This window comes from Sceloporus occidentalis, unplaced genomic scaffold (assembly GCF_023333645.1).
Source record: "Sceloporus occidentalis isolate IW3139 unplaced genomic scaffold, rSceOcc1.0.p SCAF_1, whole genome shotgun sequence".
Lineage (NCBI taxonomy): Eukaryota > Metazoa > Chordata > Lepidosauria > Squamata > Phrynosomatidae > Sceloporus > Sceloporus occidentalis.
In genome coordinates, this window is record NW_028316981.1 from 17,666,689 (window position 1) to 17,793,368 (window position 126,680).

The window sequence follows — 126,680 nt, forward strand, 5'->3', positions numbered from 1 at the left end:
TTTAAAAAATACAAAAATTAAATGTAATAATAATAATAATAATAATAATTTGTTTTATTTATATACCACTATTCCAAAGATCATAGCGGTGAACAGCAAGTAAGCTAATTAGCAAGTAAGCTAATTTGCCCCCAACAGTCTGGGTACTCATTTTAGCGACCTCGGAAGGATGCAAGCCTGAGTCGAGCTTGGGCCCTTTTGCTGGTCTTGAACTCGCAACCTTGTGGTTTCGAGTGAATGGCTGCAGTACATTTCATTTATTAATTTTTTTAAAAAAACAACACATCTGACCAAATGTTCACTTTCATCACATGGAACAATGTACATGTACTTACTAAATGGCTGCACATATGATATTGAAATTTAAAAGTATAATTTTAATTTTGCTAGTTTATGTCACAACGTTTGCCATTACATTCAGTGTTATACAGGAATTACAATTTATGAGTAACATTAGTACAAAAAAAATGCCATTAGTTATGACACCAGGTGGCACCAACCCTAGTGATGCCACTGTCTGGGTGGCTCAGGGTGCTAAAAAGAAAAATAGAGCACAGGTCTATCACTGTGTACTATTGTGTTGGGGCCAGGATCCCTGTCAGAATTGTGGCTGAAGTGTTAACCATAGGAAACACCACCACAAATGCATTTATGGGCTGAAGGTCTTGCACAAGCCATGCAATTGTCTTTACTTTCCTGTCAAGTTCGCTTTTCTTGATGATGTATTGCAAACCAAATGGCAGGGAAACAGAATCTTTTGCTTTAGGGAAGATTAGGCAAAAGGCCTGAGGTCAGAAATGGGTTCCATGGACAAAAGATATTGAGGGACCTAAGGCAGTTCCATGTAGGGTTTCACTGTGATGACAACTGGCTGTGCTGATTTCAGCAATCCTACAGCATCTTGTCCTATTTCCCAAAGCCACATGGGTTCAGCATCTCTTGAGATTTGTGGTCAAACAATCCAGTTCTATGGGGCTTTGTGGGGCAGCAAGAGTTCCAAAGAGTCATGGGACATTTTCACTGGACAGTTTCAAATATAGCCCCTCAGAAGCAAAATCAATGGTAGCCCTGAGCTTACATAATAAGTCTCTTCTGAACAAATTCATAAGTCCATCTGTCGACAGGAACATAGGCTGTGAGAGGGCCTATTTTAACACCTAGTTCAGGGACTGCCATTCTGAAAGGTGTCCCTTCAACTCCCATTACCAGTTCTGTTGGTCACTAGGGTTCATGGCTGCTTGGGGAAGGGTGGGCAGAGTTGCCCCTGAATTTACCAAACAAGTATAAGTATGTATGTCCATCAACAAAGGAGGACAGATTGATCTGGGTCTAAGGTGAAAGGTGCTTCTCAGAAAATTACATGATCAAGGCACATTCTCATAGTTTCCCTCCTCATGTCAAACTTCATCATGAAAGAATTCAGCTTTCTGAGAGTAATTCTGGAAAGTTTGATATGCTTGTAACTTTGGAAGAGGTTGGATTTTTCCTGGCCCTTTTTGCTGCCTGCCACACATTCCCATGGGGTTTGGATTTTGGTTAGAAGGTCGGAGAGGGCAATCCCATTTTATGTGTCCTTCTTTGCTGCACCCAAAACAAGTAATGAGCCTATTATTTCTCTCTTTTTCAATGTCTCCTCTTCCTCTTCCTCTACCTCTTTCTATCTTTGATCTCCTTCCTTGCAGATATTCCACTCTTTATGGCAGCTGCAAGGATTTTCATTTTTTCCTTTTCTTCTTTCTCCTTTTCCCTTCGTCTCTTTTCTCTCCCATTAAATATACCTGTGGCGATGGCCACTACTTGGGGCATGCTCAATCCCTCAAAGTCGTTTTTTTCATTCAGGGCCTTCCTAATGTCTTTCCATGCTCTCTCCCTGTATAAACCACGTACTAGAGCTGTGTGATCTGTGTTATCTGGATTGATATTTCCCCATTTTCTTATAGCATCTATCAGTCTCTCATAATATTCTGAGGGATGTTCATGCTCCCCTTGAAAAATCTCAGTTATTTTACTCCAGTTAGTTGTCCTCTGCCCTGTCATGCGGATTCCCTCTAAAATGGCCTCTTCCATTTTTCTGATGTTGTGCTGCCCTTGAAGGGAATTGTAGTTCCAATTAGGGTCTACTTGTGATGAAAGGGTAGTTGGGTCAAAAGCCTCTATTGGATCTACCCCTGCAGGTACTGCTGGTGGGTCTTCTTTGGGGAGGGCGGCGGCATGTCTCAAGACCTGAGCCTTTTCATCTTTGGTTAGGAGGGTTTTCAATAGGATCTGAACATCCTGCCAACTTGGGGAGTATGTGGAAAATATTGTATCAAATGTTCTGTAGACAGAGTCCACATCCTCTTGGATTTTCGGGGTGGCAGCTTTCCAGTTTAAGAGATCAGTTGTGGAGAATGGACCGTGGACATAATGATCTGTCACACTGCCACCTGCCCCTGGAACTGGGTCCTGCTGTAGAGGCATCTGGGTTTTTGTTGTTGATTCTTTTTTCATAGTGCTTGAGGTTGGGTTGCAAGAAGCTACAGTCCATTTGTCAGTATGAAGGCAGGTCCTACCAGCTACAGGAGTACCTTCAATAAAATTGTCAAAAATAACTTCATCATCAATGAGCCACAATATCAAACATGTCTGCCACTGTGTCTGCTTGGGTAGCCAAGGGATTTTAGGGGGCTGGAGGGATTGGGTCAGTTTGTGGAGGTGTTGGCTGTAGTGGTGTTAGGCACCACCTGATAATCCAATTGGATTCCCCTTGATCTGGATTCTTATAAGGTGGAGGAGTAAAAGAGGATCCTTTTCAGTGTCCTGGGACAGGATGGCTTTGGGCCAAAAAAATTATTTTCCTCAAAGAGGAGCCAAATCCACAAAACATTGGACCAACCAAAATGTACAAAATGTATGTTGCAAGCTTTTAAAGCTCCGCTGGCTTCTTCCATCAGACAAAGATGTTTAAAATCAAACAGGAGGGGGGAACAATGTTAATCACAAGTGTACATTTTGAAGACAGTTCTGTTCTCAGTTCAGATTTATTATTATTATTATTATTATTATTATTATTATTATTATTATTATTGAAGAGCATTCATGTAGACTGGCCTCTCCTCCTTTTGGACATAAGATACCACATTTTATCTGTATCAGGGGAAACCTATAGAGAGGCCAATGGACTGAGATTTTACCATCTGAGGTTTCTACCTCCAACAAAGGTAAAACATTTTTCTTAAACATTTGGACTGCATTTAGCATGTTTTACCAAAACAGCACCTAAAAAATATTTGCTGATGCATAAATATGGAGGATTGCCTTAAAAATTCAGTGCTCTCTACCTAACAATTGCCTTAGAAATTCAGTGCTCTCTCTACTTTTGCAGCTTTACAAAGGGCTGGAGAAGGATCTCTTTTTGTCATGCTAATGGAAGTTTTTCCCCTGATGTACCCACATGGCCAGAAAGAGGAAGGACCAGTCTTCATGAATGCCCTTCCAAAAGCATCTGAACTGAGAAAAGAAACATCTTCAAAATGTAGGCTTGTGATTAATATCCTCATTTTTCATCCTGTAATATTTTTAACACCATTGCCTGGTGAAGAAGCCAGTGGAGCTTCAAAAGCTTGCAACATGTATTTTGTGCATTTTGGTTAGCTAATAAAAGTTATCAATAGCCCGTTACAAACGGGCCTTTAAGTACAGACTCAGTCCATACTAGGGTTAGGAAGGGGCGGTGCTTCCGCACCCCCTAACCCTAGTACGGACTGAGTCCATACAAAATGGCGGTGTCCCTTCCACATGGGGGCCGCCATGATGACGTCACGACCGCGTCGCCTCTATACAGGGCGGTGCGGACGTGACGTCGTTGCTCCGCGCCAGGGCGCTTAGTGCGCCCTTTGTGCAAAGCAGGAAAGAGCTCCGTTTCGGAGCTCCTTCTTGGTTTGCGTCACTGGACGCAGCCTTCAGACAGCTACGCCCAGCAACACAAGGGAGAAAGGGGCCAAGCGGCACCTTTCTCCCCCTCCCCATCGCCGTGGGGTGTCCTTGGGGCTTGAAGCCCCAAGGACACCCCTTTCCAGGCTGAGGGGAAGCAGCCTTTTGCCGCTTCCCCATGGCCCGGAAAGCGGCAGATCGGGGCCTCAGCGGCTGCCGCTCTGGTCGCTAAGGCCCCAATCCGGCGGGGAAAGGGGCGGGTACAGGCCGCCGCTTTTCAGCGGTCTGTAACCCGCCCATGTTTTGTGGATTTTAGATGTTATTGAACACTCAAGGGTCCTTGTCAAAGATTGTTTGGTGGCAAATCTCTCTTTCAGAGGCTCAGTCTCTGTTCTAGTGACCTTTATCAGAGATCAGATGCCTGGAGGCTTGAAATACATTCTGACCAGCTATTTATAGAGTTCATGAAGCTCCTAGCAATGATAAACCCCCTCTAAAGAAACTTGCTAAGAAAACCCTAGGGCAGGTTGGTCTTAGGGTTGCCATAAGTCAAAAATAACTTGGAGGCACAGTAGAACAACCAACCTGGTCAGTACGTGACTGTTTAACCCTGTTAGCATTAGTAAGCACATTCCAAGAAAATCCAGGCAGAGGTCAAAGCAACTCTAAGGAGATTATCACACGGAGGCTTACCGTCCTTAAAATGTGGCTTGATCATCCCTAACACACGAGAGTGTGATTGTCAGTCGCGCTTGTCTCCCATGATGAAATCATCATGGAGGACTACCATCATTAAAGTGTTTGTGAAACCACCATTTTTGGCATAATGGAGGTTCCTGGTTTGCAGATAAATGGTGGCTCCAAAAATGCTTTAATGATGGGATGCCTCCATGACGAATTCATCACGGGAGACAAGAGCAACTGGCGATGACACCCTCGAGTGTTAGGGACAATCTAGCCACATTTTAAGGATGGTAAGCCTCTGTGTAATAATTTCCTCCAACATGCTCAACAGATTTTCTCCTCAGTGTTACAGTTTGGGGCTGCTTCATTCTGTCTAGTTATTTGGGCCAGCTTTCTCTTTCTATTAATAATTTTTGTAAGTCACTTGGAACGTTTCAAGGGTAGAATGTTTTAATTAATCTTTTTGAACCCCCCCCCCCCCCAGTGTGTATAACATTATCTCCTTTAATCAGAAAACCTCCCACAATGAATCCAGCATTAAAACCAGGATTACATTGAATACATTTGTCACAAAACTGGTCTCCAAGGATTAATACACAGATCTCTCAGGGACCTGAAATCAGATGCTGTCTCTCATTAAAAAAATCCCCTTCTCTTTTAGTCCTCCCAAATTACCTGTTTTGAGGGTTTGCTCCGAAAAGTCTATGATCAGAACCTCCTCCAGTTTTTCTATTGCATAGAAGAAAGGAAGAGAAAACATTACTCAGGCCATCGGAGAGGCATTGCCTGGCACACCTCACACACACCCTAAAAAAATCCCCCAAAACAATCACAACACAGACCTTCCCATTTAACTAATATTGTTCTGCTTGCAATCATACATTATTATTTAAAAAATGATAGGTACTGACAAGATCCAAGGTTCAACCTCACAGACTCATAAACCAAAAATAAAAAAAGATACAAACTGAATATGCTAATTTACATAATTGTAATTTAATTTAAATAAGGTTATACAGCTTGCAGTAATAAGCCTGCATTTTGGGTCAAGAGAAGTTGAAGAAGGAAGACACTTGAGAGCAGAAATTGTACTGATGGACTTGTAAATGTTTATATTAATTGGAGTAGAGATGATGGAGGCAGTTAAGGCAGAGGGCCCACTCACTTATCCTTAAGTAGATATGGAGCTAGTTTATAGATTAGAAGTATAATGGATAAGTTATTTATTTTAAATTTCATGCTTGTGATTTTAGATTATACGCCTTAGGCAGTTTAATTTTTTTCAAGACGATTATGTAAAGCACTGTGTAAAATTTACAGCACTATATAAATTAGAAATAATATAATAGTGTGGTGTAGTGGTTTGAGTGTTGGACTAATGGTGTATCTTATGCTGTAGAAATAATACTGTTTGATGCCACTTTAAGTATAGCTTTGTCCGATGGAATCCTGGAATTTGTAATTTTACGAGGTCTTTAGCCTTCTCTGTCAATGAATGCTGCTGCCTCATGAATCTACAAATCCCAGGGTTCTGAAGGATGGAGCCATGGCAGGTAAAGTGGTTTCAAATTGCATTATTTTTACAGTGTAGATGCACCCCAAGGTTCAAATCCCCAGTCTGAGGTATGCCTGTAGCCTGGAATTGGAACACGGCTAAAGATCACCATCTATTCCTCTTCCTACATTATCTGGTGTTTCCTCTTTCATAAAGAATTTGCAGTAGAGGAGACGCACCTTTGATGATGATGATGGTTGTGATGATGATAATGATGATGATAACAACCAACAACATTTATTTATAAATGTCCTTTCCATCAAAGGACAGGACATCAAACATATAAAATCAAAAACGGACTATAAAACACAGCACTATAAAATGCTAAAATACTAAAATAATGTGCTAATACACTAAAACAAACTCCTTATTGGTCACTTGAATATCAGTAGGATATTCTCATGTGTGCAATAGTAAACTGTGTCTCCAAATTCCAACCATTTATATTTGCCATTTTGTTATCAAAAATATACATTTTTGCCATCAGAGTGCTTTATTTGTCCTGGTCTATGTAATGTATTGAGCTTTTTTAAAAAAGAACAACAAAGAAACAAAGCATCCCCAAATTGGTCTAAGTGCTCCTCTTCTGATAACACACAGGGCTTTATTTGGGAAAGTTTAATGTGCTGGTAACACATGGAATTTTGTTTAGGTTAATAAAATATCACAAAAGTAATTCATGCATGCTTTGAATATTGGATAAACGATGTGGTTCTAAGTACCTTTATAGATGCCTGCAGCCTTTTCTAAATCAATAAATTTATCAGAGAGAGTTCTGAGTCTCTCTTCCAACTCAGGATAAACATCCACCACATATCCTACTGAATTCATCTCACACCTGGAAGGAAAATAATCAAGTTTAAGGAAAACAGAGCTCAGAACATCATTCCCCTATAATCTTGCAGCATTACACATCAAGATCAAATATTAGTCCAGAGTCACCCACTTCTGGTAGGTTGCTCTTGCTCCAGTCTGTCATTGTAAAGGTTGATATCTTTCTAATAAACAGTTTACTACTGATTGATTTCCAAAATGTATTAGATCCCTTATACCTTATAGAAGGGCCTAAACACCCTACCAGCTGAAGTAGGTTTTATTTCAGAGGAAGGAACTGGCAAAACCAATTCTGAGTATTTCTTGCCCAAGAAAACCTCGGAAATTCATCACCATAAGTTGACAGCCAATTTGAATGGAGACCCATATACCTGATAGCTGAAAAGGTAACATAACATGTGATGGACTTGCCTATCTTGGTTCAATTTTCAAAGAAGGATTTAATAAAATCTGAAATGTGAAGCAGATTTTGGAAGAGAGAGCCAGCGTGGCATTGTGGTTTGATTGTTGGACTACATGACTCTGGAAACTAGGGTTTGATTCCCAGCTTGACCATGAAACCTACTGGGTGACCTTGGCACGTCACATACTCTCAGCCTCATGGGCAGGCAATGGCAAACATCTTCTGAATAAATCTTGCCAAGAAATCCCTGTGATAAGGTCACCATAAGTCGGAAACGACTTGGAGGCACACAACAACAACAAGACGACTTTGACACTCCCTCCCTAGGGAGGCCAGGATGGCTCTATCACTGCTCTCTTGCAGGCAAGTTAAAATATTTTCTACTGTCAGGAAACTGATTAGGATGAGCATTTAATGCTGTGCAGCATTGTTTTTATGGGTTGTAAATAGCTTTTTAAAAACAAATTTTTAATGTTTTTCTATTTGTGATTTTATTGAAGTTTTTATATGAATTTAATTCTGTATTGTTTTTAAATATCTTGTTAGCTGCCTTGAGTCTCAATGGAAGGAAAGTGGGATAATAATGAATACAATAAGAATAACAACAACAACAACAACAACAATAATTGCCATCTCGGTTCCCCATGTCTCACATTAATTTCTCGGCTGCCTTTGTGAGGTCAGGAGGATCACACAAGAAAAGAACCCAGATACACAGTGTGCCATTGTCCAGTGGCACATTCCTCAGGTTTTGCATGTTCTGTCCCTGGCAATCTCCAATAAATGGATCTCGTGCATCAGAAAGCAAAACGAAAAATGCTAGGGGTGTATGCCAGGTCCACACAATGCAACAATCTGAAAGGGGTGCAACACAGAGATTGGAGATTAAACCTAAACTCGCAATAGAGTTTATCACATGGGGGAAATGCCGTGCAAAAATGGGATTTAAAAGGTAGGAAAACCCCCACAAAAAGCGGTTGATTTTCACACATGTTGTTAAACTTGTGTTAACCTGAACAGAAAGTAAACAAAAGCTGCTCCTTTTTACTTTTGGGATAAAAAGGAGCAACTTTTGTTTACTTTCCCTCCACTTTCTGTTTGGGTTAACATTAGTTTAACAATGACATTGTATGAAAATCAACCTGCTTTTTTTCCAATTCAAACCCCCATTTTTGCATGGGATTTCCACCGTATGATACACTCCAATGGTGGGTCCCCAACAACAACCTTCTCTGTGCTTTTGTAAAATTTAAAAATGGAAAGACAGGACAACAAATGGAAAGACTGGAAACGACTGTGCCATGTTTTCAATGATACTAAAGATGGAGTACAGGTGAAAAAGAAAAAGCAGAGTTAAAAAGAGGAGGACAACATTGCATCCAGAAAGAGAAACATTTGAGTCATGAAAATTACTAAAATTCCCCAAAGCAGCAGGGGAAACTATGGCCCAATCTACACGATGAAAGTTATCCTGGTAATGATTAGGGAAAATCTAGGACAATCTAGGACACCTATATTGCTTAGTTAAGTTAGCTGAATAAATGTATTAGAAGCAATGATTTTGGGTTGATATAAAATGATGAGTTGATTTCTACAGAAGGCCAGACAACAGTCAGACCTCAGCCTTTGCTGAATCAGACAAAGGACAGACCTCAACTTTAGCTTCTGCAGACTTTGCTAAAATTAAGTTTCACCTACTTGCAGAAATCCCTTGAGGCAGGGTTCCTCTTTTTCTACTGTCTGGGACATTTACTGGATGATAAGCATATTTTTCGGAGATAGACATTACATTCTGGGGAGGGGGCTAATGGGAAGAGAGAACACTCTTTTTGTGTGTAATGAAGATATAAAAAGCTTGTTCCCATGTAACGCTTCGCACAGTTCTCTGGAACGATTCGGGATCTGTGTCTTGCATATGCAGTAAAACCCTTGTATCCTGAGACTATTTACAAGTGTTTCCTGGTTTTAAATTTTCCTGTTTCAGTAGAATGCAAGTAGAATGTAATCTGGCCATATGAAATTTGAACATATTCACCCTGGGGGGGGGGGGGGTAAAAGTCCTCAAACTCTGAAGGAAAAGGCGCAAATCTCTTGCCATGGTATTCGGAATGATGTGCATTATTGACTGTGTGTGTTCAAATACCTTCACATGGCAAAGGGATGGGCATTACTGCTAACAGATTTCTCCCAGTGGCATCTCGTCTCCTCCCCCTCCCCCCCCCCCCCCCCCCATTAGCTCTTTCTTCTCTCACCCACTGCCAAGGAGCAGAGAAGGCAAATTATATTAAAAAGTCTGCCCCTGTTCTTCCAGATGCCAAGCACAGGAGTGGGGAGAGAAGAGATGAACTAAGCTCCTGTTTTCAGGAAACTGCAGCATACGATAATCAAATGGATCCAAACACTAGATCACCGGAGAAAAGTACAATGCTAACCTCTTGGGAGGAAAAAGGGGGGGGGGCGAGGGGTCAAGATAGATGATAATGAAAGCACAAGTGCATAGGTCCACATCCTTTGACTGACAGCCAAAATATAATAATAATGGTGCTGTATGTGACCAACAGAAATCGCATAGGTGTGAATATGCCGGAATATGCAAGAAATAAGTGAAGACAAAATGAGTTGATTTGAAAGTGTGAAAATCTGCACCAATTTACATAAAACACACATGTGTAGACCAGCCCTAATAGTGCTCTAATAGTGCAGTAGAAGAGCCACATTCTTACCTGACCATGGAATTTTGGATGTCCTAAAAGAGAACAAGAGAACAATAGGTCACTCACAGACTGGATAAGCACTGTTTTCTTGTTTTAGTGGGAAATTCCTTTGTTAAAAGGGGGAAAAAAATCACCAAGGATATATTTAATCCTGGATACCAGTGGCATCACTAAGTGGTTCAGGGGTTGTGGACCACACTGGGTGACGCCAAGGATGGGAGTGACACCTGACTGGACCCTTCTTCCTCTTCTTGGCTGCTCTGGGATGCCTGGGACAGAGGAGGATAGTGCCCTTGCAGGCTGCTCCGTCTAGGACTTCCCCTCCAGGGAAAGTGTCCTCTTCCCTGCCCCAGGCCACCTACTCATAAGTAGAATGACAGGGGCAGCAAGGTAGGGGCCTCCCTTTTGGTCCCACCCCAAGAAGCCCCACCTCCCACACTGGATGTAATCTGCATGTCAAATCTCACCTCCAGGAACTCACTGGCTGGCTGCAGACACTTCTCTTCCATCTCTGTGATCAGCAGACTGACTTGGAAAAGTTCTTCACAGAGTTTGGTGAGAGATTTTTCTTGCCTTTTCTCCATCTCTTTTTCCAGGTCTTCCAATTGAACTAAGCAGAAATGCTGTTTCTCCTCAAGAAACCTCTGCATTTTCTCAAAGAAAGATTTGATGCCCATCTTCTCCCGTTCTAACTCTCTCTGATGCAAATTGAAGGAGAAACACAGTTGAATTAATGTGAGGTTACGTCAAGGAAGCAACCAACAACATAACTGCTCATAAACACAGAAAATGGGGCACTTCATCCAGAGGTTGAAGTCAATGATTACTCTCACAAGGATTTCTTCCCTGGACATATTTCAGCCCACCACTTTTCCAAATGTGTAACATTCTGCATCCAAGCACTTTGTTTTAAAAGTCCCAGGAAATTAATAGACATTGGAAAAAAGACAATTGGGGGATGCCGGGGTATATGTATGTAGGTTTAATGTATTCTGCCCAGGTATATAACTGCAGGGAGCAAAATGAGGGCGTTGCCCCTCAAATAAGAATTCTGTCCTCCAAATGACATTTTCCTTCAGTTCCCAAATTTCTAGTATTGCAGAGTGAGACAAAGAAACTCATTCATGCTTAGAACTCTTACGAGTTCCTGGATTCATATTCCCTTGGTAACTTTGATTGCAGTGTTGCCAACAAGCCTCGGAGATAATTCCCGAAAATGTTTGTCCAAAACCCGCTGAATCCCCCCAGATCACACGGAATATTCAGCCACAATTCCCGGAAAATTCCCATAATGTTAAAATGGCGGATGTTTTGCAAATAAACGTAAACATAATTGAATAAAAATAATTGTAACTTATTTCAACTCTCAAAATCACCATTGAACCAAACAAAGAATCTTTCAGTCCTTTTAAGATATTTATTTTGACATGAAGGGGGTTCAGGAAGCTTTGTGCCAAATAGAAACGTGTTCGGCTGCAACCGCACTGCAGAAATAAATCCAGTTTGACACCCTTTTAATTGCCATGGCTCAGTGCTAGAGAATCCTGGGAATTCTAGTTTTCAGAGACATTTAACCTTCTCTCTCAGCAAACTCTGGTGTGACAGCAAACTACAATTCCCAGGATTTCATAGCACTGGGCCATGGCAGTAAAAACGGTACGAAACTGGATTGTCTCTGGAGTCTGGAGTGAAGATGCAGCCTGAGTTGGATCCAAGACACACTGCAGAAATAATCCAGTTTGAGATTGCTTTAACTGCCCTGGCTCAGTGCTAGGGAACCCTGGGAATTGTAGTTTTGTGAGAAAGAGCTCTGGTGCCACAATGAACTACAATTCCCAGGATTCCCTAGCACTGAGCCAGGAGAGTTAAAGCGGTCACAAACTGGATTATTTCTGCAGTGTGTTTTGGACCTTAGTTATTAAAAATGCTCAAGGTCCAATCCATACTGCAGAAATAATCCAGTTTGAGACCGCTTTAACTGCCCTGGCTCAGTGCTAGGGAACCCTGGGAATTGTAGTTTTGTGAGAAAGAGCTCTGGTGCCACAATGAACTACAATTCCCATGCATCTGAGGAAATACGCTTAAGTCTAAGAAAGCTCATGCTGCCAACTTTTTTTCAGTGAGACTCAAAGGTGCTACAAGATCTCTCTATCATCATCACCATTATTATTATTAAATCCAAATGCAGCTGAAGAAGTGGACTTAAACTGGCAACACTGATATCCTGTGTAGACTCATTCTCTGGGGCTGTGATCTGGAAGCGTGGAGGTAATTCCCTTGTCAAACCAGGGAATCCTGGGAATTGTAGTTTGTTGTGACATGTTGAGACTCTGCTTTTACCAACAGCCAGGGCTCCATGCATGAAATTCTGGGCTTGGTGGTTTGTTGTGCCCAGAATCCCAGAATCGCAGGGAGCCTTGCAGTTAGAAGCAGTGCCAAACTGGATTATTTCTGCAGTATGGATGGCAATGGCCACAAAACAAAATTCTTGGAAGACAGGGCAGGGATGCCAACTTACCAGGTGCTCTGCCCATGCTCAGAGGCATATTTAATCACTAACACACACACACACTCAGGGACATCACATTCACATCACACAACCCAAATGGTCCTCACAGTACAACAACGACCCTGAGAGGTAGGCTTGGGGCACTCTGCCCAAGCTCAGGAATTCAGAAATTCAAATGTCACTCTCAGGCACACACAGAAGTCCACAACATCAAGCCATGATACCATGATCAAGTATTGCCTTTGTGTGCCTTAAAACTTATGTCTTACTTGGAAATCCAAGGCAATTGGGATTAAGCCAGCCAAGATCCCTCACTCCCTGCCTCTCTCCAGCACTGCAGCTACTTAGCTTTCCCCTGGAGCCTGAGAATGCCTGGCGGGGGGGGGGGGGGGAATCACTGTCCTCTCTCTGATTGGCTGAACTATTCCTCCAAACAGTTGGGGTTGGTTGGGCTTGCTCTGTCCTGGCCCTCAGAGGGAGTCAGAGAGAGAGAGAGAGAGAGAGAGAGAGAGAGAGAGTTTTTTCTCCAGCCCTCTTGGCTGAAAACTGTTACACTCCAAAGGGTTGGTTGCTCTGCAGCAGTCTGCCAAAGGCACGGAAAAGGCACTGAAAAAGAGCCAGGCGCGAAAATCACACGAAAAGCTCTGAAAAGTCCCCGTTTTCGTGGGAAAGTTGCGAAATTGGCAACACTGTTTGATTGCCTCTTTTCTTTAGATGTCTAAAATTTATTTCTAAATACATGGCTGAAGTTTTAAGTTCTGCATCCAAGTGATGTAGATTTTGGTAAATTAAGAAATCTTCCTTTCTCACCAGCAAACAGTCAGGAAAGGAGACCCTAGAGAGATAAATTCCACAGATTTATTTAAGCCGGCTCTCTACAAATAGAAATAACTTTCTAGAGATTTGTAGCACCAAAAAAGAAGTGTAGTGAGGTGGGGAAAGATGAGGAAAGGGTTGGTTGCAGCGAGATGAGGCAGGTGGAAGAGATGAAGGAGGGAAGCCCCGGGGAGGAGCCGGGGCGGGGAACAAGGCCCCGAGAGGGGGTATAAGAGGAGACGGAAAGTTCAACACAGGGTGGAAGGGAAAACGCAGAAGAGTGGGTCATGGAGAGGCGGTTGGGATAGGGAGAGGAAAGATCACCAGAAGCCCATGGAGAGAGGACCAACCTGTTTCCTTGCAGGGGCGACATTGACTGTTGAGAGTGGGCCCACACGCCGAAGTGCAGCTATGGGACCCCAAGGAAGAGGGGACTTTAGATACCCATGTGAGGGTGAGTGGAGAGAGAGAGAAGGAGGCTTCCTGGAAAGAGTGGTGAGACCCAAAAGAGGAACGTTGGGAACAGCCCCAGCCCCCACGGACTGGGAGAAGGCGGAGTGTGAGCCCCTGGAGAAATACGGCACGTGCCGGACAGAGAAGGGACCCCGGACACTGAAGAGGCCTGACGTGGAAGAAGAGTCTTGGTGGGGAAGTTGGGCACAAGGGTTGTTTGGACTTGTGTTGTTTTGGTTGAAGTTTGAGTAAAGTTTAATTGCATTCACACCCAGTGTGGGTAAGTTTGTACCACACGTGGAACAAGTTGGGAGGACTCTCCGGTAGGATACAGGCCAGAGCCCAAGCCCCACCCACAAGAAGGTAACCTAAGGTTTTATAGGTTCTTAGATGAAGGAATCCTTTTTACATCATACATTGGTTAACAGAAAAGCTTATACATAAGAATTCTAATATCTATTAGTGGACAGATGCATACATTAAAGGTCCATCTGAAACCCTTTGCTCACATTCCTTATAAGTTTAATTTCTAAACTCTCTGTGTCATGATGTTTCTTAAGTGCATTCCACACATTATTGATGTTCTGTTCAATGCCAGTTCTGGCACTTGGAATGTTTTGGTGACCTCTGTCAGGGATTTGAAGGGTTAAAACACAGCACACAGGGAAATGCTTGATGTGTGTGTGTTTGGCCATGAGCATTCAGCAGAGTGGCAAGGTTGATCAGCACAGCTGAAGCTCATTGGCTCAAGGACACTTCAATGCCCAAGTGCACATAGTCATGGATGATGAAACCATGTGTCTAGATTGCACAGGAGACACATGACATGGCTACACACCTGAACTCACTGGGTTTGGGAGACCACATGGTTTGCAGACTATATAAACCCAGGGGTTGCAAGGGGTAGCTTGTGGGTTTGTAGAAGGAGTTGGATTGGTATGGTTTGGAGTTTTAGACATCTTGATTTGTATTATAGCACTGTGAATAAAGAGCACTTCAGGAGACTTAGTTTCTCTGGTGGTTTATCAGTAGAAGGTATAGCATCGGTTTGCTGTGTGTCCCCGGAGGTTCCTGCATTGCTGCAGTTTCTGGAAGACATCCAGTTGCTGTCATCCCAACTTGGACTTTGGAGCCACGCTTCTGCTTCTGGAAATTTGCCAGCTCTGCTCCAAGGGTCTGATTTAACCCCAGGACTCGTTTGAGTTGCTGACAGTGGTTGCTGGACCCCAGCAGTTGCGCTGACAACCTCAGTTACCTTATCAACTTTTCAGCCTAGCTTTTCTCTAAATCTCTCTCCTATTTTTACTGTTAGTAAATTAATTGATTAATATTGAATATTCTAAATATAGCTAGCACATTAGCACTTTCTTTTAAAAGTCCCAGGAAATTATAAGGTGTTGGTTATGACCTTTAAAGCCCTACATAGCTTGAGTCCAACCTACTTCGCCTCCTTCTGTATAATCCACCCCACACCCTCAGGTCCTCTGGGAATAATTTGTTGCAACCGGTGAAGACCAGAACAACCAGAACAACTCTGCAAACACTCCTAATCTATGGAATGGCCTGTCAGACAAGATCCGTCATATTACAAGCTTGGACTGCTTTAAGAAAGCTGTCAATACGGATCTCTTCTGACAGGCCTTTGGAATAGTTTTCAACCACTCATTGAATTGACTATTGTGCAGTCTATTCCATCGATTATCTCACACCCCATCCTTCCAGTTTTAGTTGACAATTAATTTTATGTGAATCTTTTAATGTATTTGTGATTTAATAGTTCTTTTAAGGGGGAGGGTAGAATTTGGGATTATTGTGTATTGTTATTTTATTGTGTATTGGACAGTTTTACTGTAAGCCGCCTTGGTCCTAGTGGGAGCAGGCAGGATATAAATAAATTATTATTATTATTATTATTATTATTATTATTATTATTATTATTTTGCTACAATGCTAGAAATTTGGAGACTGGAGGAAAATTTCACTGGTAGAGCAGAATCCATTGGCTGGTTAGAATTCTTGTTTGGGGCTGCCGGCTTCAGACAGTAACATTTGATGATGAATCATTTCCTTTCTTGTCTGCTTCATACCAGGAGTAATTCAGGATGGAAGTGTTTCTTTAGTAACTAGGGGTAGAGTGGGGACTTCCTATTTCTGTATTGTTGTGTTGTGGATGATAGGTTCAGCCAGGAATTCCCTCGTGAAACCCCTCTAGCTTGACAGAATGAAGTAGGCAAGAGGACCCAGGATATCGCTGAGAATTCAGAGTTTATTTAAGCTGGCAGACCCCAGTGGAATTCCTATTCCAAAAATCAAACTGGGGCCCCAAAACAGAAGAAAATGGTTACCTTTCTAGGGGTTGAAAGAGACCCTCTAATACATCTCATTGGTCACGGGAGATTTAAACATACAGAACTTTCTCACAATCAGAGCAAAGATACATGAATATATTAAAATATACTTAAGGCACATTTGGTTGCATTCTTTTCTCTTATCACCTATGTGTTAATTTGTCCCCCTTTCTCTGCCAGGGATTCTGCTCTCTTATCTCTTGATGTATTATGGCTCTTTAGAAGAATACCAGGCGCCAAATGAAGCCTTGGTAGAGCAAAGGGTCGTTTTGTTCTTTAAACATTCATGCATCCTTGATGGGGCCCTAATCTAAATTCCTTTTCCTGTATACAGTCAGAGCAAACGCTTTTGTTAATAGCTTCTAAAAGGCTTTTCAAATTCTATATTTCACTATAGATTTCTAAGCTACTCACTGATTATTGAAATTTCTCCATCTCAGTTGTTTTCCTCTCTATGCTCCTCAGTCAATGTAATTAAAGCTTTACTTCATGAAGAGATCACCTCCTCTTCCTCCCCTTTCTCAATTAAAAGGAAATCTTAGGTCCAAAACACACTGCAGAAATAATCCTGTTTGAGAACGCTTTAACTGCCCAGATTTAATGCTAAGGAATTCTGGCAACTGTAGTTTTGTGAGACCTTTTCTGTCAAAGTGCTTTGGTTCCGCAATAAGATACAATTCCCAGGATTCCCTACCACTGAGCCAGGGCAGTTAAAGCAGTCTCAAACTGGGTTATTTCTGCAGTGTGTTTTGGAGCTTACGATCATTTGTTGTTCTTCCTTCCTTGGAGAAGCAAGCATCCTCTAGCTGTATCCACACTGCAGAAATAATCCAAAAATACAGTCGGCCCTTCTTATACACGGATTTTTTATACACAGATTCAAGCATACACGGTTTGAAAATATTCCAGAAAAGTATAAATTTACCTTGATTTTCCATTTTTTATAAGGGACACCATTTTGCTATGTCATTATATTTAATGGGACTTGAGCATACACGGATTTTGTTATACACGGGGGATCGTGGAACCAAACCCCAGCCTATAACAAGGGTCCACTGTAATCCAATCCAATCCAGTCCAAATAATCTAGGAATAATCCAGTAAAACAAATTGTAGTTTGTTGTGGCATCAGAGCTCTCTTACAGAGAAGTTTCTTCAGAGGGGGATTGCCATTTCCCTCATCTGAAGCTGAGAGAGTGTGACTTTCCCAAGGCCATCCAGTGGGTTTCATGGCTGAGCAGGGATTTGAACCCTAGTCTCCAGAGTTCTAGTCCAATGCTCAAATCACTACACCACACTGGCTCTCACCAAACTAATCAAAGAGGACTCCATCAAGATGATGATATTGAGGCTTTCCATCAAGATGATGAAATTGAGGCTTTTCGCATGTCATGAGAAAGCACAATTTATTAGATAAGATCATAATGGTAGGAAAGGTGGAGTGAAGGATGAGAGAAATGGATTTGAATCAAACACATAAGATTTAATAAGAATTAGAAACACATGAATACAGTAGAAATTGTGTTAGACTATATAATCGTATGCTTTCATTAGAATATATATATATATATATATACACGGTATATATATATTATGGAACCACATATATGCATGTATACTATTATAATCAATATATCTATTCTAATAGGATTGAGTAAAGGTCAGCTGAGGCTTTTTAACTGAAAGGGAATTTTATAAAAATATATAAGTTAATAAAAGAAAGAGTTTTTAGATAATCTTTTTATAACACTGTTATTTATTAAATATTAAATATATTGTTTTATAAGAATAAAGGGGGGTTATATCTTTGATAATAAATAAGATACACTAATAAAATATGCTGGACTTAGTTATTTTAAATAGTATTTTTGTCTCTGTTAAGATTATCAAAATGGCTAAGTGTTCTGTATAAATAAATAAATAAATAAATAAGACTGCACCTGGAAGTCAAAGACAACTTTGCAAAGAAGGAGGCAAAACAGTTTTTGGAGCCAACTGATAAGAGAGCTCCATCCTCATTAAATGTCAAGAACACTATTTTTTTGGTTGGGTTACTAAAAGTCAAGAGCTATCTCCTTTTGAGCATGCGTAATGGGGATATTAGAACACACCTATGAATCTATAATGACTAATTTAAATGGTCATGAGATGTATGTTGAGATATGTTATGGGTGGAGTTTTTACATACTTAAAAAGGTGCTCTTAAAATTGATCACATGTCTAGATCTGGCCAATAAAAAATGAGATAGAAATATTGTAACAGAAAATGTGTAAAACCTCAGATGGTGTGCTTCTTGCCTGAGACACCCCTTCTTGCAAGACTGTAATTAATAAATTGGAAATTGCTGCTTCACTTGTTTTGTCCTGATTAATTTGATTTGGTACTTTGGTACTTAGAAAAAATCTGTATCTCACAAAGGAGAAAAGGAGGTTCGAAAGACCGCACCTTTTAGCGCTGTATTTCTCCTTTCCATGGTGCAAAAAGGAGCCGCAAAAAGCGGCTCCTTTTTGTGCCCTGGAAAGGGCGCCACGGCCTCTGGTGCACAGCTTTTCTGAGCTCCTTTGGTGCTGCATCAAGTAGACACAGCTCCAGAGGAGCGCCTTGATGCCATGTGGAGTGGTGTGTAGCATCATGCTAGCCTGGGAGCAGTCAGGGCATGTGTCATGTGGATGCCATGCCTTGATTCTGCCCCCAGGCCAGCCTTTCCCGCTGGTCTGGCGAGCCCCAAAGACCACATGCCAGATGAGTAGACTCATTCAGGCCTGAGTCTGCAAGACTTAAGCAGAGCGGTTGAAGACAGGTAGGAATGGAGATGTCTCATTCACAGCATGGCAGTAAAGAACAACAACATACATTCATAGGGTTTTCTTAGGCAATGTACACTCAGAGGTAGTTTTGCCAGGTCCTTTCTCTGAAATATAGCCTACAACAGCACCTGATATTCATTGCCATCTCCCATCCAAACACTAACCAGGGATGACCCTGCTTAGCTTCCAGGACCAGGTGGGATTAGGGTATTTAGCTTTCTTAAATTTCTTCATAGTACTCTCCATGAACACTATGACAGTTTATGGTATAGGGGGACTCCTCTCCTGCTATTGGAAGATCTCATGATATCTGAACAACCTTCCATATATTACATAGAATCATAGCCTCATACAGTTGGAAGTGACCACAAGGGCCATCCAGTCCAAACCCCTGCCATGCAGGAACACAGAATCAAAGCATCCCTGACAGATGGCCATCCAGTTTTTGTTTAAAAACCTCCAAAGGATAAGATTCCTCCACTCTCCAAGGGAGTGGGTTCCACTATCGGATGGATGTCAACAACTGTTCAGCTAGTTATATTGCCTATCATTTCTTGCCTTTTAATGTTGCTTTTGTTGCAGAAGTACTCTCATTCCTGTGGACAGTACTCATGTTTAATAATTGGACAGGCCTTATTTTTGTTTGCTAGCTGATTTTAAGCATCTTGGTTGGAGAGGAAACGCAAGTTAGTACTTTTAGTAGAAAAAAAATAATCATACTGAGACCAGCAAAGTGTTTGCACTGTCAGCATAGCACCATGGTAAAACAAACCTATTTCCATATCTGTATATTTAGAGCCACTGGTTTGGGGGGGAGGGATGACATCCACTTCAAGGCTGAAATCTTGAAAGTTTTGTCTAAACTCTGTGTGTTTTCTGCTCTGGAAGGAAGACAAACCTGGACTGGATTTATTTGAGGAGGAAGGGAAATCCAGTCAAGCAGCTTTTGAAAACATGGGGGGGGGGCAGGAGAAGATGCTTACTGTGCCATCCTTTCGTATAAATGATGCCCTTTCTTAGGTTGAGTGCAGAGAAACCCTGCTGAAGGCAAAAGAGTTAAAGCTGGGGACATGGAAGTATTTAAGTTATGTAGACCTAGAGAACTGGAGTCTTGAAAATGATATTAATAGGGAAGGAATATGCCTTTCCTAATTACAATTTTAAAATAAAATAACTGTTTATTCAAAAGTGAATTCAGCTAGAAAGCTAAGTATGGACCCTGGAAAATTATATTAATAGGGAAGGAATGCAACTTCTTTTGTTCCAAAAGCCTTGCAAAGGAAGTAGGGAACAAGATTTAATTTTGTGCACCTTCGTGAAAAATCACGTTTTCAAAATGGACTCAAAATCACTTTTACTATTACTATTCTTAAAAGTGAGTAGACACAATAGCGAACTAGCATGGTGTAGTGGTTTGAGTGTTGAACTACGACTCTGGAGATCAGGGTCCGATTCTCCACTCGAGCCTAAACAAACCCTGGATGACCTTGGGAAAGTCACACTCTCTCAATCTCTGAGGAGGGCAATGGCAAGACCCCTCTGAAGAAACATGCCAAGAAAACCCTAGGGGTAAGTCAAAAATTACTTGGAGGCACACAACAACAGACGTGATATATGGCTAACAAGGCAGAGACCTGCTAAGGCTTATCTCAGTCACATAAAAGTTGTTGCTTGATGTTGCAGCTTCCAGTTACTTTGCCTGTTCAGAAAGGATTTTCGGCTTCTGGATATGCAGCGCTGAGATACTTTTTATGCAACCCCTAGAATATGTAACTCAATCCTCTTTGTTATACGGTACATATGACTTGAAAGGTTCAGAGATAGAATAATTGCATGTCTGATCCAGATTGAAGCTATCCATACAATGTCAAATCCAGAAAAAATATTTTTCAGCATTGATGGAGGAAACAGAGGTTACTCATCAACATGCAGCCTCACCATGCACCCACCTGATATTTCTGCCTCTTCAGTTCTTCAGAGTTTTTCTGGCCCTTAAGTTCTTCTCTCTTTTTCTTAAGAGTATCCAAATGGATCTTGGTTTTTTCCTGAAAGAAGTGAATAAGGTTATGTTCAATCAAGCCAGTCATTCTCAGGTCAGCCAGTGATTTGCATTAAAAAATAATATCTGGTCCCATAACGAAGGTCTATAGCTTACTGACAGATATTTCCATATTTTAGACGGTGGAAAATCAGGCAGGACTTCTCTGTTCCAAGTAGTTCTGTTTTAGGAACATATATGTAACATTTTAATTAAACTTGCAATTACTGTGGCACTTACTGAAAATAGAGATACAGGATATTGAAAAGCTCAAAATGTTCAGAGGCCTAACTTCATTTTCTAGCTAAAGTGAATTTTGAATAAAGAGAAACAGTTTATTTTAAAGGTTTAACTGTAACAGCAGCTAAATATTTCTTTGTGCCTCTGGGTTTGCTCAAAATTTATTATTATTATTATTATTATTATTATTATTATTATTATTTTAAAAATAACTTCCAAGCCACCTCGTCCCACCTCAAGAGTGAAATGCATGTTGTTGTTGTTGTTGTTGTTGTTGTTGTTGTGTGCCTTCAAGTCATTTTTAATCTATGGTGACCCTAAGGGGTTTCTTGGCAAGATTTATCAGAGGGGGCTTGCCTTTGCCTTTGTCTGAGGCTGAGAGAGTGTAACTTGCCCAAGATCACCCAGTTGGTTTCCACTGATAAGTTTCCCTGGTTGTTGTCCAATGCTCAAACCACTATGACATTTCCAGCTTGGTTATGAAACCCAGTGGTTGACCCAGGGCAAGTCACATACTCGCAACGTCAGGAAAAGGCAATGCCAAACCCCCTCTGAACAATGTGAAGTCGAAGGCATTCATAGCTGGCATCCATAGTTTTTTGTGGGTTTTTTGAACTATGTGGCTGTGTTCTGGAAGAGTTTATTCCTGACGTTTCGCCAGCATCTGTGGCTAGCATCTGCAGATTGCTGACATGGAAGTGAGTGAGGTGTATATATACTGTGTGAGCCTAGGTTGGGAGGAGTGATTTACATATTAATCTGTGTGTTGTTCTGTTGTTGAATGGCAAGGCCTCAGGGTGGGAGGATATGCAAAGAGGATTTTTGTGGCACACTGGATTAAATCTGCAGTGTGTTTTGGTCCTTGGAGGGTGAAAGGTGACCAACTTTCCCCACAGGCAGCCAGCATTTCCCCACCAAAATAAGCAACTGTTGCAAGGAAGTTTATTTAGGAGGATTTCATTCATTTACAGAAGAATGAGTTTGAACTTAATAATGAATAAATGCATAAAACCAACAAAGAAAAATAAAATTAATTTTCTTAATGATACGGCATAACGACTAAGCATAAATAAGTGTTATCATATATACAGTATTCTTCCTTATAATGCCCCCACTTTTCCACTCATTGAACTATTCCTTGTAATGTTATGGGAGAAGTCTCCCCAGGTTTGCTGTCTAGCCATGGAAGAACATGGCACTCAGGTAAAGGTATAAACTGTGGTTTATTTGCTGAAAAGCACATGCTCAAAACCAAGCAAGCAGTGAATGGTTCCCCACCCCCATAAATTTTAACCTTATGAAATGTGGGATCCGAACAAGATGAAGGGGGGGGGGGGTGATACTGCAAGAAATTAAGATAAAATGCTTAAGTACAGTTAAAGAAAAAAAAAAGCAAAGTTTGCTCAAATTAGCTCAGACGGTTTAATCTTCTTTGAACAGACAGCTAAACCGCATGGCTATCAGTTTCAGATAGAGGAAGTCTGCTTTTCTTTATCTTAATAAACTAACTCAAGAAAATGAGGAAGTAGATAGGACAAGCTGTAAACAAGACACAGGCAGCCATTGTCAAGAGTGCTTTGATTGTGAGTTCCTGCATGGCGGGGGGTTGGTCTGGATGGCCCTTGGGGATATCATCCAACTCTAGGATTCTATGTGACAGGTGATGGGTAGGGTCAGCTTGAGCAGGTTGGAGATGAATGATAGGTGAACCTAGGTTTTTCGTGGTGTGGCAATAGCTTTGCACATTCTCAGTAGGAAGAAACTACATAACCAAGCAGGAGCTATTTTAGGCACAGTTGGCATTTAACTAAGCAGCCCATCATTGTAAGTGAACATACATAATTATATATGTAAGGATGCCAGAAAAGTATATGTGTGAGAACCCAGTGTTGGTTTTCTTTCTCAACTTGTGGAATTTATCACCTTGTTGAGCCCTGCTGTACAGACAAAATAAACCTTGGTGTTCTCTACCTCACTGTGGGCTTTGGCTCTTTTGCGCCAAGCAAGCAGACTCACCACATTGTGCAGTAACACCCTCTTTCTTCTACAGTTGGCCTTCCATATCCATGTATTTTTAGTCACAGATTCAATCATCCATGGCTCAAAAATGTTTTTTAAATAAAAATTCCAAAAGGCAAATCTTGATTTTGTCAGTTTACATAAATTTTACTCTGCCACTGTTCTTAATGGTACCTGAGCATCCACAGATTTTGGTATCCACAGGAACCAAACCCCAGCAGATACCAAGTGTAGAGAAATCAGTCAAGACCAGCCATTTGGTATGAATGGTTTAATTGACTCTGACCAACCGAACCAACACTTGGCCAATTTAATTGACGTTTGAATCAGACAAGTCTTGTACTTTTAAAGGCAGAAAAGCAGGTAGGGGGAAATACAGGATCGTTAATTGTTTCATGATTGGTTAATCATCAACCTTTGGATCCAGGTGCAGGTAATAGCTAACTTTAGTAATTAACTAAAAGAAGGGACAGATTATTTATCTGTCTGGCAGGTAGAGATTCCTGCACTTAACCCGATAGGCAAACGGCTCCTATCATGTTTGCATGGGTGTGCGGAATGCCTTTGGTTAATTAGGAAGAATTTCCCCCACAACCAAGGGCCCACTGTACTTGTAAATCGTGCCTCTGGGCTTCTTCCCTCTTTGCTGAACCATCCAGGTTTCAATTTAAGATTTCCCCTCAGCAACCAGCAACAACCGCCTGCCCTTTCTAGACTCTACATGACCCTCTATACGTTCAGCGCAACAGAAACCACATCCTCTTGAAACAGTGCTAGAGGGGCCACTTTCCCAGAAAAGTCGCTTCCTTACTCCATGAAGACTAGATCAACAGTTTATGCTACAGAAAAGTAAGCTCTTATCTACCTTTACATCCACAAGCATACAACGATTGTCCTAAGTAAGTACAAACAGCACTCCATATCCAAGGATTTTTTTATCCATGGATTGGATCATCCATGACTTGAAAATATTCAAAAATATATAAATTCCAAAAAAGAAACCTTGATTTTGCTCCTTTATATATTTTACTATGCCATTGTAAATAATTGGACCTGAGCATCCACGGATGTTGGTATCCATAATGGGTCCTGGAACCAAACATCAGCATATACCAAGAGACCATTGTATAGTAAATGACTGGAATGAATATGTTTCACTAGAATGTAGGTTTGGCCAATTAATATAATACTGATATGATATTTTTCATTCTAGCTGTTAGTTGAGCCATGCATTTGAATAAAAGCAATATGATACCAGCAGTTTATGCCTAACATGTAATTTTCCTTTTTTAAAAGCAGTTGCACAATTATTTTTATGATTTTTTTTATCAAGTTATCCATGGTCCTTTCCTCATCAATTTCTGCAGGCTCAGTTCCCATCTGTGTATATATGTGAGGTTGGGATGGGTTTTCGTTGTCTCGCTGTGCACTTGTTTACACTGAATCCATTTACTCAAGAAACCTATTTCCCAAAAGAACTCAAAAGCACTCATGAAAGAAACCTAAGTTATTTCTCTCAGTCTATAGTATCTCCCCATAATAATCTTTGCCCCAAAAGAATGGTTCGGTTCCAAACGTTAGATTTTCCTTATAGTTGCTCCAATATCTTAACCCCTTTCACTTGCCACTTTTTATAACTCTATGGTATCTTTTTTTCCCTACAGGTGTAGCGATTAGAATTGTACACAATATTTCAGAGGTGGTTGTATCACCGATTTCTATAATATTGGTAGTTTTATTTTCAATTCCCTATCTGGTTCTGCCCAACATGGAACAACAATAACAACAATTTGGTTCCTCTTCTGACAGCAGCTGCACATCTGGCCAACATTTTCATTGCACTATCTAGCATGATCCAAAAATAGCCTTTCTAAGGGAGCATCTACACTGTTGAAATACTGCAGCTTGGCACTGCTTTAACTCCCATGGCTCCATCCTGTGGAATCCTTATATAGTTTGTAGTTTGGTGAGGCATCAGCAGAGAAGGCTAAAGACCTTGCAAAACTGCAAATCCCAAGATTCCATAGGATGGATCTACAGCACTTAAAGTGGTGTCAAACTGCATTATTCCTGCAGTGTAGAGGCACCTCTAGTCAGTCACTGGAACCTCAGAGCCCATCAATATATAGGCGAGCTTGGGATTTTATTTTATTTTTTGTCCCACTTTGCTTGCATTGAACCCCAATTTGCCACTTACTCCAGACTCTAGAAAACAGTCTGAAAAGAAATCCAGGTTATTTGTCTTACCTTGCCAGTCACCTGGGTGGGATGGCCTACCTTGTACTGTAGGAAAGCCTCTTCCAGGGGAAAAACAGTGTGCCCTTGGTGCTCCTTGGCCCTGTTGCACACCACACAGATGGGGGTTTCGTCCTCTCTGCAGAACAGTTTCAGGGGCTCCTGATGAATCTTGCATGCTCCCCTCTTCTCTTCTCTTGCGCCTTCTCTCTCTTTCTCCTCCTGGAGTTTCTTGACAAGTTCTGCAACATTTGCCAGTTGCCTGTTTGGCCTGAAGTTGCTTTGCTGAATTGTTTCTCTGCACTGAGGGCAGGAACCCTCCTCCTGAGATGCCCCCCAGCACTGGGTGAGGCAGGCCTGGCAGAAATTGTGCCCACAGTCTGTGATCACTGGGTCTGTGAAGAAGTCCAGACAGAGAGGACAAGTGGTTTCCTCACAGAGACCCTTGACTGGATTTTCTCCAGCCATAGCTGCCTTTCTCTGAAGTGGAAGAACAAGTCTGTTATCTTTTTGTTCAGCCCGTTTCTTTTCCTGGAATCTCTTCAGATAGGGGAGGAGGTTCCTCACTGCAATTTAAGTCAAGACTAAGGCCCCATTTATACTGGTCTAAAAGACCTGGAAGGAACTGGGCTGATCCGGATGCCCCTCCCCTGAATCACTCCGTTAGCAAGTGCCCACTACAAATTTGAAATCGAATGCATTTTGACCTGCAAATTAGAAATCGAATGCATTCTGTGTCTGCTGGCGAGGTGGCTGCTGCCAATCAAGCTATCGTCATGGTGACGTTTGCAGGGCATCGGGGAAAGTGTCCTCCCTTTTTAAAGAGCCAGGCACAGGGGTTTCAGCGGCTGAAGCAGGGAGAGAGATGCCTCTCTCTCTCTCTCTCTTTTTATAAACCTGTGGGCTTTGGGGTCAGATCTGCCCCTGTCCCAGGCAAAGGATGGGATTGCCATGCATTTTTTTTATGCTTTTAAAAGCAACATTAGCTTTCCCTTTGCTTCCCTTGCTGTATCTGCTCAAGAAGACAAACCATGCGCATATTTGCTCCAAAAAAATTGTTAAAAATGTAACATTGATTGTTTGCAACATTTGTAGCTTCCCCCTCTGCAGAAGGCAAGGAGATCCAAGGATATAAAGTGCAAGTCCAGCTCCATCTGCCTCTGGAATACAAACATAATGTATTCAATGCGCATATTTGCTCAAAAAAATTGTTTGAATTTGAAAAGGGGGGGGGGTGTTGCCTGACATGAGCTCCGTTCGTGACCTGAATTTTTTCCTCCTGCAAGGGAAGGAATGCCCAGCGACAGAGGGCTTTGGGCAGGGGATGCAGGGAAAAGAGGGCTTTGGGCAGGGGATGCAGGGAAAAGAGGCTCCTTCTGTAAAGAATGCCTTCCCTTGCTCTCTTCTTCCCAGGACTCTTTCCTCCTCCCCCTCCCCTCCGATGAGGGGAGGAAATGCCTTGCCCTTTGCCCACCCTCTGACCTAAATCCCTCCCTCAATTTGCCTCGATCGTGATCGAGGCCAAGTTCTCATTCCCAGGACCCGGGGTTTTCCAAAAGAAACGGTATTTGCGCCGATTTCAAAAACACCGCGCTAGGGGCCATTTAACACGGAACGGGTGTGCAAGCCCCGGATTCGCTTGTGTGAGACTCGGGGTGAGCAGGAACTTCACGTGATTGAATCGGTTTCAGAACCGATTTTTTTTGTAATGTGAATGGGCCCTAAAAGCTGGAATGAGCTGGAGAGGAGCCCCTGATATACTGATGCCAGTAAATACTTTAAAAAAATGATTGGAAAAGAGTAAACTTCAGTTTCTGCACAATAATGTTGGGTGATTGGAATAACAAGATTTTTATTTTTATTTTTATTTAAATATTTTTAAGTCTGTTCCAACCACAAACTATTTGGAAGTTGAAGATGTGATCCAGAAATCTCTTCCTAAAGCCCCTTGCATTAATCAATTAATAGAAAGTGGTCAATTTTGTGGCTAGACAAAAGATGGCCTCTGTTACCCACAAGTGGGCTCTTTTGGTAGCCACCACCATGCTCTTGATGTGCTCAGAGGCTCCCCCATTTTTAGGAAAGGAAGAAGTTGGCAGCATGAACATCTGTAGACTTAGGTCTACTTCCTCAGATCTCTTTGGTCCAAATGCATCTGAGATAGTAGACTTAAGTCTACAAAAGCTAATGCTACCAACTTCTTTTTTTAGTCTCAAAGGTGCTACAAGATCTCTCTACATATTGATTCTGCAGACTAACATGGCTATATCTTTGATTCCCCCCATTGTTATGTTTGCCTTGCAAATTCCACAGTTGAGCCCTGACAGCATAGAAATGAATTCCCAGCCTGGAAGCTATAATAGAATTCTGGGGCCCATTCACACTGCCTTTTAACCTGGGCTCCAATCTGATTTAAATGAGGGTCATTCATACTTGTGCTGAGGTTTCATGACTCGAATCGGGGTGGTCATTCACACTTGCTCCAGGGTATTCTAACCCAATTGGGGGGGCAGTGTAAATCCCCCTTAACCCAGGGTTTTTTGCCATAGATTTTCTTGCGGTTCTTTTCAAAAGAACCAGTTTTTGCCAATGGGAACTTGAAAATCGTTCCCATCCGATTCCTTCTTTCCTCCTCCTCTCCCTCAGCCACCCCCGTTCTTGCCTCCCTCCAGCCACCTCCGTGTGCCACCCCTGATCTTGCCTCAATTTGCCCCCTCTGTTCTTCTCCTTCCTCTTCCTTCCTCCTCTGTGACCTCGATCCTGCCCCCGTTGGCCCCCTCCGTTCTTCTGCTTCCTCCTCTTCCTCTCCCACATCCACCTCCACGCTTCATCTCCTTCCTCCTCCCCCCCTTCTGCCAGGATCGTGGCATTTTACCCCGTTGCCAAATGTGAACGGAACACCGGAGTAAAATGCCACGATCGTGGCAAATCAATGCCATGGATAGAATCGATCCCGGCAATAAATACCAGGGAGAGATTCGATTGTGACATTCCAGGGAAATAACCTGGTTCCCACACTAGGTTATTTCTCCAGTGTGAATGGGGCAGAGGAAGATGGGCGAACACTCACCCTGCAAGGTTCTTCTGCTGCTTGGCTTCCTCCCAAGGAGAAGGTCAGGTAGAGGAGGACAGGCAAACACTCACCCTGCAAGGCTCCTCCTCCGCCTGGCTTTCTCCTGAGTACAGTGGAGGAGTAAGAGGGGCCAGTGCTCACCCCACATGGCTCCTCTGCTGCTCAGCCTTCTCTGGAGAAGTCAAGATGGAGGAGGAGAAAGACAGGCAAGGCTTCTCCACCGCTCGACTTTCTCCTGAGGAGAGGACCAGGCAGAGGAAGAGGATGGAATTAATATTAATAATATTTATTATTATTATTATCATCTTCATCATCATCTGTGGTCAAAGAAGTTTAGCCTATTTTAATTTTGGCTCCTTCCTACTGCCAGGTTGTGCATGTCTGTCCTAAAGGCTACTGTTTCCCCTTGTTCTTCTTGCTCACCGATACTTTGACAAAAGACCCCTCTGATGCCCCCTTTCCCCCTCACCACCCCCTGTATCTTTCCATTGCCCCCTGGGAGAGTGTACCACCCAATTTGGGAATCACTAGCCTAGTCAATCGCAACTCATTCTAAGTTTCACTTTCCTTGTGTCCTACAATCTCGGGCTACCTATTAATCTTCTTCCTTGGTGATTGGTCCTTCCTTTCATTCTTTATACATACATACTTTATTATATTCACTTTCTCGTTGAGTTTGCTGTACAGCCACACAAACTTTTTTTCAGCTCCAGTTCTTCAGAGAATGGCTTTCTCTCAGTCCCACCACCATTACAAACACATTTGGTGAGGATATAGTCAGTGGCATCACTAGGGGTTGCGATGGTGCAGCCCCAACCGGGTAACACCTTAGAAGGGGGCATGACACAGTCGATCCCTCCCTGCGTGCACTGACACTGCACATGCTCCCCCCACGTGCCATCCTTACACACCGTCCTCAACGTTTCCCCGCTCTGTCCATGTTTTCCCCCTGCATGCATACACTGTCCCCACACGCACTCCCCCGTGCCATCCCATCCTTTTCCCCATCAGGAAAAGGCCAAGGCAGCAAAGGGGAGGGAGCACATGCCAGCCCCAGAATCCCTGCCCCACTGGAAGCCCCACCCCCTGGACCGAGTGACACTTGGTGCAGGGACACTACTGGGCATAGTAGCATCTTCTCCATGATTGCTACTAAGCTGTGGAAATCCTTTCCACAGGAGGTCCAGTTGGCCCCCTCCCTGCTATCTTTCTGCCTGCAGGTGAAAATATTTCTATTCAAACAGGCCTTTGAGATTTGAATTATGTAACAATTTAATGGTGGCGCAGTGGCAGCCACTCACTCACAAACGATAAGGTTGCGAGTTCAATACCAGCAAAAAGGGCTCAAGCTCGACTCAGGCTTGCATCCTTCTGAGGTCGCTAAAATGAGTACCCAGCTTGTTGGGGGCAATTAGCTTACACTTTGTAAACCGCTTAAGTGCACTGATATGCAGTATAGAAATGTACTTGCTATTGCTATTAATCTGTGTGAAGTGGTATGTGGTGTTTTTAAATCACTTATTGATGATTATGTATGTGTTTAAATAGTCTACTTGAACCATGTTTTCAATAACACTACTGAAGTTCTGTAAAAGAAAATATTTTAACTTAATCTTGTTTTGCACTGTATTTTTACTGATGTAATTCCACCTTGATCCACAGGGAGAGGTGGGAAATATACATAAACTATTTATATTATATAATGTAAATAAACTATTTATATTATTTATTATTTTATTATTAAAGTACCATAAATTGCCTTGGATCCCATCCTAGGAGAAAAGTGGGATATAAACTGAATAAATAAATGTACATAAGAACAAGAACTGTGAACAGGAAATAATTTCCAGATCTTTATATTATGATTACATAACTTTAAATCAGAGAAATAATGTTCAAGATCAAGCATCAACAAAAATATCTTTAAAGATGAAAAGTTAATCTACATTGTGAAGGTGAAGGCTTTTGTGGCCGGCATCCACAGTTTTTTGTGTTTGGTTTTTTTGGGCTGGTGGCCATGTTCTGTAAGAGTTTATTCCTGACGTTTTGCCAGCATCTGTGGCTGGCATCATGCTACAAGGGGCAAGGCCATGCCTTTGATTTACTCAAAGAGCCTCTACTGTATATGAAACAAAATAATCAGGAAGCCACAGGAATAATTGTAGCAACTTCAAGCCAGATTTGGTTGAAATGTTGTTAAATAACCATGCTCTTTATACAAAAACATTATCATCCATGTTACATTTTTGTGTAAACAAATCATAACCATTGTCCCAAAAGAGCAGCAAGATTAGGCTAATTTTCCCCTGTGCTGGTACACATTTTTAAAACAACAACAACAACAACAATAACATGCCATTAAAAGCATCATGAGAGGCAAAAATAAAAAAGCAGAAGTGGGGAATACTTTAACCTGTATAGTTTATCTTGTTAATAAACTAATATGCTTAAAGGACAGGGATTTTTTTTAAAGAGTTGGTAACCAAAGGATCCCCCGTAACTAGGCTTGCCATATCCCGCCTGGGGGCGGGACTTTACCGGTTTGGGGCGGGTCCGCACGGTCCCGCCCCGGTTTGCCCCTGCCCCCGGGCAGGATGTGGCAAGCTGAGGGAGGCTTTCCCGCGCCGCTTGGGCCTCCGCTCCCCGCCGCGATCGCGGCGAAGCCGGAGGCCCAGGCGGCGACTGAAAGCCTCCTTAAGGCGGAGGCTTTCCCTCCGCTCCCCGCCGCGATCGCGGCGAGGCTGGGGGCCCAAGCGGGGAGGGAATCCTTCACTCAGGGAGGCTTTCCCTCCCCGCCTGGGCCCTGGGCCTCGCTGCGATCGCGGCGGGGGTGGAGCCCAAGCGGCGAGGGAAAATGTAGGACAAAATTTTCAAATGTAGGACACATGTTTGCGTGTCCTACATTTGAAATTTTTGTCCTACATTTTTCCCGGTTTCGAGGTCCGGAGGTATGGCAACCCTACCCGTAACCCTGTCTGCTCTTCTTTGCATTTTTGTAGATGGAAATTTTTAGGCTCTGTGATCAGGAAATTGAAGTTTTACCTGAAAAACACTATTTGGATTGGTCTTCAGGAAACTGCAAAGAAAGCCTTGGAGAGCCATTCGGTAGAACTGTGGGAGGGGTTTTTGTTCTTCTCAAGGATCAGCACTTCAGAGTTCCATAGTCAGATGCATAAAAAAAGGGTCGGATTCCCTCACCAGAGAATGATATTGAATGAAAAGCAAAAATGAATTCTTTGGTATAGGCTTCAAAAAATTCCACACATCCCTTTTCATAATCCAAGGCCACATATATTTTACAGGGTGTCATTCTTAAAGAGACAGAGATTTTTAAAAGAGGGATAGTAAAAACTGAGATTTCTGAATTGCCTGAGCTTCCTACTGCCCAGATCCCTTCCTCTGGGCTTAAGGCAATATTTCCCTTCCTTCTGACAGTCTCTCTTGAGATCCCAACAGCCCATTTACCATTGTGCATCTCTGCTTCCCAACAATGTCTTCCAGAAGTGAATCTCTGATGGCCCAATACAAATAACTCCTGGTCAAATCTCTCTGGATTGTCAGGCACCTGCTGAGCGCTCTTTAATATTCTCACATTCTTCAGGTTCTGAGATAGAAGAAACCTGGGATGTGCTGTCTCTCGGTCCAGAGTCACATTCACTACAAGGAAGAAAGAAGGAAAAACAAAAAATATATGGTAAAGCTATTTTAAAAAGCCATGCGTGGTCAGACCAAGGCTCTCTCTAGTCCAGCATTCTGTTCCAATGGCGGGAAGTCTATGGAAAATCCAGAAGCAGGCTAGGGAAGCAATTGCACCCTCCCACTTATGTTTCCCAGCAAATGATTTGCAACAGAATGCTTCCTTCAGCACTGGATAGAATGTATATCCATCATGACTAGCAGCTATTGATAGCTTTATCCTTCAAGATTTTTTAAAATGTATTTCTAAACACTCTGTAATGTCCAGTTTCTCCACAATAAGGGAGGTGATTTTCCAATATCTGTGAAGGCTCCAGATGTGACCTTTATCTATACCGAATAGCCTACCAACTGTGGCCTTCCTCCTAAGTGAGTTGCCCAACTGTATCTTTTCCTCCTAAGCAGGTTGATGTTGCCCCCCCCCCTTCTGTACCTTTTTCAGTGTCTCTGAAATTGCAATACTTCCTTTTTGTAGGCAAATAAAGACTTTTTTTCATTTGATAAGTCACTGTCTCACCTAAACAATGTGCTGGATCCTGCTGATTATTGTGTTGTTTTTTGATGGAGGGGGAGGGGGAGGTTGTCTAAGGATGTTTTACACACACATTCAGGCCCCACATTAAAAAAAATGGTTACCTTTTAAATTCTTCACAACCCTTGCAAAAGATCTTTTACATAATGTGCCAAAAGTACAGACCCAATGGTTTGTTTGTTTTTAGCTTAAGATACTAAACTTGTAACAATTGTGGGTGGACAAGCTTCAAAAGCAACACACATTCCTTTGAGCTAATATACAAAGCCAACAAGATCAAGAAAGAGGTGGGAAGCTGAGGCCACTGTTAATTGCAACAGATTTCATTTTTTTCTAAAAGGTAAACTAAAGTTCAAGAGGTTTTCTCTTCTGAGCATGCTTAATGAAGGCTCATGAATATTATAACACACCCCTATGAATATATAATGACTAATTTCCATGACCATGCATTGTATATTGTATATGAAGTAGGTGTTGGAAAATACACATGTAAGGGGAGTTTCTAAAAGTTTATACATCATCCAATGGAAATTGAGATAAAATATTGTAATAGAAAATGGCTTATAAATACTGTGTAAAACTTGGGGCGGGTGTGCCTGCTTGCTTGCTTGCCACCCCTCTTGCAGATTTGTAATTAATAAATTGGAAATTGCTGCTTCACTTGTTTTGTCCTGATTAATTTGATTTGGTACTTAGAAAACTATATTTCATAGTCAACGGTTGCACTCTCTAGCTCACATTCTACTAGCTCATTTGGAAAGATACCATGGGGAACCTTGTCAAAAGCCTTCAAGGTATGCTACATACACTGTATTTCCTTCATCTGCCAAGCTTGTGACAAATTAGTAGTTGCACAATAAACAGATATTTTAAGAGTTGGGGGGGCTTAAAACACACACACACACACACACACAAACCTGGGTTGTGTTTTGTTTTATTTTGCATTAACATTTTATTTTCAAAAACTGAATCCTGATTATTATACTAATACTGTGAAACATTACTTTATGTATTAGGAAGCTTGATCAACCATGTTTTAATGCTTTCTGACAATAAAATCCCAAAGTTATCAGGCTTGGATATGATTTACATCTTTGAATAAAACTTGGGGAATTATATACTCAAGTTGGTAGTCTATATATAGGAGTACAGGACTACACCAATATAGGACTAAATCAAAAAATTAAGCAGCAAAATGCAGTTCAAAAGTGCTCTTTCAAAACAAGTTCTTATTTCAGAGACTTACCTCTCTTTGGAGCTTGATTGGGAGACTCTGTTATGAGGAGAGGAAGGTGATAATTCAATAATCAGATCATCTTTCAGAGAACTAGAACACCTCCCCCACTATCACATGAAGACAAATATTGAATTGCCAGATAGTTACCTGTCTTTGGGGCTTGACTGAGAGAAACTGTTACAAGGAGAGAAAAGTGACAAATTGATTATTCAATCAGTTTTCCCAGATAGTGGCCTTCATTTGGAACTTCCCCACTAGCGTCACTGGAGTGTAGGAGGTGCGGACCTCACTGAGTGACACCCAGAAGGGGGGTGACACCCGGTTGGGCCCCCTTCCCCTTTGGGGCAGGAGGAGCACACATGCGCTTTTCCAGGCTGCTCCATCCAGGGCTTCCTCTCCAGGGAGAATGCCCAGAATGGAGGAGCAGCAGTGTGTTGCCGCCACTGCCCCCCTCCCAACCGCCAGCTGTCTTCTGAGTCCAATGTGGACTCAGAAGGCATGAAGGGAGAAAAAGGCTGCCCCTGACTCCTCAGAGGGACATGGGGAAGGGAAGGAGGATGCCTTCCCAGTCCTCCATGGGCTCGGAAGGCTTGGGCGGGAGTCTGCCCTTTTGGTCCCATCTCCATAAACCTGCCCTCCACACAGGCTGACCCCCCAGGCTGGGAACACCACTGCCACAGATTACCAGATTATCAACCTCTGTGTTATTAATAGCTGTTGGGAAACCCATTCAGACCTCTGCAAACTCTCTACTGACTTAGGCTTCAGACATGGTAGCAAGTGGTCTCCTTGCTAAAGGCAGAAGGAAAAAGAGAAAAGGAGCTAGATCATTTGCTTCGCTTCACTCAAGAGCTCCTAAAAGTAATATGTCAACTGTATTTCTCAAGTGGGTGTTCCCGAGCACGTGATGCTTATAATCAGGGGTCGGCAACCTCCGGCCCGCGGGCCGGACGCAGCCCGCGGAGGCCTTTGGACCAGCCCCTGGCTGCAGCTGCTGCCGCCGCCACCACCGCCGCAAATTGCGGCTTTTCGCCGCTCTGGGCGCCGCCATTTTTTAGCCCAAAATGGCGGCGAGGTCGCGCGAGACTTTGCCACCATTTTGGGCTAAAAGATGGCGGTGCCCAGAGGCGAAGACTCACGCGACCACAGAAAAGGTTGTGTAAGACTTTGGCCTCCAGGAGGCCCGCTGTGGCCGCCGGAGCCCTCGAACAGCCCTCCTGGAGGATCCTAGCGATGGCATTGGGCCTCTCAGAGGCCCGCTGCCACGGCTTGAGCCCTCCTGGAGGGCGGCAGCGATGGCAACGGGCCTCCCAGAGGCCCCCTGCCGCCACCGGGCCTCCCGGAGGCCCCCTGCCGCCACCAGGGCCCTCCTGGAGGACCCCAGTGATGGCAACGGGCCTCCCCGAGGCCCGTTGCCGTCGCTAGCACCCTCCAGGAGGGCCCCGGCGGCGGCAAGGCGCCTCTGGGAGGCCTGTTGTCATTGCTGCCGCCCTCCAGGAGGGCCCTGGCGACGGCAGGGGGCCGCTGGGAGGCCCGTTGCCATCGCTGCCACCCTCCAGGAGGGCCCTGGCGGGACAGGGGGCCTCTGGGAGGCCGGCTGCCTTTGCTGGGGCCCTCCAAGGGGGCCCTGGCAGGGGCAGGGGGCTTCTGAGAAGCCTGTTGCCGTCACTGGTGCCTTCCAAGGGGGCTCCAGCGGCAGCAGGGGTCCTCTGGGAGGCCGGTTGCCTTCGCTGGGGCCCTCCAAGGGGGCCCCGGCAACGGCAAAAGGGCCTCCCAGAGGCCCGCTGCTGCCACCGGAGCCCTCTTGGAGGGCCCCAGCGACGGAGGGCCCCATTGACGGCAAAGAGGAGGAGGCCTCCAGTGCTGGTGGCCCCCACCAGCTTTTTTGCCGGCCTCTGACGGGGCCTGGGGCCCCGTCAGGGGCCGCCAAAGATGGGGAGGCCTGGCCCCGGAGGGTGGAAGCTCCACCCCCCGGCTTCGGCCCCCCAGTCGCCTGAGGGACAGCAACCCGGCCCCCGGCTCAAAAAGGTTGCCTACCCCTGTTTATAATCCTTTGGATTGATAAAGTGCTCCTTTATGAGCAATCCCACAAGAACACCCCCTCAAGACAAGCAGGAGTACCCCTTTATGCAATGAGGCCATGATCGCTTCCAGGACTTTTAGAAAATTACCTGTATTGACAGTTTTCTTCCAAATGGTTATGCTCAAAGTCTGCTCCAGATTTTCTATTGTACAGAGAGGTGGGGGGGGGGGGGGAGGAAGGAGGGAATACTACAGTCATTTAATGGACAAAGCGAAACAAAAAACCCTCAAACCTTCACATATACAAAACCCCTCGCATAAATTCAGACTATTCTGTTTGCAATCATGTTTTATTGTTTAAGTATGGAGTCTGTGACAAGATATTGAAAAGACCCAGGGCCCAACTGCACAGTTCCATAAAGCAAGAAATAAAAATAAAAATGGATATAAGCTGAATATGATTATTTAGATCATTTCCAGTAAGCATTCAGCACTGAAACTTGAGTCACTGCCAAGGGAAGCAAAAGTAAAGGGATCCTTGGAAGCAGAAAAGAGAAGCACCTTTCACTTGTACTTGGTGCACTTGCAAAGAATTTTACTAACTGAGAAAGGGATGACAGTGTTTCAGGGTGGCCCTGGTGGCACAGTGGTTAAATGCTTGTACTGCAGCCACTTACTCAACCATAAGGTTGTGAGTTCAATACCAACAAAAAGGGCTCAACTCAGGCTTTCATCCTTCTGAGGTCGCTAAAATGAGTACCCAGCTTGTTGGGGGTAATTAGCTTACACTTTGTAAAACGCTTAGGGAGTGCTTAAGTGCACTGATAAGTGGTATAGAAATGTACTTGCCATTGCTATTGCAAATTCTCAAGTGAAATTCAGTCTGAGAGAACAAATAGCAGAGAAACCAAGGCCTCACCTGCACTGCAGGAATATTGCAGTTTGACACAATGCTATGGAATTCTGTGAATTTTGTAAGGTATTTAGCCTTAATCAGAGCAGTCTTGTGCCACACCAAAATACAATTCCCAGAGTTCTATAGGATGCAGCTTTCTTTCACTTTCTAAAAAAAAAAGCCACTCAAGGGGCAATGATTTCTCATAATTTCTCTTCAAATATTTTGTGGAACCCTGATGTCACTATCCATCTAAAAATTGCCACTAGCCTGAAGACAGAGCACTGTTGAAGATCTGTATCTATTCACTTCCCTACATTATCCAATTTTCTGCTTCCTCACCCAGAGTAGTAGACTTGCAAGTTGTGCATGCAGGATAGTGTCATGTTTGCAACAGTAATCCATGTCTCTGAATTCTGGCTAGCTGACATTTAAGGTTTTGTTTCCATAACAAAAGAGCACGATAAACCATCCTGAGAAATCTTACTGGATTTTACCACTGTGGTGCTTTCTTGTTCCAGTCAATTTACTATAGTTTTAAAACAGATGAACCATTAAAAAAAACCTCTGACCTCTAGATAAACCTAAATGCATCAACTTCTGACAACACACATGAGATGGTGGTCTGAGCCTGATGTTGGAGAGAAGCAGACACAGTTTTTGTGGGGTGCTTGACACATGGAGAATCAAAACTTTATTGCCTCTCTTTTACTGGCTTTATTCCTGTGCAACACCCAAGCATGGGATGCACTCTCTATTTTCAACTACATCACAATTTTTATAGCTGCATCTGCTCTGCAGAAATAACTACCATGGCTCATTGCTATGGGGTTCTGAGATTTGTAGTTCTGTGAGACACTTAGTCTTCTCTGTTACAGAGCTCTGTTGTCACAACAAAATACAAATCCCAGGGTTCCACAGGATGGAGCCATCACAGTTAAAGTGGTGTCAAACTGCATTATTTCTGCAGTGTGGATCCAGTCTGTGCAACCCCCAACAAGCAAAATATAGATGCTGTCATTCTATGGACTTTATTACACCGCCTCCAGTGCCTGACTTACCTCTTCTGAATTTGAGCCAAATTTGGAAGTTAGGCTGATTTTATTGCATGGCCATTTCCCTCAAACCAGCTTCCCGTTGCCTCCAGTATTGAATTTGGGCCCCATAAGTTGCATCTGCAGCCATTTTTTCCAAATCGGAAGCCAAATTCAGAAGAGGCAAGTCTTTCAGAAGAGGTGAGCCAAATTCGGAAGTGGTAAATCGGGCACTGCAGGCAGTGCGATAAACTCCTAAAACTGAACATTTCCCTTCCCCTGCATACTTTTTCACCATCTTTGCCTGATGAAGCAGCCTTTGAAAGCTAGCATGTTATACCCCCCCCAAAAAAAATCCTCGAAACTATTCATTTAAGTTTTGCAGATTATTTGATAAATTATGCTGCTACTAGTACCTTTATACAACTCTGTGACCTTTTGTAAAGCAGAGGTTTTCTGAGAGGTTATTGTGAGTCTCTCTTCCAAGTTTCCACAAACATCCGCCACATGCCCTACTAAGCTCTTCTCACATCTGGAAGGAAACATGGTCAAGTTTAAGGAAAATTAACAGAATCTCATTATCTGCAAACTTGTGGCACTAAATGGCAATATTGTGATCACACGATAAGAATAGCAGAGGAACAGGGTAGTGAAAGACATCATGTGATAATCTTTCCGTGACTGCGCCATAAGTATGGGGTAAGGATGGGAGCATTATCACACCCTGTATGATAATCTCCAAGGTCTCTGAAAATGCACTGCATCCTCTTCCTGCAATTTTCCTATAGTCTTGACATTAATGCAGACTAGAAAAAACAGGTTTTTCAGGGTATTACAATAAATGCCCAGAAAACTGGACAGGCATGTGGTTTTGAGGTAAAATACTTTTATTTAACTAGTTTAATGTGAATTGCTTTGAGCCAGATTAGATTGGTATGCCTGAGATTAGAGTCAAGTATGATTCAGTCTAAATGGACCTCCATCAATTCATTGTCCCACTTCCAGGGGTGTTACTGGATCAACCCAGTAAAAGAGCCAATCCACTGAAGGAGCTATTGAATCTCACACACAGCAGCCATTGACAGGGGATGCTTCCGCAAAGGGAATGAAGGGATCTTCTATCACTGAAGATGACCAGTCAGCTCAGTAAGATCAGGGTTAACTCTTTGCTTGCTTTTAGATACTTCATTAAAACATGCAGTGTCACTGAATTCTAGTAAGGGCACAGCTATGAGAGGGGTTACTTAAAATTGAGTCTGAAGAAGCCATTTTCTATGGTATAATACATCCTGTATCTATCTGACTCTTTCTCAGACAGCTTTGTTAAAAAAAAGCTAACACAGCAACCTTGAATTTTTGGAACTAAATAGCTGCCAGAAGCTTCAAAGGCAAGGCCTAAACAATACAAAATTTGCTAAGCTTGCTAGCTTCAAACTAGAAAGATAGGAGATGTCTGAGTTTTGGAATTGAATATAGGGTCAGCTTGACCAAGAGACTGCTTTGAGCCAGAAAGATAGAAAGGGAAACGTTTGATGGGCGACAATTGTAGAAATTGATGTGTTGGACCAAGTATAAAGCAAGGAAGTTGTGAATATAGGATTGAGACATCAGGAGGAAGATGTCATGTTGACCCAACAGTTGGCCAAAGTGTGGATCTGGGGTACCATTCCAAATATGTTTGAGCATGTTAAGCAGAAGTGTAATCTGTAATCAATACAAGAGGAGTTGAAACTGTAGCTTGTAACCAATCATAAATCCAGATTATGTATACATTATTATAACCACAAATTAACTGTATTAAAATATCAGCTTTGCAAGAACAATGGGTCTCTCTCTCTCTCTCTTTGAGGCACCCATATTCATACATAACTGGCTCTGGAAAATTAACTGCTTCCTCATCAAGAAAACTCGTTTCTTTTGCCTGTCTGTTGGGATCCTGAGATTGCCTTCCCAAAAAGAGCTGGGATAACACAGCCACACTGTATTGCAGTGGTTAAAAAACTCAAACAAGGTATTTCTTACTGATGAGTGAATTTGCAAACTCAGCAAATCTGAATTATCCAGAGATTTGCTAATGGATTCTGTCAGTCTGGATTTAGATCCATATAAGGCAGCTTTTGATAATGCTGCTTTCTAAGACAGAAAGAAGTTGATTTCTAATGTCAGCTACAAATGTCATCAAACTGGAAGTATAAAAGGTTCTTATTTTCTCCCCCCAAAAAATGTGTCAGGTGTTAAGGATGGCAGATAGTTATGGGATAGTGCCAGGGCAACACAAGACAATAAAGTGAAAGGGGCACAGCACAGAGAGCTGGACTTAAGATCTTAAAACTCAGCTGGCATTTCTGGGGGTCTCACTATCCAGAGCTGGCAGCAACTTTCTCTATGCTTTTGCACAATTAAAAAATGGCAAGACTGGGAAAGACTTTTATGTTTTCAATGAGACTTGCTACTGTGTGTGGGACATCCCAGTCCTAGGCAGGATATTTGGTCCATTGGGAGCTACAACTTACCCATAGAGACGGGATGTCCCCATACATCTTATAAGTATCTTTCCAAGATTGTTTCATTTGTACATGACCACTGAGGAAGACACATATGTCGAAACGCATTTGGTCAATATCTAGTATTTTGTAATGGGCATACTGCATTATCCCTTTTTAATTTGTTAGTCATTGTGCACTCTCTAACCGGTTGTATACCCTTTTATCTCATTTTGTGAGGCACAAATGAACTGATATTTTTTGTACTGTATATGTTCCCATGGGATTTGTAGTTTTCTGGCCCAGTACTGATTGTTCATTTTACGTGTATGTCTGTAGGGCGTGGCCCACAGGCTTGAACTACTTTTTATAGATCGCTAGCTTTGTATTTTAACATTTTTTAAAATACATTCATTGCATTTTAGTGCAACACACTGTTTAAATAAAATTGCCGATTGTCCATTTCCCCTAAACTTTTTGCTGATTCACCTTCAATGAGACTAAAGACAGAGTGCAGGTGAAAAAGAAAGATCAGAGTTAAAAACAGAAGGACATCAATTATAGAAAGAGAAACATATAAGCTATGAAAATTACTAAAGCAAACTTTCCAAGCATACTCCAATAGGACTGAATCTCTCCCACTGAAACAGCAACGGAGACTGAAATTGCAGTACAGAAGGAACCACATCCATACCTGACCAAAGAATTTCTGATGTCCTAAAAGAGAACAAGAGAGAAATGAGTCACTCACTGAATAAACAATGTACTGAATAAACATTGGACTTTATCACATGTAGACAACTGGAAGTATAAACAGGGAAATCACACGACGTTGCAATGAAAATCACATGATGCTGCAATTAAACAGCCATTATCTCAGGAATATCCTATGAATATCACACAACTGCAGTAAAGCTTTTCATACGACATCACATTGAAAAGCAATTGAAGTGCCACTAACCCGTGAATAATCAGGCAATAAACAGCAACTAATCATTCACGGGAAAATTGCCAAAATGCTTTCTTGCCGTCTGGTTATTCCCAGGATAATCGCTCTTTTATTGTGCTGCGTCTGAAAATCTTAATTGCGATTTAATAGTAATTGCTTGATTTTCATGGGATGAACCCTGTTTAAACTTCCAATTTTCCTCTGTGTAATAAAGTCCAATGTTTTGTTCTCATTTTAGTGAGAAATCACTTTGTCAAAGGGAAAAATTTCTCCAAGGATTTATTTAATCCTGGAGACCTGGACAGAATCTCTGTGTTAAATCTCACCTGCAGGAATTCACAGGCTGACTGCAGACACTTCTCTTCCATCTCTGTGATCAGCAGACCAAGTTGGGAAATCTCTTCAGAGAGTTTGGTGAGGGTTTTTTCTTGCCGTTTTTCCATCTCTTTCTCCAGATCTTCCAGCTGAGCTAAGCAAAGATGCTGCTTCTCCTCAAGAAACCTCTGCATTCTCTCAAAGAGAGATTTGATCTTCATCTTCTCCAGTTCTAACTGTGTCTGAGGAAAAATACATCCAAATTAAAGGAGGGGCAGAGGTAAATGTGAGGTTCAATCTAGGAAACAATAACAAATTTATTTTGTTCTCCTGGTCCTTCTAAAACAGTGAATGACAACTCTAAGAGGTTAGGGGGCTGCCTTAGACCCCCGTGAGACCTTTGAGAGCCTCACTGCCCACTCTCATAATTTTTATTTGCCACAAAATGCCTTCTGGTGGATGGGGGCATTTTTGGATGTTCTTATGCCACCCCTTGGGCATTTTATGCTCAGGAAATTCCTTTTTTAGCAACAGGAAGTTAGCAGAAGTCACTTTCTGTGTTTTTAAAAAGGCCTCTCATTGGTCTAAATTGGCCAGGGAACCAAAATCTGTTGAAAATGCCCTTCGCACCAATTAGACGGCATTGAATATTTTTTCCAATTTTTTTGACACTTGGCGAAACTTGCACACATTTTGCCTACCCCATATAATAATAATAATAATAATAATAATAAACAAGCAACATAATGCTCATACAGTTTCAGTTATTACAAGCTAGATGTTGAGATTATTATACTATTTCCTACATTTTTGCTTTTTAAATGCTATTTTTAGTTTGGAGCCAATGTTCTCTGTATTGACAGTGGGACCTCCTGATCTGCAGTCTCTAGATCATCACATCCTATGCTTAAAATGGTGGTGACATGAATGCACACACAATGAATTGTCCGTGTTCACGTTATCACTGTCATTTAATAATACGGGACACAATCATCAGTGGGTTTTTTCATCCACAAGGGATCCCAGAACCAAATCCCCAGGGATCTGGAGGGTCCACTGTACTCATTTTGATTACTAGATTGTTCTTATTTTTGTCTTTCAGCTGATTTGAGCTTTTTCTTTGGAAGGGAAAAGTAGGTTATAAATTTTAGGAGGAAACAAATAATCGTACTGTGTGCAGCAAAATATTTGTGCTCTCAATTTTTAACTTGCAGCACAGGACCATGGTAAAATATTTATATTCTCTCACACTGTGATCTTTGGAGTCATTAGTATGGTTTATGTTTTTGGGAAGGGAAGGAATATTTATGCCTGACATCCATTTCACTCTTTGAATTGTTAGAAGTTTTGTCCAAATTACCTTTGTTTCCCTTTTTTCTTTGGAAGGAAAACAACTCTGGAATGGATTTATCTCCAGAGAGAGGTAGAGAAAACTATTCTCCAAGCTTAGGAGGGGAGGGCTAGTTTTGCAAAGAAAAATAAATACTGATGGCCTTTATAAGGATAAGGGCAAATAAAAGAGCCTGTTGAAGTCAAACAAGTTAAAGTTGGGGGAAGGGGAGCATTTAAATTGCACATAGCTAGAGTCTGGAAAATATTATTCATGAGGAAGAAATATGCCTTCTCTAGTTCCTTAAAAGAGATAATGGGAGAAATATATTATCTTATGGACTTCCATAGAGGAACTGGAAAAGAATGCTACATGTGCTCAGAGGCTTTTACTATATTCTTAAAAGAAAATAGAAATAACGTACATAATGTACATAATTTGTAGACAACATCTGAAAGCAGTCTCACTGACATAGGACTAGTCAATTGATGCTTCAGTTACCACTTTATTTAACGTTCAGAAAGGTCTGGGCATGCAGAGTTAGGATGCTTTTTGTGTGCTATCTGGAGTATGTAAACCAACCTTCATCTTTAGAAAGCACCACCTGAAAGCTTCAGACATGGAACAATCAACTTGAAAATCTAGAAAAAAAAAAGTTCTCATTGATGGAGTGCATTTAATACAGAGCCTCACCATGTCAGACATAACAATTGTCTACCTGATAATCCTGCCTTCTCAGTTCCTGAAAATATTTCTGGTCCTTAAGCTCTTCTCTCTTTTCCCTTAGAGATTCCAGATGAATCTTGGTTTTTTCCTGGAAAAGGGGAGGGAAAGGGGTTAGGCTTTCTTGGGAGATCAGTCCATATGAATACAGTCAGTGATTTCCTTTGAAAACCATACCTAAATCTCATAGTAAGGTGGTATCAGGTGACTAACAAACACTCCTATGTTTTAGCTTGGGGGGAAAAATTCGGATTGACCTTTTCATCCTTTCTCTGTCTTGACTGCTCCAAGGCTTTTAAACACAGAATATTTCCATACCTGACTGAATCGCTGATAAAACATCCCTGAAACGTCCCTCAAACATGAAGTGCGCATGTCTGAATGCCTAGTGCGCTTCCTCAATCATCATGCAATTGTTGCTCCCTCTAGCATCCCTGAATCGTCTCAAGGGGAGCGGATTTCCTATGAATGGAAACTTTGCGCTTATAGAAAATCCGCTCCCCTTGAGATGATTCAGGGACACTAGAGGGAACGGCAATTGCATGACGATGGAGGAAGCACATCAGCCGTTCAGACATGTACACTTCCTCCACGTTTGAGGGACGTTTCAGGGATGTTTGATCAGTGATTCAGCCAGGTATGGAAATCTTCAGAGGCTGGATGAACATCTGTCAGGAGTGCTTTGATTATGCATTCCTGCATGGTAGTGACCCTTGGATCTCCTCCAACTCTATGATTATAATAGGTTGTCCACACGGGACAAAAGGCCCATGTTCTCCCCAGCCTCATGTCATCTATGTCTAAGCAACCCCACTGAATACATCTGGTGATGTATTCCATCACTACACAGGGCACATACTGCATTGGTTTTAAACATGTGAACGCACACATACATTACATTTGTTTCTATGTGTACACATAAACATATATGTTTATTTTTAAAAAAGGTCAAAGCTCTGCTGTAATATCAAGGAATAGTTAATAATAATAGTTCATGATGTCCTTATGCCCAAAGCAGGTTCTGTGTAGATTCACTCCAAAGCATAAGAGCGTGCAAAGCTGTCATTTTGGTGTTGACTGTTATGTCCCTTAAAGTCAGCTCTGATTTATGATGAATTTATCATAGGGTTGTATTAGATGAGTTTTTCTACTGCCTTCCTCTTATCCTGCGAAAGCTAGACTGGTCCACTGAATTTGCATGATTAGGTAAGGATTCAAACTCTGGTCTCCTGGAGTCCTAATCCAACCCTCAAACCACTACAACAAACTGGCTCTAAGGTTCAATAACATCCAAAATCCACAAAACAATTGATTTTTAACACCTTTACCTGTTGTTGTTGTTGTTGGGTGCAGTGACTAGAACTGTACACAGCATTTGAGGCATGACAACACTATAGATTTGTGTTGATGTTGTTGCATGCCTTCAAGTTGTTTCTGACTTAGGGTGACCCTGGGGTTTTCTTGGGAAGATTTGTTCAGAGGGGATTTATAAGTGCCATCTTCTGTGGCTGAGAGAGTGTGATCTGCCCAAGGTCACCCAGTGAGTTTTACATGGCTGAGCTGGGATTCAGGCATTATAACATTGAAAGCTTTGTTTTAGGTCTAAAATACATTGCAGAAATCATCCAGTTTGAGACCGCTTTAACTGCTGTGGCTCATTGCCAGGGAATCCTGGGAAGGACAGGTTGCTTACCTGTAACAGTATTTCTTCGAGTGGTCATCTGCGAATACATACAAATGGGTTTTCACTGCGCCTGCGCAGTGCTGCTCGGAACCTTCTGGAATCACTGGGCAGAGTTAACTCTGCAACATATTGAAACTTTTTGGCGGTAACTCCGCCCACCCGTTATAAGGCCCCTGCCTTCCCGCTCTTTTCCCCAGTTCCGCAATTTTTCCGCCAAGCAGGCGAAGGAAGAGAGCCAATAAGAGCAGGACACTGAGGGGACGGACGGGTGGGATTTGTATGTATTCGCAGATGACCACTCGAAGAAATACTGTTACAGGTAAGCAACCTGTCCTTCTTCTTCGTGGTCTCTGCGAATCATACAAATGGGTTTAGACTGACAAGCTAAGGTATGCGGCGGAGGGAGTGTCCTGAGACCAAAGCTATGGTAAACCAAAGGTACATTTATTATAACAATAAACACCTTGAACCATAAAAGGAGTCAGTCTTTTTGTTTTTGCACAAACCAAACATAGCAACAACATTGCTAAACCTGAGAAGAAGACACACGGTCGTGCAAGACCAGTTTCAATGAATTTGTGCAAACAACATTCAACAGAATGTAAAACAGTGACATTGTATACATAAATGCTGAAGGATAAGCATCAGTAGTGCAATCAGTGTAACCCTGAAACCAACACAGCCCTCCCGAAAGCTGCGTCCCGGATGGCCCTGGTGTCCAACCTATAGTGCTTAATAAAAGTCAGTGGTTGGGACCAGACAGCAGCCTTACAGACATCCTCCAAAGGAATCCCCGAGAGGAATGCGGAGGACGCTGACATTGCCCTTGTGGAGTGAGACCGAACCCTGCCAGGGAGAGGCTTGCCTATCAGTTCATAGCAGAGGCGGATGGTACCAGCCACCCATTTGGACAACCTCTGCGCGGACACAGGCAATCCCCTCTTCGGTACCGAGTAGCACTGGAAGAGTCTCTCGGACCGACTGAAGGCAGCAGTTCTGTCCAGGTAGAAGGCTAGTGCCCTCCTGACATCAAGAGAGTGCAGGCGTCGCTCCTCATCCGACGTAGGATTGGATGCGAGAGTGGGCAACACAATGTCCTGGCACATGTGAAAAGCAGACACTACCTTAGGCAGGAAGGTAATGTCCGTCCGGAGGACCACCTTGTCCTTGTGGAACCTCAGGAATGGCTGGTCCCTACGTAAAGCACAGAGTTCGCCCGCACGGCGGGCAGAGGTGATGGCCACAAGAAAAGCGGTTTTCCAAGTCACTAGTCTCAAGTCCGCTGTGGCCATCGGTTCAAAGGGCTTGGATTGGAGGGCGGACAATACCGACTCCAAACTCCAAGCCGGCGTAGGTACCGACACAGGAGGGTAAAGGTTTGCACAACCCTTCAGGAACCCCTTCACCAAGGGGTCCTTGAAGAAAGAAACCCTCCCCCCGAACTGGTATTTGGCACAGATGGCAGACAGGTAGCATTTGATGGATGTGAGAGACAGCCCTCCATCCAAAAGTGCCATCAGGAACTCCAACACCACTGGAGTGGACACCTGTGCAGGAGACAAGCCCTTCTGGTTAAGGAAGAGGCAAAATCTCCTCCATTTCAGGGCATAGGAGCGCTGGGTGGAAGGTTTCCTCGCAGCCAGGATCACTGCCCTCACCGATTCCGGCAAGGTAGTCAGCGCCGAATCCTCCAGGCCACCAGCGGCAGGCTCTCGATGTCGGGGTGGAGAATCCGGCCGTCCTGGATCGAAAGCAGGTCCGGGCGAGGGTCGAGACGGAGGAAGCATCTCTTGGAGAGGTGGAGAAGGGAGGCGAACCACGGCTGTCTCGGCCACCACGGGGTGATGAGGATCGCGTGCGAGCGGTCCGTAGCCATCTTGGACACCACCCTGATGATGAGAGGGAACGGAGGGAAAGCGTAGAGGAGCTCTCCCGTCCAAAGGAACGCGAATGCGTCTCCGAGGGATCCGTCCATTCGTTTCCTGGAGCAGAACTGGGGACAGTGGCTGTTCCAGCTGGTCGCGAAGAGGTCGATCCGGGGGGTTCCCCACCGATCGAAGAGGTCGCTGACCGTCTCGGGATGGAGCCTCCACTCGTGGCATACCGAAGAAGATCTGCTGAGGCGGTCTGCCAGCTCGTTGTCCTCTCCGGGAAGGTGAATCGCTTGGAGGAGAACGCGTCTCTGGATGCACCAATCCCAGATGCGGAGTGTGAGATCGAGTAAGGTCCTGGATCTGGTACCACCTTGCTTGTTGATGTAGTACATCACGGTGGTGTTGTCCGTCCTGAGGAGGACCACCCTTCCCGAGACCGCAAACTCGAACGCTCTCAAAGCCTTTTCCACAGCAAGCATTTCCAAGGCGTTGATGTGGAGGCGCTTGTCCTGTGTGGACCACCTGTCCTTGACGACCAGGTCGAGCAGGTGGGCGCCCCACCCCTCCAGGGATGCATCGGTTGTCAGGGTCAACTGAGCCTGGGGCTGATGGAAGGACATCCCGGTGCAGACGTTGGAACTGTCCAGCCACCATCTGAGGGAGGCCACCACCGGTCTCGGTACCGTGAGCCACTTCGAAGGCGGATCCTCCAACGGGGAGAAGACGGAGAGGAACCAGGCTTGGAGGGGTCGAAGACGAAGTCTTGCCCAGGGGGTGACGAATGTCGTCGACGCCATGTGGCCCAGAGCGACTTGGACATCTCTGGCTCTCACCCTTCTGTGGGAGATGCACGGCCTGAGGGATGTTGTCAGGGCCTGAAACCGATCCGGAGGGAGGAGAGCTAGGCAGTTTTCGGAGTCGAGGACGGCACCGATGAACTTGACCTGCCTGGTCGGCGTAAAGTGGGACTTTTCCTCGTTGACGACCAGTCCGAGGGAGTCCAGGAGGTGCAAGGCGAATGAGACTGCCTCCCGCAGCTCGTCTTGGGATTCGGCTGCAAACAGCCAGTCGTCCAGGTAGGGAAAGACCATGAAGCCCTTCTGATGAAGGTATGCCACCACCGGTGCCATGCACTTCGTGAAGACCCGTGGAGCCGTGGCCAGGCCGAAAGGGAGCACGTTGTAGTGGTATGAATCGGGGCCGACAGCGAAGGCGAGGAATCTCCGGTGGGACTGTCGGATACCGATGTGGAAGTAGGCATCCTTCAAGTCGACGGTCGCGAACCACAGACCCTGGTGGAGCAGAGGTAGAATGGAGGCCAAGGTTACCATTCGAAAGCGACGGTAGTCAAGGAACAAGTTCAATTGTCTCAAGTCCAGGATGGGCCTGATGCCCCCATCCGCTTTCGGTACCGTGAAGTACCTGGAAAAAAAGGCCCGAGAACACTGGTCGGGAGGCAAGGAGGAGATTGCCCCCTTTGCAAGCAAGGTGCGCACTTCGTCGAGAAGGGTGTCCGAGGGGGGAGTGGACATGAAGGCTCCAGTTGGAGGGAGCTCTTGGAACTCGAGGGCATAACCCCTACGGACAATGTCGAGAACCCACGAGTCCGATGTTATAGAGGCCCAGGTGTTAACATAGGGCCTCAAGATGTCCAAGAAGAAGAGGGGTGAAGGGGAGACGAAGCGCGCTGCGTCCCTTCAAGCTCTCTTCTTCCCCTGGTCGGTGTCCTGCCGGCGGGACTTGCGGTACCGAGGCGGGAAGTTACGACGGCCAGAGGAGGAGGAAGACTGCGAGGGGAAGCGCTGCCTCTGAGAGCCCTGCTGTTGGGGCTGTCGGTCCCGGGAGAAGGTCCCCTGTGACTGACCTTGTGGCTGCCACGGGCGTTGGCGCTTCCGGAAGGGAGAAGCCGGTGCGGAGGACATGCCGTGCTTCTTTGCCGCCGCTTTCATCCTAAACTTGCGGTTTAGGCGGTCGTCGGTCTCGGCGTGGAAAAGGCCGGTCCCGTCGATCGGCATGTCCTCGATGGCAGCCCTGACGGTCGGGTTGAGGTCGGAGGCCCTGAGCCAAGCATGGCGCCGAAGAGCCATGGAAGCTGACATGGCCCTCCCGGAGCAGTCCACCAGGTTCCTGGAAGTGGTGATTAGCCAGCTTCCAATGGAGTGCGCCTCGTCCCTGATCTCCACCAGCTGCCTCTGGACGTCGTCTGGGACATCTGGAACGAGGGGGGAGATCCGCTCCATGAGGGTCTGGATGTAGGCCCCCATGCACGCGGTGTAGTTGGCGGCCTTGACCCCAAGCGCCGAAGCCGAGTACACCTTCTTGGCCAGTCCGTCCACCTTTTTGGCCTCGCGGTCGACAGGGGAAGTGGCCTGCTTCGGGACGAAGCTGTGTTGGGCTCCCTCGACGATGGCAGAGTTGGGCCGGGGGTGCTCGGCCAACCAAGGACAACTCGCCGGGGCGACCCTATAAAGTGACTCCACCTTGCGGGAGGGAGCCGAAAGGGCGGCCGGAGAGTCCCAGGACCTCTTCACGATGGTCTGAAGGGAGGGAAGGAGAGGCAGGCACGGCGGAGTGGGGACTCGACCATGCACCCGACGCTCAACCGGGTCCTCGGCGTCGTCGACTGCGGATGCGAGCTCGATGTCGAGGGCCCTCGCCATCCTGATCACGTGCTCCGTGAAGGACCTGACATCGTCCGACGGCGAAGATGGCTCCGGGTTGTGCATCCTCTGGGGGGAGGCCGAGCCTGAGAGGACATCCTCGTCCGAGGGTGCCTCCGAGGGTAGCAGCGGCTCGTCTTCAGAGTCCAGGTCGGAAGAGAGGGGATCCGTCACCTTGACCTGGGATCTCGGGCGGGTTGGAGCGAAGTCAACCGAAGAACGGGAGCGCCGACGGGGCGGAGACAGCGACCTCTCACGTCTACGGGGTGGAGTCGACGACCTCTCGTAGACAGACACGGTCGGAACCGACGTGGAAGGGTGAGACCGGTCTGCAGGAGGGGGGTTCAATTTGGTGAACTCCCTCAAGGCTCTGTCCTCCGGGACCGACATGTAGTAGCGGCGCGACTGCATGTCGTAGAAGAGGTCCGGAACGTCTTGTCCGCGGAGCAAGTCGTCCTCATCTTCAGCTGCCGAGCGAGAGGGCGACCGGTGCTCCGGGGAGCGAGGAGGTGCGGTATCATCCGTACCGTGGATGAAATCCATTGTCGGAGGAGGCAGAGGCGTGACCGGTACCGGGGTCCCTCGGTCCAGCGTCGGTTCTTGGTCACGGGGAGCTGATGGAGCGGAGGCGCGAGCCTGTTTGGAGGGGGAGCGCTTCTTCTCCTTCGGTCCTGGTAGGTCGGTGACGGTCCGATCCTTGGAGGACTTTGCCTTTTTAGGGGCAGGGTCACGTCCAGCCTCCTCGTGGCGCCTCTTCTTCCCATGCTTGGGAGGCTCCTCGGATGGGAAGAATGGGTTGTCCGGGAGGTCCAGGATGACAGCAGCCGCTGTCGACGACGAAGGCCTCGGAGACCTCGTCCCTTGCACCGGCTCGGTCCCGTCCTTCGGTGCCGCATGGCGCGATGTCTTGGACGCCTTAGAGGAGGAAGGCGAGGCCAGATGGACCTTAGGCTCGGTAGCCTCCTTCGAACGGGAGCCCCCCGATACCTTCTTCGGCTTGGAGGCCCGTTCGGTACCCTCAGCACCCGATGACTTCTGGGGGCGTTTGGAGGGCTTGTCGGTGGCGCTGGGCGGTTTAGAGCCACGGGCCACATCGGAGGTGGTGGAAGGGGTCCCGGCCGGGACGCACACCACACTGGGGACGGCTACTCTCCCCGATCCCACGCTGGAGACACTTGCCCGGGACGATGAAGCGGGGGGCGCCAGAGGCGGGACAGAAGAGGACCGCGAACCTCCCTCCTGCACTTTTCCCAGAGCGATCGCCGACGTGAGCCGGGACTCACGGTTCTTACGGGCCTGAGTGGAGAGGGATCCGCAGAGCGTGCAAGCCTTGGGATCATGGCTGGGTCCAAGGCACAGCAAGCAGGAGGAGTGCGGGTCTTGAACGGGCACCTTGCCCTTGCAGATGTCGCACTTTTTGAAAGGCGCAGGCATCTTCAAAAACGTCAAGCCAAAGGGAGATCCGAAGCGAGGTCAGCAGTCCGAAGGTCCGAAGTTACCAGGGGCGGGAGACAAAGAATGGTCAAGATACAGTCCGAGGTCAAAAACGAAAGTGATTCCAGCAAGCAAAGCAAGCGAAAGTTCCCTGAAGCAGCTAGCGCGGCGGAAAAAAGGAACTGGGGAAAAGAGCGGGAAGGCAGGGGCCTTATAACGGGTGGGCGGAGTTACCGCCAAAAAGTTTCAATATGTTGCAGAGTTAACTCTGCCCAGTGATTCCAGAAGGTTCCGAGCAGCACTGCGCAGGCGCAGTGAAAACCCATTTGTATGATTCGCAGAGACCACGAAGAAGAACTGTAGTTTATTGTGGTACCAGAGCTCTCTAACAGAGAAGGCTCAAGGTCTCTCAAAACTACAGTTCCCAGAATCCCCTAGCATTGAACCAGGGCAGTTAAAGCAATCTCAAACTGGATTAATTCTGCTGTATGTTTTAGACCTTCAATTCCTTTTCTAATTCTGCCCAACATGGAATAACTATTATTGTTGATGCTGTTTGATCTTCGTACAACAGCCACAGAATTGGCCAATATTTTCAATTGCACTATCTACCACAATCCCAAAATGCCTTTCTTAGGTCCAAAACACACTGCAGAAATAACCCGGTTTGAGACTGCTTTAACTGCCCGGGCTTTGTGCTAAGGAATTCTGGGAACTTTAGTTTTGTGAGACATTGAGCCTTTGCTGTCAGACAGCTCTCTGGTGATGCCACAGCAAACTACAATTCCCAGGATTCCCAAACACTGAGCCAGGGTGGTTAAAGCGTTCTCAAAGTGGATTATTTCTGGAGTGTGTTTTGGACCTTAGTCAGTCACCAATGTTGTTGTGAAACTGAGATTTATTTATTATTGTTTTGTCCCAATCTGCATCATTTTACACTTGCTTACCTTCAGTCCCATTTGCCACTATGGGTTCCAGTCTATTTCTGAAAACATTCAGGTTTTTTGTGGGTTTTTCAGGCTATGCAGACATGTTCTAGAAGAGTTTGTTCCTGACGTTTTGGAGGCATCTGTGGCTGGCATTTTCAGGGAATTCTCTGAAGATACCAGCCACAGATGCCGCAAAACATCAAGAATAAACTCTTCTAGAAAACGGCCACATAGCCTAAAAACTATGGGTGCCAGCCGTGAAAGCCCTTGACTTCACATTCTGGAAAGAAATCCAGGTTATTTCCTTACCTTGCCAGTCACCTGGGTGAGATGGCCTACCTTATACTCTTGGAAAGCCTCTTCCAGGGGAAGCACCATGTGCCCTCGGTGCTCCTTGGCCCTGTCGCACACCACACAGATGGGGGCTTCGTCCTCTCTGCAGAAGAGTTTCAGGGGTTCCTGGTGAATCTTGCAGGCATCCCTCTTCCCTTCTCTTTCGCTTTCTCTCTTTTTTCCCTCCTGGAGTTTCTTGACAAGTTCTGCAATGTTTGCCAGTTGCCTGTTTGGCCTGAAGGCCCTTTGCTGGATTGTTTCTCTGCACTGAGGGCAGGAACCCTCCTCCTGAGATGCCCCCCAGCACTGGGTGAGGCAGGCCTGGCAGAAATTGTGCCCACAGTCTATGGCCACTGGGTCTGTGAAGAAGTCCAGGCAGAGAGGACAAGTGGTTTCCTCACAGATACCCTTGACTGGACTTTCTCCGGCCATGGCTGCCTTTCTCTGGGGGAGGAGAAAGCCTGCCAAGTGCTTCTCTTTAGTTTGGAAGAAACGCCTCTGAAACTGATGAGGAGGAGCCTCTCTGCTGGAAAGTCAAGAGTAAAATCTGGAAGAATTGCATACCTACTCATGCTGGGGAACTAAGTGCTTTTTCTTAATACTTTTCACTGGGTTTCCCCCCCTAACATACTAAAGTTAGCATAAAGTCACCCATCTTTCACAAACAGTAACAATACAGCAAACCAAACCAGACATTCCAAGACAAAACAAATATTGATATCACATGCCATTTCATTCACTTAACTTCCGTTCTTACAATACTTGGTTTTGGGAGGGAAAACAAACTGAATCTTTTTTTAGAAAAGTTACACCTATGTCTTTCTTATGCTACTGTACTAACTAACTTTCTTATTCTTCTGCCTCCCTCTTCTTCTTTTATTTTACTCTTGAAAGAACATAATTGAGAAATTGCCTCATTTCTTCTTTGGAACGAGTGGGGTTTTTTTGTCTTTGTTTTAAATTGATTGGAAAAGAATAAGGTTCAATCCCTGTCTAATATGGAGATCTTACAGAACAAAACGTTACAGAAAAATTGGAAAGCGCATATAGTGTGTCCGCGCCATGTGCAGGCTCACCATACATGGACTCAAGGTAATGTGGACTGCAAGCCCTGGCTTTCTTAATGCTGCGCACACGTGCCACACACACACAGCAGTGCGCAGGAGCCTGCCACCATTAAAATCAATTAGACTTGGGGGTGGGTGGGTTCCTGAATGGTTCCCCTGTGTAAAACAAAGGTCCACTGTACTGACAGTGGATGAGATAAAGGAAACAAAGTCCCACGTGCCATTGATGGTCCACAAACTTTATTATCTTAAAAAGCCCAATGCGTTTCAGCCTTGTCACAAATTGGCCTTCTTCAGGGGCTAATGTAAAATGAATAAAAATACATTTATTATAGTTGTGGTGTAAGCTGAATCCTGAGACCCCATGAGTAATTCAATGACTTATCTAAAAGTTTGAACCAAAATTCGCATGGTCCTTTTAGTTGGGGGTCAGACTAGATGCTCTCAAGGTGTGATTTTCTATGATGAAGACATGTTCACATTTAAAAGCCCAAAGTCAATAATCATTTGCAAACTAGGGTTCAACTATACATTCAAAGTACATGTGTGAACATCAATGTATGCACTTCCAGAGGGCATGTGGTAAAAGATATATGTAAAGAAAATAATAAAACCAAACATATTTTGACTAGACATCTTCCTCGGTGGAAAAATGAGCTGTTGTAACAACCCAATAATGTGTCTATTTGCAAGGGGTCAAACCAGTTTAAGTAAGTAGTCAGGCAATCAATTCTATGTCCTGGATGCTCCACTAAATTGCAATGCTGGAGGGGAGCCAACGATTCCCTGACGTTGAGGAAGCGTGCCAGGCTTTCGCACATGCATGCTTGCTCCACGTTTTAGAGGTGATTTACTAGCACATACCCCACGGTAAACACTGGTGTGATAATCTTTGGAGTCTCCTCGTCTATTAGTGCTGGGGGACTTCAACATCCATGCTGAGACTGCCCTTTCAGGAGTGGCTCAGGATTTCATGGCCTCCACGACAACCATGGGCCTGTCCCAAGTGGTATCTGGTCCTACTCATGCTGCTGGGCACACTCTGGACCTTGTTTCATGTGCAGGTTGGGGTGATAGTGATCTTGGTTTGGAGGAACTCTCCACAGTTCCATTGCCGCGGACAAATCATTACCTGGTCAGGTTGAGACTCATTGGGACTTGGATCCTCTGCAGGGATGAGGGACAGATTAGGATGGTCTGCACCAAGAGGCTGATCTCATCAGTGAGACAAGATGCACAAGTGGGAAGAGATGCATGAGCAACCTACTCTTTCCATCCTTTTCCAAAATCAAATTCGTTTTCTACTCTCTTCCAATGTGCAGAATGCAAGGGTTCTTTTTCCAGCATGAAGACAATGAGGTCTCGTTATACAAATGATACTGGTTACAAGACCGTCAAGCCCAGGGAGCCTGTGTATCTTACCTATTCTCCAAACCCCTGGCCATGTCCCCAACTGGCCTCTGAAATGTGAAAGGTGTTTCAGTAAATATACTTTAATGGCCAAGAAGACCTAACTAAGGCTGATGCCACTCTGCAGAATTAATGAATAAATGTTAAAGTCTTTAATACAAAGTAAAGGAAAGAGGAGATAAGGAAAAACACAGCTTACTCAGACCCGAGGCAGGAAAGACTTGAGGAATGGTGGGGGTTGCTCCCTTTGGTAGTAACTCTTTCAAGTCTGTTTTCCTGCCTATTTGGAGTGGCGAGATGGAATCAACACATGATAGGATGTTTCCACCTCCATCGCTGGAAAATAATGCAGATTGACACCACTTTAACTGTCATGGCTCCATCCTATGGAATCCTGGGATTTGTAGTTCATTGCACCAACAAAGCTCTCTGACAGAGAAGACTAAATAACTCACAACTACAAATCCCAGAATTCCGCAGCACTGAGCCATGGCAGTTAAAGCAATGCCAAACTGAATCAGTTCAGCTGTATAGATGCAGCCTGAAATTGGGAAGATCCAGGTTTAAATCCCCTTCTGAGCAACAAAAACACAGGACTAATATTTCTTACCCAGACCTACCTCAGATATTGTTATGGGAGAAAAACCGACAATTAGGAAGAGTAATTTTTAATTCCTCAGGCTGTTTGGAGGAAAGATGGAGTAAAAATTGAGGACTGTGTAAATTTTTTTGAGGGGTGAGTGTGGGTTGCATTATTATTATTATAAATCTCCAGTGTATGGAATAGGATTAAATACATATTTAAACAAAAGCAAGATGACAAAAACCAGAGCGAGAATTTGCAAACAGAAATTAATATTTTTCAATTATGAAACTTCTTAAAACCAGAAAAAACATTATTCCAAAAGAGAAAGTAAAGGAGATGTCAGCTCAAAGGTGAAAAGAAAACTTGTTTTAAACAGGAATTTCCCTTCATGGATCAAACGGCTCCAAGTGGATAGCTTGACCACTTTTGATCCTATATTTTTCTTCAGCTCCCACTTCCTTAGTGAATGTTTTCTCCTATTCTTCTAAAGAAGCTTCTACACTTACAAGCTCCTTACAGATATCACTTCCTATTTCTAACTTTTACATTTATATCATCTTAAATGTTTGAGATAAGAGGGACTAATTCAAGTTACAGTAACTGACAGAGCACCTAATATTGCCTTCCTTATTTGAATTTTTCAGGATCATGGAAATGTTAAAAGTCTGAAATGAGGAACCAGATGTTCTCCCTATGAAGCTTTCAGGGAGAACATCAGCCAGAACATGGCCTTAATCAGCTTCAGAGAATGCCCTCCAGATATTGTTAGATTGCAGATACCAGCTGTCTAAACCCACACAGCCACTGGTGAGGAATGTTTAGTTTGCAATCCAAAAACATCTGGAGGGCCACATAATTTTTGCCCTTCTTCTAGAGGGCCATCTCCTTTCCATGTATTGGGACTGGGAGTTGGAAGGTCTTCTCACGACTTACAGAGTGACAGCACATCATCTGTGCAGAAAAAAGGTCGGATTGCCTCCCCAGCAAATGTTGCTGAATAGAAAGTGAATATAAATTCATTCCTCTCCACATCAAAAAAATCCACCCAGCCCTCTTCATAGTCCAGGACCACTTGGATCTTTTTGGGCTTTTCTCTCAAGCTCAAAGGGGTGGGCTTTGGAAAAGTAAAAGCAGAAATTTGAGAAATACAGGACATATCACTGATTAATTCCCCTATAGCCCAAATCCCCTCAATAGGGTTAAAATCAATAGGCCCCTTCCTCTTGACAGAGTCTCTTGCCACTCCAATAGCCCAAGGTGGATTGTCAAATAGATGCGCTCCAAAACACCTTTTCTCCATCTCCATCTTCACCTCAACTTCCCAGTAATGTCTTCCTGAAATGAATTTTCGACAGCCTAGCACACACTGATCCCAGTCAAATCTCTGTGGGTTGTCGTCATTTACTTTCCACCATTTTGCAGTACATGTCACAGTTTTCAGATCCTTTGACACTGACAACAACGAACATGCTGTGCGCCGGTCTAAGTTCACATTCACTGAAAGGGAAGGAGAGAGAGAGAGAAAGAAAAGTGTGTGTAGTGGATGGTCTCAGAAAGGTTCAGTTTGATCTGCTGAAGAATTGCACCTTTTTCCAGACTGCCCTTGAATCTGGTTAGGAGGTCCAGAAATAGAAGTGCCATATGAGGCAAAGATCTAAATCACATGATAACTGTCTTGGCTATGAAGGAAGTGCATGGGTTTCATCATCAATACTATAGTGCCCTGATCAGGAGGACACACGACCTCAAAATAGTGGATGGAGGCACCTTATCCTGCTTGGAGAACAGATCAACTAACCTAAACTGTGAATGAAAGAAAACAGTCTTCCTCACTTTACCCACTTGTACTCTTCAACTTCAAAGATTCCCCATAATACAAAAAGGAAATTGTGTGAGGTGGGGATGAAGTCTTCAGGTAGCCAAGTACCCCAAAATTAACCAGGGGAGGAGTTGACAGTGAGTATAATATTTTCCTTCAGAGTCTATCCTCCAACAAAGGTTTCCCAGGTCTCCAAGGCCTGGTACACCACACAAAAAGGGAGGTCTGCCGGCGCCTTGTTTTGCTGCGCAAGGAAGCTGCAACGGACAAACCGCGCAGCTTCCTCGCACGGCAAAAAGAAGCTGCAAAAAAACAGGTTCTTTTTGCAGCGCCATAATGGCGCACTCGCAAAAAGACTATCATTACGGTGGAGTGACGTGCGGACGCTAAGCGTCTGTCGTGTCAAAATGGCGGCACCCATCTGTACAGGGCACCACCATTTTGACGCCCTCATCACGTGTGAAGGGCGAGGGGTGTCTGGAAGCGTCGTCCCTTATATGTGACGAGGGCGCCCTATCGCGCCCGTCTTTTCTTTTTGATAATTACCTTTTTTACCTTCACTCATGGATTTCTTCAATATATCTGTTGTAAAAGACAAGAAAGAAAGAAAAGAAAACAGGTGACAAACTTCCAGGCAGTACAATGACATAGAAAACAAACAACTGCTGCATATGCATACAGCAAACACATCATTTTTTTAAAATTAAGATGATGCCGTATGGATTTATTTTTACAGTGTGTTTCCCAAAGATTCTTGCCTCCATGAAGTAGCATCAGAACAGCTGCAAATTTTCAGAAAGACAGAAGGAAGAACAAGGGTGTTCTGGTGCTCAAAAATTAGTTTAAAGCTTTTTAAATAATGAACTATGATGCCAATAGAAACAGAGCCCCATTTTTTAAATCAAAGTTCCAATCCCTTCCCCAAAGGACAGTGATGAAAAAGCCACTGGCAAAAGGTACTCTGGGATTAAAAGGCAGAACTGCTATTTCCATAGCTCCTCTATCTCCCTCTTCTCCCAAAACAAGGGTATTTTCCACATAAAACTAAACTTAATGGAAGTCCATTTTTGGCAAAAGATTCTCTACTTTTTTGAAGTACAGGCAATTGATTTGGATCCATCTTTGATTCTACTAGCTTTAGAAGTGAGTCCACATCACCTTGTAAAGCACCAGGGCTCAGAGTTTCTATGATTTGAATGCACAACCCTAATATTATCTACTTAACCTGTAGTGGTTATTTTTGCTGCTCTACTCATTGCTGTTAGTTCCTGGGGTTGTTTTTCTGGGGTAAAACATTGAAGTACTATAATACATAAATACATCTATTCACAGCATAATGGAATAATACACATATAAGAAAAAACATTTTCTTTCACTAATAGAAAAACTCTATCCTTGTTTCCACCAAGGTAGATTCAGGAGTCACAGGAAACTGTGCATAGGATTTCAGCCTAAACTGCACATCAGGTTCAGTATTTATTATTAGGATTATGTGACATGAATAGTGCAGAGGGGTCACAGGATTAGCATATGGTCTCTCTTGGATTAACACCAGAAGATTCTTCTTCCATTACATAAAATTACCTGTGTCCCAAACTCGCTCCAAATTGGCTTTGTCCAAAGCATCCACCAGAGACTCTGTTAAAGATAGGGAAAAGCGATTCCTCAAGACCATCAACCACATAACAACAAGTTGTGTACAAAAATAAATTTCAAACCTTCACTGAAGAAATCTTGCAAAGCATACCCCATGACAGGTTTGCCTCACGGTGACCCTGTCAGAAACCCACCCCTAAAGTCTTCTCTCCTGTCTAGGTAGCCAGAGAAGGGAATTGTGAGGCCCAGGGCAGCCGATAAGAAGAAAATAGGGAGGAGTAAAACATTTTAAGGAAGCAGAAAAATATGACAAGTAAGGAAGGCAAGAAAACATACAAAAAGTGAAGGAGAGCCTGAGAAGAATCCTGTAGCAAATCAAGAAGGCAGAGAAAGAAGGGTAGAAACAATCTGTCTCTTGCTTTCTCAAGCAAAGGAGTTAATTTTTCCCTTTGGATTCCACTCTGTCCTTGGCTGTCAAAATGACCTTCCATTCCTTACAACTGGCCTGGAACTGTACCATCCCTTGGGGATTTATAACTATCCATTCCCCATCTCAAACTTCTCCCAATTAATTACCTTTGTGGCTCTCCAGAGCCTTTCTTACATCAGAGTTTTTCTGTGAGTGAATTCGGAGTTTCTCTTCCCACTTAGGGGAAAGGTCCACATAGTCATATATTGGTCTTTTCTCAAAGCTGGAAGGAAACACGGTCAGTTTTAGTGAACAGTCATTAAATGTCATTTTCCAGTAAACTTGCATAATTAAACAGGAAGGGCTCATTCTGAATATTGTTTTATGGGGAGGTGTCCCTACCCCACACAGCTGGGAACTTTTGATCAAACAGCTTCTGCTCTAATCAATTCATTCTTAACAAAGAGCAAAGAAAGGAAGGGTGGAGGCTGTAGATTAGCCCTGCTTATATTGGAAGGACAGTGTGTTGATGAAAACTTCCCATGGAAGGATTCCTGGATTTCTAGATCAAGCATTAGGCTATGGATGAATCCTCCTGTCATATGGTATCCCATTTCTCTGTGAGATTGGGGGAAGCAGATGGAAAACACGTGGCTGTCACCAGTTCAGATACACAGGAAGTTCCACTGCTCACTATTAGAATAGATACTTTACATACAACCTATGGCACCTTCAAGTAAAAGGAATTGATCAGCAGAGGCAGGAAAGGGCCTCTGAACATTCCTTTAGATTTCAGAGACACAGACATGTTAGTCTGGAAAAACAGTACGTAAAGGGATCTTGTAGCAGGTGCAGCAATTGAGTCAAACTTAAAACAAGAAGACAAAGATGTAAAACCCACTCAAGTGCTGAAGGGAACAGTCTCCATGTTTTTCCAATGGCATTTGAGTGAGAAAAAAAGCTCTTCCACCAAAGAACAGGAGAAAGAAAGACAGAAAAAGCCACATACCTGGTTAAGGTGTTTTTGATGTCCTGAAAGAAAAAGAGAGTTGAGTCTCAAAAGAGTGAACAAACACTGTTTGTTCCCCACTGTTCTAGTGTGTGTGTGTGTGTGTATTTGCCTCTTACTTTTCTGGGGAACACAACTAGTCATTTATAGGATCATCCCTTTTAGTAGAAGCAGGGGTGTCACTAAGGGGCTGCAGATATGATATTGTAATTTAAAGGTATAATTTTAATTGTGCTAGTTGTTTATGTCACAACTATTTCCATTCCATTCAGTGAAACATGGGAATTATAGAATCATAGAGTTGGAACAGACCACAAGGGCCATCCAGTCCAACCACCTGCCAATCTCAATCAAAGCATCCTCAACAGATGGCAATCCAGCCTCTGCTTAAAGACTCCAAGGAAGGAGACTCCACTACACTCCGAGGGAGTTTGTTCCACTGTCGAACAGCCCTCACTGTCAGGAAGTTCCTCCTAATGTTGAGGTGGAATCTCTTTTCCTGCAGCTTGCATCCATTGCTCCAGATCCTAGTCTCTAGAGCAGCAGAAAACAAGCTTGTTCCCTCCTCAATATAACATCCCTTCAAATATTTAAACAGAGCTATCATATCACCTCTTAACCTTCTTTTCTCCAAGCTAAACATCCCCAGCTCCCTATGATTTATGAGTAACATTAGTACAAAAAACATTATTAAAGATTTGGTATGGTGTGGTATGGGAAGAGGTTAATGGGGATGGGTGATACCATGAGTTGCTGCACCAGGTGATGCCAACACTAGTGATGCCACTGAGTAGAAAGAGACTTGGATGGAGTCTCTGTGTTAAGTCTCACCTGAAGAAACTCGCTTGGTGGCTCCAGGCACTTCTCCTCCATCTCTGTAATTAGCTGACTGAGTCCAGAAGTCTCTGCAGAGATTTCAGCAAGCGTTTGTTTCTCCTCATCCTTCATTATTGTCTCCAGATTTTTCAGCTTACTCAGCCAAAAATGCTTTTTCTTCTCCAGTAATGTCTGCAAGCTCTCAAAGGCAGATGTGATCTTCTCCTTCTCTGTTTCTAACTGGCTCTATGTGTGTGGCACAGGAACCATAGAAATTAAACAGAGACAGAAGACAAGGTTCAGTCAAAGCACCTACAGTCCTGATACTACAACAGTGAAGAATATGATTGTTTATAAGAAGCATATAAGACATACAGATATACATCAGCTAAGAAGTAGATGAGTCCCTGGGCATTACTTCTTCAACAGAAAACATGGGTAAGATAAGCCATCCATAAGTAAACAAAAAAACTGTGAATCCTCTAGAGACCCCTTGAAGATTTGTTCCAAAATGTATCCGGGGATATATTTTTTAAAATTTATTTCACCAACATCCACTTCTCTTATTTCCATTTCGGTGGCCACGCATGCAGATCTATACTTTCTTTTTAACATGGTAGAAGTAGCTGGTGAGGCAGCCTTATCACCTTTGCTGGGTTTTTTTGGGGGAGGGGGTTGCTGATCACAAAAGAGATAGGTTATCATGCCTAATATAGGCAGGAACACATAGCTAGCTACATTATGATTGCTCCTTCACCATTCTCTCAATGCAAATGATGCTAAAAAAAGCAGGAATACACAATCAAAGCACCCCCACAGATGGCCATCCAGCCTCTGTTTAAAGACCTCCAAAGAAGGAGGTTAGACATTTCCTTTCTCTAGCTGGAAGATGAAGGAGGGCCAAGAGACAGATAAACAGCTACTCACTGGTGGGACCAACATATGGGACCTTTATATTCCAAGATGAGCAGATAGAGAGGTTTTGAAAATCTGCCTATCAGAGATGCCAGCTAGCACCATCTTCTGCTTAATGCTGAAAAAGTTATAATATAATAGTCTATTATTGGTGGAGAAAGTAATTATACAGCAGTTAATCGCATCTGCAAGCTCTTTCCCAGTACAAAACATTTACCTGTCTGATACTCTTTATTGTGGGAAACTCCTGTATGTGTTGTAAGTTTTCTCAAATAAAGATCTGCCTCCTTGTAAGTAAACCTGGATCTGACTTACTGCATTTTTGGGATCTCCAAACTTCAAAGACAGGGGCCAGAGAATACAGAAAGGCATGGTTCTCTGCATTGTAAACTATCATGTGTTAAACAAAAAGAGTTTGAGTTTTGAAAATTGTAACTAGCAGAAAGCACCACAGACCCAGAACAATTACTAAGGAAGATCAAAGGGGAAAGTGCAAAGACAGGCTTACTGCTTAACATTAAAAATAACAACCATGGAGGATCTACACAAACTCAACCTAGACAATGAGGAAATAGAAATAAATAAAAAAGTTCCTAAAATCAATTATTTTTGTGGTGCTGGAGAATAGTGCTGAGGATACCATGGACAGTCAAAAAGACATACAAATGGGACCTTGAACAGATTAAGTCTGAAATATCCATGATAAAGTTGAGGATGTTGTACTTTGGGCACATCAGGAGAAAGCATGGCTCATTGGAAAAGACATTAATGTTGGGAAAGATGGAAGAAAGTGGAAAGAGAGGAAGGCTACGTGCTAGATGGATAGATTCTCTTAAGGAGCCTTAAGGAGCTCGCAGGTATGAATTTACAGGACCTGAGCAGAGAGGGAATCTTGGAGATGTCTCATCCTCAGGGTTGCCATGCGTTGGGTTCTACTCAAAGGCAGTTAACAACAAACAAACTACAATAGTAAATTAACAGGCCATGCAACAGTTTGGAATTGAAACTGCTACTAATTGATTTTGAAAAGTAACTTTCCAAGCTCTGTGCACAACTCTGTTTGTTTCTCTGAATTTCTTTTTCCGGGAAATGCCAGAATTTCCCCCCATGATATCCACAATGCATAAACTTCTTATTATTTTTTTCTAATTATGTGTAAGACAGCCAGTATGGTGTACTGGTTTTGAGTATTGGACTACAGCTCTGAAGACCAGGATTCAAATCCCAGCTTTATCATGCAAACCCACTAGGTGACCTTGGACAAGCCACACTCTCTCAGCCTCAGAGGATGGGAATGGCAAACACACTCTGAAGACACCTGCCAAGAAAATCCCATGACAGGTTCACCTTAGGGTCACCATAAGTAGGAACTGAGATGAAGGAGCACAACAACAAGAAGAACACTGTCTTGAGTCTCAGCCTTCACGAAAAGCCTGGACATAATAATAATAGCTTTAATTTTACCCCGCCTCTCTGTCAGAAGATAATTGAAGCGGCTTATAATTAAAAGAATCCATACAATACATAATATCCAAATTATTCCCTCCCTCCCTCAAAACAACAATTAAACACATTAACCATTAAAATAATCCATTAAAATAATCAGAGATGGACATAAATGAAGATAGTGATTATGATAATGACAGACAACATTTTCAATCTTGCATTACCAATAAGGATAGACATAGGGAGGTCTTAACTGATAACACATAATCCCATCTCACCAGCCATTCATTAAAAATGCTTACCAGAATGCTTTTCATTCTTGCCTCTTTTGCTTCTTGTAGAAAGTAAAACTCCTCCTTTTTTTCCTTCAAAGACTTCACATGTTCCCTGAGCTTCTCCTGCAAAGACAGAAAATTCTTTCACACTCACACTCTCTGAAACCAGTTGGAGGTTTCCATACAAAAAGCAATCTCATCAGAGAGTGAATGGCTGCAAAATATAATAGCAGATCATTTCATAGAATCATAGTTGGAAGAGACCACAAAGGCCATCCAGTCCAACCCCATTCTGCCATGCAGGAACTCTCAATCAAAGCATCCCTGACAGATAGCCATCCAGCCTCTGTTTGAAGACCTCCAAAGAAGGAGACTCCACTACCCTACGAGGGGGTGTGTTCCACTGTCCGATAGCCCTTACTGTCAGGAAGTTCCTCCTAATGTTGAGGTGGAACTGAGGAAGCCAGGAAACTCAACTGAGATCTTCCCCTTCATTTTTTCTGCTTTCCTTTTTTATAGCCCTGATATTTTGGGAACACAAGTTAACGATGTGACTTATATCTTATAACTTTATGTCATACATTCAAATGTCTGGCACCAAGTTCAATGCTTTAAAAAGCTATATTGTTGCTGTGTACCTTCAAGTCATTTCTGATTTATGGTGCCCATATCAGGGGTTTTTTTGGGAAGATCTGTTCACAGGTTTGCCATTGCCTTCTCCTGTAACTTGCCCAAGGTCACCCAGTGATTTTCATGGCTGAATTGGGACTCAAACTCTGGTCTCCAGAGTCACAGTCCAACACACAAACCACTACACCACATTGGCTCCATAAACTGTTACAGTATATTAATTTCAAATATTCACTGTGCCTTCCATGCATGATGGGACTAGACTCCCTATATCAACCCTGTAGGGTAGAACAGTATTAGTCTTCCTCTATTGCAGAATGGGAAGACTGAGAAAAGAATTCAGGTCTTTCTTGTTGTCAACTGCCCTCAAGCTGATCTCGACCCATGGCAACCCTACTGATGAGATATTTCCAAGACCCCCTGACTTCCACTGCTCTGCTCAACTCCTGCAAAGTCATACTTGTAATCTCTTTAACAGAGTCCATCCATCTTGCATGTGGCCTTCCTCTCTTTCTATTTCCCTCTACCTTTCCTAACATTACTGTTTTTTCCAGTGATTCATGATTTCTCATGATGTGCCCAAAGTAGGACAACCTGAGTTTTGTCATTTTGGCTTCTAGGGAGATTTCTGGCTTGATCTACTCTGGCTTGATCTACCATTGGTTGGTCTTTTTGGCTGTCCGTGGAATCCTTAGCACTCTTCTCCAGCACCACATTTCAAATAAGTTGAGTTTCCTCCTATCCTCCTTATTAACTGTCCAGCTCTCAGATCCATACATGACAGTAGGAATAGCTTGTACGATTCTAACTTTTGTGCTCAGTTGTGTATCTTTGCATGTTATGATCTTCTCTAGTTCTTTCACAGCTGTCCTATAGTCAGCTTGTAGGTGAGATTCAAACCTAGGACTTCCTCTCAGCCCTGTCTTTTACTCTCTATGCTACATGTTATAATATTGTATGACCAGGATATAAAAAGATGTTTAAATACCCAAAAGGCACCAGATCTCCCCTGATCCTGGCAGCTAAGCAGGGTCAGCCCTGGTTAGTATTTGGATGGGAGACTGCAAACAAATACTACTTTAGGCTATATTTCAAAGGAAGAAACTGCCAAACCACCGCTGAGCACTCCTTGCAAAAGAAAATCCTATGAAATTCATGAGGTTACCATAAGTTGACAGGTGACTTTGTGAGTTCCTGCATGGCAGGAGATTGGACTGGACGGCCCTTGTGGTCTCTTCCAACTCTATGATTCTATAAGCAGTGTTGACCATGACTTATTGTTAATTCAAAAGCAAATACTACGGTTAAATATGAGAACATAAAACTTCAACACAGCTATGAAGGAGATTTTGTACTGACAGGAGATCCTACAAACCTTGAAGGAAAATATGGGCTTTCCCCCTCCAATATTATGCTTCCCAGATATAATACACTGTGATTGCAGATATACCCTGTCTTTGATTAAACGAACACAAACACAAACACACACATATACACACCCTCAAACCACAACTATAAAATGTAAAGGCATTGCAGTTAGGGTCCAGTCATTTGTGCCTATTGCTTTGTAGTGGTTTCAGTAGTGGACTACAACCCTGGAGACCAGGGTTCGATTCCCAGCTCGGCCATATAGTCCACTGGGTGAACTTGGGCAAGTCACATGCTCTCACCCTCAGGGGAAGACAATGGCACACCTCCTCTGAACAAATCTTGCCAAGAAAACCCCAGGATAAGTTTACTGTACATCAGAAATGATTTGAAGGCACACAACAACCACAAAGTGAAGACCACCCTCACAGGACTGAACCTGCACAGAACCCCCGCAGAAAGAAACCAATGCATTTACACTCATCCCTCCATATTTGCGGCTTTGACATTTGCAGATTTGATTAATATGTTCTCTCTAGGAAGGTCTAGGTCCTACAGTGCAACTCTATGCTCAACTTTAACTAAAAGTTGCACTGAAGGACCTAGATACCTAGAAAGAATACTCTACTAGGCATTTGTAGCTCCTCCAGTGCAGTTCTATGGTCATTGTCTGTTGGACATTGACCACAGAGTTGCTCCGGAGGACCTAGAGATTTTTAGAGAGGTGTCCTCTCCGGTAAAAACATGATGTTTTTGTTATTTGTGGTTTTTCCATATTCACTGAGGTCTTCTGCCCCTACCCTAGTAAATATGGAGGGACAAGTGTATTTCCTTTTTCCATCCATCCTGGTGATTTCCTACCTTGTACCCCTCAGAAACCTCATTGATAGGGACCACATTATGGCCTTGGTGTTCCATGGACCTGTTGCACTTCATGCAGACGAGGACTTCATCCTCCTTGCAGAAAAGCTGTAAGGGCTCCTGGTGCTTCTCACATTCTCCCCTCTTTCTTTTTGCTATTTGCTTCTCCTGAAGCTCCTTGATATACTCCACCATCCGAGCCAGGTGCCGGTTGACCATGAGGTTTTTCTGCACAATCATTGCTCTGCACTGAGGGCAGGAAAACGGTCCCCCAGATGCTGTCCTGTGCTGCCCGAGGCAGGCTTGGCAGAAGTTATGCCCACACTTGGTAGTCATCGGACATTTGAAATAATCCAGGCAGATGGGACAAGTAGCTTCGTTGCACAGAGCCTGGATTGGAACCTCTGCTGCCATGGCTGCCTGTTTCTGGAGCAGGAGAAGAACACTTGAGTAACATGTGGTTTGAGTGTTGGACTGTGTCTCTGGAGACCAGGGTTCAATTTTCAGCTCAGCCATGAATCCCACTGATGACCTGGGGCATTGTAGCTATCATGTCTTTAACAAAAAAGGTTTGAGTTTCCCTGTTTTAGCAATTTATATGATAGAGGTGTATTATAGAAAGTTATAGCTAATGTGAGATAGAGAATTTATCACTGTAAAATGGAGCAAGCTGAATTAACAGAATGGGGGCTAATGGAACAGAATAAGATCTAAAAGGAGTTTAGTAAGTCTGTTTTATGCCTTGTTTTGTCTCGATATGTCTTTTTTATGTTTTTTGTTTTGTTGTTATTTGTCTGCTTTTGAATTATGTTTTGTACTGATGTGTTTTAACATATATATATATATATATATTAACAAAAAAAGAGCTTGAGTGTTCAAAATTATACTTAAACAGGGCTATCATATCACCTCTTAACTGCATCCTTCCTAGGCTAAACATCCCCAGCTCCCTAAGTCTCTCCTCATAGGGCATGGTTTCCAGGCCTTTCACCATTTTGGTTGCCCTCCTTTGGACATGCTCTTTGAATTGTGGCACCCAGAACTGGGCACAGTATTCCAGGTGAGGCCTGACCGAAGCAGAATAGAGCAGCACAACTACTTCTCTTGATCTAGACACTATACTTCTGTTGATCAGTCCAAATTGTAGTGGACCTTTTTAGCTATTGCATCACACTGTTGACTCAAGTTCAGTTTATGGTCTACTAGGACTCCTAGATACCTTTCAGACAAAGTCTTGTTAACCCTGGTGTCCCCCATCCACCTCTGCATTCCTTTTTTTCCTGCCTAAGTGCAATACCTTACATAAGGTAATTTGCAATATCTTTCATTTAGCTTTGGCCCAGCTTTTTAATCTATTCAGGTCATTTTGAATTTTGATCCTGTCCTCTGGGATATTAGCTACTCCTCCTAATTTGGAGTTATCTGCAATTTGATAAGTATCTGTGCTTTCACCAAAATGCTGAAAAGTCTGGAAATTATGCTCCTTCTTTTTTAATATATATATATATATATATATATATATATGTAATCCTCAAAACTGTCTCCAAAATGTCTTCTAGGCCAGAAAAATCCTTACAACTTGGTGAGAACATTTTCATGCCTCCCTGCAACAAAGAAGGCAAAATAGCTCACAAAACTACAAATCCCAAGTTCCCATTGTATGGACACATTGCATGGCAATTAGTGGTGTTAAACTGGATTAATTCTGCAGTGTGCGGACACAATCAGAGACAAGGTTGAAGCTGGAAAGCCAAAACAAAGAGAAACGACTGGGAAAGCATGCAGTACTGGAGCGTCTTACCTCTCCTCCTTTCAAGGCCTCCTTCCCAGGGCCCCTGTCTTCCCTCCACTGCCATTCCCAAAGAGAGAGAACCCTGCTTCTCTGCTCAGTGGCTGAACTACTCAAAGCTTGCCACTACTATGCAAATTGGGAGGCTTTCCTCCCCTGGGATTGGTCGGGAGGATCCCCCAAGCCCCGCCCCACCGGCTAGAACGTTCCAAACTCCCCTAAGAAGGTGCAAAATGGAGGCCATTTTGGAACCTCAGCTTCATGTGAAGCTGCATCTACACTGCAGGCTTAACGCAGTTTGATACCTCTTTAGCTGCCCTGGCTCCATGGGAATGGGATTTGGGGGATCTGTAGTTTTCTAGTGAAACATCTGAGCTGCCTGCCTGTGCTCACTAGAGAGCTTTGGTGCCACACAAGAAACTACAAAGCCCAGGGATCCATTGCATGGAGCCAGTGTAGGGGTCAAGAGAACACAAGAAACTACAAATCCCCAGGGATCCATTGCATATGGCCAGGCGAGATAAAGCAATGTCGAATGCCATTTGCATTGCAGTGTGGCAGCAGATGTGTTGTTTTTTGTGAGGCATTTTAAGCTTTCTTTTTGTCAGAGAGCTTTGGTGCCCCAAGAAACGACAAATCCCAGGATTCCATATTATGGAGCCCTGAAAGTTAAAGGGGTGTCAAAACAGCACTCTTTCTGCAGTGTGGCATCAGCTATGTAGCTTTGTGAAATGTTTGGGCCTTCTTTGTCGGAGAGCTCTGGCGCCACAAGAAACTACAAATCCCATGATTCCATAGCATGGAGCCATGAGAGTCAAAGCCGTGTTCTGCAGTGTGACTGCAACCACTCTCTAGAATGCCAAATTCATCCACTACTACATTTCCCAGAATTCCATGGGACAGAGCCACAGACTGTTAAAGCGGTCTCAAACTGCTATAACTGTGTAGTGTGCCTATATCAGCAGCAGCCTTTATTGCGGTTTCTAAACCATAAAGTAAAACCAAAAGCATTGGAATACATTGTGTGTATGTGAGTTGTGTCCCTTCAAGCCATTCCTGACTTGTGGTAACTAAGGGGAACTTATGGTGCGGTTTTCTTGGCAAGATTTGTGCAGAGGAGGTTTGCCATTGCCTTCCACTGAGGCTGAGAGAGTGTGACTTCTTGCCCAAGGTCACCCAGTGGGTTTTGTGGTCAAGCTGGCATTCGAACCCTGCCCTCTTAGTTAGTCCAATGCTCAAACCACTAAAAACAAAAGTACATGGCTTTAGCTAGTACAAAAATATTGCTACTTTTTTATATCTCAGAGTCATCTAATAAATATTTTTAAAAACCAATTCCAAGCTCTTCTTAGGTTTTTTTAAAGGGCTTATTGGACACACCTTTCGTCTCTATAAATCATCTCTATAAAAGGAACATCCAAAGAGAGCATGTTGGATAAATTCCACTTTTCCCTCTCCATTCCTAAATCCGCTGTCGCTGCAAGACTCTGGATACAGAGGAGGCAAATTTCTAGATTGCCATCCTGGGATTTGTAGTTTGGTGGGGGTATTCAGCCTGGTCTGTTAGAGAGATCGGGTGCCTCCCCAAATTACAAATCCCAGTATTCTGTAGTTTAGAGGCATGGCAGTTAAAGTGGTATGAAAGTGCTTTATTTGTGCATTGTGGATAATACACTAAGGACTGAATCCTCACTCAGCCATGGAAACCCACTGCGTGACCTTGGGCAAGTCACACTCTCTCAGCTTCAGAGGAAGATGAGAGGAAACAAATCCTGCCCTGTGATAGGGTCAGTTTGGGGTCAGACATGACCTGAAGGCACACAACATTAACACATTTTTGCATTTCTAAGCTGAGCTAGGGATTAAGCTCTTTTTCTCTTATAGTTGGTAAAAAGATCTATTTTTAATCATCACACAATTGTGAACCAGTTTATCTATGCTAAAACATTTTGCCTTCACATTCAAATGTATGGCAACCCTATAGTGTGAGAGGCAGCATGGAGTAGTAGTTTGGGTGCCAGACTAGGGCTGTGGGAGACCTGGGTTCAGATTCCCATTCAGCCATGAAAACTTACTTTCAGCCTTAAATGAAGGCAACAGCAAACTCCCTCTGAACAAATCTTGCCAAGAAAAACCCAGTGATATTTGTAATTTGTATTGGCATCCTCACATACCAATGGCATATATATGTCTGTCCCTGGCTTCCACTCCACCAAATGCATTTGGGGAAGTAGGCTGAAGTCTACGAAAGCTCATGCTGCCAACCTCTTTCTTTCAGTTAGTCTCAAAGGTGCTACAAGATCTCTCAACATGCCAGTGATATAACCTTAGGTTTGCCATTAGTTGGTAACTACTTGAAGGCACTCAATACTATGGGTTGTTTTCTGGGTGTGTTTGCAAGATTTACTCAGAGGAGGTTCACCATGGCCTTTGAGGCTGAAGGACTGTGACTTGTCCAGGATCAACCAGTGGATTTCCAAGGTTGAACAGGGATTCGAATCCTGGTCTCCCAGAGTCCTACTCCAATGCTCAAACCACCGCACCAAGCTGTAGTCCATTCATCATAAATATCCCAAATATAGGGTCTTTAAAGTGCTAGAAGATTCTTGTTTGTTTTTGTTGTGTGCTCTGTGCCCAGTCCCCAAATACTATATACCCAAGTATCATGGTGTTGTGGTTTGAGTGTTGGACTATAGACACTGGAAACCAGGGTTCAATTCCCAGCTTGGCCATGAAACTCACTGTGGAGTTTATCACACAAAGGGGATCGGGAGTTTATTCTGTGAATATCCCAGAAAAATTGCATACTTACGCATAACGATTTCACACAACGTCACACAAAACCCACCATTAAAGCGGTCACAAAGAAGCATTCATGCACATCTTTTTACTTTCAGGATTTCAGCGACAATGCATTTCTGATATCACTTTATTTGAGCAAGTGCATGTGATAATCATTTGCGCAATTACTCACCATTTCTGCTTCATTTGTGGGATGCTTTAAATGCACTTTATTCTCTCTTTAATGTCAAAATTAGCCCCAGTGTGATATACCGGTGTGTGTCCTTGGCCACACTCTCTCAGCCTCAGGGGATGGCAATGCCAAACCTCCTCTGAGCAAACTTTGCCAAGAAAACCCCATGATAGGTTTGCCTTAGGGTCACCATAAGTCAGAAATTTTAGAGGTACACAACAACAGCAACAACCACCACAACAGTTACCTTTGCTTCAGGGCTTGCATCATGAGGCATTTTAAGAAAGTGAGAAACTGATTCTCACCATTGAATACAAAATCCTATCAGCACTAAATGCATTAAGATAAACATTTAAACTGAGATGATATTGAATGGTCTTATTGTTTTATTATGTAATCTCAAAATCCAAGCAGATAGTCGACCATATTTTAGCTCTTAGTGATTCCATCTCAATGAAGCACCTTTTCCCTGTGATTTTTTTTTCTTCTCCTTCATTCCTTGGAAGTTCCCAGAAAGTCCAAGAAGGTCTGGGCAATGTGGACAATAGTTAAGAATGATGGGAGTTGCAGTCGAACATCACAATCCTTACTCCTGCTCTGAAGTTGTTGTTATATAGAAGAGGGATAAATGGGCCACTGTTCAGTATGTTTCAAGTGGTGTACTGTAATTTTGTTGTCTGGATGACCCTTTCTAGGCAAAGAAAAATATTTCCTCCTGTAACATAGTTTTTGTGTTGGAGCTGCTAGGAAGCCTATTTTCTAGGGCCCATTCACATTACAAAAAAAATCGGTTTTGAAACCGATTCATTCACGTGAAGTTCCTACTCACCCCGAATCTCACACAAGCGAATCCGGGGCTTGCACACCCGTTCCGTGTTAAATGGCCCCTAGCGCGGGTTTTTTGCAACCGGGTTATAAACCATTACTTTTTCAAAAAAACCGGTTCCTGGAAATATGAACTTCGCCCCGGTCGTGATCGGGGCAGTTGCAGGGGGAGGGCCGGGTTGCTGTGGGCGGGCAGTAGAGCCCGCCCCTCATGACCCCCTCACTCTCGAGCGCTATGTTGCGCAGCCGCAGACCTTCCCGCCCACGTACAAATCAATGGCTGGAGAAGGGACAGGTCGGGCGGTGGGCATTTCTGTCCGAAACGAACATCCCCTCTTATGCCTCGTCGCTATCCATACGCTCCCCCCGGATAATTTTTTTTTTAACTACTGTTGCGTTGACAAATTAAGCGCACAGACGCGCCTCTCCGATTCGTGCCTTAGGGGTTTGCAGGTGAAACTACACCCTTCTCCCTCTCTCCCCGGCCGGTAACTGTGCACCCACGGTCGCCCCTCGCTTTCCTTCACATGTTCGTGTCGCTGTAGCCGGCTCCCGCCAGCAACAATTTTTTTTTTGTTTAAGCAGCCGCTTTGACAGATTATGCGCGCCGATGTGCGTATTTGGGGCCGCTGAGAGAAGGCTGACTGGCCGTCCGTCCCCTACCCTTTCTCCCCTCTAAACTGGTTACTGTGCACCCTTTGCCCCACCTCTCCTTCCCTTGTGATTAGCATTCCATTCCCGTCTCCTTGGAATTTTTTTTAAATTGGAATGCTGTTTTGATAGATTATGCGCACAGTTTCATAGTAATAGGGCGCTTCAATGGGGGTGTTTTGACAGTTGTAGCACACCTTTCCCCCCCCCCCCTCTCTTTTGTGGACACCACCCCGGGACATTTAATGGGCCCCGGAAACCCGCCCCCCCGTTTCCCCACAAGTGAAATGTGCAGTTCTACATGTTGGCCGCCACTCCTGCGAGCGCCATACCAAAATGCCATGCCAGGTCAGGTTGTGGGTGGATGCCCAGAAACTTGACCAATAACCTTTCGCCCCTTATCCCTCGCCCTCAGTGGCACCTCCCCCAAGCAGACGGCGGATGTGACCTAACCCCAATTTAGGGTCACCTGGTGGGCACCTATTGGCTGCCCAGCCAATGGCGAGGCTTGTAACCTGCCAGGTGGGCGATGCCAACCCCGGACCTCCCTCATTTTCAAATTTGCCCACTCCCCCTTTTTGGGGGCTTGGCGCCATTGCTGTTTCTAACCTCGAGCTGGTAGGATCATCAAGACCCTTTCCAATGGCGGGATCGCAAGCACATGGCGAGATGGCTGCCAGGAAATCATCTGGTAGGGGGATAGCATGGAAACATGCAGAAACTGTGGACCTAATAGCGCTGTGGGGGGAGGAAAAGGTGCAGCAGCAACTAAGGGAGAATCACAGAAACATAGATGTGTTTGAAAACATCGCCGCAGAAATGCGGAGGAGGGGCCATGACAGAAATGCGGAGGAATGCCGAACGAAATCTAAGGCATTGAAAAGAAAATTTAAGGAGGAATATCAAAAATCGAGGATGCGCGGAAGCGGCGCAGTAGAAATGCCATTCTTCCACGAGCTTCGCAGAATATTGGCGGGGGATGCCAGCGTGGAGGCAAAGCGGGTCTCGGACGAGACTGAAGTCACGTACCACGACAGCGAGAACCTCGAGCTGGTGGAGGAAGGGCCCTCTAGACCCATCACGGAGCAGGACCCCTTTGCGGATTCGCAGGCTCCCTTGGCGGACTCGCAGGATCTGTTTTCCCAAGGTAACATGCCAATACTAATGTCCTCTATAAAAAAGTTTTGAAAGAATGTGCGCATGTGTTCCATATTATATGCACTAGAGTTTTGCCAATTGAGCAGTCGGTTTCCGCTGTGTGCCAGGCCCCCTTATGTGGCCCTCCGCCGCAATGGAAAGCCGCTCATGAATCCCTGAACACCGTTTCTGTGTATGTGTCCGTGTGCCTGTGGCATCCGAGCAAGGCTGGTTTACTGTGCATTTTTATCTCCGCTTTACAGAGACCGTTATTACTCCGGATCCAGATCAGGAGATCAATCTGGTGCTGCAGGAGATTGATCCGCAGACCCTGGTGCGAGAACTGCAGCAGCAGGAACCAGCGGCCAGCAGCTCGGGGTCTAACGGAAACCAAACCCAAACCCGGGCAGGAAGCAATGGTAGGTTCTCCATTGATGACAACATGCACTTTCGGCTTCTGCTTTGCATATGGTGTGTGTATAGGCTGTGTTCAAAATACATTAGATGTATGGGCTCCCCTCCATTAATTGCATCCTACCAGAACCTTTATTAACACAGTAATCTTGGCATAAAATCACAAGCACTGGTCAACCTGAGCTTCCCCTTATCACCCACGGAGGTAGCACATGGCAAACCCCAAAAGTCTGGGGTTCCCCCAGCAGCCATTTCCCTTCCCCCCCTCCCCTCAAACTGGAATATCAGGTTTGTTTTCAACCCTGGCTGTGCCTACTACAAAAGACTGGAGAATGCCATTCAAAATCTTCCACCCTTACTTTTGTTATGGAAATCGAGTTTGGACTGCTGAATAGAGGGTAGCCTCAACTGTAATTGTTTTAATTGTAAAGGCTGATATTCCCCTTGCTCTCCTCTAGCCGCTAGAAGGTCAGGAAAAGGGACACCCTTTGAGAGTGGGACCTGTGGAACTGGTTTCTTAATTGTTTTCCGCTTGTAGAAGGGCATAAACAATGGGTAGGCGCTTCAGCACCATTAACCCACTGCAAACCTTGGGCTAATGGCCAGGCATCCGCCTTGGGATGGCCAATGCTGTTGTCCTCCAACAATAACAACAATAGTAATTTTTGCCCTAATGGGATATCATCATACACAGGTCTATAGCTGGCCCCCAATGGTAATGTCTTCTTCCTTTGCCTTCCTGCCTCACCACTTACAGTTCCCTATTAAAATTCCTTTTCTCTTTCAGCTTGTGCCATCATGAACCCCCTAGCAGTGATGACTCCTGCGGAGAGATTGGCCCTCATAAAACGCAAGAAGGTGAGGGACTCTGCCACTGCGGCCCTTGAAAAGATTGCCACCCAGTCCGCTGCCCAGATGAGTTCGCTTCTGGGTTTTTTGCGGGAGGAGAGTCAAAAAGAGGAGGCCAGGGAAGATAAATCACTAGGCGTCATGACACAGCTAATTGCTGAGGACAGAGAGAGCATGCAGCAACTAACAGGTGCTCTGCTGGCTAGCAACCAGATAATGGAGAAAATGTACAAGCTGATGGAGTCGCAGGGTACCCAAGGCAATGCTACTGGTATGCCGAGGAAGAAGCGCTTTAAGCGTTCCCCGGGCTCCATGCAACCATCAAATAGTTCCCCTCCTGGCCCTTCTGTCAGCCAGCAGGAGTCTCAGGGAGGGTCTACAGCATCATCTGGGGGTGCGGTTCCTGGACCAAGTACCAGGCCCATCCGCAGGATTAAGAAGCCGGTAACACTGTCCCCATGATTAAAGTTTTGGACCACATGTTACATAACATCTGCCTTACTTCCAATGTTTACATTGGTTTAACTGTTTATGACAATTTTTACATGACTAGTTGTAATGGTTCCACATTTGACGTGTATCATGTTGTTAACTGAAATGGTTGTAATGGTTTTACATTGCAAATGTTTCCTGACAAGGAGTTAAATTGTTGTAATGATTTTACATTACATATTGGCCTCTTAGTCCTTAGTTTTGAGGTGGCCTAATAAAACCAATGTTCTATAAACATGTGTGTAATATGTATGTCTCCAGCAGACAAGTAGCATTGCAAAATGACCACAAGGAAACATTCTTTCAAAAAATACAAACTGTGTATTTACAATGTACACACAATATATTAACTATTTACACATCCTCAAAGTCCTCCGGCCAGCGCTGGCGCAGGACACGCTCCAGCCTCTCCACTCTCTGTTCCAGGCCCTCGAGCCTGGACAGCCTCTTCTCCATCAGGGCCAGCCTCTGGTCTTGGGCCCCTACTCGTAACAGAATATTGGAGTACCCTACAGACAACAAACAAGAACAAATAAATGTGTCAACACTCTCTTCACCCCAAAGTGCCAGTCACATATTCACTAGCACCAAAACTACTCTATCTAGTATTCCTCTTAACATGATGTCTTTAGCAGACATGTAACAGCAGTCTTTCCACACTTAGGTGCCACAGTGTTGCCCTGCTTGTGGCAACCGCCTTGTGGCATGCACTCCTCCACACAAAAAAGCATACATGTACACTGATGTGTCAGCTTGCTAGAAATAGACAGGACACATACATGCACAATTGTCTACAGTCTTGCTTCCCGCTAATAGTACTGCAGGACTTAAATCCCAAGATTTAACTAGAGCAAACATGTTTGCAACTCACAAAGTGCGGGTGGTGCCGCTGCAGCGACCCCAGCAGCATGGGACGGTCCAGGCTGCGACTGCGATTCCTCAGCTGTTGGGTATGACAGAATAGTTAAGTACACATTACTTGGTTTGTTGTGTGACAGTTTAACCGGCCGCAGGGGGTGTGGGGGGGTGGGGGCGTCCTAACATACCTCGTAGCAACTGCTTTGCCATTACCTCCAACAGAACAGAAATGGGGCCTGACAGCAAAATATGCTTCTATAACACCTCCCTTGGAAGGGTCAGAGTGGATGACCACATAGTGTCCCACGGTCTAGTTTTCCTCTTCCTTGGCAACTAATTCCAAAAACAAACTCCTGCGTGACATTCCCTGATCCAACGTACCCTCGATCTGCCCCGCCTCCTCCTCCTCCTCCTCCTCCGCTGGTGACTCGCGGACAGCAGGTGCCTCATCCTCTCCCTCCTCTCCCAACACGGAGGGCTCCTCCTCTTCCTCCTCCTCCTGTTCCTCCTCTTCGGAAGACGGCGAGGAAGAAGGCTCACGGCGCCGGGACCCCCTCCTCCTCCTTGGCCTTCCCCGATCAGAGGCGAGGGCTGAAAAAAAATAAACGGAGGTCTCAAGGAAGGATCATGCGCACAATTAGTCATTCCGTCCCCCTACTTGTGCAACCCCACCGCGCAACCCCACCGGTAGCCAAACCTTTGACACTTACCTGGCGGGGGCCTCCGTTCCCGAGCTGCAGGCCGCCCTGCCCTCCGCCACATGTCCGCCAGCCTCTGGTAGAAAGGCGGGCGGACATGTCGCGGGGGGCTGCCCTGGGCGATGTCCCGGGCCTTGAAGAAAGCAGCCTTAAGATTTTTGAACCTGGTCCGGCATTGCACCGGAAGCCGTCTCCAACCGTGCCTTTCGAGGTGCCGGGAGGCTCTCTCGTACAGATGGAGGTTGGGGCGGCTGCTGGATCGCATCAGCCGCCTCAACCCCGCATCTGTACGGCTGAGAGAATCGAGCAGGAGGTCGGTTTCTTGTGCCGTCCAATGCTCGATCCTTGCGAGCCTCCTCGGCGCCATCTTCCCCCAACGGACAGACTCTGCGCACACATGGGCCCAAAGTTTCAAAAAGTAGCCCTACACCTGTTAGCCAATGGCTGGAGGGCTCCACAGGTAAATTGTTACAATGTAGTCAACTCAAGCTTGGCGCCGTTAGAGGAGGAGTGCAGCCGGTGACATCACTCCCCCTCCCCTACGGTGGCCCAGAGCGGCCTAAAACTATGCGCATAGCGTGCATGCGCATAAATTATCAATTTTTTTTTGGGCAGTTACATGTTGTGTAAACGCTTGCATGAAGAAAGGGTTGGATCTTGTTTCCTATTCAGGAAACCAGACTTCTCCCTCCTCCCTCCTAAAGAATTCTGCAGGACACAATCTGTACTATGGCCTGTATTGGGGTGCTCCATGCGAGGCCAGTGCATTGCAAGTTGGGGGATGCTGGTAGTTGCTGGGACAGGGAACAAATGGTGTGGCTTATTAAACCAGCGAAATGCACAACTGTGCATGTGGTCAGGGCCTCCACTGTTCCAACACAGCAAAGCTGCAGACAATGTAATGGGAGGAGATTTATGCACCATCAAGCTATAACCTAAAGTTGCACAACTGAATGGGAGTGCAAAGCTTGTTCCACTGAACGTGGCATGTGATGGCTCTCACAGTTCCCCTCTCCCACCAACACTAGAAGGAGATGCAGGGTGAATGTCATGACATCCCTAAACACGCGCACCCAATCTCGCAGTACGCTCATGGCATGTTGTGTTTCCAAGGAAGAAAAGGAAAACATAAAGAATAGCAAAGGCAAACCTTTATTTTTGCAACAGTGAAGAGAAAAAAACACAAAACCGCGGTGGTAGACAAGTGTTTAAGGGACCCGATGCTTTAAATCCCAGAAATACTGCACCAGTGCCTCCCTTGTCTGCACACCATCTGCTTTTTCCTGGTCGGCGTTTGCAGTGCGTAAACTGGCAGCATTAAGCACAAATCGCCTTGGCCGAGATGGTGCCCCCTCCAAAATGCGCCCTCCAGTCTCCACGAGGTTGTGGAGAACACAGCATGCCACTATGACAGAGTTAACGTTCTCCTCTGCCAGCTCCAATGGTGCGGTGAGACACCGCCATCTTGCCTTCAAGCGGTCAAAGGCACGTTCCACCGTGTTCCTGGCTCTATTGAGGTGGCGATTATACAGGGCCTGGCGCGGCTGGAGAGTGCCTTTGAATGGGGTCATGACCCAGTTTTTCACCCCATATGCTGCATCTGCAATAAGCAGTGGGCCCACCTGCTTGCCACAGATGGTGACAGTAGGATTCCCTGGCACAAACAGGCCTGCACGCATGGTTTGGTAGATGGAAGAGTGGCGGAAAACGAAGCCGTCATGCGAGGTCCCGCTCCATCCAATGCACACATTGATGAATAGTCCAGTGTGGTCCACTGTTCCCTGCAACAGCATGCTGTACGTGTCCTTGCGGTTGATATACTCCCCACCCTGACGCACTGGCGAAATGATGTGACAGTGGCACCCATCAACAGCCCCGATTACTTGTGGGAATCCCATAGCCTCGAAGCCTGCCATGATCTGGAATAGAAACAGCACACCTGTAAATAGCACAGCAAGGCTAAAGGTCGGCAGTCATGGAACAAACCTGCATGTATGTAAATAGATATAGCGTGTCACCCCACCTAGAACCATTGCTGAATGATAATAACTTTAGAGGTTAGTGTTGTTGTAGTTACTATTATATGCAAAGCAGGAATATATACAAGTAGATCTGCAAGAAGGGGGGAAGGAAGACTTACACCGCCTTCAACAAATCCCAGGAAAGAATGGGAAGTAATCATAGCAATATTATGAGAAAAATGGCATACATTTATGGTATCCCCACCCTAAAGCCAAGGTTTGCTCACAGTGTGTTAATAATGCATCTAGAGTTTTCCCTACCCTAAAGGGTGTAATCAGTGGCAGCAATAGCAATATTAAGTACCTTCCTGTGGTCCCCGAGGTACACTGTCTTGTGAAGGAGGACTTTCTCTATAGCCAGGACTACAGAAATAAAAATGGTGCACACTGTCGATTTCCCCACGCCGAACCGGGTGGCCGCTGTGCCATAGGACCCCTGGTTAGCCAGGATCCAAAGTGCGATTGCCACCCTCTTCTCCACCGGTATGGCGGAGCGCAGACGGGTGTCCTCCCTGCAGATCTCCGGACGCAGCTGTTCGACAATAAGCAGGAAAAGCCTCCTAGGCATCCTCAGATGCTCTATCCATTTTTCATCAGACCAAACGGTGCATAACAGCTTCGGCCAGAAGTCCGTCTCGTGTGGGTAGACCCACCACCTCCTGGGCAATGGCCGGAGACATTGGGAAATTCTCCCACCCACAGTCGCTACAGTTTGCTGGGCAAGGCGACCAACCACGAGGCTACTCTTCCTGCGAGCGTGCTTCCTCCTACTCGCCCTCCTCCTGTTCGCAGCGAGCATACAGTAGAATTGTTGGAGGTGCCTATGCCTGCGCCGCAACAACGCAACAACAGACCTGATTATAGCTTGTTGGGCCAGGATGAGATACAACAAGGGATGCATCTTCCGCTCTTACTGTTGGAACTGCAAATGCCGGACAAAATGGCGACAGCAGATGTGTGGTCGCAAGGCAATTGCCAACAGCGGAAGTAAACATGTAAACCAACACAAAAACAAAAAAGACACGTGACTGTTGGGAACCTCGCGAGAAAGAAACGGCGTGCATGCGCATAAGCTTTCAAAATTGAAAATAATGTTATTTTTTCGTGTTAAAAGGGGAGGGTGAGGTACGTATGCAAAATTTCCGGGAAAGGCGGAACTGTGAATGTTCATAAACGGGAAGAAATAAGAACTGAGGGGGAAAAGAGCACACACATGCGCATATGTTTTCAAAAATTACAGTAATTTTTTTTTAAGTTGAAGTTGAAGATTCAATCAGAATGAAATCTTTCCGGGGAAGGGACGGTTAATGTTCGGAAACATGAATCGAAGCGAAAAAAACAATAGGGGAAAGAAACGGGGTGAATACATAACGCACGCATGCGCACAATCTTTCAACCCAAAGCAAAAGAAAAAAAAAATCCCCGGTCTGTTCCGGGTGCGTCAGCACCTACGTCGCCACCTACGTCACTTGATTGACAGATCTTAACATGCGGAAAAACCGAACAGGTTCGCAAATGACCGGGTAAGGCGCCCCATATTTTTTCGGATTGCGGGAATATGAACTTTCACCCGGGTCAAACTGCCGCGGGTGGCTTCGAAGGTGGAAAAGCAATGGGCACTCGCGACCGGGTAGACCCGAAGAGGGGCCTTCCGGATCGACCCGGATCTGACCAGGCTTTATGGGTCAGTCTGAAAGGGGCCCTAGATCACCTTTTCCAAATCAGTATCTATACTTTAAAAAATCAAGCCAAAAGGGGTAGAAAATGGTTAATCATTGATCATTAGGAATTTGGAAGGATCTGTTAATGGGATGCAATTAGGAACCCATGCTCAAAACTTGTTGTTCTTAATTGCCTTCAAGCTGGCTTTGACTTATGCACTAAATTCTATAGGATGTTGCCATGGTAGTTAAAGTGGAGTCGTAGCACTATAATTGTGCAGTGTGAAAGGGCCCTTGGTCAGGAGGCTTAGCAAAAAGCTGGAAAGGAGCTAAACCAGGCAAAGCCAGAGGTTAAAAAACATGCAGCCTGAATTAGGTCCAAGACACACTGCAGAAATAATCCAGTTCAAGACCACTTTAGGTGCCCTGGCTCAGTGCTATGGAATCCTGGGAATTGTCTCTGGAGTCTGGAGTGAAGATGCAGCCTGAATTGGGTCCAAGACACACTGCAGAAATAATCCAGTTTGAGACTGCTTTAACTGCCCTGGCTCAGTGCTAGGGAACCCTGGGAAGTGTAGTTTTTTGAGACATTGAGCATTCTTTATCAAAAAAGGCTCTGGTGCCACAACAAACTACAATTCCCAAGATTCCCTAGCATTGAGCCAGGAGTTAAAGCGGTCACAAACTGGATTATTTCTGCAGTGTGTTTTGGACCTTCGTTATTAAAAATGCTCAAGGTCCAATCCATACTGCAGAAATAATCCAGTTTGAGACCGCTTTAACTGCCCTGGCTCAGTGCTAGGGAACCCTGGGAATTGTAGTTTTGTGAGAAAGAGCTCTGGTGCCACAATGAACTACAATTCCCATGCATCTGAGGAAATATGCTTAAGTCTAAGAAAGCTCATGCTGCCAACTTTTTTTCAGTGAGACTCAAAGGTGCTACAAGATCTATCTCTCTATCATCATCACCATTATTATTATCATTATTAAATCCAAATGCAGCTGAAGAAGTGGACTTAAACTGGCAACACTGATATCCTGTGTAGACTCATTCTCTGGGGCTGTGATCTGGAAGCGTGGAGGTAATTCCCTTGTCAAACCAGGGAATCCTGGGAATTGTAGTTTGTTGTGACATGTTGAGACTCTGCTTTTACCAACAGCCAGGGCTCCATGCATGAAATTCTGGGCTTGGTGGTTTGTTGTGCCCAGAATCCCAGAATCGCAGGGAGCCTTGCAGTTAGAAGCAGTGCCAAACTGGATTATTTCTGCAGTATGGATGGCAATGGCCACAAAACAAAATTCTTGGAAGACAGGGCAGGGATGCCAACTTACCAGGTGCTCTGCCCATGTTCAGAGGCATATTTAATCACTAACACACACACACACTCTCAGGGACATCACATTCACATCACACAACTAGTAGGGCAGCCCATGGAAGGGAGGGAAGATGGAGATAAACATCTATTTTTCTACCCAGGTGCTCTGCCCATGCTCAGAAGCACCTTTCCACCTCTTTTTCTCACATCTCCTCTATTCTTCTACTTTCCCCCTCCACTAGATTCTCCTCCCATCAACCCAAATGGTCCTCACAGTACGACGACCCTGAGAGGTAGGCTTGGGGCACTCTGCCTAAACTCAGGAATTCAGAAATTCAAATGTCACTCTAAGGCACACATAGCAGTCCTCAACAGCAATCAATTAATGCATTAATTACCACAGTATCAACTATTGCCTTTGTGTGCCTTAAAATTTATTTCTTACTTGGAAATCCTAAGGCAATTAGGAAGACAGGCACAGCAAACCAAGATACCTCACTCCTCCTGTGCAACAGGCTGCAAGCCTGGCCCTCATCTCCCGCTTTGCATCTGCCCTGGATGAGTTTTTCCTGAGGGGGGGGGGGCAACCACTGTCCTCTCTCCGATTGGCTGAAAACTGTGAGTGTGTGACAACTCCAAATGATTGGTTGTTCTGTAGCCAGCCTCGCTCAGTCTGGAACTGAAATGTGCAAATGTCACCAAATTTGCACCAAAATAGAGCCAGGCACCAAAATCACACAAAAGGCTCTGAAAAGTACCCATTTTGGTGTGAAAGTCACCAGAGAGGCTGAGAGACTGTGGCTCCCTCCAACAAGACCCCTGGGGAGGCTCTTCCCAAGGGTCGGGCACCTCCTGTGTTGTCGTTTCATCATCAGGTGGTTTTAGTGGCAAGCTTTGCCATTGCCTTCCTCTGAGGCTGAGACAGTGTGATTTGGGTGTGTGCGAGAGTGTGCGCAGGTGTGCATGCGCCTTCAAGGGATTTTCTTGGGAGGTTTGTTCAGAGGGTTTACTTTTGCCTTCTTCTGAGGCTGAGAATGTGTGACTGTCTCAAAGGTTTTCTTGGAATATTTGTTCAAGAGGGGGTTTGCCTTTACCTTCCCTTAAGGCTGAGAGAGTGTGACTAGGCCAGTGGGTTTTTTTTAATGCCCAGGCAAGGGATTGAACCTTGGGCCTCCTCCACCAATGCCTCCTGCCGCACTTCCTGAGATGCATTTAACCTCAGAGGTGATCCAAAATCTCCATGTCTTTGAATTCAATTTTATTATTATCTGAAAGAAATAAGTTGGCAGCATGAGCTTTCCAAGAGCCTACTTCCTCAGATGCATTTAGGCTCTCAGGTGATCCAAAATCTCTGTCTTTGAATTGTATTATTATTATTATTATTATTATTATTATTATCATCTGAAAGAAAGAAGTTGGCAGCATGAGCTTTCCTAAAGCCTACTTCCTCAGATGCATTTAGTCTCACAGGTGCAACAAGATCTCTATAACATAAGGATTTATATTAATGTTTTTTTTAAATGTTAATGTTTTTAGCTTTTAGTTGGTTATGTCCTCCATTTTTATTGAATGCCCCACTTTGGGGGGTAACTTTTGTCCAACATTTGACGTACATTTTGTCCTACAAATTTTGGGTTGGACATTGTGATTTTATGATTTTCATTTGATGTAACTGTTATGGATTATTTTATGGAACCCGCCTTGATCCATAAGAGAGAGGCGGGATGATGATGATGATAGTAATAATAATAATAATAATAATAATAATAATAATATTTTTCCTACATTTTCCTGATTTGGTGGTAGAGAATTATGGAAACCCTAACCCAAAGGAGCTGCACGAGCCACGTCCATGTAAACAGTGGTGTGCCAAGATGGCGCCCACGGTGCACAGTAGGACTCGGGACATTAAAAAACATAGGGGCCCCAAATGTACTTTCTGCCCCAGGTCCCCTAAAGGCCTAGCTACAGGCCTGGGCACAGGTCTCAAGAGATTGAAGATGAAAGAGACACCTGCATTTGAAAAAACAAAGGAAGTGTAGAAATAGATTATTCAATGTACCTGGATTTGCATTCCATGACTTCTTGGCCTTGCCTTCTACTTCTACCAGATTTAGGCTGTGTTCGCATTGCAGAAATAATCCAGTTTGACACCACTTTAACTGCCATGGCTTAATGCATTGGAATTCTGGTATTTGTAGTTTGTTGTGGCACCAAAGCTCTCTGGCAGAAAAGGCTAAATGTCTCACAAAACTACAGTTCTCAGAATTCAATACTATTGAGTGATGGCAGTTAAAGTGGTGTCAACCTGGATTATTTCTGCAGTATGGATGCCTTAATGGGCACAAACAACCAATGCTAAGGGGACCACTGTGAGAGATGGTTCTCCTCATTGCATCAAGACTTCAAATTGCACTGCCACCCCCTTGTGTAGAAAAAGGGTCGGATTTGATCTCCAAAGAATGATGCTGAATGGAAAGTGAAGATAAGGTCTTCAGTATCAGCATCAAGAAAATCCACTTGGCCTGCATCATAATCCAGGTTCACACAGATCCTCTTGGGCTCTTTTTTCAAGATCACAGTGGTTGGCTCAGTGGTAAAAGCTGACATTTGGCAAGGCACAGACAAGTCCTCACATGCCTTCCCTACAGCCCAGATCCCCTCATCAAGATTCAGGTTAAAATATTCCCTTCGCTCGACAGAATTTCTTGCAATCCCTACTGCCCAGGCTGGCTCTCCCCCCAAATCTTCTTCCTGTGTTTCCCCATCCAGGATCTCCACCTCCCAGCAATGTCTTCCTGAGGTGAACCTCTCACAACCCAGCACACAGGGCTGCTTCTTGAATCTCTCCGGGCTGTAAGGCAGGTCTTGAGGTACCCTGTCCCATCGCAAAACCTTCAGATTCTCTGACACAAACAGTCGAGGATGTGCTGTGATAGGATCCAAAGTCACATTCACTGTAGGGTGGACAGAGAGAAGAAAGAAAGAAGAAACCAGATGTTGGAGTTTTCCAGAAAAGCTCATTCACAGATTCCACCTTCCCCTTGACATCACCTGAATTTGCCCAGATAGGATGAGGTAAAAAAGACTCACTGAAAGAAAGAGGTTGGCAGCATGAGCTTTTGAAGACTTCCGTGTTCTTCCTCAGATGCATTTGGTGATGCACTCCACCAAATGCATCTGAGGAAGTAAGAGTGAAGTCTATGAAAACTCATGCTGCCAACTTCTTTTTTTCAGTATGCAGAGATCTTGTAGCACCTTTGAGACAAACTGAAAGGAAGACATTGGCAGCATGAGGTTTTGCAGACTTAAGTCTCTACCTCCTCAGATGCATTTGATGGAGTGGAAAGCCAAGGATAGACTTATATATGCCATTAGTGGGTGAGAATGTCCATTCAAATTCAAAATGCTTTGTGTATACCATCACATCCCTCTCTGTTTCCTCCCACTCCTCCACTTCCTTATCTGCAGGCTATGGCTTCTTTGCTGTCTTTGTCCATCAACAACCATTGTTAAAACTGGACTTCCCAGTTCATTTCCATACAAAATGGCTTTTGAATTTGAATTGACATTCTCACCACACATGGCATATGCAGGTCTGTCCCTGGCTTTGCACTCCAACAAATGCATCTGAGGAAGTAGGCTTAAGTCTAGGAATGCTCATGCTGCCAACTTCTTTCTTTCAGTTAGTCTCAAAGGTGCTACAAGATCTTTCCATACTGATTTTACAGACTAATACAGATATATCTTTGATTTTTTTCCCTTTCAGTTAGTCACAAAGGTGCAACAAGATCTCTTTGCATACTGATTTGACAGGCTAACACAGCTATATCTTTAAACTCTAAAAAAGACTCAGTTGATGAACAGTCACTCCCACAAACTCCCCATATATTTATTTGACCTGCCCTTACTTAAATTGGGTCAGGAGGCTCGGCAAAGATGATGATGGGTGCATTGACACTGTAGAAATAATGCAGTTTGACACCATTTTAAAGAGCTTTAGCTCTGTCCTATGGAATCCTGGGGTTTGTAGTTTTGGAAAGTCTTTACCCTTTTCTGTCAAAGTGGGTTGATGTCTCACAAAACTACAAATCTCAAGATTCAGCAGGATGGAGCCATGGCAGTTAAAGTAAGTAAAACTGCATTCATTATTTCTACAGTGTACATGCATCAATGAGGATGGACCAAATCCAACAAACTGGACATTACATAATATTACTTATAGTCTGGCTATAAAGAAGTTTTTGAATCATCGCTTGGCTATGTAAATGTACTGGGTAACCTTGGGCAAGTCACAGTCTCTTAGCCCTAGAGGACAGCAATGGCAAGCCCCCTGTGAAGAAACCTGCCAAGAAAACCATGTGGTAGGGTTGTGTTTGAGTTGGCATAGGATGGAAATGACTTGAAGGCAAACAACACTCACATGAACACAAATCAAGAGTGTTCCCTATCAGAGGCTAGGTAGGTGCATTGGCCATAGGACTGCTGCTGCTGTGTGTGTCTTCATGTCTTTTCTGACTTATGGAAAACTATTTGTTCAGTGTAGTTTTGCCACTGCCTTCCCTTAAGGCTGAGAGAGTGTGACTTGCCCAAGGTCACCCAGTGGGTTTCCGAGGTCAAGAAGGGATTTGAACCCTGCTCTGTCAGTAGTAGTCCAACACTCAAACCACTACACCAACTTGGCTCTCTGCTTTAGAGATTCTCTCATAAAACAAATTCAAAAATGTCCCTTCCCTCCAAATCCGCCCCCCCACCAGTGACCTCTGAGGTGTGAGGACATTTTCTCTCATTTTGTCATCCCCAAGAGAGGCCCTCTTTACAACAAGAAGTAATCCAGAAGTCATTTCTTGTGATGTGTGCTTTTCTGTGCCTAAAATGTAGGAAGAGAGGGTAAAAATGTGGGGGAAATGCCACCTCTTTCCCTAGAGGGCATTTGTTTTTTAACCTCTGGAGACCACAAAAATACTCTGCCCAACCCTGGTATAAATGGAGGTCGAGGTTTTATCTTTTAGAATAAATAGCCCTGGTCCTGCCTTACCATCTGCTATTCCTGCTCTGTCAGCACTTTAGGTTTTTAGCCTGACACCAATATCAGAAGTGAATTGAATACATTTTAAATCTTAATGCACAATTGTTTTAATTTTTAAAACTGTGTCATTTTAAAAAAATTATATTTATACATTTTAATACTTTTGTATTGTTTATAAATTGTAATTTGATTTAGATTTGCTGTTCGCCTCCTTGAGTCTCTATATTGTGAGAAAGGCAGGATATAAGTAGTAAGTAAATCATCATCATTATCATAATCCTGAGATAGCAGAATACACGGAAACTGAGCAGGGGAGGGAGTGAAGATTTGCTCCCACCTCCTCTTTCCATGCTCCATTTATATAAAAGGTAACCTCTGCTTATCCTATTCTGGGCTAAACTGGTTTGTGTTTCTAATAAGCAAGCATGAATCTGACCTCACTCCTAATCTCTTCTCCAAGCCTAGGCAGATAAAGGGCAAAGTGAAACCACTGGCTATTCCAATAAAAGTTTGGAACAAAACCACACAAAATCCCAACTCCACACCAAAGAAGATACTCATTGACAAAAAAGCATCACATATTCAGGCATTAGCAATGGTTGGACTGGATGTCCCTTGGGAGTCTTTTCCAATACTGTGATAGTCTTTAAATATTTCTGAAACATTTCTCTACATCTATGAGTTTCTTTCATACTGTTACCTTGATTCATGCCTTGCTTCAGAGAATCTGTTATAGAGAGGAAAAGGATGACAAAATTTAAAGCATAATTATTATTTAAAAACAGAAACAAAAATCCAATCTTTTCCCCTACAGGTGAATAATTAAGATGGGTATTTAAATGTAGTTGATATCCAACTGATCCATTATTCTGATACATGCTATCCAAGTGCTAATGGAGGCCTTTTTAAAGATGGTGATCTTAATTTAGCATTTGCTGATCTATCTCAATGAAACACAACTTCCTTTCAAAACTTTTCTTCCCTCCCACCACATCTCCCACCCTCCCACCCCACAAACTACCTTTGATAAATAAGGATAATATTACACTGACACACCCCACAAGCTTGACTCTTCCTTATGCAAAATGCTTGAGACTAGAGGGTTTTTGGATTTCAGATTTTTGGGGGATCTAGGAAGACCTGTATTTGCATATACATATACAGTGGCCCATTCCTTCCACAGGGGATCCATTCTGGACACACACACCCACATAAGGGAAAAAACACATATGGTCAAGCCCCATTGAAAACAATGGGGTGCATCCATGTGGAGCACTGTGGCACGCATGCCACTATTTTTCCCATGGCACAGCTTCAGCATAAACTGAAAGCCATGTATGGTGTGCCCGTGTATGGCTGGAGGATGCAGTCCATAAATGAAGGGCTGAATAATTTCCACCTCTCCTCAAGAGATGAATACTGTGGCATGAATACTTTCGTGGACCCTAATTCAGCAGTATTCAATACCATAGACCATGGTTTCCTTCTGGAATGCCTGAGGGAGCTAGGCATTGGGGGCACTGTGCTCCAGTGGCTCCATTCCTACCTCTCGGGTAGATTCCAGATGGTGAGGCTGGGGGACAGCTGCCCTTTTAAAAAGAGCTGACATCTGGCATCCCTCAGGGTGCCATTCGGTCCCCCAAGCTGTTCAACATTTACATAACGCCATTGGGTGAGATCATTCAGAGACATGGGGTTATCAGTACGCTGATGACACACAAATCTATTTCTCTATGTCTCTGATTGTTGCAGTAACTCAGGATGGCATTTCTCCTCTGAATGCCTGCCTTGAGTCAGTAATGGGATGGATGAGGGAAAACAAACTCAGACTGAATCCAGAGAAAATGGAGGTACAGTGGGCCCTTGCCTTACATGGGGGATCTGTTCTGGACCCTCCCCCCATGTAAGGTGAATTCCACCTATGCTCAAGCCCCATTCATTTGAATGGGGCTCATGTGCGGCAGCGCGGGAGCATGCAGCACGCCATGGGCACATGCCCCATTCATTTGAATGGGATGTGCCGCCCCTTGCACCCCATGTGCTCCTCGCAGCTTGAGCGCATACGCTCAAGTCCATGTAAAGCACGCCCACGTATAACGCGGGCGCACTGTACTCACAATAGGTACCCTAGGTCCAGGGAAGGAAATTTATCATCCTGTACTTGATGGGGTCACACTTCCCCTAAATGACCAAGTTCGGAGTTTGGGAGTACTCCTGGACTCATTCCTACAGTTGTCATCTCAGGTAGATGCGACGGCCAGGAGTGCTTGGTACCAACTTTGGTTGATACGCCAACTGTGTCCCTACCTGGACCAAAAGGACCTTGAAGCAGTAGTACATGCTCTGGTAATGTCTCATTTAGATTTCTGTAATGCGCTCTACATGGGGCTACCCTTGTACCAAGTTTGGAAGCTTCAGTTAATTCTTAATGCGGCAGCCAGATTAATTATTAGGTTGACAAGGTCTGACCATATTAACACCAATTTTAATAGATCTTCATTGGCTGCCGATTAGCTTCCGGGCACAATACAAGGTGTTGGTTATTACCTATAAAGCTTGGTATGGCTTGGGCCTGAATTACTTGCAGGAATGCCTCTCCCTACACAGTCCACCCCACACTCTTAGAACATCTGGGAAGTACCTGCTGGAAATACAAAAAACCAGGCTGGTCTCAACTTCCCAATGAGCTTTCTCCGCAATGGCTCCTAAACTGTGGAACAGTCTCCCAGAGGAGATCCATCTGGCTGCCTCCTTCGAGGTTTTCAAGGAGGCAGTCAAGATGACTCTCTTCTGTCAAGCTTACTCACCCGACCTCATCTAAGAAACACCGTCCCATCCTACCTGACTAAGATTAGGACAATTCTACCCCACCGTCGCTCTGATAGAACTAGTTTAATTAGTTTGATTAACTTTGATGAAGCTTATTGCTTCTTATTGCATTGTATTGTATTTAATTGATGAGTTTTGTATATTTTTATCAGGTTGTAATCCCGCTTCAATCCACCTGGGAGAAGTGGGAAAATATAAATAAAAAAATATTTTTATTATTATTATTACAGCGTGCCCGCTGTATGTGGGTGCGCCATAGGCAGCTTTCAGCATACGCTGAAAGCCGTGCCGGAAGAGCCTGTTGCATGCCTCAGAAGACCTAATGGGGCGTGTGCTCATGGTGCGCGTGCACCACCACACTCCACAGGCATGAGCCCCATTAGTTCCTATGGGGCTTCAGCATACGCTGATTTCCCCTTAAACTGAGGGATCCAGAATGGATCCCCGCGTAAGGGGAGGGTGCACTGTATATATAATTCAGCTCCATTTCCCGTCAAAAATTTTCCTTCTTTCAAGGGACAGTGAAGAAAAAAGATGTGATAATGTGAGAAGGTCTAAGAAGAATAATTGATGGAAATAAGAGCAGAAGTGCTGAAGAGTAGAAGATTATTTTAGGGAAGGTTTGAACATTGTATGTTTAATTTGTTACTTTGTATGAATGTATGTAGGTTTATATGCTATTCTGTATGCATGTTTATGTATGTATATTTTTTTCTCCTAAGTCAATAAAAACTTATTAAAAAACAAAAACAAACAAAAAAACCTTTCTTTCAGTCCTTAAAATTACCTATTAGAAGACTATGGTCCCAGCTGGCTGTGATCAGAGCTTGTTCCAGGCATTCTGTTACATGGAGGAAAAGATGACAAAATTAACTCAGGCCATACAGCAACAGGGTCATTTCAGAAACAAAACAGCTCGATATTTTCACAGTGTACTTCACATTTAGATCTACATTTCAGTTAAGTTCAAGCTGTTTGCAAATACCTTTGCTTGTTTATAGTGTATGAGGTTTGTGTCAGGGTACTGACTTGGGGCTCACAACCATTCCTTCATCCCAAGTTCTTCTCCACTAGACTCATATTTTATTCATCCTAGGTTGCATGTAGATTGTAGAAATAAAGCAGTTTGACACCACTTGTAGCTCCCTCTTGTGGAATCCTTGGATTTGCAGTTTTACAAGGTCTTTAGCCTTCTCCACCAGAGTGCTGGTGGCCATCTCTTGTGGATGCTTTGATTGAGAGTTCCTGCATGGCAGGGGTTGGACTGGATGGCCCTTGCGGTCTCTTCCAACTCTATGATTCTATACAAGTGCTATGATTCAATAGGAAGGAGCCATGGCAGTTAAATGGTGTCAAAATGCATTATTTCTAAAGTGAAGATGCACCCCTAATCTACACTAGGAGAGAGATTCTATCAACCCTATGCAAGCAGGTGCAAAAAATTATGATGCAGATATGTGTGTTGATATGCCTTCAAGTCACCTGTTGACTTATGGCGACTCCATGAATGTCACAGGATTTTCTTAGGCAAGGAATACTCAGAGATGGTTTGGCCAGTTCCTTCCTCTGAAATCTAGCCTACAGCACCCAGTATTTATGGCTGATCTCCCATCCAAGTACTAATTGGAGCTGACCTTGCTTAGCTTCCAAGATTAGACAGAATCTGCTGCCTTAGGATAGCTAGCTACTCTTGATGTAGATGTAGGGCGATGCAAATAATCATGCCATTTTCATCTTGTTTCTTGTGCCTCCTATTGTGCAAGAAAAAAAGGCTAGAAATGGAGCACTGCTATAAATGTATATCCATTCCTCTGTCTAAGTTACCCACTTACCTTGAGAATTCTTCATAGCTTCTCTTAAATCAGAAGTTTTCTCAAAATAAATTCTGAGCATCTCTTCAAATTTTGGAGAGCGGTCCAGCAGATGCCCAACTGAATTCTTTTTGTACCTGGAAGGGTTGAGTACAGAAATAGAGTGTCATTGCATATCGGGGGGGGGGGGGGTCAACCAAAATGATGAAGGGTCTGTAAACCATGTCCTATGAGGAAGGACTTAGGGAGCTGAGTATGTTTAGCCTGGAGAAGAGAAGGTTAAGAGGTGATATGATAGATCTGTTTAAATATTTGAAAGGATGTCATATTGAACATGGAGAAGGTTTGTTTCCTGCAGCTGCAGAGAATATAACCTGAAGCAATGGATTCAAATTACAGGAAAAGAGACTCCACATAAACATTAGGAAAAACTTTCAGACCAGAATTTCTGTGACAGTGGAAGAAGCTGCCTCTGAGAGTGGTGAGGCCTCCTTCTTTGGAGGTTTTGAAACAGATGCTGGACAGCCATCTGTCAGGCGTACTTTGATTGTGTATTCTTGAATGGCAGTGGGTTGGACTGGATGACCCTTGATGTTTCTTCCAACTCTATGATTCTATCATTCTCTAAATATTCATACCATTCAATACCGTGCTAGGTCTTTATTAAAGATTAACATATGGGCCGGTGTCCCTCAGTCTCTCATGACAGCTCCTGCTGTGTCCAACTAACTTTTAATGATAGCAGGAGGAAAGGCTGACACCCCCTACAGATTATTCCTTCTTCTTGAATGAAATTAAATATGTCAGCAGCTTTTACGGAGGAGATTTAAAGTTTTGCAATGGACATGAGATCAACTGTAAGCTCCCCAATCTCATGGGAATTTCTTGACTATCCTTTATGAAACTCGATGAGTGAGTAAAAATATGGAGAGCACAGGTGCAGACTCAGATCTCTCAGTAATACAATTAATATTTCATGCAGAATAGGCATTTGCAACATGGTGTTGGAGGAGAGTTCTATGGATACCACGGACTGCCAAAAAGACAAATAAATGGGTATTAGAACAAATCAGGTTTGAACTCTCTCTAAAATCCATGATGACTAACAAAATGATTGCACTGCTTTTCCCCTGATCTGGGCAGGTGCTGAGACTGGGCTGGGCCAATGTGTTATCACACAGCTCCGTGCCCAGATCGGAGGCATCCCGTACCCAATCGGACTTCTCCCATTACTTTGCTAAGAACAGAAAAGTCCTGTTTTTAGCCAGTTATGGGAGAAGTCCCAAACTGGTATGGGATGCCTCCCATCTGGGCACAGAGCTGTGCAATAAGACACGGTCTTAGCTCATGCCCAGATCAGGAAAAGGTAGCCAGTAAGATAATCTCCTAAACTGAGACTGCCATATTTTGGACATGTCATGTCAAGACATGACTCGCTAGAAAAGACTATTATGCTTGTTACGATGGGAGGCAGTAGGAAAAGATGAAGACCTCATTCCAGATGGATAGACTCAATCAAGGAAGCCACAACCTTGAGTCTGCAAGATCTGAGAGAGCTGTTGATGACAGGATGTCTTGAAGGTCTCTCATTCATAGGTCACCATAAGTAAAAGTCAACTTGATGACAATTAATGACAAAGGAGTTTACATATTTTATCATGCCATCTTCATGTACATAGGTCTTGTGCTCCTGCATAAGCTAGGAAAGCATCCAGAAGTGAAACCATCTAAAAGATTGCGTGCGCTCCATTACTTCTTCCTGGCATACTGAGGCTTCTTCCAGTGCGAGCTTCCAGCGTATGCTGGAAGCCGCTTAAGGCACGCCTACGTATAATGCAGGCACACTGAACCTTGACTGTGTATTCCTGCATGGCAGGGGGCTAGGTCTCTTCCAAATCTATGATTGTGTTCTGTGAAGAGGAAAAACAGGGAAAGAGCAGAGAAAGAGGCACATACCTGCTTAAGGTATTTCTGATGTCCTGAAAGAGAAACAGATAAAGGTATTTCACAATCAATTTTTCCCCTTCATAATCTAGAGATGATAACTTTGCATTTTCTTTGTTTGTGGAAAAGAAATGGATATTCCAAGCATCGTGCCTTCTTAAAATTTCAGGAAATCTGGAAGGCATTTTCGGTTTAATTCTCACCTGGAGATATTCACTTGCAGGCTGCTGGCACTTCTTTTCTAGCACTGTGATCCTTTGACTGAGTTGGGAAATATCTTCAGAGATTTTGGTGAGGTTTTCTTCCTCCCCTTTCTGGAACTCTTCCTCCAGCTCTCCCAGCTGAACCAGGCAGAAGTGCTTCTTCTCCTCAATAAATTTTTGCAGTCCTTCAAAGAAAGAGGTCATCATCTGCTTCTCTGTTTCTAATTGAATCTAGGGGGTAAGACACAGAAATTAAAGGAGGGCAAGAGGTGCGATTCAGTAAAGGGAAGTAATGAAGAATGAACCAGTAATGAAGAGCATATAACAATAACAGCTGTTGGTACATTGACTATAAAGTATGTCTCTACTCTGTAAGTACACATGTGCTGCCGCCACACTGCAGAATTAATGCACTTTGACAATGCTTTAACTGTCATGGAATTCAAGGATCTATAGTTTTTTAGTGCGCCAGAGCTCTGATAGAAAAGGCTAAGTATCTTACAAAATTACAAATTCCATGGCAGTTAAAGCAATTACAGAGCCCATGTGGCGTAATGGTTTGTGCATTAGACTATGTCTTAGGAGACCAGTGTTCAAATCCCTGCTCAGCCATGGAATCCCATTGGGTGACCTTAGGCCAGTCACAGAGGGTGTACAGACTGGCCATTAAGGCCGGCCTGGGGGCAGTGTCAGTGCATAGCATCCACACAACACACACCCTGACACATCAGCAGCAGCAACAGCAACAAGTTACAAGTGATGTCAAACTGCATTAATTCTGCAGTGTAGATGCAGCCAAAGAGATATATATGAGGTGCACATATTGACATGAATGCAATGGTCAGCTAGAGTAGAATCAAAGAATCTACTAAAGTTAGCTGCCATTTTATATAAGGGACACCATTTTACTATGCCATTGTATGTAATGAGACTTGAACATCCATGGATTTTGGCATCTATGGCAAGGCCTAGAACCGAACCCCAGTGGATACCAAGGTCCCACTGTACTTGTGGACTTTCTGCTGAATGTGCAGATTGGCTTCTTTGATAAACATCCTATTGAAGTGGTTTTGCATGTGTAGCCTCTAGAATTGGACCTGTATCAGGGACACCAATCTCCAGTCCTTATAGTTCAGTTAGACTCTATGGTTTATCTGCCTGCAAAACTGTGCAGGCAAAGCTTGCATTTCCTCACCTTTTGTAATATGTAATCCACTTCTCATTCAGGCAGGGATGTCAAGACGAAAAGTAATGAATTTGTATATTTGAACCCAGGATCTGGTGTGATACAGGCTGCATCTGCACTGCAGAAGGAATGCACTTTTACCCTGCTTTAACTGCTGTGGCTCAATGCTATGGAATGCTGGGGTTTGTAGGTTGGTGAGACATTTAACTTTCTTTGTCAGGGAGCTCTGGTGCCCAAACAAACTACAGATCCCAGGATGCCATAAGATGGTGCCATCACAGTTAAAGCAGTATCAAACAGTATTAATTCTACAGTAAGGCAGCAGCCACAGATGCATCTTTTAAAAGCTGGAAAATGATTTTGCTTCACTGATAAGAGCCATGGGGATGGTCTAAACTGTTGATACACAATCCCAACACATGAGCCCCTCATAGCAACCACCTACCAAGCGGTCTTGCATTCTCTGTTGTCCGGCCAGTTTCTGGCCTTGGAGTTTCTCTCTCTCTGCCTTCAGGGACTCCAGGTGGGCCTTGATTTTTTCCTGCAAAAACAGATATGTCTCTTGCTCACTCCAGATGATGCCAGTCAATGATTTCCTTAGAAATACAATTTTGGATGTGAGAATTGAAGGACTGATGACTTTCTGACAGATATTCCCATTTTATCCTTTGTAAAAAATTAGGGCTCTTTTTATGAGAACAAGCATGGGGGAGTAGTTTAAGCATTGGACTATGTCTCTGGAGACCAGGGTTCAATTCCTTGCTCCGGCATTTTTTTTTAGAAAAAACACTGGGCAAGTCACACTCTCTCAGCCTCAGAGGAAGGCAAAGGCAAACCCTCTTTGAACAAACCTTCCAAGAAAGCCCTTGGGCAAGTCACACTCTCTCAGCTTCAGAGGAAGGCGAAGGCAAACCCTCTCTGAACAAATCTTGCCAAGAAAATCCTTGGGCAAGTCACACTCTCTCAGCCTCCAAGGAAGGCAAAGAAAGACAAATTTCCTCTGAACAAACCTTCCAAGAAAACTCTTGGGGAAGCCACACTCTCTCAGCCTCAGAGGAAGGCCAAGGCAACCCCCCCCCTGAAGAAACTTGCCAAGGAGACCCCTATCCCCATCCCACCTTGTACTCTGGGGCCACCTCCTGGATGGGGAGGACGCGGTGCCCCCTGTGCCCGGTGGCCCTGTCGCAGACCAGGCAGATGGGGGCCTGGTCTTCCTGGCAGAAGAGCTTGAAGGGCTCCTGGTGCTGCTGGCAGCCTCCTCCTCCACCTTCCTCCTCCTCTTGCCAAGCCTTGGCGATGGCCACAATGTTGGCCAAGGGCCGGTTGGGCCTGAGGCTGTTCTGGGAGATGCTGGCTCTGCACTGAGGGCAGCAGGGGAAGACTCCCCCTCTCCTGGGCCTAGTCTTCCCCCAGAGCTGGAGGAGGCAGCTCCGGCAGAAGTTGTGCCCGCAGTCGGTGGCCACGGGGTCGGAGTAGAGGTCCAGGCAGATGGGGCAGGTGGCCTCCTGGCAGAGGGCCTCCCGGGAGGCAGCCATGGCTGGAGGAGGCACAATAGAGCCACTTAGTTTCACTTCTCCTTTCAGCTGGCGGATGGCCCTGGGCTCCCTTCCCGGAATTGCATCACTGCAGAGGGAGGAGGAGAGACAGAAGGAAAGAAAGAAAGAAAGAAAGAAAGAAAGAAAGAATGTGTCAATGGGCGAAAGGAGGAGGGGACAGTATTGTAACAAAGTCACACTCTCTCAGCCTCAGAGGAAGGCGAAGGCAAACCCCCCTCTGAACAAATTTATCATCATCATATCATCATCATCATATAAAAACAGTATTTTATTATAACAACATTACCATAGTTATAAATAATGTTATCCTAGTATCATATATATATATATATATATATATACACACATATACATATACATACACACACACACATATAATGCTATAGTGTGTGTGTATATATATATAATAAAAGCTTTATTTTTACCCCGCCTCTCTGTCAAAAAGGCAATCCACGCCAGCTTACAATTAAAATCATTAAACATTATATATAATGTTATAATATAATGTATACATATATACAGTAGTTATTATAGTACTATATAATACACACATATATATAGTTATTATAGTACCATTGTGTATACATATATTTATACACATATAGTTATACAACCATATAAGACTATACATGCATGTGTGTGTGTGTGTGTGTATATATATATATATATATACACGCACACAGAGACATATATAGTATGTACATTACACACACACACACACACATATATATATAGTGTGTGTGTGTATATAATGTTATATTATATGGTACTATAACTATATATATAGAAATATATTATATTCTCTCTCTCTCTCTCTCTCTCTCTATATATATATATATATATATATAGTAATATTATTATATTATATTATTTATTTTTATCCTGCCTTTCTCCCAAAGTGGGACCCAAGGCGTAATAAATATTACATAATTGTGCCATATATATATATATATATAGAGAGAGAGAGAGAGAGAGAGAGAGCGTGTAATGTTATTAGAGTAATATTATAATAATAATAATACTACACACACACACACACACATATATATAATCATGCCAGGTTGGCTTTTGTGGGGCAGGGACGGGATGGTTGTGTCTTTAGCTTTTGTATATTTTTATGTGATTTTATACTGTTTTTAGATTATTTTTAACTGTTTTGAATTATCATTGTAATGTTTTTAAAAATGCTTTTTTCCTTCTTTTTAACCTGTGGACGCCTTTGATCCCTTCTGGGAGAAAGACGACATACTATTGGAATAAAATAAAATAAAATAAAACCCCATGATATTGCCTTAAGGTTGCCATAAGTCGGAAATGACTTGAAGGCACGCAACAACAACAACAAGAGTAAGCTGGAGGGATCTCCTTCAGTACAAATATTAGTGTGTGTGTGTTGGGGGGAGCAGGGTTCCAAAACACACTGCAGAAATCATCCAGTTTGAGACTGTCCTGGCTCAGTGTTAGGGAATCCTAACCCTCTTTCTAACAGAGAGGGCTAAATGTCTCACAAAACTACAGTTCCCAGAATCCCCTAGCATTAAGCCAGAGCAGTTACAAAGGTCTCAAACTGGATTATTTCTGCAGTGTGTTTTGGACCTTAGTCACATGCATGATTAAAAATGTGGTGGAGATTACTATGAACTCATGGGTTACACATTGTAAGTGCACCGATAAGCAGTATAGAAATGTACTTGCTATTGCTATTTTTATGGGGTGGGTGGGTTATTTATTGACTTATTTTAGCACCTGAACTGGATATATTCCAAATGTATCCTCTCACTCCAATGTTGAACTCATCAAAAATCCACGGAGTGACTGCAGGCTGCATCCGCAGAAAGAGTGTGGTTTGACATCACTTTAATAAGCTGCCAGGGTTCAATATGAGGCAATCCTGGGATTTGTAGTTTGCTGCAGTTCTCCTGTCTACAGTCCTGTCTACAGTCCCTGCCTACAGGAGCTAATGGGAGGTGCATAACCCAGGATTCAGGAGGTCAGGAGGACCCTCTCTGCTGGGAAACTACAAATCCCAGAATTGGAGGAGCCACGGCGGTTAAAGCAGTGTGAAGCTGCTTTATTTCTGCAGCACGGATGCAGCCTCAGAAAGCATTTTTTAAATACACAAGATGGATATATTCCAAATATATTCCGTCATTTCAACCAAAATAATCAGAAATGGAGGAAGTGACTCAGAAAGCTGTCAGTGATTCAGGCCTCCTGATCTCCCAAAAGAGAGAAACGGATATTCCCTTTCAGGCTAAAAAAAGAGTGAAAAAATGCAGTATTCTTGCACTTTTAAGAGTAGTTAACCAATCTGACATAAACTTTTATGAATTACATCCCTCTGACCTGAAATAACAGGGAAAACATAGTTTACCCCTTCCCTTTTAATTTTTTTATTGTGTTCAAGTCCTTTCTGACTTACTGCAACCCTGTCCTCCTGGCAAGATTTCTTCAGAGGAAGTTTGCTATTTTCTTCCTTTGAAAGAAAAGCCAACATGATGTAATGATTTGAGTGCTGGACTACAGCTCCAAAGACCATGGTTCGAATCCTCACTTGGTGATGGAAACCCACTGGATGACCTTGGGCAAGTCACACTCTCTCGGCCCCAGAGGAAGGCAAAGGCGAAACTCATAGGGTCACCATCAAGGCATACAACAAAGAGGCTGAAAGAAAGTGACATGCACAAGGTTACCCCAGTGAGTTTCTAAGGGTCAGCAGGGCTTCTAACCCTGGTTTCTGTCATAATTGTTTATCACACTGGGGTTGGAAATCGTTTTGTTGGAATAGAGGTTGTAAAGACCAGAGGAAGCATAGTGGACGTAGTCTGGAATATATCGTTCTCAACGGTACTTAGTATTATGTATCCTGTGTTTTGTATTATTACTGCAATGTAGGACATGCACCCCCTTGATGTAGTTGGATATTAGTTCCCATCAGCATCTGGGGATGGTAGGAATAATTAATACTCTAGCCCTGTGGTAGATGCTAGATAGTAACTATTGGAATGTAATTTATTATTCTTTACCACAAATTGGTTGTTATGTATAAATGTTTGTATTTAGGTAGCTGAATACAAATATTCAAGGATGAAATGGAGACTATAATTCCTGGGGTCTTTCATTCTACTCCTAATCTCTGTTCCACTATTCATTCATTCAACACTTCTTATCTGCTTCATGGAATGTTTAGCATTCAGGAACTTGGTGGTTTTTCCATCAGCCTGGAAGGTATGAATTTCTAAGAACTTAGATTTGATCTAAAAACCTCAGGATTTCCCCAGGACATTTCAATAACTTGGCAATTCAACTGGCTATTTTTCTATGCATTTTTACATCTTTGCAATATTATATTATATTTTGATGCATACCATTTGTTCCTGGTATATGTAATGAATGTATATGGTCATAATTCTTTTATATGATTGTATTGTAATCTTGTTTATGTAACATTACACAGTCATATATTATTCTACATTGTATACCTGTTTTTATAGATACTGGATAGTCAATACCAAAGGCAGCAATTCAGGGGAAAAGCAACTATTCAAGTTTGTTTCATTATAAACATTAAAAAGGAGCCTTGTGACACCTTTAAGAGTTAAGATATTTATTTAAGCATGTGCTGTTAATAGACTACTATCCACATCCTCAGATGTGTGATAGAATACAATATTCAAAACTCAGGCGTAGATGCTCAATGACATAGTTGTGGAGGTGGGATCAGAATAGAATGGGATACAGCAGAGGTTTTCAATCTGTGGGATGGTACCCTGCAGATGGGGGAAGAATTGTTCAAGGGGGCCATGCGACTTGGAGGTCCTGGTCTCTCCAAAGTTGAATGGGAAGGAGAAATCTACACTGTAGAAATGATGCAGTTAACTGCCATGGCTCCATCCAACAGAATCCTGGGATTTGTAGTTTTGTGAGGCACCAGCACGCTTTGGCAGAGAAAGCTAAAGACCTTGTAAAACTGCAGACCTCAGGGTCCCACAGGATGCAGCTACAGCCCTTAAAGTGGGGTCAAATGACATTACATGGGTCCTTGGTATCCAGTTGGATTTGGTGCTAGAACCCACTGTGGACATCAAAATCTGAGGATGCTCAAGTCCCATCAGATAAAATGGTATGGTAAAATGGTGTCCCTGATATAAAATGGCAAAATCAAGGTTTGTTTATATATAAGCCATGGATGATTGAATCCATGGATAAAGAATCAGTGGATGCAGAGGGCTAACTGTATTTTTATAGTGCAGATACACTACACACAAGGATCAACCTCAAAATTCAGCACTTCATCCTAACACCAGACACTACCCAGAAAAAGGGTTGGATCCCTTCCCCAGAGAACGAAGCTGAGACGAAAGTGAAGATCAAGTTGCCTGTATCAGCATCAAAAAATTCCACTCGGCCTTCTTCATAGGCGAGAGACACACGGATATTCCTGGGCTCATTGCTCAAGTTCAGAGGCAACCACTCAGGGGATGTGAAGACACATAGCTGACAAGGTGAAGGTGAGTCATAGGGTCTCTTCCCCACGGCCCAGATTCCTTCATTAGGATTAAATTTGAATATTCCCTTCCTCCGAACAGACTCCCGTGCAACCCCTAGGGCCCACATTGCCCCAGCCTCCTCATCCACCTCCACCTCCCAACAATGTCTTCCTGAAGTAAATTTCTCACAGCCCAACACACAGAATTCCCGGTTGAATCTCGTAGGGTTGTCCATCAGGTCCTGATATCTGTCCTCCCATTCCACACAGGTCAGATCCTCAGTCAAGATGAGGAAAGGATGGGCCGTGTCTGGATCCAGAACCACATTCACTGCAGAACACAAGATGGCCTGTTATGTCAATAATTTTATGCAGCAAATTCTTCTAAGTGTTTCAAATGTATTACAGTTGTCCCTCCATATTCACTAGGGTTAGGGGAACAAGACCCCTGTGAATATGGAAAAACCGCAAGTAACAAAAACACTGTTTTTACCTGAGAGGACACCTCTCTAGGAATCTCTAGGTCCTCCAGTGCAACTCTGTGGTCAATGTCCAACATACACTGACCATAGAATGGTACTGGAGTAGCTACAAATGGTCTTTCAGTGCAACTTTTAGTTAAAGTTGACCACAGAGTTGCACTGGAGGACCTAGACCAGTGGTTCCCAACCTGTGGGTCGGGACCCCTTTGGGGGTCGAACGACCCTTTCATGGGGGTCGCCTAAGACCATTGGAAAACACCTATTTAATTACAGTTATGAAGTAGCATCAAAAATAATTTCATGGGTTTGGGTCACCACAACATGAGGAACTGTATTAAAGGGTCGCAGCATTAGGAAGGTTGGGAACCACTGACCTAGAAAAGTCCTAGAGAGAACATATTAATGAAATCCGTGAATAATCAAATCCGCAAATATCAAAGCCGCAAATATTGAGGGTTGACTGTATATTCATGACATATATGAGGGATAGAATCATAGAGTTGGTCCATGGTGAAATGAGGTCCTTGGGTTGAATCCAAAGTCTTTTTGCTCAGAAATGCTCTCTGGGGGATAGAGTACCTATGTTTTTGGGAGCTCCTAGACCATTTTAGGCCAAGGAAGTGAGCTAAAAAAAATGTGAAATTAGCCTTCTGGTTAATTTTTGTTGTTGTTGTTAGCTGCCCTCCAGTTGATTTCAACTCATGGCAACCCTGTGGATGAGACACCTCCAAGAACCACATTGTGAAAAAGACCTCTCCTGGATCTAAAATAGCCCAGGGCCAAAAACATGGAAATTTTGATCCCTGAGAGAGCACTGAGTGACCTTTGGGTTACAAAAAAATTGAATTCATTGCAAGAATGGCCCTCTGAGATCTCCTGTGGCCACCTAAATCATAGAAGTTGCCCATTTCTGACCTAGATCAACCTTGCAGGGCAAGCTACTTTGGTTAAAGATGTAGAAGTGGTTGGGAGACAATAATAACTAATGAACTGATGACTGAAATGTGAGTTGAAATGACGACTCATCACACATCAGACCTCATCTAGCTCCATAACTTTGTTTTAGTTTGTTTGTTTGTTTGTTTTGGAATGAGGTGTGTTAAACCAACTGTCTCCATTAGAGAAACCCCTCCCCCCATTTCCATGAAGAGTTTTCCATCACCGTTAATTCAGATCATTACCTTTGTTCTGTGCTTCTTTCACTGATCCTGTGTGGAAGAAAGTGGGACAAGTTGAAAGTCAGACCATATGTATACCCAAATATACACATCAATATACTTAAAGCCTAAGAAGCTTAAACTAAAGTTCTATCTAGTTGATGGATTAGATCAAAGACCCATCCCCTCTAGTATTATGCTTCTACGGTGGCTAACCATGCCCTTATGGGAAGCCGATGGTCAGGACATGAACGCAATAGTACCCTTTCCATCCACATTTCCCTGCAACTGATAATAGAGGCATACTATCTCTGATTGTTTTTGTTAACTGCTGTCAAGTTGACTTTCACTTATGGCAACCCTAGTAATCAGATTCAGAGCCATGGTCTATCCACCTATAAAGTGGTCTTCCGCTTTTCCTACTGCCTTCTACCTTGCCAAGCATTATTGTCTTTCTTAATGGGTCATGTCTACCCTAGCTACTTGGAAACATTAAAAAATAGTCACATAAAGTATTATCTTGTTAGAAATTAGCACTGCGCTGCATTAATTGACGTTTTGGGTGTGGTCTCCCTACAAGTTAGCAAACTGGTTCCTCCTAAAGCCTGACACATCATCTGCCACCAAAATCTCCCTTCCCATTCATAGTGTCAGAGAATTTACCTGTGTGAAATGCTTCCTCCAGAGACTCTGTTACGGAGAAGGAAAAGTGACAAATTTATTTAGATGACAACTCATGCTAATGCATCCTTCCAAAATAAAATAAAATAAAATAAAATAATCCAATATTTCAACTAATACTGAAATTAAAGTGATAGCGAATGAATTCATGCTTCTTCTGTTTTAGATTCTATCTTTTAATGAATTAAAGTTTTGACTCTAGATTGTTTAACTGTGTGTTTATACTCACACACACACTGATTTTTTTGGTATGTTTTTAATCTGTACTGTACTTGTTTTGATCATTTGTAAGTTGCCTTATTGAGTCCCAGTTTTAGGGAAACGGTGGGATATAAATGAAGAACATTATCATTGTTAAATCTGGAGTCTATATTAGGAGTAAAGGGCACAAAAATTGCAGGGAAGAAAAGTTGAAGAAGGATTTGGAAGAAGGAGGAGGACACACCTTTCAACTGGGTATCGCTTTTTGAGTGGTTATTAATTACTGAGGGGTGGCCTGTAGCTGCCCCCTTAGGCACTGGATTGGGACTGCGGCAACTATATGCTGCGGTCCTGAGTTCTCCTTTCCATGGTTCCTTTTTGCACCCTGGAAAGGGTGCCATAGCTACTGGCGCATGGCTTTTCTGTGTTCCTTTGGCGCTGCGTCATGTAGACACAGTGCCAGAGGAGCGCCATGACACCGCCTGCTGTGTGGAGCGTCATGGCGTCACACCGGCTTGGAGGCAGAGTCAGTGTGTGCATCATGTGGATGTCACGCCCTGACTCCAACCTCAGGCCAGCCTTTCCCGTCAGTCTGTTGAGCCCCTGAGACATTTCCCTGGATGGAATAAACCAATTTAATGGAGCACTGTGGGGGGAAAAGTGGGATTGTTGGGTAAAACAGTCCTCAAAAGAAGGAAAGATAAAAGCTTGGGAAGGTTGCATTTTTGGATCACAACTCTCAAAATTCCTGGCAGCATGGATGGCAGTGACCATTCTGGTTGAGATACTCTGGGAAGAATAATGAAGTATTTCTGAGACTAGATCTCCCAACAAAAGTCTAAAATCAGAACAGGACAATTATCCTCTATCGCAAATGCTCACTCAAATAAAACTAATTGGAGATTGGAGAAATTTTGGAATGCAAGCTTTGTTGAGGAAAGAAATGTCAAAGCTTTGGGAACACCCATAAAACCCCCCTGCTTTTGCCAGTTATAATTCACTAATAAGTGTATCATATGGATCAAGGCCTCACAAACGACTTTGCAAAGGTTAATGTTGGAGAAGCAAGTCCTAACATCTTTATTTTACAAAGAATGCTCAGGGAATACTAAATGTTGCACTTTCTGTGTGTACAATCACTGAAATTGTAAAAGGACCTATGTAATGAGGGCTGCATCTACACTGCAGAAATAATGCTGTTTGACATGGTTTAATGCTATGGAATTCTGGGATTTGTAGTTTTGTGAAATATTTAGCCTTCTCTATCAGAGAGTTCTGCTGCCACAACAAACTACTGATCCCAGGATTCCACTGGACAGAAGCCTGACATTACTTGGCAGTGCAGATGCAGCCGAGGTCTCAAACAAAACAGTGACATTCTGCACCCGGAAAAATGTCCAGTTTATCTTCATTTTAAAGTGAGTGAATCAAATTTGAAATTGGGTAGAACATAAATGGCAGCATCCAAATATGACTTATGTGGGAAATGTCAAAGCTTTTGTTTAAATGCAAGAAAAGTAATGGAAATAATGAGTCAATCAGACAAGTAGATGGTAATTTGATTTATGCTATTTTTATACTTTGGTGGATAGGATACTCGGATGTGAACTTGGAAAATAATGACGCAATTAGTAAACAATATGGAGATTTCTATTGTATACTATTGACTATGTCAAAGCTGGCATACCTGGTGAAACTGGTCAAAAGATAAACAAACCACTCCCTAGTTTACATCCACAGAATGTAGCATGGATAATACAGATTGTAAATAAACACTTTACTGGAGTATTTATACTAAAAAATTGCTGCTTAGCAGAGTGGATGCAAAAGAAGATAGGAAAAGAGAAGGCATTAGTGGAAACAATGGGCCCGAACAGACAGGCCAAAATAAAGCTGCTTCAGGTCACTTTGGAGGTATGCTCTTTAAATGATGCATGCATCCGAAGAGGCCAGAAGCCGTGCTAAAACCATGCTCCAGTCTTAAGGACTGGAACGCAGCTTTGGCGCAGTTTCTGGCCTCTTAAGATGCCTGTGTCATTTAAAAGCATACCTCCAGAGTGACCCGAAGCAGCTTTATTTTTCCTGTCTGTTCTGGCACTTTGATAAGGACCCGAGAAGGGCCATGAGTCAGAGCACAGGCTCATATAGTCCAGAACTCCGTGGCCAGCATAAGGAAAACCTGCCAGCCAGTCATAAGAGGACCTCTCCTTCCTTCAGCAACCAATATTTAAAGGCATAATGTTTTTGATAGTGTGGGTGATACATCTACATTAAGGGGTCTAATTTCTGTTAATTTATTATGAGGGGGAGGATGACAACTGCATCAGACAACCTGATCCCTTCTTAAGGAAATGAATCAAGTTGTGGGAGTGTGCAAGAGAGACTTGCGCATCAAATGTCTCTTAAAAAGGAAGCCCTTCTTTAAGGAAAGACTTTACCTTCCATGCAGCCAAGCTGGAAGCAGAGTACTCACAGAGATCTGGATGCATGACCCTCCCAAAGTTACTCTCCCACCATACCTTCAAGTTTTTCAATGGCCTTTATTAGAACTTGGCGCTTCTGAAAGTAACTTTGAAGTCTCTCTGCTGGCCCTGGAGAAAGTTCAACCACCTGTCTTAGTTGTCCCTTCTGGTACCTGGAATGAAGATCAGGTGAAAGGATGGTTAAAGACCATAGCCTCCCTGCAGGTTTGTAATATGAACTGGCACTTCATAAACTTACTTAGGTGGGATACAAACGGGCAGGGGAAGACGTCTTGGAGGTGTATTCTGCTGAATACGGAGCCTCCAGACCGCCCGCCCCGGGGGTGTGGCTCAAGAGATGGGGCTTCCACATGGGGGGCAATGAAGACACCTCACCTGGGGCCGTTTCTGACCCGCAGTTTCCAAACCGCCGCCTCGGAGGACGCTGCAAAGAGAGAGGCAGCTTCCTCACGGGCGGCCAAAAACAGGGCTTTTTTTTTTCCTTTGCCGGCTGGCGGATGCGCAGCTGCACAGCTGCAGCGCTAAGCAGCGGCGGCAGAAAGCCTATGTGCACATTTAAAGTGCCCAAGCCCCTTTAAAACTTTTTTCCCCACCCTGCCCAAGAACAATGGTGGTCTCCTGCCAGCTGGTGATCAGCTGGTGTTGGCATCCTTGTCCACTTGCACTTTGCCAGTGTCACCAGCATCATGGATGCCTCCTCTCCTTTGGTCCCCGCGCTCTTGCTGAATCTGCAATGCACAGCCACAGCTGTCGCTGCTGCCACCGCTGTCCCCCTGCCATCCCCCATCACCTCCCTTGTACATATGTAAATATTTAAAGTTTTAGGGGTTTTTTATTGTTAGGTGAAAATGGCACAGGAATGTGTGTAGGGGCTCACTTTAAAGTTCAAACTTTCCAAGCAGCGCATGCGTACATGTTGCTCTAGGGTTAGGGTTAGGGTTAGGAGTCTTAAAATGCGCTGCAGCTGTGCTGCAGCTTCCACACCTGCATGGCAGCTGACGCTGCAATTAAAGCCTGACTGCAAACTGCGCATGTTCCAGGACCCCGACTCATTATGCGACGCAGCAGACACGGAGCTTTTAAATGGGCAACTTAAATTAGCGGCGTAGCAATTCTGACGTACTGGTGCAGCAGCTTACAGACGGAGCTGCGCATCAAACGGAAAAGAAGCAGAGAAAAGTAGCACCTTTTTAATGCCGCTTCTTCCTGCTTGGGGCGTGCGGGGGGCGTGTTCATGGCGGCATTCAGGTAAGGCCCGTCTGAAGGCTCTACCTTCATGACGTCATGAATACACCCCTTTTTGCCCGTCTGTATCCCGCCTTACTTAAGAGTGGATTCACTTATGAGAAGACTCCTAACTAACAATTTCAGAACTGATGTTCTTTCCCCAAATTTGCTTTTGTTTTACTCCAAATTTATTTTTAAATATATTAAAACAAGCATAGCAACAACACCCCTTGACTACAGTGGGCCCTTGATAACTGCTGAGGGGTTGGTTCCAGGACCCTTGTAGATACCAAAATCCATGGATGCCCAATCCCATTGAATTCAATGGCATAGTAAAATTGCATCTCTTCTATAAAATGGCAAACTCAAGGTTTGTTTTTTGAAATTTATATATATATTTGTATATATTCAATCTGTGGATAAAGAATCCATGGATATGGGGCCCCGACTGTACTGCACAGAAGAAGGCAATGGTTAACCACTTTGGGGCTTTTTTTGGAATTTCTATTTTTGTGGGAATATTTTCATGGATGATTGAATCCATGGATATGGAGAGCCAACTGTATTATTTTCCTTAGGAATTAAACTATAAGAACTGAAATAGAATCAGAAAGCTTCTAGCATTCTGTGTCAAGAATCAGCTGTCTATTCTCAGCAAAGATCTGTGTGAGTTTTTTAGAGGACACCAAGTATATAGGCTTGATGAGTTATTTGTACTGCCTCTCCAATCAGCCCTAACCAAGACAGCTGTTGGTGAAGAATCATGGGAACTGCAGCTCAAACAATATCAGGATGTTCATAGGTACCCACCCTTGCTATGCACATATATTTGTGAGAAAGCCTCATGGAATTAATAGAACACAGATTTACTTCTAATCAGGCATAAACAGGATTGCACTGTTAGCCTTGCAGTAATTTGTTTAAGGCAAACAGAGAAGAAACTCAATTGAAAGAGTATTGCTATAGGTCAGTGGTTCCCAAATGTGGTCCCTGAGATGTTTTAGGCCTGCAGTTCCCAGAACCCATAATCACTGGTCATACCAACAGTGAGAGTTTTAAGTCAAAACTTGGGGACCCAAGTTTGGGAACTATTGGTATAGATACAAAGCAGAAGCCTGCTGATCAGGATTAGAATATATGGCGGGTTACATACCGCCAAGAAGTGGCGCTCTCCCGCTGCCACCGCTTGCAGCATCCGGGAGCTGCAGCTGCCACACCGCGCATCTCCCAGAAGCTCCGAGGAAGGAGCGCAGAAATCGCGCTCCTTCCAGGGCCAGAGAAAAGGCACACTATGTGCCATGGTGCAGCCTCAATACGTCACAACCGTGCTGCCTCGTGTGGAGGCGGCGCGGCCATGACGTAATCATGGTGGCGGCCGTGTGGAACGGCTGCCACCATTTTGTGCGCGCAGAGCGCGTACTAGGGTTAGGGGGGTGCGGAAGCACCGCCCCTTCCTAACCCTAGTACGCGCTCGTCGCGTACTATATGGTGGTTTGTAACCCACCTATGTATCTAATTAAGGTTGTTCATTTAGTATGTGGCATTTTGTGTTGGGTATCTGAGTTGGATCTTGAGAAAACTTGGAAAATTGCTGTTAGTTGGAGTATAATGTGGCAATCACTCAATTTCTAATGGCACAATGGTGCCCATACTGTCGAGATGAAAGTCTTGAGAAGATTTACTAAGATCTTGGGAAAGTTACTTTGAGGGTTTACATATGAGCCATAATGGCTGGAGAATTCCAGGAATGGTTGCCCCCAAAACAACTTTTCTATTTTCTGATCAAGTCCTCCCCCAAAATTGAAGGAAATCAGAGCTCAAGAACCTAGGTTGTTTCCATCTGTATGGGAAATATAATTTCATGTTTTGCCATATAGTCCCCAGAATAAAGGACTCATGAGACTATTTTCCAGACATTGTTCTTATTGTTGTTGCTGTTGTTGTTGGGTCTGGACTAGAGTCATTCCACAGGAAGAGCTAGAGAAACAGAAGGGGAAAGGAGAAAAATCCATATACCTTGTTAAGATACTTCCGATGTCCTGAAAGAAAGAAAGAAAGAAAGAAAGAAATGAATTTCAGCTATAGGGATATAACACATGCTGGGCTGCTACTTTTTGTTTTCTTTGGGATTTATTTATTCCTCTGCTGTCGGGAAAAACTTACGATTCCCAGATCTAAGTCTGCCTTGTTTCTCATAAACCAAGAAATAAGGCTTGTGTTAACTCTCACTTGCAGGAATTTAGTTGTTGGCTGCTGGCACTTTTCCTCCATCTCCAAGATCAACCCACTGAGACGACCAATTTCCTGTGACAAATTGGTGATATTCTCTTCCCAGCTTTTCTCAGTCTCTTTCTCCAGTTCTCCCAGCTGGTCCAGCCAAAGGCGTTCTTTTACCTTAAGAAATTTCTGCACTTTCTTAAAAGCAGACCTGATCTCTTCTTTCTCCAAACCTATCTGCATCTGGGGTCAGGAAAACATAGAAACAGGGAGAGAAACAAAGGTGAGCATAAGATTCAAATTAGCCAGTGACTCCTTTGACTGTGTAGACCAGGGTTTGATTCTCCTGCTCGGTCATAAAACCCACTGGGTGACCTTGGGCAAGTCACACTCTCTCAGCCTCAGGCTAAGGCAATGGCAAACCTCCCCTGAACAAATCTTGCCAAGAAAACCCCATGATAGATTCACCTTAGGGTCACCTTAAGTCAGAAATGACTTGAAGGCACATAACAACAACAACAGTCTGATTTATAGCAAGGAATGAGGGATTATTACGGCATCAAGGGCCCACTGTAGTCAAGAGGTCTTGTTGCTATGATTGTTTTAATATATTTAAAAATAAATTTGGAGTAAAACAAAAACTGTTACAGACAGAGATTAGGCATGTTATATTTTGGAGTGCTATAAAGACCAGAATCCCCTCACCAGCACAATCTGTGGCCAAACTTTGAAGCTGACAGTCCAAAAAAGTAACATTTCCAAGCTCTAAAACTGTGAAGGCAACAACTGCTGAATTTTTATCCACTAGTTCTCTTGGTTTTCTGTTGAACACTACATTAGAGATGAATACCAGAACTTAAAACTGTTACCTTTTTCAACTACAACTCACCAAATACTCCAGCCAGCATGGGCACTAGTCCAGATAAGGTCTGACTAGCACAGAATACAGTGGGACTATTACTTTTGTTATCTTGGAAACAATACCACTATTAAAGCAAGCTAAAGTGTGTGACTTGCCCAAGGTCACCCAGCCGGTTTTCATGACAGCATGGGGATTCAAACCCAGCCCTCCAGAGTCATAGTCCAACACTCAAACTAGACTGGCCTGCTAGATTATTTTTAAAATCCCCAAACTATAAACGTCTCCCAAAACAGCATTTGATAATTATTACAAAATGGAAACATAACTCGACTGCAACTTTTCCTAGAGAAGGCTATCCACCAAAACTCAGTGGCTGGAAAAGGTGGACATCACTCAGAGAAGCAACCAAGGAGGTACTGGAAGCTCTGAAGGTATGTCTGGATAATAAATTGTACCCTGGGTGGTTTCTCCTACCTCTGCTGGGATGATCTGTTGGTAAATGAGAGAAGCCATTCATGGGACATCAAAGGCTTTCATGGCCAGCATCCATAGTTTTTTGTGGGCTTTTTGGCCTATCATGCCATGTTCTAGAAGAGTTTATTCCTTACGTTTCGCCTGCATCTGGAGCGAAGACAAGTAGCCACCCAAAGGGAAGGTATTTTTACCATACATCAAAGGAGTTACGGACAGAATAGGGAGACTGATGAGGAAACACAATCTCCAAATGGTTTACAAACCGACCAAGAAAATCCATCAAATGCTACGCTCAGCAAAGGACAAGAGAGGCCCTCTCACAACTGCAGGAGTTTACCGCATACCATGCAACTGAGAGCGAGTCTACATAGGGACGACCAAACACAGTGTTCAAACATGAAGCAAGGAACCCGAGAGACATTGTAGACTGAGTCAGCCAGAAAAATCAGCAGTAGCAGAACCATCGTGGGTATAAAATGCTGTTTGAAACATTGAAATTCAGGACCAACAACTATCAGGTCAGAATGCACAAAATGCACACGGAAGCCAAATTGAAATCCACTGACACCTGGACAACTTCAACAGGAAAGAAGAAACCTTTAAAGTGAACAAAATTTGGCTACCAGTCCTGAAAAACAGCAAAATCAAGACTCAGCAAATGCAAATGAAAACCACCCAGGGTCAGGGGTTTTCCCAGCAGACAATGATCACTAATTAAACAGACACTAATCCTCTTTGCATATTCTCCCACCCTGAGGCCTTGTCACCAACAACAGAGCAATACACAGATTCACATGGAAATCCCTCTTCCCATGACAACCACAGATGAAGGTGAAATGTCAGGAATAAACTCTTCTAGAACATGGCCACATAGCCTGAAAAAAACACAAAAAACCATTCATGGGACAATTATCATCCAGGTACTCATAAACCCATATCAAAATCTATTCATAGTTTACAAACTAATGTTTGTAGTAAATAGCCAAGACCTAAGTGCCCAAAAAGTGCTTAATGTTACTGTATGTTAGTGTCTGTAACCGGTCAGCATGTGAACATCGATGAAAGAATATACTCATGGTGAACAATGAGGTCTCTCTCGCTTCAGGGAGTATGGTCATGCAGAAACTTCTAGTTTGTTTTCTGTAATCTTCATTATTTGAGCTGGAACCACAAATGCTCACCAGAAATGTTTGCTTCCTTTGCTCTTCAGCCAGTTTCCGCTCAATGGCCTTCGTTCTCCTTTTCTCTAGAGACTGTAGCTGGGCTTCAAACTTGTCCTACGGAAACAGAACAAACCCATACTCACATATTTTGTATTTTCTGTATACATTGGTACAAATGTCTGTGCAATAGATGCCTCACTCCATGCATCTAATGAAACTGACCAGTGATTCCCAACCTTTGGTATGCCAAATGATTTGGACTGCTGGCCATTTTGGCTAGGGATTCTGGGAGTTAAAGTCCAAAATAAATGGAGGGTCAAAGGTTGGAGGGTCAAAGGTTGGGCAGCTGATACAACAAACCTTTTTCTTTTGATTTCAGTGGGTCCTTGGTATCTGCTGGAGTTTGGTTCCAGGACGCTCCCCCAAGCCATGGATACCAAAATCCGTAAATGCTCAAGTCCCATTCAAGACAATGGCAGAGTGAAATGGTGTCCCTTATATAAAATGGCAAAATCAAAGTTTGCTTTTTGGAATGTATATCTTTTTGGAATATTTTCAATCCATATAGATGATTGAATCAGGTGATAAAGAATCCATGGACATGGACCGACTGTAGTCACAAAAGTGCTACAAAATCCCCTTGTATACTGATCATGATTAACACAGCTACGTCTTTGAGCTTTGTGGGGGAAGTCAACTGCATCCACAGTACAGAAATAATCCAAGTTAACATTACTTTAACTATGCAATTCTGGGAACTGTAGTTTTGTGTGGCATTTAGCCTTCTCTGTCAGAGAGCTCTGGGGACAAAAACAAACTGCAATTCCCAGAATTCCATAATCTTGAGTCAGGGCAGTTAACATGGTGTCAGCCTGGATTATTTCTGCAGTGCGGATGCAGCCTGAAAACCAAGAGTGAGGTCTCTGCATGCTCATTAAACCCCAAAGTCTAGAAAGATACAAGCTATTTAAATTAGGGGGACAATCCCTCTGCTAACTATAAAGACAGGAAAAGCTAAATGGCCATAGAATGCTTAATACTGTTTGGAAAGAAAACCTAGGGGGGTGGGTTGAGTTTGTATGTTGGAATATTGGTGCGGTACACACAGCGCTAAAGCTGGCACCATACTAGGGTTAAGGGACTGTCTCACAAGATCTCTCATTATGTACATATATGTAAATACAGGTATTCCAAAATCCAAAATCCAAAACACTTCTGGTCACAGGCATTTTGGATAAGGGAGACTCAGCCTGTACTATTTCTTAACTCATCAGGTCCATTGCCAAGTGCTCTGGGAAAGGTATTTAGAGCATGACTAAGAAGCATGGATTTATATTTATATTTGTATTTTTAGTTTTTATTTTGCAATGCTCTACATTTTTCTTAAACCTCCTATGTTTTGCGGTGCCTTTGCGGTTAGGACATCTGGTCACCCTGGTGCATCCACATTCTAGAAATAATGCAGCTGGACACCACTTTCAGCGCTGTAGCTCTATCCTATGGAATCTTGGGATTTGTAGTTTTAAAAGGACTTTAGTTTTCTCTGCCAAAGTATGCTGATGCTTGACAAGACTACAAATCTCAGGATTCTGTAGGATGGAGCCATGGCAGTTAAATTGGTATCAAACTGTATTAATTCTACAGTATAGATGCACCCTCTGACTCTAGTTCTCTTGTGCACAAGCACAATTCCTTTCCATCTATCCTCTTCATCTTTTCCCCTCCCTTCACTCCTTACTACTGGGTTGTAGTAAGTGCAATGGTTTCCATGCCTTCCAACATTTCAGAGATGAAAACCAGGAAATTTGTGTCCAAACAACATCAGAGTGCGATCAAGATGGCAAACATTATTAATGATGGAAGACAGATAAACTAGGAGAGGCTGCAGCAGCTTGTTTTTGCCTCAGCTTACTGGGAAGGGCAAGAGTTGATCCTCCTCTCTTCTCCTCCCTGCTGAGCTGACTGCAAACTAATCTGTATTTTGAACTCAGTTTGCAGCAACTGAAGCAAACTGAAGACAAAGGGAGAATGTGGGGGGAGGAGTAAGAAACTGGGACATTTATTAGGAGTAGCTGGAAAAATAGGATGAGAGAGGATTAACTGACCCTGCCATATTGACTCCGTTGGAGGCTTCATTGCCACAGCAATAATAAAAAATCACATAAAACTACATATGCATGAATCTGTCAAATTCAGTTTTGGTCAAGTTCTCATTTTTCTATCCTTTAGCTTGTTTTGTACCATTTCTAAAAAGGTGTTTCCTTTTCTTTCCTTCTTTTTCTTTATTTTACTTTTTTACATATTTTTTTCATATTCACACATCTGCATGGAAACTGGCCTAACATTTGCATTTCTCTAAGCAAATTTTCTTAATAGAATGCATTTTTGTAAATTACGTATATATTACATCGCCGCCTTGAGTCCCTATATTGCCCGGGTTTTAGTGGACAATTATGGCAACCCTTGGGAGAAAGATGGGATATAATAATAATAATAATAATAATAATAATAATACATCTCCTCCCAGGGCTTAGGGCAGCTACAATGAAATCAAATATAAGAAGTAAAATTAAACATGAAGCAGATTAATTTATACATATTTATATATAAGACAAGTTAAGCAACAAAATCTGCAATGAATAAAAGATTGCACTCACCAATCTCTCACCAAAAGCCTGCTTGAATAAAATTATCTTTTTTTGTGAAGACAAAAGGGAATCAACTAGGACCCTGGTAAGGAATTTCACACTTGGAAGCAAGAAAAACTTATGCACATTTAGGTATACATTGCCCCTTGATATCTCCATTTTAATGCATTATTTTGGTTGAGCAATTGCACTGCACTACATTCAGCAATTAATTAATGAAAGGTTCTTATTGTTTACATCGATTTGAATTTATTGTGTTGTACTGTATACCACCAAAATCTCAGGGTGGAGTACAGTTGAACAACTCAATAAATTTAAAGCAATGTAAACAATAAACAATAAAAATGATTTTAGATGGCTCTTCCAGTTACATTTGGCAGATGTGGACCATACAAGATTTTCACACACATTGCTATTAAATAGACAATAAAGAGGCAATAAACAGCGACAACTCATTTTTGGGATTTCCCCGTGAATTATTTGTTGCTCTTTATTGCCTTTTTATTGCCTCTTTATTGCCTATTTAATAGCGACATTGTATAAAAATCTTAAGTGTGATATTGCATTTTGCACGGGGATAATTGCTGTTTAACCCCCCATTTTTGCTTCAAGTCTCCCGTGTGATAAAGTCCTTAGTATAAACATTAAAATAGAATTGATAATATAATCATATAATTTTCCTTTTAATACTTCTGTAATGTTTTTTGTTGTTGTTCAAAAGAGAGGTTTGGCCAACAAAGGGACAAATTCTCCTATCAAAGGGCCAAGTTCTCCGATCTCAAAAAACAGCTGTGTTTCAGTTTGCATATTGGTTCAGAAAGCGTAAATGAGGGAAATTGACATTACTGTGTACATAGATCCCATTTCTGCTCATGGCACTCACACCTACTCTTACAAATAGACAAGCAAAGAGTCACTACCTTGTATTCTTGGGCAGCCTCCTCCATGGGAACCATATCATGCCCCCTGTGCTTCAGGAAGGTGTCACACACCACACAAACGAGGACTTGATCATCCTTGCAGAAGGATTTCTTACACACACCTATCCTCCCCGCTGGCTTTTTCCCCCTCTTGGTTTTCCTGATGGCTTCCACAATGTGCGCTAGTTGTCGGTTTGGCCTCAGGTTCCTCACCTGGACTGTTGCTCTGCACTGAGGACACAAAACAGGTGCAAGAGACTCCTGGCAATATTGGGTGATACAAGTGCGGCAAAAATTGTGCCTACAGTTTGTTAGCACAGGGTCTGTGAAGAGATCCAGGCAGAGGCAACAAATGGTTTCACCATACATCTGCTTCTTGGGACCCGCAGCGGCCATGCTGGCCTCTTTCCAATTAACAGAAATGCAGAAGACAGCCTTAAGTTTCGTTTCTGATATCCTCTAATGACAGATTTGTTTACTCTCTTGGACCAGTCTCCAGGAACAAACCAGAGCAGAGAGGAGGAAATAGAGAGCCACTTTATTTCACATAAGTAAACAAAAATGAGTGGAATGAACTGAGCCTAGAGCACTATCCTGCTCCTGTCTTTAGTTAAGCTTTATTTAAGAATGCCTTAAAAGTCCCCAGATGGCATATTTGCAGTCATAGATAAATTTTGGAACTCAAGGCCTTTGTTGTGAAATCTGACCATTAAACTTGTTTTGAAGCTTGCGTTCCTACTGAGCATGAGTTAACTTGTAAAAATAAAAACCCACATAGCCACACAATGCAGTCTGTGCTCTGCCCCGCACAGACCCTCCTCCAATATTTTTTTTCAGTGTAGCCTAAAGTATTTTTCTGTTTTACTACAAATTAATTTCATTTACTTGTACTATCTTTTTCACTGCTGTTTGTGTCTTCATTTAAATTGCTTGCCATACTTTGCATGGATATTGTGGCTGGGATCTTGGTAGAGCCGAAGACTGCCAGCATATTTTTGGGAGACAATGCGAGCTGCTCCCTATGTTCAGTTGCTTCCTCCTGGTGTGCAACAACATCTTGTGTGTATCGGACACAGCTCTGTCCCTGTTCCTTCAAGAGCAGAATGAGGCAAAGGAAGAAAGCTGCCTTTCACCAGTTGTTGTTTCTGAAAAGGACATATATAGGTACAATCCTCACAACAGTCCACATGTCACTAACATGAGGCTGAACTTCATGTTCTTGTGATACTGGGGCCCATTCACATGATGCAATCTTTGGATGTTATCACACAAGGGAATATTGGTCGTTTAAACAGGGATTATCTCGTGAAAATCATGCAATTGCAATTAAAATGTGATTAATATTTTCACACACAAGAGTCATTATTCCTGGAATAACCTGGGTATAACCAGGCAATAAACAGCAACAAACCAATCATGGGAAAATCCCCTGAATGGAGTTTATCACACAAAGGAGATTGGGAGTTTATTCCATGAATATACCAGGAATATTGCCTAATTACACAACATCACACAAAATCCACCATTAAAGTGATCACAAAGAAGCATTAAAGCACATCTTTTTACCAAGTTTGGAAGCTTCAACTGGTTCAAAATGCTGCAGCTAGATTGGTCACCGGTACATCTAGGTTTCACCATATAACACCAGTGTTGAAATCTCTTCACTGGCTGCTAATCAGCTTCCAGGCGCAGTAGATGGTGTTGGTTATTACCTTTAAAGCCCTACATGGCTCGGGCCTGAATTACTTGCGGGGATGCCTCTCCCTACACAATCTGCCCCGTACTCTCAGAACATCTGGGAAGAATTTGTTGGAATACTATAATACTAGATTAACCACAACCTCCCATAGAGCATTTACTGCTGCAGCCCCTAAATTGTGGAACAGTCTACCGGAAGAGATCCGTCTTATCACCACCTTAGAGGCCTTTAAGAAGGCACTTAAGACGGATCTCTTCCTGCGGGCTTATCCACCTGATTCTGTATAAGAGAACGTGATTAATGCTCCACTTGACTAATAGGAATGAGTAATTCAGTACAGCGGACCCTTGTTATACGCTGGGGTTTGGTTCCAAGATCCCCCGTGGATAACAAAATCTGTGGATGCTCAAGTCCCATTTAATATAATGACATAGCAATATGGTGTCCCTTATTTAAAAAAAATGGAAAATCAAGGTTTGATATTTGAAATTTATACTTTTTTTGAACATTTTCAAACCGTGGATGTTTGACTCCAAGTATAAAAAAATCCATGTATAAGAAGGGCTGACTGCATTAGTATTTTAAAGATTGTCTTTTTAGAATTTTATTGTGTTGTTTTAATGATGTAATCCCGCTTCAATCCTTGGGAAATATAAATAAAAATTATTATTATTATTAATTATTATATTTTTTATTTTCGGGATTTCAGCAACAATGTATTTCTGATATTACTTTATTTCGCAATTGCATCTGATAATCATTTGTGCAATTACTCGCCATTTTTGCTTTATTTGCGGGATGCCTTAAATGCACTTTAATCGCTTTTTAATGCCGAAATTAGCCAAAGTGTGATAAATTCCAATGATCTGCTGCTGTTGTCTATTCATGGGATAATGGCACTTTAATCGCTTTTCAACGTGACATCATATGAAAACCTTTATCACAATTATTCTCGGGATAATGGCACTTTAATTGTGACATCGTGTGAAAATCTTAATAAAGAATATGTTATTTTCACGGGATAATCCCTGTTTATACTTCCAATTATTCCCATGTGATGAAGTCCATAGTGTTATATTGCACTTTAATTGCCATGTTCCCATCCTATGGAATCTTGGGATTGGCAGTTTGTTGTTGTTACTGTTGTTCTTATGTGCCTGCAAGTTATCCCCAGTTTATGGCAACCCTAATGCAAATGTATACTTGGGTTGTTTTAGCAAGATTTGTCCAGAGGAGGTTTGCCATTGCATTTTCCTGAGGCTGAGAGAGTGTGATAGCTCAAGGCCACCTAGTGGGGAATCAAACCCTGGTCTCCAGAGTCGCAGAGTGGGAATTCAAGTGGACTATAACACTGTACTTGTGTAGTGTGAATAAGCTCCAGATTTTAGAACATGATACTAATTATTAAATGTAGTGTCAAAGAGTTACAGAGTTGGAAGAGACTTCAAGGGTCATCCAGTCCAACCCCATTCTGCCATGCAGGAACTCTCAGTCAAAGCACCCTGACAGATGGTCATCCAGCCTCTGTTTAAAGACCTCCAAAGAAGGAGACTCCACTACACTCCAAGGGAGTTTGTTTAGGGTTGCCATAAGTCAGGACCTCCAAACCGGGACAAATGTAGGGCAAATGTAGGACAACCTTTTCAAATGTAGGGCACATTTTATAAAAATGGAGGACATGCGGAAAAAATTGATGCTTTTTAAAAATGTTAATATAAATGCATGTTTCTTAGGCATGATCAAAATGGAGGGCATTTGGGCATTATTCCTAGTCAGATGGCAGAAATGGACTTCCTTTTCTGCCCAAACCACCCCCCTCCATTCCAAAACACACACAACAGCACATTTGGGCACTTCCCGTGGCTTTACTTAACATGGCCTCTTGCATAGTTCAGAGGCTTATTCCATAATCAAACCCCTTGAGTTTAACACTTAGCATGGTTTAACATGGCTATGCATATTGAACATGTCAAGGTGGTTTCACAAGAAGTGGATTTGCCGTTTCAGGTTTCTTGCACCAACTCTACTTCTCAGAAGTGTGTACTTAGTCAAGGGACTTTGATTTTTTTTCACTGCACATGAGTTTGTAAAAATCAGAGCAGCTAACATTGGCCATGCCTGAGAGGCTTGCTGATATCAATATCACCATCACCATCATCATCATCATCACCATCATTGTCACAACAAGGGAGACTTGTTAGCATTAAAAGCACAAAAAATACACCAAAACCATACTTTGGAAGGTGACACTCTCTCAACTTCAGAAGCTGACTCAAATCACATCATCACCACACTATCATTGTCGAAGCAAGGGACAGTTGTTAGCATTAAAAGCATCAAAAATACACAGAAAAGGCACTTTAAAATGCACTTTAAAAATACAGTTTAAAAAATACAGCTTAAAATGCACTTTAAAAATGCAGTTTAAAAATACACCTTAAAAATGCACTTTAAAAATACAGTTTAAAAAATACAGCTTAAAATGCACTTTAAAAATACAGCTTAAAATGCACTTTAAAATACAGTTTAAAAAATACAGCTTAAAATGCACTTTAAAAATGCAGTTTAAAAATACACCTTAAAAATGCACTTTAAAAATACAGTTTAAAAAATACAGCTTAAAATGCACTTTAAAAATACAGCTTAAAATGCACTTTAAAATACAGTTTAAAAAATACAGCTTAAAATGCACTTTAAAAATGCACTTTAAAAATACAGTTTAAAAAACACATACAGTACTTCCTCCTCCTCCTTCTCCTTCTCTTCCTCTTCATCCTCCTCCTCCTCCTCCTCCTCCTCCTCCCTGGCACCAAAAAAGGGCAAAGGAAATGGCCCTTTCCTTTCCCCTCTGGCTGCAGCCCAGCCCAACAGAGGAGGAACTCCTCCTCCTGAGTCTGGCTGGCCAATGGGGGCAGACTGGGGCTGGAACAGCCCCGCCCCCTGCCAGCCCTCACAGGCTCAGGCCTGGAGGACCCAGCCTCAGGAGGAGGAAGTCCTCCTCATTAGCCCTGCGCGCAGCTCTGCAAGGGCCAGCAAAGGCAACCTCATCCACCCGGGACAAGGAGGAAACCGTGCAGGGACACCCCCTAGTGGTCAAAACCCGGGATTGTCCCGCCCCCAGCCGGCTTATGGCAACCCTAAGTTTGTTCCACTGTCGAACAGCCCTTACTGTCGGGAAGTTCCTTCTAATGTTGAGGTGGAATCTCTTTTCCTGTAGTTTGCATCCATTTATCGTATCCTAGTCTCTGGAGCAGCAGAAAACAAGCTTCCTCCATCCTCAATATGACATCACTTCAAATATTTAAAAAGCACTATCGTATCACCCCTTAAACTTGTATTCTCCAGACTAAACCTGTATCTGTTTTGTATATATTGATACATAAGAGAAGAAAAGGCCATGAACACGGAGAACACTTTGGAAGTTACCAGGAAAACGTTGTGACGAGAACTGTTGTTTTATTTAAGGGTGGGCTTTTTTTTTCTTTCACATTTCTATTTTGTATTACTATTTCTCTGTTTTCATGCTGTGACTACCTCTTTTCCTGGGTTATGTTGGAAAGATTGAATTTTTTAAAATATTTTCTTTTCTCTCTTACGTCTTTCCACATTTCTGAATCCTTATTTCTTCCGTGAAATATTATGTATTACATCACGTTCCAAACACACTGCAGAAATAATCCAGTTTGACCCCGCTTTAACTGCCCTGTCTCAGTGTTAGGGAATCCTTGGAATTTTAGTTTATTGTGGCACCAGAGCTTTATGACAGAGAAGGCTAAAGGTCTCAAAAAACTATAGTTCCCAGAATTTCCTAGCACTGAGCCAGGGAAATCAAAACAGTCTCTAACTGAATTATTTCTGCAGTGTGAATCGGACCTAAGAAACATGAGTTTATATTTATAGGAGTGTTTCAAGCTTTGATTTGGTAACACCCTCAATTTTTTCTTGAATGTCCTCCATGTTGTGATGCCTTGTCCTCCTTTGCAGTTAGGACATCTGGTCACCCTGACTCAGAGACATTCGGGGCAAAGACCATGTTAGGAGATATTTTCTTCTTGCTGGTGATAACTCTTAAGCAATTCTGGGAAGCCCTACAGGCCCCAAGATATAATGATATACTCTGAGAGATTGTCAAAGGACTATCACTGTCTCGTGAAGGGAGTGGTATCCCAAAGGGAAAAGATAAAGTGGGCCGCAATCCAAGAACAGTTGCACCAACAAATCTATTAGCCTTCAAAATGCCATGGTATTCCTTTATCTTTGCAGCTGATACACCACAAAATCACCATTGTTACTCCGGAATGCAACATAATACTCTGGTTATGCAACAGCTTTGAGACTGAGATGAGCATGCTTGTAGTCAAATTATCAGGCCCCACCATCCTCAGCAACTGACATTTGTTACATGCTAAAGGAATAGGAAAGGCTGTTTCTACTAGATCTGGATGGGTTTATTATTTGTTAGTTTAATTTACATCCTGCCTTTCTCCCAAAACAAAGCAAAATACTGTATAATTAAAATGATGTGCAGATAGGATATCCCATTAAAATATTTACAACAATTTAAAATACGTATAAAAAATAAAGGATCTTGCAGCACCTTTGAGACTAACTGTGCAAAAGTAGTTGCATTAGCTTTTGTAGACTTGGTTTACTTCATCAAATGCATGGAATGAGCTGCATCTGAGGAAGTAGACCAAGTCTATGAAAGCTTATACTACCACTTTTTAGGGAGTTATTCAGACAGTGAAAATAAACCAGGTAGAATCTGGGTTGAATCTTTGTTGTTCACATGCATTTCAAATGCATCCCATTAAGTTTTTTTGGGGGGTGAGGGGGTTGCCAAAAAATCCACTTAACCTATGGTAATCAATGTTGGGTTTTTCTAAAAGAGTTGGATTCTCAGCTGTGTGAATAACTGATGTGAATAGACCTGAGATGAACCGGGATAAATCTCTGCATGCCTTGATCATACTTCAAATACATTCACATCATCGTCTCCATCTTTATTTGAATGTTAAGACATGTGAGCAACTGAAATTCCAGAAATGTACATAGATACAATTCCATAATGTGAACAACAAATCTGGAATGTGTGAGTGAGATTATTCACACAGTCGCAATATAAAAAAAACAACAATGGGTGAATGACCAAAAGTGCTGCAAGATCCCTTTGCATACTGATATTCCGGACTAACATGGCTATGTCTCTAAAACACTAAAACATAAGATTAAGTTCCCACAATCATAAGATCAAGTTCTCCATTCTCCTTTGTTTTAGGAAAACCCAACATAGGAAAACGGAGAGCATGCAAAAATAGGATTAATGAAGGATGCTTATCCCAAATGGATTCAGCACAGAGAGCCTACAGGAAGTTTTCATGGATTTCAAACATTTTATTCAGATGGCTGAACACTCTGTGGATAGATATGCAAAAGCAAGGGATGGATAAATGGTGAAATCTAAGTGAGATGCAAAACAGGATGATGGTTCTTATCTACTCCTTAGGGTCACCACTAAAACTGTCCTTTTAGTGGTGACAGGAGGCTGCATCTTATCTACTCTTTAGGATCACCACTAAACCTGTACTTATCACCTCATCACTATTCCATTCTGTTTCCCAAAGATAGAGAAACACCTTGCTTTTCAGTAAATAACTCCATCTGTTCCTTCTTCTGCCATTTGAAGAAGCAGATGTAAAACTAATAAAGCTTATGTTGAAATAATTTTCAGAGAGAAAGCTGAGTCAGTATGCATGTTGTAGCATGAAAAGGTGCCACGGGGGACAAAAACACACTAGCACCCCGTTGGACTACAACTTAATTCCCTGTTCCGAGCACAAACCCACTGGGTGACTTTGGGTAAGTCACACTCTCTCAGCCTCAGAGGATGGCCATGGCAAAACCCCTCTGAAAAAACTTGCCAAGAAAACCCTTTGAAAGATTCGACGTAGAGTAGTCATAAGTCAGAAATGATTTGGATGCACACAATAACAAAGTAGCTCTGGTTGTTGAATTCAGAAAAATAGCCGTGTTAATCTGGAAAATCAGTTTGCAAAGGGATCTTGTAGCATCTTTGAGACTAACTGAAAGAAAGAAGCTGCTTGCATGAGCTTTTGTATGTCTCTGAGAAGGTAGACCTTTGTCTATGAAAGCTGATGCTACTGGCTTCTTTCTAAATTGCTACAAGACCCCTTTGCACACGAAGCATCTGGTCAGGCTGATTTAAATAAGTTTGCAAAGGACCTTTGAGTGGACCTAGTCTGTGAAATCTTATGTGACCATTTCTTTTACATTGTTAGTCTCAAAGGTCTAATCTGCACTGCAGAAATAATGCAACTTGGCACTACTTTAACTGTCATGCCTCTATGTTATGGAATCCTGGGGTGGGTAGCCTGATTGTAGCACCAGAGCAATCAGAGACCAAAGAAGGCTAAATACCTCACAAAACTACAGATCCCAGAGCTCCTTCACATTGAGCCATGGCCAGGCAGTGTCCAAATGTGTTATTTCTGCAGTGCAGATGAGACCAAAGCTGCAACAAGTCCTCTCTGCGTACTGTTATTCCAGACTAACATGGCTATGGGTGCATCTACACGGTAGAAATAAGGTTGTTTAACACCACTGTAAGTGATGTAGCTTCATCAGACAGAATCCTGGGATTTGTAGTTTCACAAGGTATTTCACCTTCTCTGCCAAAGTATGCTTGTGCCTCAAAAGACTGCTCATCCCAGGATTCTGTAGGGTGGAGCCACGGCACTTAAAGTGGTGTCAAATTGCATTATTTGCACAATGTAGATGCACCCTCTGATGTAACAAATCTGCCATAATACTCCCCCCCCCCCAGGTTTATGATTGTGTAAGTGGGAAAGTGCCCGGCATCTTCACAGCTGAGGCAAAGTTTGGAGCGGGGGACCTACCTACATCTGAGAACATCAGAGGAAGACAAGAGTATGAATAGGCATCCCTATGACTGGACTAGATATGTTGTTGTTGCTGTTGTTGTGTGCCTCCAAGATATTTTTTACTTATGGCGACCCTAAGGCTGCCTATCATGGCAGGTTTCTTAGAGCAGGTCTGCCTTTGCCATCCTCTGAGAATGGGAGAGTGTGACTTGCCCAAGGTCACCCAGTAGGTTTCCATGGCCAAGCCAGAATTTGGACCCTGCTCTCCAGAGTCATCGTCCAACACTCAAACCACTATACCATGCTGGCTCTTCTGCACAACTCCATATCCCATGCCTCAAATTCAGAGCCTTGGCTCAAGTTTGCTGAAGGAGATTGACCAGCAGCCCAATGACTGGACTAGATAGCCCACCAACTCATCTCCCCCCCCCCCCCAATGCAGAGCCTGGTTTCAGGTATGGTGCAGTAGATTGGCACCACCTGGTTCCTCCCAGTCACCTGCTGGGCACCGCCCAAATGTAGCCCTTACACTGTGAGCAAAGCTCTCTCTGCCTATGGGGCTCCTCTCCTGCCACTGGTCCCAGGGCAAGGTGTGGGGTTTCCAGCCTTCTTCTATAAAGGCCGCCTCTGCCTCCCCACCCTCCAGGTTAAGCTCTGTGGACGAGGTGGGCATCCCACTGAAGGAGGAGAAAGATCTGCAAGAGACTGTCCCCAGGACTAATTGGCATCTCTTCTGCCAGGTATGTTTGCTCTTTCCATTCCTGGCCTTGTCTCTGAGTAGCCATTCTCTGCTCAAGAGGCAACCAAGGGAGCCCAGCAAGCCAACCAGAGTACGGTTGTTTTGGATTTTCCCACTGGCTGACCCTGGGGCAAGCCACACTCTCTCAGTCTCTGGACACCACCAGGCTCTGGATTTGAGGGGGTGGGATAACTAGTCTAGTCATGGAGCTGCCCTTCAGTCTAATGCAGCAAACCTGAGCCAAGACTATGAGGCTGATTGGTGGGAGATCTAGTCCTTCCATGGGGCTGCCTTTCCATTTATTGTACCAAACCTGAGCCAAAGCTATGTGGTTGATTGTTGGGAGACCTAGTCCACTCAGGGGCTGCTTTTCCATTTATTGCAGCAAAGCTGAGCCAAGGTTATGAGGTTGACTTGTGGGAGCCATGGCCAAGTGTGGGCGAGCTAGTCCAGTCATGGGGCTGCCTTTCCATCTATTGCAGAAAACCTAAGCCAAGGCTATGAGATTGATTAGTGGGAGATCTAGTCTAGCCATGGGGCTGCCTTTCCATCTAGTGCAGCAAACCTACAGCACTCAATTTGGGAGTGGGGAGATGGAATATCTAGTCCAGTCATGGGGCTGCTGTTCAATGTACTACCTGGACGAAGGCTCTGAATTTGGGGGTTGGGATAGCTAGTCATCCAGCGTAGTGTTGGGTACTCTATTCTATAGAGGAGCCAGTGTGGTATAGTGGTTTTGAGTGTTGGACTAGGATTTTGGAGAGCAGGGTTGGATACCCAGCTCAGGAATAGAAATCCACTGAGTGACCTTGGGCAAGTCACACACTCTCAGCCTCAAGGAAAGGCAATGACAAATCCCCACTGAAGACACATGCCAAGAATAGTCCGTAATAGGATCACATTTGGGATGCCATAAGTTGGAAATTATTTGGGCACACAACAACAAATGTCCAGGGCAGCAAATGATGGGTTGCTGTATTTAGAGATATTTTGCTTCTCCCTCATGTAGTTTTGCAGCAAGTAGGATCCACTGGCTTTGCCCCATCTCCTCCTGATCTGTGGGGATGTGAGAAATTGCTAGAAACTGATGGAGTTATTGGGTGCCTTCCCTAAAG

General features: G+C 43.6%; 6 protein-coding genes across 7 annotated transcripts; 1 reads left to right on the forward strand and 5 right to left on the reverse strand.

Moving 5' to 3' along the window:
• Nucleotides 1-274: 274 nt before the first annotated feature.
• Nucleotides 275-26,036, reverse strand: LOC149321000 (uncharacterized). The gene is made up of 7 exons (XM_089514621.1): nucleotides 25,581-26,036; nucleotides 20,986-21,081; nucleotides 10,570-10,800; nucleotides 10,112-10,134; nucleotides 6,874-6,989; nucleotides 5,272-5,325; nucleotides 275-2,567 (listed from the first exon to the last, which is right to left on the reverse strand). The coding sequence occupies exons 1-7, from the start codon at nucleotides 26,034-26,036 to the stop codon at nucleotides 1,648-1,650; spliced, it is 1,896 nt and encodes a 631-aa protein (XP_089370747.1). The 3' UTR covers nucleotides 275-1,647.
• A 5,528-nt stretch (nucleotides 26,037-31,564) lies between these two features.
• On the reverse strand, nucleotides 31,565-53,723 carry LOC149321001 (zinc finger protein RFP-like). The gene is made up of 9 exons (XM_089514544.1): nucleotides 52,778-53,723; nucleotides 43,853-43,948; nucleotides 41,816-42,046; nucleotides 41,235-41,257; nucleotides 38,474-38,589; nucleotides 36,278-36,331; nucleotides 34,254-34,280; nucleotides 34,116-34,142; nucleotides 31,565-32,298 (listed from the first exon to the last, which is right to left on the reverse strand). Exons 1-9 carry the CDS (start codon nucleotides 53,201-53,203, stop codon nucleotides 31,784-31,786), a joined length of 1,515 nt encoding a protein of 504 aa, XP_089370670.1. The 5' UTR covers nucleotides 53,204-53,723; the 3' UTR covers nucleotides 31,565-31,783.
• Nucleotides 53,724-56,087: 2,364 nt separating this feature from the next.
• Nucleotides 56,088-85,048, reverse strand: LOC149321002 (zinc finger protein RFP-like). Of its 2 annotated transcripts, none has more exons than XM_089514507.1 (9): nucleotides 84,726-85,048; nucleotides 66,979-67,404; nucleotides 64,147-64,242; nucleotides 61,499-61,729; nucleotides 60,668-60,690; nucleotides 59,826-59,941; nucleotides 59,238-59,291; nucleotides 58,200-58,235; nucleotides 56,088-57,331 (listed from the first exon to the last, which is right to left on the reverse strand). In XM_089514507.1, the coding sequence occupies exons 1-9, from the start codon at nucleotides 84,735-84,737 to the stop codon at nucleotides 56,757-56,759; spliced, it is 1,569 nt and encodes a 522-aa protein (XP_089370633.1). In that variant the 5' UTR covers nucleotides 84,738-85,048; the 3' UTR covers nucleotides 56,088-56,756. The 2 variants fall into 2 exon arrangements, with proteins under 2 accessions (XP_089370633.1, XP_089370641.1); XM_089514515.1 differs by lacking the exon at nucleotides 84,726-85,048 and adding an exon at nucleotides 68,780-68,888.
• LOC149321003 (uncharacterized) lies at nucleotides 74,536-76,201 on the forward strand. The gene is made up of 2 exons (XM_089489055.1): nucleotides 74,536-74,773; nucleotides 75,556-76,201. The coding sequence occupies exon 2, from the start codon at nucleotides 75,567-75,569 to the stop codon at nucleotides 76,077-76,079; it is 513 nt and encodes a 170-aa protein (XP_089345181.1). The 5' UTR covers nucleotides 74,536-74,773; nucleotides 75,556-75,566; the 3' UTR covers nucleotides 76,080-76,201.
• A 12-nt stretch (nucleotides 85,049-85,060) lies between the features above and the next one.
• Nucleotides 85,061-97,358, reverse strand: LOC149321004 (zinc finger protein RFP-like). Its single transcript, XM_089514530.1, has 8 exons — nucleotides 96,784-97,358; nucleotides 96,111-96,206; nucleotides 94,480-94,710; nucleotides 94,289-94,311; nucleotides 92,354-92,469; nucleotides 91,309-91,362; nucleotides 88,393-88,419; nucleotides 85,061-85,620 (listed from the first exon to the last, which is right to left on the reverse strand). The coding sequence occupies exons 1-8, from the start codon at nucleotides 97,198-97,200 to the stop codon at nucleotides 85,061-85,063; spliced, it is 1,524 nt and encodes a 507-aa protein (XP_089370656.1). The 5' UTR covers nucleotides 97,201-97,358.
• Nucleotides 97,359-100,811: 3,453 nt separating this feature from the next.
• Nucleotides 100,812-116,630, reverse strand: LOC149321005 (zinc finger protein RFP-like). Its single transcript, XM_089514633.1, has 8 exons — nucleotides 116,226-116,630; nucleotides 112,676-112,771; nucleotides 110,171-110,401; nucleotides 109,958-109,980; nucleotides 106,751-106,866; nucleotides 104,013-104,039; nucleotides 103,374-103,400; nucleotides 100,812-102,041 (listed from the first exon to the last, which is right to left on the reverse strand). The coding sequence occupies exons 1-8, from the start codon at nucleotides 116,619-116,621 to the stop codon at nucleotides 101,506-101,508; spliced, it is 1,452 nt and encodes a 483-aa protein (XP_089370759.1). The 5' UTR covers nucleotides 116,622-116,630; the 3' UTR covers nucleotides 100,812-101,505.
• Nucleotides 116,631-126,680: the final 10,050 nt, after the last annotated feature.

Excerpts from the sequence above, each read along its gene's own strand:
- LOC149321002 (XM_089514507.1), bottom strand. Across the intron at positions 59,942-60,667 it reads ATCAAAAACACCTTAACCAG|CTTTGAGAAAAGACCAATAT; the intron begins GTATGTGGCTTT and ends GTTTCCTTCCAG. Across the intron at positions 57,332-58,199 it reads CATGAGTGAAGGTAAAAAAG|TGAATGTGAACTTAGACCGG; the intron begins GTAATTATCAAA and ends CTTCCCTTTCAG.
- LOC149321001 (XM_089514544.1), bottom strand. The coding sequence starts at position 53,203 with ATGGCCGGAGAAAGTCCAGTCAAGGGTATCTGTGAGGAAACCACTTGT. Across the intron at positions 42,047-43,852 it reads TGAGAAGGCAGGATTATCAG|ACACAGTTAGAACTGGAGAA; the intron begins GTAGACAATTGT and ends ATTTTTCCTCAG. Across the intron at positions 41,258-41,815 it reads CAGCCTGTGAATTCCTGCAG|GACATCAGAAATTCTTTGGT; the intron begins GTGAGATTTAAC and ends GTTCTCTTTTAG.
- LOC149321003 (XM_089489055.1), top strand. The coding sequence starts at position 75,567 with ATGAACCCCCTAGCAGTGATGACTCCTGCGGAGAGATTGGCCCTCATA.
- LOC149321005 (XM_089514633.1), bottom strand. The coding sequence starts at position 116,621 with ATGGCCGCTGCGGGTCCCAAGAAGCAGATGTATGGTGAAACCATTTGT. Across the intron at positions 112,772-116,225 it reads AGGCTGCCCAAGAATACAAG|GACAAGTTTGAAGCCCAGCT; the intron begins GTAGTGACTCTT and ends CTGTTTCCGTAG. Across the intron at positions 102,042-103,373 it reads GAAAGAAGCACAGAACAAAG|TGAATGTGGTTCTGGATCCA; the intron begins GTAATGATCTGA and ends TGTGTTCTGCAG.
- LOC149321000 (XM_089514621.1), bottom strand. The coding sequence starts at position 26,036 with ATGGCTGGAGAAAATCCAGTCAAGGGTCTCTGTGAGGAAACCACTTGT. Across the intron at positions 10,135-10,569 it reads CAGCCAGTGAGTTCCTGGAG|GACATCCAAAATTCCATGGT; the intron begins GTGAGATTTGAC and ends GTTCTCTTTTAG. Across the intron at positions 2,568-5,271 it reads GGAGCAAACCCTCAAAACAG|GTACTCCTGTAGCTGGTAGG; the intron begins GTAATTTGGGAG and ends ATTTTATTGAAG.
- LOC149321004 (XM_089514530.1), bottom strand. The coding sequence starts at position 97,200 with ATGGCTGCCTCCCGGGAGGCCCTCTGCCAGGAGGCCACCTGCCCCATC. Across the intron at positions 91,363-92,353 it reads AGCTATGAAGAATTCTCAAG|AATGCCTGGAACAAGCTCTG; the intron begins GTAAGTGGGTAA and ends TCCATGTAACAG. Across the intron at positions 88,420-91,308 it reads GGACCATAGTCTTCTAATAG|ATTCTCTGAAGCAAGGCATG; the intron begins GTAATTTTAAGG and ends TCTCTATAACAG.